Source organism: Alexandromys fortis, unplaced genomic scaffold (genome assembly GCF_014885135.2).
Source record: "Alexandromys fortis isolate MF-2015 unplaced genomic scaffold, M_Fortis_MF-2015_v1.1 scaffold_85, whole genome shotgun sequence".
Lineage (NCBI taxonomy): Eukaryota > Metazoa > Chordata > Mammalia > Rodentia > Cricetidae > Alexandromys > Alexandromys fortis.
The window spans coordinates 1,666,876-1,809,843 of NW_026067975.1; the positions used below are offsets into that span (position 1 = coordinate 1,666,876).

At 48.7% G+C, this 142,968-nt stretch overlaps 2 protein-coding genes across 5 annotated transcripts in view; both read left to right on the forward strand.

Moving 5' to 3' along the window:
- The first annotated feature begins 18,899 nt into the window (after positions 1-18,899).
- Spsb4 (splA/ryanodine receptor domain and SOCS box containing 4) lies at positions 18,900-89,626 on the forward strand. 3 transcript variants are annotated; one of them, XM_050157355.1, is made up of 3 exons: positions 18,900-19,042; positions 38,594-39,506; positions 88,444-89,626. In XM_050157355.1, exons 2-3 carry the CDS (start codon positions 38,747-38,749, stop codon positions 88,569-88,571), a joined length of 888 nt encoding a protein of 295 aa, XP_050013312.1. In that variant the 5' UTR covers positions 18,900-19,042; positions 38,594-38,746; the 3' UTR covers positions 88,572-89,626. The 3 variants fall into 3 exon arrangements, with proteins under 3 accessions (XP_050013312.1, XP_050013314.1, XP_050013313.1); XM_050157357.1 differs by having other exon boundaries at positions 38,594-39,440; XM_050157356.1 differs by lacking the exon at positions 18,900-19,042 and adding an exon at positions 33,624-33,859.
- A 45,935-nt stretch (positions 89,627-135,561) lies between these two features.
- Pxylp1 (2-phosphoxylose phosphatase 1) overlaps positions 135,562-142,968 on the forward strand; it is a 64,450-nt gene continuing 57,043 nt past the window's right edge. The window contains exon 1 of one of the 2 annotated variants that reach the window (XM_050157302.1): positions 135,562-135,698. The gene's annotated coding sequence lies outside the window, so the exon portion shown is untranslated. Of the gene's footprint in view, positions 135,699-136,057; positions 136,192-142,968 lie in introns of those variants that run through there. The other variant, XM_050157304.1, reaches the window with a different exon arrangement.

The following is a 142,968-nucleotide window of genomic DNA, read 5'->3' on the forward strand; positions in this document are numbered from 1 at the left end:
AGATTTATTTTTATTATTTTTAATTATGCATATGGGGGCACATGCACATGAGTGCAGCGCCTGCAGATTCCAGCGGCGTTGCATCCCCTGGAGTCGAAGTTACAGGCAGTGTGAGCTGCATGATGTAGGTGCTGGAAACCAGACTTGGCTCCTCTGTAAGATCAGTACTCCAGCCCCCAGATATGAATTCTTAATGAGCTCAGTTGGCTTGGATTCACCATTTCCTATATTTGGTGCTCAGTGCCTTCAGGGGTCCCCTGGGGCATATGGCATGCATGCTACTAATATTTGTTAGCACATAATGCTCAGGGCTTATCTTGTATCTGCCATATCCCCATCCTTCCATCAGCCATTTCTTCCCGGACCCCTGGCTCCTCAGAGCAGAGGAGGTTTTTAGAAACCAGGAATTCTGTGCTAGAGTGTGCCCATTGCAACTAGGGCATCAGTTGTTTGGCACACTTCCCCTGGACAAACTCAGAGACACTGGTATCCGCGCTTCCATGCCGCACCGTTAGGTTTGCTTGCCCTGTTCATTCATGGTTGCATCTCCTTCCATCCTCAATGACAACTGGTTACCAACCGTGCAAGATTCTTCAAGGTGGTGTGGATGAACCGTGCAATGGAGAGGGGGGAAAAAGATTCTAATGAGTTAGTCACAGATCTTCTAGAACCACCCTTAAAGACTGCTTCAATTTTTGTTCAGAAAGACTTACAATGGAAACTGGAATTAGGTTAGCTGGCCAGATGATCGGTAGAAGGGAATATTTGAATACAATAAACCTGGAAGGAGCTGGAAAGAGCTGTAGGAAATTAGTCCTTATTGACGTTGGTTTGGGCAAAGAGCATAGATAACAAGATGAGACCAGGTGCATGGTACGGGGAAGATGGGCTACCTCACGGTCACTGCTGGAGACACCAGCATCGGGCACAGCCCGTGCAGAGTGGCTAAAGTGACATGGAACCGTCAGGGCGTGCTTTGATGTGCATTGTGAGAAGCAGCTTGCCTTGATACGGACATGGTAAGGATGCACTGAAAGCAACTGAGGCAAGAGCCGGGGAAAGATTTCCACTCCTGCACGTTCTGCATAAGGGGTTTCCTACGGCGATCTCCACGTTGCCAACTGTTCTTTATGATGGGCTATGGGTCATATATGTGAGGCTGCCACCCCACATGCTTAACAGGATCCCGAGCCACTAATATGATCACACATTGGTTAGACAGTGTAAAAGCAGAAAGCACTGTGGACAGCCTCTTCCGGTGCTAGGATTAAAGGCGTGCACCACCACAGCCCAGCTAAAATAGATTTTTTGATAGAACTTGTTTACAAGTTCATTAAAACCCAAAAGCTTTTTATAATTTTTTTAACTGAAATTAGTTCTTTTTCTACTTCACTGTGTTTGTTCTTTTGAAGTACAATTAGTTTTTTTTACTCCGTTTTATTGACTCCAATATCTAGAGTTAATTTAAAAATATTAAATATTAGCCCACTTCCAAAATGATATAAAATGTTAAGTTCAAGTAAACAATCATCTCCGTTCTACCCTTTCTTAATTCATGCCTGTTGACCTGGGTAAGTAATCAGCATCAATTGTTTGTTTGCACTTATTTTTGCTGTATTGCTTTTTAAAAAATATGTTTCCTGTTCTTTCTGATTACATGTGTGGAGACAGGAGGTGAGGGCATGCGACTGCAGGTGCCCGTAGGGACCAGAAGAGGGCATTCGGATCCCTGGAGCCGGAGTTACAAGGCAGTCATAAGCATCCTATGTAAGTGATAGGAACCAGACTCAGATCCTCTGCAAGAGCAGTGTGCACTCTGAATCACGGGGCTATCTCTCCAGCCCCTTCCTTTGTGTTACGTAAAAGAGTGGCTACATGGATACTCTCTTATTGAACCTTCGTTTTGCTTAAAGGTGGCAAGCTCTTGTAATCTTTTCCTCCTGATAATGTTTGATCCAAGCTCTCCTGAGTTCTTCTTTTATAGCCGGATCATGCTTTATTGTCTGGATGTGTTTCAGTTCATTCAACTAAAGTCTTAGCATTTTGGGTAGTTTCTCAACATTGCAGTAATAAAGAAGGCCACAATAACAATGCCGTGCAGTTATGTCTTCACACCATTGGAGGCGCATTATCTCTGGGGTATATGTCTTTCGAAAGGATGACCTGTTTTGAAGGGTGAATGCTGATGACGATTTGTTAGATGTGCGTTTCTCTCCCATCCGCGCCACTAGCTGCATTCCCGCCAGCGAAGTAGGAGAGCGATGGCAATGACCCTTGACCTCAGAGTCCTATTTAAAATAAACATGCCAAGCCTTCTTTAAAACCAAATTCTGTTGGTTTACAGGCAGGACAGTCTCTCTATCTGGGATTCAAGAGAATCAAGAGAAGGCATGAAGTCAGGGACTGGGGATTCACTCGTTCATGGAGGATCTTCATGCCGAGGTGGGAAGTATGTATTTCATTCAGTGGGAAGCCAAGCGAGGACATTTTTGTTTTTGATTTTCTGCACAGTGGCTACGTGACTGGATCCATGCATTAGCAATGATCCGGAATCCGTTGACGTCAATCAGCAGATCAGTCCCCTGTTAACGGCTGAGGTGGAAAAGCTGTGGAGTTGCTTCTTGTGCTATAAGAGCTCATGGCACCAGGAATCCCAGTTGTAGCAGCAGCATGGCTTCGTTCCCACCCTGCTGTGTGGCTCAGCGGTCCAGTGGAGGGCCAGCCATGCTCTCTCCTCACTGGCAAACACACTGGCATAGTCCCAAAGCAGGGCCTCGCCTTAGCCCCTGGAGCCCCACCTTATGCCCCCCTACCCAGTGGTCCACTGGCTGACCTCCTTTAGGAGTTTGTTTCAATGTCACCTTCTCTAAGATGCTCCGGTATTTACAGTCTCCCTCAGTCTTCTCTGTTCTCACAGTGCTTGTCACCCTCTTGTGTTTTCGCCTTATGTGATGCTGAATTTCTAACTCTCCCTCCCAGTATCTAAACTCCATAAAGATGAAAGTCACTGATGTCCCTTGACATATCCTTAGTGCAAGGAGAGCCAGTACGCAGGTGTGAAGGTAATATAGCTGTGGTTGACTTTGGCTCAATGCAATCAGGATACTGAGCTGGCATCTCTAAGTCTCCCAGCCTTCAATCATCATATTGTTTCAAGGTAAAGGCTCACATTGGAAGGAAAGGACACGAATAAGTGGAGTGTTCCCCTCTCCTTTTTCCATGGAGAAAAACCTTCCTCTGGAGGCCTCGGGAGACTTCCTCTTCAATTTCATTGACAATTTCACTGGCCATTGGTCTGCTCCTAGATCAATCACTGGCGAAGGGAAATGTGGGCAGGGTTGGCTGAGACCTCTCAGGATTTGTCTCCTGAGGTTCAATGGTTTGCTATCGGACGGAATGGAAAGTTATTGTTCTATTAATATAAAAGATGGGGAGGTTTTTCAGTGGCTAGCCAGGAGTACTGGCCACATCCCACTGGATACTGTCTGGAGAATGCTGGAGGAATGAGAAGACGAGGGAAAAGGAGGGAGAAAAGGGGAGTACAGGGAGAGAAGAGCCTCCCAAGCTGTAGGGAAAGTGCCTGGCCCAGGAGAGTGACCAGAGACCTGAATCCAGCTAAGTCCATCCAGACTCTGTAAACTCACCTATCTCTGCCTCATGGATAACATACTTCAAATGTGCACCCTTCAGTAGTTGGAGAGTAGTCGATGTTTGGCCTTGGACAGACTGTTCGCCTCTCTGAGCCTCGCATGGGCCACTATGGCTCCAGGAGAAAGCACATGAGCCGGTGTATGCTGTTGCTCAGATGATTACTCCAAATTTACCTCTAACCGGTAGTTTTGGCAAACATAGCCTGTGTTCCTTTACCTGACCATTATACATTCACAGATCCTGTTAGCAGAGGCCACGGGAACTGCAGTTTTCATCTTAGCCCGCTTCACCTTTGGGTTTTTGTTTTGTCTTGTTTCTGAGAGAAAGAAGGATAATGTCAAGGACAGGAAGGATAATTCAATGAAGTAGATAAAACGTTGACTGTATCAAGGTAATAGCTGGCGAAAAGAGGCCTCAGACGGCCATAGAGCAGATAGTGTAGTGCGGATGACTTTCTGTATATGGATGGAATCCCTTCCCTGATATTAACTCCTCATGGTCTCAACTCGAACCTTCCTCACTGAAGGTATGACCTAACTTCCTCTCATCAAGGCAGTGCTGTCCAGGATGTCCAGGCTACACTCAAGACTTCATGCACACACACAAACACACATACATGAACTGAAATCCAACCTCAGGTCCTTCTATCTGCATCAACATCCTGTTGTGACTTCACAGAGTTCCCAATCAAACCCTGTCTGCCCATGTATTTCTTCACTCCGTGGTGACGTCTGTCTAATATCCATCAGCCAGCTGAGGATTAGATCAGCAGAGAACAAGAGCCAAGAAGAACTATACTTTTCCCCCAACCTCATGCTCAGCATACTTTTCAGGACTCAGGGAACATTGAGCCACCTGCTTCTCTCTTCCTAAAGAAAAATTAACAAGTGTTTTTAGATACCCGCCCAGTTCCCAGTCTTCTTATTGGATTCTGTTAATGATATAAAAATAAAAAGGATAAGAATCATTGGTTCCTGCTTTCCAAGAACTAAAAATGCCCTCGACCACAATGCCAAGCCACCAGAACTGCGGTAAATTCCAGCTCCGCCATTTACTATCCTGGGGCCTTAAACAACCACTTAGCCCCTCTCTCCAAGCCTATGCAGAAATAGAGCCGCTGGTACCCCTGCCATCTCGAGCTTTAAAATTGCTATTCATGTTAGAGGCCTGGCACAGAGCAAGCACTTGGAAAATCTGAGCTCCTTCATCGTCAAGCCACACGGCAGTTAAATAATATAACAGGAGACCTGTTACAAGACAGCCTGTAATTCGCTGCCAAGTGAAATGCCATCCAAAGCAAGGTTCTAAGAATTGAGTGTAGAGCAGAGCCTTTCGCGCTGGAGGAGGTAGAAGATTGCTGGATGACAGAGGAGGGCCCTGGTGTTCTCCCGGGATGGGCTGATTTTCTCAGGTGCAACACAGGAGCCTTGACCCTAAGCCCTTCTCTATACCCAAGTTAAGGAGTAAAGGCTCAGGCACGCGGGGCGGGGGGGGAATTGTTTCAGTGAAAGCTAAATAACCTTCTCGCCATGCTCAGACCACAGATGCTTCTTCCTCAAGCTGCACTTCCATCACCCACCCTTTGGGGTAGCCTTTCAGACCCATTATAGGTGAATCGTCTTCCCACTGCAGCATAGGTCCACGGAGACCCTTGGCCAATAACAGACCAGGTACAGGGCTGATTGCTGTATGCCCGAGACTAAGGGAAGCGCAGTGGACAGAGATGTGTTTGCTCTACTACTCAGAATGAAGAACGGCTATTTTCAAAAAATGTATAGGGAGCTGGGCAGTGGTGGCACACACCTTTAATCCCAGCACTTGGGAGGCAGAGCAGGCAGAGCAGGAAGAGCAGGCAGAGCAGGAAGAGCAGGCAGAGCAGGCAGATCTCTGTGAGTTCGAGGCCAGCCTGGTCTACAGAGCTAGTTCCAGGAGAGCCAGAGTGGTTACACAAAGAAACGCTGTCTTGAAAAACAAACAAACAAACTAACTAACTAACTAACTAACTAACTAACTAACTAAAAGAATGTGTAGGGAGATTTACTTGTAGAAGCATCTGTTGACAGAAGGACATGGCTGTGGTAGCAGGTACTATTTCATTTTCTTCGGAGTTACATCCTTTTCCTTCCAGGACTCTCTGGGTGGAGCACAGAAGACTCCCACAGATTTTCATGACTGCATGTAGCCTACTTTAGGCAGTGACATAAGAAAGGACACAGCATCAGGGCAAAACCATGAGGTCAATTTCCACGGCTTCTCTGGCTCCATGCCCTGTCTGGATGATACTACGATCAGCCTTAGGCCCAGAATGAGATATCCTGGGGCTCGGGGCAAACGATGCCGAGTTTTCCAGAGTTCAGACCCACAGGCTGGCAGAAGCAGCCACTTGGAATGTTATTGTAAGCACTGGGATGTGGAGGTCGCCTGTAACCACAGCAAAAGCAGCCTAATACATCATCAGCGTCCACCGAACATTTGCCCGGGGTCGGGACCCTCCCAACTCTCTGCGTATGTTCTGTCAGTCATTCTTCACATTACTCATGTAAACTGCATCTTAGCCAGGCTTCTCCATGGTAATCCTCAGAGAGCTACTCGGGCCGTCCAAAAGGACAGCTTCTGCCTCCAACTAAGACAGAAGAGTAGAATCTAAATGTGCCTCTCTATGTGTGTGTGGCGGAATAGCGGAAAGCCAATGAAATACACGAGGCCATGGTCCTTGAGCTGTTAGACGACAGGCAGTGAGACAGATCTCTGTGATCCCAAACAACCATGGCAACATCTACAGTGATACAACTGCAGTACAGAGAGCATCTGCAAGTCACAGGGGAAGCCAGACCAAGCTCAGCTGTGTCCTGGACTTGAGAATACAGAACACAGAGCAAGGAGGCCAAGGTGACTTCATTTGCAAGAGGAAAAAGTCTTTTGGAGGGCCATGGAGATTTACAGGGCTCTCCGGGAGGATTCAGCTGATCAGTCCCGAGCAGCAGTACCAAAGCCCTAGAGAAGCTCAGAGGATCAGTCTGGAATGCAAACAGAACTAAAGACAGAAAAGCTCTCACCTGAGAGACCGGATCTTCACTGAAATGAATAATCAAGAAGTCTCAGTGGGAAAAGATTACTAATCGTGCAAGAAAGCAGGCGTCCACAGCCCCAAATGAAGAGAAAACCCAACCACTGGAACTGATTCCCAAAGACATGAAAAGTAGAACTAGCAGATGATGAAATAAAAAGCAAAAACAAAAACAAAGCAGTATTGTGACTGTGTACCACACATTCCAGAAGCTCGAGGGAAAACTGAACATGTGTCAAGCAGAGACATAAAGATGTATTAAAGACCTAAGCTGAACTGAACTAGCGCCATGAGGCGAAGACTACAGTGGGTTGGATTAATGAAGACTGGACTCGCAGAAGCAAGCAGAGGACTTGAAGTCACAAACACAGAAACAAAGGAAAATGAGCCGGGCGGTGGTGGTGCACGCCTTTAATCCCAGCACTCGGGAGGCAGAGGCAGGCGGATCTCTGTGAGTTCAAGACCAGCCTGGTCTACAGAGCTAGTTCCAGGACAGGCTCCAAAGCCACAGAGAAACCCTGTCTCGAAAAACCAAANAAAAAAAAAAAAAAAAAAAAAAAAAAAAAAAAAAAAAAAAAAAAAAAAAAAAAAAAAAAAAAGAAACAACGGAAAATGAAGCCCACGAGGAAAAGGATAAAAAGGTACCAGTTAACAGCTACGGGCAACTCCAGGCAGCCTATGAGGGTAAGTATGGTTCTTGGAAGTTAATAGAGGAGGCAGAAAAAAGTAATGTCCTCTGCAAATATTCCCAAGGAACCTGGGCATGGTGGCGTACAACTTTAATCCCAGCGGAGGCAGAAGCAGGCAGATCTCTGTGAGTTTGAGGCCATCCTGGTCTACACAGTTTTCCAGGACAATCAGAGCTACAGTGGGACACTGCCAAAAAAAGAAAAACAAAACAGGAAGAAGGGGGGAAATTCCTATTGAAATGAAAACTATTGTCTCAGAGAGCCAAAATGCTCAATGAAACCCCAGAATAAGAAACACATATAAGAGGGGCGGTGGTGGCACACGCCTTTAATCCCAGCACTTGGGAGGCAGAGGCAGGTGGATCTCTGTGAGTTCGAGGCCAGCCTGGTCTATAAGACAGGACAGTTAGGACTTTACTTTGTCTTGAAAAACAAAAAAAGAAGGAAGAAAAATAAAGAAGGAAGAGGAGGAGGAGGAGGAAGAGGAAGAGGAGCAAGAAGAAGAAAAGAAAGAAGCACATACAACTCCACGAGACACACCCGCATCACTGGGAGTGGAACTAATGGTGAAGAAAGTGTTAAAGGCAGCCATGTCGGGGCCTGGAGAGATGGCTCTGCAGTTAAGAGCATTTGTTGCACTAGAAGAGGAGTTGGGTTTGTTTTTAGCACCCACAAGACAGCTGACAATGTTCCAGGGGACCCAAGGCCCTCTTCTGAACCCCGCAGGTATCAAGCACAAATGTGGTACACAGACACACACTGAGGCAAAAATACTCATAAAGACAAATAGGAAATTTTTAAAAATTAAACGCCATGCCTGTGGGTTGAGGCCCCTTTGGAGGTTGAAAAGCCCTTTCACAGGGGTTGCCTAAGACCATTGGAAAACACAGATATTTACATTATGATTCACAACATTAGCAATATTAACTATGAGGTAGCAATGAAAGTCATTTTATGGTTGGTGATGGCCACAATATGAGGAACTGTATTAAAGGGTTGCGGCACCGGGAAGGTTGAGAGCCACTGGTCTCAATACTTAGAAGATGGAAGTGTGAGGCTATCCTCGACTAACTAGCAAGCTTAAGGCCATCTTGGACTACATGGAATTAACAACAACAACAACAAAAAAGATAAAGTCAGGAAAAAGGAAAAATGACAAAGAAACTAATGCATAAAACTAAACAAATAGCAATTGTTTTATTCCAATAACTGATAATCTAATTAAATGTAATCTTCTAAACACCCTTTACAAGGCAGACATTACACAAACAGTAAAAATAAGTCACAGGTATAAGCTATTAAATTAAATTTATTTTTAAATATAAGGACCCATTTAAACCCACAATCAATGCATTGGAAAAGATACGCACATTAATCTAACTTCAAAAATAAGCTAGAATGTATATGCTAATATTAAAGCAGGTAGATTTCAGAGCGATGAGCAATCTCTGGCACAAAGAGGGTCACAGCGTAAAGACACAGAACATACCAGCAGTGCAAGCCCCATAGAGTAAATCCAGGACAATCCTGGTCACACAAAGGGTGTTCTCTGACGACAACAGAGTCACACTAGAGAAAATGCTGCTCTGCTGTCTGGAAAATCTCCAGATGTTGTGAAATAAAACAACTCAAAGCAACCGGGAGCCAGAGAACACATTTTTTTTTAATTGGAGTATTTTCAACATAAAGAAAATGAAAACAGCATAAAATCTGCGGGATGCGGCTAACATCACACTTAGAAGGGTATCTGTGTGACTAAGTACCTATATTAGACAAGAAAAATTGTCTCAAATCAGTGGTCTCTGCTTCAAAGTTAATGAATTAGAAACCAGAAAAACAGAAAACACATTATAGCCAAAACTGAATCTTTGAAAAGGTCAATAAAAATGATGGGCTTTTAATGAGACTGGAGGGAGGAGAGGAGAAGGGCTGGGGAGGAAGGAGAGGAGGAGGGCTGGGGAGGAAGAGGAGGAGGAGGGCTGGGGAGGGAGGAGAGGAGGAGGGCTGGGGAGGGAGGAGAGGAGGAGGGCTGGGGAGGGAGGAGAGGAGGAGGTCAAATTACCAAAATCGAGGAGAGAAATGACATTGTTGCCGATTCTGCATGTATTTGAAAAGATAATGAGGAAATCGTAAGCCTTGCTTGATGTTAATATTTTTTTATGATTACATGAAATAGAACGATTTCTTGAAAAATATAAATCACCATAGTTTGCCCTAAAACAAATAGATAACCAGAATAGCTATAATAAATCTTTTAAAAATAATTACCTTCTATTTTAAAAGGTAGAAGACCCATAAAGAAGACCCCAGGGTCAAATTATTTCACTAGTAAATTGTATGAAACTTTTTTGTTTTTGGATAAGGTCTCGCTACATAGCCATGATGGCCTACAACCAGATATAGAGACCAGGCTGGCCTTTTGCAGACCTCCACCTCCTGAGTGCTAGAGTTTAAAGGTATGTGCCACCGCGCCCAGACTATGAAACATTTAAGGCGCGAATAGCATCGATTCTACACAAATCTTTCCAGAAGACAGAAGAGAAGGGGAGTATTCATTGTTTAAAGTCAGACTGGCTTGGTGCTGTCCCTGGACAAGATGTTACCAGAAAAAACACAGCTAAAAGCCACCACATAAAACCTCACGAGCAGACAAACAGAATCCAACCACCCACCAAATGGACCTCATGAGTTGTGTGTATATATGTATACATGTAATGGTAATAGTTCAGAAGGAGAGGTTATGCAGCTGGGAGGGGGGTTGGGGGCAGAGGAAGCACTGAGGTGGGAGAGGGAGGGCGGGAATGACGCAAGAACAGTACTGCATGAAAGTTCTCAAAACAGTTTTCTCAAGTTAAAAAAGAAAAGAATGAATGCACCATGACTAAGTGGGATTTACGGCAGGAATGGAAAACGACTTCCACACGCAAAACTCAATCAGTGCAATTCAGTCTGCAAGCAGACTCAGAAAGAAAGGAAATTGGGGAAATCATGGACCATTTGAGAAGGTTGGAGAAACAGATGGGGGAGGGGGGTATAGGAACTGCCATTCAGAGCACGTACCTACCATCATACCTCCGGACCAACCGGTCAAGTGTTGAGGCCATCCCTGGCCTCTGGTCACTGGAGGCAGGCATCACTGCCAATGAGAAGGGCCATTGCCAACCCTGTCCATCATCATGGATTTGTTCATATCCTGGGTTTGTAGAGTAGCTGGTTCCAGCTTCAAAGACCCCAAAGGGTCCTGCCAAGCTGCCGGGAAGACTGAACGGTGCAGTAGCAGCAGGGAGTCCTGTAAGTCTAGGAAGCTAGTTCAGCCGCCCTATGTGCAGAAGTGACAAATGTCACAGAGAAGGGACATCTATGAGTTGCATTTTATGGGCTGCAATTTGAGCTCCTGGACATTTGACAGGAGATTACTGCTTGAAGAAGAAACACCAGGCAAACCATTACATCACCTTTAACCCTAGATAAACAAAGGTGATAAAAAAAAAAATTCAAAGCTGAATATCCTGTGCCACCCTCTCTGGCCAGACCACCTCCTTACGTCACATCCCAATGTCCCCAGGCCTCTACGTATGTGAGTGCTCTAGACCATAGCTAGATCTGGGCATCAACATCCTGCACCAAGTTCAGTGATGAACTCGGGTGCCTCTGACACTGAACCCTGGCGGTCTTTCTTACAAGAGATCAGATCAGGTGTTTCCAAAGTCCTTAGATGCTGAGACCTCTGGACTTCATGAACTCTCTTTGGAGACTCAAGGCCATCTCTTCACCGTGAGATTTTGTAATTCAATGGACGAGAATCAGCATTCCCATTCCAGCGTGGAGAAATGGGGACACAGCAAGGGAAGATTCAACAGCAAGAAGACTGGAATCAAGCAGGGAAAACATCAACTCTCTTAGCTCTATGCCCAGTTTCAAGGGCTCTTGAAGCAACCGTATGGCCTCCTATAGGCTTGACTAGCTCCACCCTTCCAGCTCAGGCTACCTGCAGTACACATAGCTTCTCTCTTAGGTGGGTTCTTTGGGGGATGATCTCACAGTCTTGGCATCAACACCTTGGGGTGTCTACTGTAACTTAGGTTTTACCTTCCCAGATTCACACAAAGCCCCTGAGAGCCTCAGCATAAGGGTTCCAACTCTGCCACACATTGCCTGGGCCTGACAAGCTTCTAGGGACTTTGATACAAGCCTTTGGGACCCACACACTCTTGCATCTTTCATTCCTGTAAACTCAATACCACAGGAACAACAGCACTGCCAAGAGTTTCTGCTAGCTTAAGATGTAGACCACATGTGTGTTAGCCTGTATGCTGAACCTGGAAAGGGCAGTGGACGGGGTACGAGGGATAGCTTTCTAGTAAGGAATCCTCCAAAGGTGCACTCAGTTTTTGCTTCCTCTTTTCTTTTTTTCTCTTTCTTTTTTCTTTTTCCTTTTCTTTCTTTTCTTTTCTTTTCTTTTCTTTTCTTTTTTTTTTCAAGACAAGGTTTCCCTGTGTAGCTTTGGAGGCTGTCCTGGCACTAGCTCTTGTAGATCAGGCGAGCCTCAAACTCACAGAGATCTGCCTCCAGAGTGCTGGGATCAAAGGTGTGCACTACCATTGCCCAGCTACAATACACACTCTTGGCTTTTGTAATCCAGAATTCCAAACTTTTCCACATTCCTTCTAGAAACAAGTTCCCAAGGCCTAAGAAACATGTGATCAGTTTCATGACAACCTCACTTCCTAGCACCAGCTTTCTTCCTGAGTTGCTCTTCTTGCTTGTGTAACCTATCAGACAACAGCAACGGGAAGAAGGAGAGGAGGGACTGTTTTGGTCTACAGTTGAAAGGTACGGTCCACCACCACGGGAAGGGCTTGGCAGTGGGAGTATAGGGCGTCTGCCTTCAGGAAGCAGAGGACAATGAATGCCAGCATCCATAGTGAAATCTGTAATCAGCTCAGCTTGATTTCTCCTTTTTATTCAGTTCAAGACCACAGTCGATGTCAGGAAAGATGGAAGATGATAGGTAATTCTTAAGTAGGTAGATCGCTAGAGAAAGAGGTCCTGGATTAGATCAGGTTAAACCCCATCTAACTTCACTTTGATTCTCCCTGACCCCAAGGCCAGCTCTCTCCAGTGCTCCAGGGGGCTTTTCTCAGTGGTAACTCCAAAAGTCCCCTCTCTTGTCTCATCTAGTCTGGTTTCTGCTGTTACTTAAAGTGACTCAACCCAAAAACAGCATCCTGCACCGCTGGCCCAATTCAAGGAAAAGGGACCCAGTTCAAATCTACAACTCTAGTAAAAAATATATTTAATGGGCTGGAGAGGTGGTTCAGAGGTTAAGAGCACTGACTGCTCTTCCAGAGGTCCTGAGTTAAAATTCCCAGCAACCACATGGTGGCTCACAGCCATCTATAATGAGATCTGGCACCCTCTTCTGGCATGCGGGCAGACAGGGAAGGAATGTTGTATACATAAATAAATAAATCTTTAAAAAATATATTTAAAAGTCCAGAAGTAGAGTAGGAAAAACAAACGATGCTTTAGCTCTGGACCTCCTTCTTGTGCTGTGGTGTGTGCGTCTGTTTCTCTCTCTCTCTCTCTCTCTCTCTCTCTCTCTCTCCCTCTCTTTCTTCTTCCCTCTCTCTCCCTCTCTTTCTCTCTCATGCTCATGCACACTTATGCTTATGGATGAGATGTAAGCTCTGCAGTGCCATGCCTGACTGCTGCCTTGTTCCCCACCACGACGATCGTGGACTCACCCTCTGAAACTATAAACAAGCCCCCATACACTCTTCTGTAAGCTGCCTTAGACATGTGTTTCATCATGGCAATGGAGAAGTACCTAACAGAAAGGGCAAGTTTAAACTGATGATTGCAGTGTGCCATGCAATGGGAACTACGGTTAATCCCATTCTGCTTATGCAATATCTTAAATATGAAAGAAACAAGCAAAGAGAGAAGCTGGCCAAGGCAACCTCCCTACCTTCTTCCATCCTTTGTCTCTATTTCCCTTGGCCTTGTCTTTAATCACTCATCCTCAAAGCCTTCTTGGCTCTCTACTTCGTACCAGGCCTTAAGCAGAATGCCAGAGGCATTGGGATGAATCAGACAGTTCTAAAGCTTCATTGTCTTTATTGAATTATCACACTGTAGCCATAAATATTTACAAATATCATTTTGGCTCATCTGTTTTTGTTTTGCTTTGTTTTCTTTCTTTCTTTCTTTCTTTTTCTTTTTTTTTTTTTTAAAAGAGTCACTGGCAGGTGCAAGAATGTGATCTGATACATCCCAGAGGGTCTACGATGTCAGAACAAATGCTGTGGGATTTTCAAAGTGGAGGCCCTCACCCAACCAGGGCTACTAAGGAAAACATATAGACCATTGTACCTTGGGAAATTAACATTGACAAGAAGAGCATGTAGGCTTGTTACAAAAGGTATAAAGATGAGAAAGACAACTTTGCCTGTGAAGTGCTCCTGTCTTTGAGTGGGGACGAGAAAAGAGGCAACAGCAGCAGTGTGGGGGGGGGGGAGACAAAAGCCACTCCCTGGGGGTCATCTGTCACCTGTGGTCCAGACAGCAGGCTGAGAGGCAAGTCAGAGCTACCTGGGGTAAGTCCACAAAGGGGAAAAGGTCAGTGTGTGTCAAGGCCTGTGTCAGGGAGAATGAGCCGGTACACTTCAGGAATTCTGTGGCCCATTATGTCCTGTCCCAGAACTAGAAGACAAGAGGTAAGGCTACCTGAATGGGCAGATCAAGCACCACTAAGACCATCAAGTGGAGCATGGGAGTGGCCTTGAAGGATGCCTCATGATATTTCTCTCAAGAAGACTGCCCAAGACACCTAGTGGAGATGACGGCACCCGAGCCGAGGAGAACAGGGTCTTCATGGTGAGCCACCCCCCTCAGGGTCCTACCGTACTGTAGATCAAGTTAAGTGGCCTCTTCCCAGTGAAGACAGGCAGCCCTACATTCCCTTTCTCCCGCCCTGCCACAAACCTCATTCCAGCAAGCTCTGCGCTCCCAAACGCCACAGAACTCATAACATTTTACTCAGCTGCTGTCAGACCATGGTGAGTATTCTGTAAGACCAAGAGTCTCAGGTTTGACAGCTGACACCTGAGTAGTCGATAGTAAACCAAGACCTGGAAAAGCAGAGGCAAACGAAGGCCGATTCATGACTTTCATGTGTCCAGTTTTGACACTGTGCTACATAAGTCTGTATGACTGAAAAATCTAAAAAGGCTGTTTTGGACACCATCTCATAGACCTTCTGCCCCACGCATGATTCTTCCTCATTCAAAAATTCTAAGAATGCTGCAAATTTTAGCTTCCTAGTAGGAAACATAAGGAAAAGATTTACTAAACACCTACTTTGTAATATGCTACAACATAACACCACACTCAGAAGAAATTCTTCTGTCCCAACTTTTCAAATGAGAAGGCTCAAAGCAAACATCTCTAAACTGAGATTTAAGCCCATGACTGCCTGGCTATATGTCCATGAAATATTGTGCATTCTTTGGAACAAAACTATGCCAAGTTCATCCAGGATTTATTTTAGAGGTATTCCCTGGCAATTAAGAATATCTTGTCTTAGTTATCCGATGCCAATTAAGAAACAATACCCGAATTCAGAAGCTTAAAACCACAAATGTTTTCTTAGCATTTCCACCACTCAATAATCAGTAGTATAGCTTACTTTGTACCTCTGATTTGAGTATCTTTGAGGTTGTCAAGACACCAAAAGGACTGCGGCCTGATGGGAAGCATGAAGGCTCCCATGGTGGCAGGCTGAGCTTAGTCCCTCACCAGGTTTCCTCATACCACAACGCTTGGCTTCCTTCTGGGGACAATGCCAAAAGAGGAAGAGAGACATTGAATGTCTCTGGTCTTTTCATTACCCAATCCCAGGAGGGACATCCTGTCTGTCCTACTCTGTTCTGTTTGTGAAAAGCAAGACAGCAAGTCCAGCCTACACTTCAGAGGAGGGGGCACGATGGGGCTATCCAGGGTCAGGGATTACCAGAGGGCAGTTTATAGGCTGAAGACTTCAGTTTAGAGAGCATTTGGTCAGGTTATCCAGGCTGTTTCCCCAACTGGTGAATTGTTTCCTCTTCCTGTGTGGCTGCTTCCTCTGAATAGAAACATTCTCTTCAGGAGGCAGGAGAGAGGTTCAATAAGACTCCAGAAGTCAATACAACTTAGAAGGCCCAGAAAGCTCATGAAAGCTACAAGATTCACAAGGCTCCCTCTCAAGCTTGTAAAAGCCAGGGCCTAGAAACTCTTCTGACTACACTACCAGCTGTGCAGAGAGCCCCAGCGATATGGCTTTCTTGCACCGTCATTCACATGGGAGTGGTGTAGGAAGTTCTTCTCTCTGTGTGTTGCTTTCATGGGTTGAATAAAGAAACTGCCTTGGCCTTTTGATAGGGCAGCACTTAGGTAGGCAGAGTAGACAGAACTGAATGCTGGGAAGAAGGGCAGAAGGAGAATCACCATGGAGCTGCCAGAGTCAGACATGCTAACTCTCTCTCGGTAAGCCACGACCTTGTGGTGAACACAGATTATTAGAAATGGGTTAAATCAATATGTGAGAATTAGCCAATAAGAGGCCAGAGCTAATGGGCCAGGCAGTATTTAAATGAATACAGTTTCTGTGTGATTATTTCGGGTGTAAATTAGTCAGGGCAGCCGGGACAAAAAATAGGCCCTCCCTCCAACATGGGAGTGGCTTTTGGTGATAGCCTTGTGCCGCCCATGCTCCTATTAGTAACCCCAACAAATTTCCTGGTTCCTCAGACTAGACTTAGGTGGAATTATTCCTCTGGTCTGTCATGGATACCCTATCTGGAATGCATAGACATCTGTTCACATTTCAAAGCTGGGGACCTCCCATGTCCATGTTATTCTGGAGGTGGTGGTGGAGGATTTGGGGAACTTCAATGATACCTGGGGGTATCATTTCTTGTGCCCATTTCTTGATGCCCAAATCACAGTCACATTTGTAAATATATTCCCCAGAAGGCCCCTGAGCGTAGCTCGCCTGGGGAACTACACTCTGGAAGAGCAGTCAGTGCTCTTAACCTCTGAGCCATTTCTCCAGTCTCCCCTACCCACCTTGTTCTTAAACTGTTGTGAAGTCCTCCAGCAAGGAGGAAGGAATGGATGCTGGCCATTCCTAGGGAGAGGAACCATCAGCTGGAGAGTCTTGGGTATTTTGCTGTCTTCAGGTTTATTTTGTTTTAAGTGCATGAGCGTTTTGCCTGCATGAATGCATGTGTACCATGTATGTACCTGGAGCCAGTGGAAGTCAAAAGAAGGCATCGGATTCCCTGGAACTGAAGTTCTGAATGGCTGGGAACTGAACCCTGGTCCTCTTCAAGAGCAACAAGTACTCTTCACCATCCAAGTCTTCTCTCTTTTGGAGTTTTCCTCAGTTCTCGTCTCGTGCTGTCCAGTTCTGTCAGTACCACAGCAATTGGCAGAGCAGATGCTCCAGAAACATCCTGAGGAGGGAGGGGATAACAAGTCAGTGTGTGCACGGGTCATACTCCTTCAGTAGCTCTTCTGTGCAATCACAAGGGTATACAGAGACACACAGGTACAGACGGACAGACCTGCAAACATAGCTGTAGCAGTATAAGCAAAATCGTAAGTGTTGTGAGTACCTGCCCAGTCTACCCCTCTGCCTCACCACTGAGCAGTCCTGATGGCTAAAGCACCTCTATTGCTCAGACCTCTGTAACAGCTTCCAAACTGGCCTGTGCCATCCATCCATCTAGTCACTCTCCACTGGGCTATCTTTCTGGACAGCAAATCTGTCAAGGTCAAAAGGCCTACCTAACTGATCTTGGCGAAAAGCCAAGCCTTTTGGATAGTCTCCAAGACCCTAAGTAGCCCTCCCGCTTCATCTTACCTCCTGTTTTGGTTCCAGCCATACCACGAGCTGTTATAGGTACCTTCATGAGACTATCATGCCTTCCGTGTCTAGCAGCTAATTCACGCAGCCACTTCCACAAGGAAACATTCTCAAATCGTGCTCTCCAGTCTGGGATAGGAACGCTAGAGCCTGGATCAACACATTTTCCTCACAGGACTGGATTACAGTTGCTTGTCTTCTGTGTCTATGGAAAAAAAAAAGCAAAAAACAAAAAAAAACAAAACAAAAAAAAAAAACCCAACCCTGACACTTTCTGATCTAGAATCTTTGCTAGAAGACCATCAAAGAGGAGTGAGGTCAGTTAGGACTGTGGGATGGATCTGATGTTAAGTCTGGGATCGCAAGCAGGTTGCCCTGGCCAGGAATCTTGACTTTCCTCAAGGAAACAAACCTGGAAGAAGTACAGAGGGTCCCTCGCTTTGGCCACACCCTCTTCCTTATCTCTGAGCTCTGGCTAGGGAGCTGCCCAATATCAGCGCCTGGAGTCTTCTAAGCAAAGAGCCTTCTCTCTGGCCTCAGGTGGGCGGGGGGAAAAGCGCCTTGGAGCAGGTGCGGCATGAAATTGGCTTTGAAAGATGAGTTGGAGTCTGGCTTCAGAAATAAAGTGTGTGTGCCTAAGGCAAGGGGTTATATTAAAGCATTCTCTTTCCACGTCGCTGTTTCCCACACGCCATGAGTACAGAAACCAGAGCTATCTGGTGACGGTGGTGTCTCCTCTCTTCATCCCCCGCCCCCAGGAGCATCCACCTCGGCTCTCCAGACACGCTTGAATGAATGGGGGAAGACCCGTGAGCATGAATGAACGCGTGTGTGAGCGAGTGTCCAGAGCAGCCAGCCGGCAGATGAGTGAATGGCGTCCGCGCCACTTCGGCTCAAGGGCGCGGGCGCGGGTTCCACTTCCCACTCCCGCCAGCTGGTGGCCTCCAGAAGGTGGCAGAGGCGGCAGCGGCCCGAGCTGGGACGGCCCGGGCGCGGGATGGTGGGGGAAGGGGCGTTCCCGGCGGCCGCGCCTTCCGCGGCTATTGGATTAGTGGCCTTCAGGGATGAGCTCAGCCGGATCGGCTTTCAGCTGCAGCCTCCGGGCCGGCCGGGAAGGCGGGGAGCGAGCGGCCGTGGAGGAGGAGGGGGAGGCGGCGGCTGCAGCATCCAGAGCTGGCCCTGGCAGTCGGCGCGCCCGGCGCACAAAGGCGCTCAGCCCCTGGGGAAGGCGATGAGCGCACCGCAGCCCGGGCCCCGGCCACCGCTGCAATCATCGCGGCGTGCGCCCGGGGCGCTGGGGAAGAAGCCGGGCACTCCAGGGACTGGCGGCCGTAGTGCGGCCCGAGCGCCCTAAGCGCGGGACTCGCCGCCCTCCGGGTCAGGCGCCAAGCTTCGGCGAGGCCAGGGCGCCGGCTTCCGCGCCCCCCTGAGATCGGTGCAATCGGGTGCTTTACCACCCGGGACCGGACCTCGGAGCCCTCTTGCCGCGCCTGAGCGCCAACTTCGCCAAGAACGTCCCTAACTCCAGGGCACCCTGCGGGAAGAGAGGGCTCTGCTGCCGGGCACAAGCCGAGAGGACGCGCGGCTGGCGGAGAAGCCAGCATCCGCGGGGTCGCTCGGGCGCCCCTGAGTGGGCAGCAGCCGCAGCAGACCTCTCTCCTGGGAGTCCCGGACCTGCCAGCGCTGGGGATTCCTCCCGGGCAGGCGCTCGCCCTCTCTTTTATGGTAAGTGTTCTCCAGCTCCTGCTAAAGGGTGCTCGCCGGCCGGCACCGGTCACACCCGGTGCTCTTGGGGTCCCTCTGGTCGCGGTCCACGGGAATGTTTCTGCAAATTGTGACAATCCAAGCTGGTTGGTTTGCGCCGGGGCATTTAAGCCAGCCCCTGGTACTGTGGGTTTGAGACAACACAAAAAATTGCTCCCGGAGTCACCCGGCTATGTTTCGGTCGTACATCCGTCACTCTCTGGGGTGACCTTGGGCCAAGCACCACAACCTCGATCTCCTCATCCGGAAGATGGGGGTGATGATTGTGCCCATTTTACTAGTGTATTGGAAGGAACTGCAGGGTGGTGCGGAGACCTGCGCCTGGCACTCGGGAAGCACTCAGTCAGACACTAGCTAGCGTTAATATTAGCCTCGTGAGCTCCAGCACATCATTCAACTTCCCGGAGCTGCGGCAGCTGCCTCAGCTGTGTGGCGAGGACAGTAATTTCTGGGGGTCCGCTCTTCGTTGCGGAAGCAAAGCACCTCGCTCTCACTAGGCGCTGGTGGTGATCATTATGGTTTATTTCCGACACTGGGGCAGTGAAGACTGATTGATTGCTCGGCCGGACGAGAGCGGCTCGCGGCCATGGGAGACAAACTTGGAGAGAATAGGGAATCAGCCCTGGGCGAGGAGCTATGGGAAGCAGGGGAGAAACCGAAGCCCAGAGTGTGACGAATATGTCCACCCTGGTTGAGCCAGGAAAAACAAGGGACCCCAAACCTCTGGCTGGTGAGGGCCAAGCAGTGTGGCTCCCACCGCCCGATGGTCAAGCGAGCCAAAAAGAGAGAAGAGACACATTTGTGCGGCTGTCTCTAGAACTCTTGGCGCTGCAGTCCTGGGCTTGAATTCGAATTCTGATTCCAGCACCAGCCCGCGGGTGTGACCTTGAGCTGGGTCTCTAAGATTCGCAGCTCTTCCGTGCCTCCTTTCTCCTCTCTTCTCCTCTCTCACTACTCCAGGATTTGGGTGTGAACTCCTCTTATCTTCCCACTCATCCCCCCCCCCCCCAACAGTTGTTGAGCCTATTTAGATCTGAAAGTGGGTAAGGGAAAAGTTAACTCTTTGCACCCTGCCCTGTGGGAAGCACTCACCCCTGAGGCTTTCAATCTGTTTCCTCACTTTGACACCCTGGTCTTTCAACTAAAGCCTGCTGTTTCTGTTACTCAGGCTGATGGAGGATCCTTCAGACTCTCTTCACAAGACCCTTTCCCAAGCCATTCAGTATTGATTTGGGGCTGCAGATAAGCGCACTTCGGAGAAAAACAAAATGTCAAAAGCGTGATATAAACAGACTTTACAGGAGGCCACAGTTCTTGAGACACACAGGCCAGTTTCATGTTTAAGCTTCCATTAGCAAGGGCAGTAAAAAGAACTCAAGTCTTTTTGCGAGCTGTAAACAAAATTCAGTTCACCAGCCATGCCAACCAAATAGCTCCTCAGTTTGCATTTCTCTTTAATTCTAAAGACTGATGCATTCAGTGACATAGAAATAAAATCTGCAGGGAAAAGCACTTGCCAAAAGCAGTCGAAAGCCCTGAGAAACTGGGGAAAGAATTGCAACTTATTGCTACGGCTTCACATCTTCCAATTCGTAACAGATTTGGGGTGTGTGTTGAAAACGGAACCCAGGTCTTTGTGCAGGCTAGACAAGTGCTCCACCCCTGAACTCTAGCCTCAGCCCAAAATGTGTAAAGAATCTTCAAGACAAGCAAGCGCCCCAAAGGACAAAGGCTACAGACAATTTGTGCGCACGGAGTGAAACTGAAATCACACGAAAACCTGTGTGCCTTACCTCACTCAGTAAGAAAAAATTGTGTGCAAAAGCCATCAGACTCGGTTGTTCAGACATCAGATGAGCAAATAGTAATAACCGTTCACCAGTAAGAAGCCTTTATCCTTAAAAATGTAAACAGACCAAATTCCTCTCTTGTTAGAACTTCCTCAAGGCTGCCAGGAGTAAAGACTGAGCATGCCCTGAAGGCCTGACTTCCACGGGGCACCACCTTCTTTCTCATCCTCCATCTCTCCCCCACCCGAGACCCTGGCCTAAGATCTTGGTTTTGCTCCAGCACTCCCAGGGTTTATTCCTCTCCGGACTCCCACCCCACCCCACCCCAGTTGGTCACAGGTCCGGAACCTTGTCATCCTTCATGGTAGTCTGTTCTGGAGACTTGGTTCATCTCCCAGGATGTGACTGTATCTAAAGCTCAGGCCCAAGGCAAGGTCTTTGCCCCTTGAGGAAAAGGCTCAGTGCAACTCGCCGTGCTCCAGTTTGTTAATTTTTTTTCTAAGCTGTCTGGCTCACCGCCACACATCGGTGCTCCTGAAAGGGGCTGTCCTCTGTTGGCACAGTAACAAAAGATCTCCAGGAGCTCCCTAGATAGAACAAGAAGCTGGATGTGGAAAATCAGGAGGGTGGAAGGACCTAGGTCCAAGTCATCAGAAGTCTTTCCTGGTAATCATTTTTTTTTTTTAGAAAAAAGGTACTTAATGTATGCACTTAACTTGTGTGAGCATGATCGTTCATACTTGGCAAAAAGATCAATAATAAAAAATTAAAAATCTAGCAGCGTATTTAAATAAAACATGGTCCCTGCATGAGCCGACAGGCTTTCCTGATGCTGCTCTATTTCAGGCGTCTGTTCTGGGGCTGCAGGAAGCAGCTGTCTGGCCCATCCTTTGGGAAAGACCCCAAATGAGCTGTCATAAACTTTGTGGAGTGTAGATTGCACGGGATTGATTCTTGCTTCGCAGGTTGAATGTGGAACGTAACCCACATTTCAAATGCATAACCTCAGTTGTGGAAAAAAAATTCTTGTTGGTAAAAATACAAATGATTCAGTCCATCAAGCATTTCTTCTAGTTTTTTTTTTCCTCTCACCTTACAGCCCATGCTAAACTAGAACTCACAGTGGATCCCAGGCCGGCTCCAAACTCTCAATCTTCCAGACCCCTCCAGGTGTGGGCCATCATACCTGCCCGACAGGCACTTCTTAATGCAGACAGGTAGTGTGCACAGGACTGGTCCAGAAGACGGGTGGCCGTCAGGTGGACACAGGTTAGCCTTCTAGAAAGAAGCATGTGATGCCAGAGACATCTGAGGGACTAGATCGTTAGGATGACATCAAGGGGCAGAGAGATGCAGAGAAGGGTGCACGGAGGTGTGAGAGGATGCCAGTAGGCAGTGATGGCGAGCAAGTCCCCGAAGCTTGGGGTGAGAAAGGGTAAGCCGACTTGAGAGCTCAGTATCACTGCTTGGAGAAAGACTATAAGGAGGGATTGACTGTGAAGCCCTTGGGTGTCAGCCCAAGGGGTGCGTGCTTAAATGAGAAAGTGGTGGGCAGCTGGATTGGTTAGAGTTCCAAGATGAGAATCATCTTGGTCCTCCCTGGGAGACTGCTCCAGTAATTCCACTAAGGTGGAAGCCAAGGGGAACGAGAAGGTACTGAGTGGGAGCGACTGACAGAGAGGAACCTGGATTATGGAGATGGAGGAAGCTGAGCTCAGCCCAGGTCACGTGATTCTCAGATATGCCACAGTGTTGGGAAGGTGGCCACGTGCTCGGTGGAAAGCTTAGAATGGGAAGACACACTACAGAGTCACCAAAGGAGCATCCAGAATGGCCAGAGGCTAGGTGAGGGAGGGCAGGCAGGACTAGGGACGTCTGCAGAGGCTAGGTGAGGGAGGGCAGGCAGGACTAGGGACGTCTGCAGAGGCTAGGTGAGGGAGGGCAGGCAGGACTAGGGACGTCTGCAGAGGCTAGGTGAGGGAGGGCAGGCAGGACTAGGGACATCTGTAGAGGCTAGGTGAGGGAGGGCAGGCAGGGCTGGGGACATCTGCAGAGGCTAGGTGAGGGAGGGCAGGCAGGGCTAGGGACATCTGCAGAGGGATGCAAGGACAAATTTAAGAGAAGATGCACAGAGAGGAGGGGACAGAGTCTTAGATGTTGCCTTGAGGTGTTGCACGTGTAGAGCAGGCAGGAAAGTTGGTGTGGACACGCTACTTCTCTGAGTGCCACGCGTTGCTTGCAGTAGTGCAGGGCAGCGCCAGCATCACCTTCGTGGGTTGTGATCCTGTGAACTGCGTTTATGGGGGACCACACCTCTGCCTTTTCCAGAAGTGCGTGAGCTTGGCCCAGTTAGATGGCCCGTAAAGGCGTTCCCACCTGTTAGCCGCAGTCTGTGCGATAAGCGACGGAAGGATAAGAGTCCTAGGGGTGGAGCGCTTCTCACAGGCGGGTCCCTCCTGTCTGCCTGCATCTCCCTTTTCCTCCCTTCCTCTTTCCAGGCCTGATGTCTGCAGCACTCCCAGAGAGATGCCCCAGGCTCACGAGAGGGATTCCTAAGCCCCCATTGCAGTCCTCTAGATTTCCCCGGATGCTCGAATGGTCCTGCTTCTCTTTCAGGAACCCTGCTTTCAGACAAGTGCTTATGTGCAATGAGTTACACTCATCTTGGGAGAGAAGTGAGAAGTTAGACATGCAGACGGCTGGTTCCTTTAATAGATGTTTTCCTCGAGGGTCCCCCTGGCAGCCCTTCCTCAGCCTCTTTCTCCCATGCTTTGCCCCATTGTGAACCAATGCTGGCCTCACAGAGAACAGCTGTGCTACAAAACAAAACCACAGGTCCCCAGGGCAGCCGCACTGCCAACCGGGACTTCCCATGGTCCCTCAGGATCTGACCTATGTCTCTATCAAATGACCTTGTACAGCATGCCGGCCTGGTCACTACCACCCAGCAAACCTCCTGCCTCCCAGCTCCTGCTCTTCCTGCTGGCTGACAGCTGAGCTTTTACCCCCCCCCCCCCCCAGCCTCTGACTCTGTGTGGGAGGAGGATTCCCATGGAAACCCCAGGAGGAGGGGAGGCTGGGGAAGCCTCATTGATTGAGCTCTAAGAAGATGGGACCGGCAGGAGTCAGGAGCCGGCCCCACCTGGACTGGACAGATGGCTGCTTTTGTGAGTGCTGGGGGAAAAAGGCAGGCCAGGCCAGTTGTAGAGTGAGCTCCCTGTGCGTATTATGGGAGAATTTAATGGACATCTCTGATTAAAGCCCTGGGGGAGGGGGAGTGCCATAGTTTATTCACTGCTGGTAGGTTCATTCTGAGTGATCATCTTTTAATAAAATACCCATCCATTTTAGTGTTTGTGGCAAGAAAAGCTCACGGATAGTCCATAAGCCCCCGGCCCAGGCAGGTCTCATTAGCCCTGAGGTAGCATGATGCTTTAGTTATGTCTTCCTCCTGCAGCTGCCAGGTCACTCACCCATCTTTTTGTCTATACCAGACCCTTATGGATGAAGTCCTGGGAACTCCATCTGGGAACCTCAGCTCCTGTTCTGGAGGTGACCCAGTCCGACTCCTCATGATAGGTGCTGTGATAGGGACAAGCAAAGGAACTCTGAGAGCCTGGAGCCAGACAGGGGACGTGTTTGTCCAAGAGATGCTGATGGCCAAGCCGAGTGGAATTCTCAGATGGCGCATGGGGCAGATGTGCAGAGAAGGGGAGGGACAATGGCACCCAGTCAGGGCGATGGAGGAAAGGGTCCAATGAGGGTTGTGGGCTGGGGAAGAACTGTTGAATATCCTGGGAGGGTTCGAGTTGGAACCTTCACTTAAAATCCCTAGGCGGGAGTAAGCAGTGGTCTGGTCTGGTTTATGTTTTTACGAAAGCACCTTCCCACCTACTAAAGGGGCTTCAGTGGTGTTAAACTGCCTTGCTTCTGCAGTCCCTGTCATTGTTCACAGCTGCCATGGGTGTATTTCCCTAGGGGGGAGTAATTGGGTTTTATAAGGTCCTCTAGCTGTGGATCCCTAGGGGGACAGCATTACTGCTAGTTAAAGGAAAGTATGAAACTTGCCCTGGTCCCTGACCCCAGCAAGGCTAAACCCTGAGGCCACACTGAAGGGAGGGCATGTCACCCAGCTGTCACCAAATGCCTAAGGTCATCAGGGTCCTTGCAGACAGACCCCTCCCCTCTTGAACCCAGCCAGCCAGCCCACTTAGACTTATTTGACTGTAGAAAGTACAGTATAATATGCAAAGCACTGAGGCTTTTGGAAGAGTGTGGCAAGGCTGCTTCATGCTGCCTTGTTGCCCTGCTGAGTAGTAACACCCACTAGGGTCCCGGGAAGGGCCATCGACAATCCGAGTTTTTGTTTTCCTGCTCGGTCATGACTGAAGCCTCCGAATGAAGCGAATGCTTCAGAGAATGTCTTTAAGTGTCGCCACTGGAGCATGGCATACTCATTCAGTTTGGTTTGGGAAGTGGGTTCGGGACTCTTTGGTGTGGGAAGTGGATTCGGGACTCTTTGGCGTACTTCAGTGTGCCTGCTGCTTACTGGGTTTATTCCCACCAGGAAGTTAGATTCTATTGTCTGTCCCGTGTGCCTGGCCATGTGCCACATGCTGCAATAGAAATGAGAGGAGGAATGGGGTTGGCTAGAGGGAAGGAGTGAGGACAAGGCATGGTAGAGTCGCAGAGGTGCTGTGTCCCCAGCTCTCAGCTGCAGAGCGCCTGGCACACACGGGGCATTTCCGGTGTGTTTGTTCAATGGATAAAAGAAGCAGAAGAGAGAGGAGCAGTACACGGGGCATTTCCGGTGTGTTTGTTCAATGGATAAAAGAAGCAGAAGAGAGAGGAGCAGTCTGTGTGGAGGAGACCGGCAGGTGACAGTCAAGAAGAGCTGCTCAGAGAAGACGGCATGGACAGTGCTCTGTGTCTTCAGTGATGCTCTGGTTCTTTGCACTGAGAGCCTCCCTGAACTGGGGGCCTCCTTGTGACAGCCCATCTATGTGCCTGCCCTGTGTGCAGTCCCGGGAGGGCATTTCTCAAGACGGGAGGTGCTTCCTGGGGGACACAGAAGTGTAAGGATAGCTTTTGTTTCTGGGTTAGGTGGCCTCAGCAAAAATCAGATGACCAGGTCCAGAAAAATGTGCCTCCTGACTAGTCTGGGTGCACAGAAGTTGGAGTAGGCTGCCAGAGACTTGGTGGATCAGAGCAGGTTTCCCAAGAGAAGTGAAAGAAGTCACCATGTAGGGACCCCGCCTCCAAATACCTCTACACTGCGAATTCTGCAGCAATGGCAGGGGACACACACAGCTTAAAGGGACCCTTTCCTTCACAGGAGTCCTGATGAGGATACTGCTGGTAACCAGACAAGCAGGGAGTCAGCGCGCTTTAGTGAGGATTCTCAGCAGTTAAGTCCTTGCCCAGTGCCCGGCAGATGGGCAGAAGTCAACCCATCTAGGCCCCCTGGCTTGTGTCCTGTAGTACTGCTGCTTCCTCTAGCCTTGACATGAATGCATGGGAAGACCCTGCACTGGGTCTGTTTAGATGCTCGCCTGTTTAGATACCCTGAACAGCGGGAGACCTGTCTGCCACTAATAGGAATAAAAACTTGGAGGGAGACTGCCAGAATGACCCAGCATGGGACAGTCAAGAGCTGGGAAGGAGCTGTCTCAGGGAACCTTCTGGGACATCTGCAAAGTTGTCATGCTGTATAAGTGGATATAACAGGGAGGGGATGGGGTCATTTGTGCAGAGTGGTGATGACGCCCTGGAAGGAACTGTTTGAAACAGTATGGAGGAGGATGTGATAGCCCAGGCTTGCACAACCAGCCACCCTAGGCCTGCTGTTTGACTAGGTATGTGTCCCCGTTCACATTATGCCTTGTCTCTGAAGCTGTGTCCTCCTTTGAATGAAGGAGCATGCTGTCCGCCTCATGGTGCCCGTGGGGAAGCTGACAAGCTGACTGGCATCTGTAGCATCCTGGGTTTTCCACTGCATCCGTAGGCTTTATTTTCTTAGCTTTATTCGGTGGCCTCTCAGGGCCTCTGTGGGAACTTGGATCCTGCTACACATTGCCTGGTTTCAGTGGTTCTCTGGAGCCGTGGAGCAAACCTCTATGTCCCACTTAATCTTGTGCCTCCAAACCTAGTACCTCATAGGCGGTGCTGACAGCTTCAGTTATAGCCTGGTGGTCTTGGCCACTGCTGTAGTGGCCTTTTGTGCACCATGGTGGTTGGATCTGGAATCGCTTTCCTAGTGCTGATATTTGAGGGTAGTGATGGAGAAGCAGGAGAGATCGGAAGCAGATGAGGTTTTGAGTTCAGGATGGGACCAGTTCTGCCATCTTTGAGCTATGTCTCTTTGACTGGGCAGCATCCCTCCCGCACTGCTTCAGTTCCGAGACTGTTGTTACAGGAGCAGAAGGTGTCTCCTCATGAACGGTGAAAGTGTCAGGTCGCAGCTCTCTTGTCTCCCAGCCTACACCCTTTGGCAGCCCTGTATAGACAGACTCACAGGTGTGTCCTTGGACTCATGTTGGGTCCAGCAGTTGCACCCTCCCCATTGTGAGCCCCATGTTCCACACACAAATATTGGTGTATCTTTTACAGCATGGTTGAGGCTCAAGGGATGGGTAAATCCAGTAGAAGAGCTAGTGGACAAAAGCAAGAGATCTCCTAAAATTGTCTGGGGGCGGCCACTTTTGCGACATTTGGGGCCCATCGTTGACCCCATCCTCACCTCCTGAACTCTCTCCTCAATGCTAATATTCCTTATTTGTTGGATTCCGTCTGTCTCTTGACTCTTCCACTACCAGTACATTCTTTTCCTCATAGTGTTTCGTAAGATGTGTGCTAGCTACTTTTTCTTCCAGCCCTGTGACAGAATACTTGATAAGAAACTCGATAAGAAGAGTTTATTTGAGGCTATAGTTCAAGGGGACACAGTGCGTCATGGTGGGGAAGAGAAGGCTGCAGGAGTGGAAAGGGGCTGGCTGCCTTTTATCCGCAGCCAGGAAGTTGAGACAACAGAGAGAAATGGAGAACTATCAAGGAAAGAGTGGGGAAGATGCCAAATCCATGTCCAGCCCCTGGGACTCATGACGAAATAATCTGGGCTCCAAAAAGCTTAGGTAGCCCAGCCCTCCAACTTTTCCACCTTCAACACATGCAGCATCTCCCTTAGGCCAGATCTATGCTATACCTTTGCTCAGTAAATGTCCCATGGTTTTGACATCTCTAACATCCTGGGCTGTCCAGGGAAGCATAGATTTTTACCTCCAAAGCTGCATAGCAGTGGCCTCTCTGGGCCTTTTTGTGAGAACTCTGCCACTCCCATACAGTGGCTCTCTGGGACCTTAGAGCAAGTCTCTATGATCTTTAGTATCTGCAAAACTAGTACCTCCCGAATAAAATAACACTATCAACTTGAGATATAGCCCGGTCACCTTGGTCATAGCTGTAGTGTGGCCTCTGTAATGCCTCATTAGATCTGGAGCTGCTTTTCTAGGAAGTTGTTGGGATCAGGGAATCCCTTTAGCTGCTTTCTTGGTTCAGGTTCTCTCCTTTCACTTAAAGTTGGCGTGTGTGATGAGTGGTCTCTTGTTTGCACGGATCTTTCTTATTGTCCTAGTAATAGAGCAGGAGATTTTTCTTTAAGGGAGTTAACCTCATTAACAGTTCCAGCCTCTCTCCTTTTGCATCTGCCTGGTCTGCCACTTTAAATGTCCTCATTGCCTTGGTTTTTTTCTGTTGCAGTGACCAAACACCGTGACTAAAGCAACTTACAAAAGAAAGCATTTAGTTTGGGCGCTCATGGTTCCAGAAGGTTAGAGTTTATGCTCATTACGGCAGGGACCGTGGCGGCAGGCAGGCAGGCATGGCAAGAAAGCAGTGGATGAGAGCTTAACTCTCACCTATAAGCAGCAGGCAGAGAGAGGGTGAGGGAGAGACTGGGAATGGCTTGGGCTTTTGAAACCTCAAAGCCAGCACCCTGTGACACACCTCCTCCAAAAGAACCACACCTCAAAGCCTTCCCAAACAGTTCTAACAATGTGTGTGTGTGTGTGTGTGTGTGTCCAAAGCATTCCCATATATGGGCCTGCCATTCTCATTCAAACTACCACACTCATTCACTTTCTAGCCAGAGGGCACATTTAAAAAATATTTTCCTGCCCCATTGTCCCTAACATTCACTGCAGACCTGGATAAGATCAGTTAGTTAGTAGCCATAATTCCATAGCCTGAAAGTTACCTCTCCTCAGAATTTCCTCTGCCTAACACATCAGTGTGTTACTTTTAAATTGAGCCTCACTCAAGTTCTCAGGACAGGGGCAGGGTGAAGCCATATTCTTTGCTAGAATAGCACACACGTGGCCTCTAACCCAGATCCCAATAGGGTCCTTGTTCTGTTCTGATATCTTATGAGCTGAGCCTCCACTGCCCACATTTCTGTCAGGATTCTGGCCTTTCAAACTCCCACCAGAATACTTTAAGTTTTGCTACAGTGTTCTAAAGTTTTTTTTTTGTAACCCAGTGTTCCAAACTCTTTCGAATTTCTCCTTCAGACAAATCCCAAAAGCCTAAGCCCACATGGCCAGATTTACCAGAGTGGTGGCCTCGCTTCTCATTACTGTGTTCTGTATTAGTTACTCTCTGTCGTTGCTATTGGCAAAAACACTTAGCAAGAAACGATTTAAGGGAGGAAAGTTTCAATTTGGCTTACAGTTCAAGAGGATACAGTCTGTCACACTGAGGAAAGGCATGGTGGCAGGAACAGGAAGCCAGCAGGTCACGTTGTATCTGTAGTCAGGAAGCAGAGTGGATAGGAAGTGGAATTGAGACCCACCTACTGAGACCCATTTTCTCCAAAGGGTTCTATTGCCTAAAGATTCCACAGACATCCCAAACAGTGTTACCCCCCCCCCCCCCCCCGGGATCAAGTGTTCACACACAAGAACCTATGGGGGACAGTTCAGATTCAACCCACAGCAGGTAGGCTGATCATTGTTTTAATCTATCTTCTAGCTGGCTGTCAAGAAACAACTTTTAACTGCAGTGGAAAGTCGCTTTTTTTTTGTCTTATCAGCTCAGTGAAGATCCAAAAGATGAATGGCTCCTTGCAGGAGTGTAGAAAAGCGGACAGCCTTGTACATCATGGACCTGAGTGTATTCTGGTCAACTCAGGGGATGGTAAATGAACTCCATCTTTCACAATGGCAGATGCACTGAATCTAGCAGTTTCATTTTCCCCACGTATTTAGCTGTGCTCCCAGTTGTGCCCAATGTTTTATACACGTGACACTCGGCATTGTTTGAATGGCACAATATCGAGGGAGAGCAACTAGAAGGTGAGAGATTGAAAGTCTGGTTAGTGCACACTTTTGGTATTTCTCAAATTGAGAAACGGATTTAAGATTTAATTACGTTTTACTTTTTTTGTTTTTGTTTTTGTTTTTTTGGTTTTTGGAGACAAGGTTTCTCTATAGCTTTGGAGCCTGTCCTGGAACTCGCTTTGTAGGCCAGGCTGGCCTCAACCTCATAGAGACCCACCCATCTCTACCTTCCAAGTGCTGGGATTAAAGACATGCACCACCACCACCCAGTTTACAAGTTTTACTTTTTGAATAATTTTAGACTTAAATAGAAAAACTAACCCCACACTTACCTAGCTGCATGAGGCCCTGGTTTAATTTCCAACGTGGGAGGAAAGGAGAGAGAAAGCAGAGTGGGGGAGGGGAGGACCAAAGCAACATAGGTTTCATTTGCTGACCCCGCATACGCACTCCTTCCTCTATGGTTAACTCTTTCACTAGTATTATGTATTTGTCACAATTAACAAACCAATATTGCTACATTATTATTATCCAGATGATTTTTGTTTTTGCCCACAGTCCTTCCTTTGGTTCCAGTATCCCACCAGGGAAGCCATGTTATGTCTCCTTGGGCTCCTCTTGGTTGGCCCAGTCTCTTGACCTTTTCTTCTTTTTTAATGACCTTGACAGTTAGGAGGAGTGCCGGTTGGGCATCTTGGGTCCCCTGCCCCACCAACTGGAATTTGTTCTGTTATCTTTATGATTAGAATGGGCTCCTGTGCTTGTGGAGGAAGGAACCACAGAGAAAGTACCTCTTCGTTATGCATGTTGACCGCATTGACAGATCGCATAATAGGCAATAATGGCTGCGAGAAAACCCAGTAGGATGGGTTAAATGGGATTAGTTAGTGGTTTACTTCTAGTTTTATGGTATGTATCCCTTTCTCCACAAAAAAGAACCAGCTCTTGGATTTTCTCTTAATTCTGTTTTCTACCTAATTGTGCTTAGTTTATGTATATTCATTTTAAGAAGTGTAACAATGTGGAATCCAGTGAGCTGGCTCGCTCAGAACATGGAGGTACGAGCCAGCAAGCTTGATGACCTGAGTTTGATCCCAGGACCTCTGCGGTGAAAGGGGAGAACTGATCCCCATGAGTTGTCCTCTGATCTCCATATTCTCACTTCGGTGTGTGTGCCCCTCACCCCAAATAAATGAACAAATGTAAGAAACCAGTTGTTAGTGTACGCACATTATCTGTGACGTCCTTGTGTCAGAGGCATCCCACAAACTTAACAGATGAATTTTCTGTTACTTTCTAGATAACCGTGCATTTGTATATGAAATTTTAAAATCTGAATTGTTTAAAGAAAAACTAAAAAATTCTCAGTGATTCCCACCCCCTGTTACCAGACACTGTGCTATATTCACTCTCTGAGGCTTTATCTGTATCTTAATATGTAGGAAAAGATTTCTTTTTTAATCACTTTTTTAAAAATTCTTTTACTGTTTTTATTGAGCTCTACATTTTTCTCTGCTCCCCTCCCTGCCTCTTCCCTCCCCTTCAACCCTCTCCTAAGGTCCCCATGCTCCCAATTTACTCAGGAGATCTTGTCTTTTTCTACTTCCCATGTAGATTAGATTCATGTATGACTCTTTAGGGTCCTCTTTGTTGTCTAGGTTCTCTGGGATTGTGATTTATAGGCTGGTTTTCTTTCCTTTTTGTTTAAAAACCACTTATGAGTGATTACATTTGATAAATGTCTTTCTGGGTCTGGGTTACCTCACTCAAAATAATGTTTTTTAGCTCCATCCATTTTCCTGCAAAATTCAAGCTGTCGTTATTTTTTTCTGCTGTGTAGTACTCCATTGTGTAAATGTACCACATTTCCTTATCCATTCTTTAGTCGAGGGGAATTTAGGTTGTTTCCAGGCTCTGGCTATGATAAACAAAGCTGCTATGAACATAGTTGATATATACCCCAAAGTGGTATTACTGGGTCTTGAGGAAGGTTGTTTCCTAATTTTCTGAGAAATTGCCACACTGACATCCAAAGAGGCTCTACCAGCTTGCATTCCCACCAGCAATGCAGAAGTGTTTTCTTTTCCACACAACCTCTCCAGCATAAGTTGTCATCAGTGTTTTTGATCTTGGCCATTCTTACATGTGTAAGATGGAATCTCAGAGTTGTTTTAATTTGCATTTCTCTGATGACTAAAGATGTTGAACATTTCCTTAAGTGTCTTTTAGCCATTTTAGATTCCTCTGTTGAGAGTTCTCTGTTTAGGTCTGTACTCCATTTTTTTTATTGGATTATTTGTTCTTTTGATGACCAATTTCTTGAGTCCTTTGTATATTTTGGAGATCAGACCTCTGCCTGATGTGGGGTTGATGAAGATCTTTTCCCATTCTGTAGGCTGTCGTTTTGTCTTGTTGACTGTGTCCTTTCCTTTACAGAAGCTAGGAGAAGGTTTCTTATTTATTTATTTATTTCATGTGCGATCGTGTTTTGCCTGTCTGTATGTTTTGTGAAAGTGTCAGATCCCCAAAACTAAGCTATAGGCTGTATGAGCTGCCAAGCGGGAGAAGTTCTGATGGCTCCATGGACATCAGAAAGAACAGGCTTTCTTTGCACTTGAGACACAGAACACCATCCACACATCAGTTAGATCTTGTGTATTAATCATGTAGGCTTTGCCGTTTCGTGGTCTCTATTTCATTTGGCCAACTGATCACTCATGAGCTAGAAGATGGGAATTAAAATCACCTGCCCTGTAGTCCCTCTCTCGCTTTTGCTCTGAATGGCGGGCGCCATCTGATGTGGCTGATCTTCAGCTATGGATCATATTCCTTTATTACCGCAAACGAGTCTCCTTTGCTTCATTTAAAACTTCTGCTTTGAAATCCGCTTTGCTTGCCTCTTGCTTAGGCTGTTCTAGGTATGAGCTTATGCACAGCTATCTGTCTGTCTGTCCTTCCATTGTTTTGCTCTTGGCTCTGACTCACTTTTCTTTGGGATGGCTCTCGTGTGTTGTCCGAGGCAGGGGGCTTTGTCTTCTTCCTAGCTTTGGTCTTTGCCTTTGAGTGGTTTGTTATGACTGTGCGTTGACATGGCTACTACTTCGGTCTCGCTTTTACTACCACATCTTCTGTCTTGACGTCTTCTTGCTTCAATAGCTTCTTAAAACAAAGCCCTCAGGGGCACGGTCTGTTTTACTTTGTGCCGCCTTCCTTCTGACAGTTTAGAAGGTTTGTGCTTTATTGTTAGTTGGGGAAGTTATCTTTAGAATAACTATGTAGAATGAATTTAATCTTTTGTTTAGACTGCCTGCCTTCTAAAATGAGTAACTGCAAAGATTGTTTACCGATTCTATCACAGTTTCTAGATGCTTTACGGCAGCTGCTTTAAATGACAGCATTTCTCCAGTTGCCTTTTCTTGGTCTTTTTTCTCCTTTGTTTCTCCGATAGTATCTTGAAATTTTTAAATGAAATTTACTAATTTTGTGTTTGTGGTGTGTGAGTGTGCCCCAGCGTGCATAAGCGGTCAGAGAACAACTTGGGAATTAGTTCTCTCTGTCTACCACGTGGGTCTTGGGATCCAACTCGGGTCTTCAGACTTGGAGACAAGCACCCTCTGGACTGAGCTATTCTCCAATGGTGTCTTCGTTCCATCCAGGTATGTTTCTCTCTGCTCTAGGGGCTGTCTACGCTGAGGATTTTGCAGATATATTTGCAGAAATGCTGGAAATTACACAAAGAGTGCAGGATTGCTCTGTGACTGGGGTGGTGATTTCTTTTGATAGTTTCTTTATTTTTCAGCCAGCAGAGTAGCTGTGGGCTTCTCTCCTCCTGCCCGGCCTTTGCTCTGTTGCCTGTGAAGGAAGAAGGCAGGCTGTGGTTTCCTCTGTTTCCCGTTCTTCCCATTCCCTGAGAGGCCAAACACAGTTCCTGACACCAGACTGCACATCCTCTGCCCGGTGTCCTTGGTTAGACTATTGGAGTCGTCCTTCAGGAATCCCAGCCGCTAGCCTACTCTACAGTCTTTCCCACAACCCTGGCCCGCAAGGAGCCTTCTCAGGTGTTTTAGACCAGCTTTGATCCTGGCTGCTCTGGGCCACCTCTGATTGTGTCTGGCAGCCTTCCCTCCTAAGCTGTGGTTTAGGTTACAAACGTGTCCAGTTTTGCCGAAGAGGGCCTTTGCATTTCGATTTCTTTCTCCTTGATTTTGGGTGATTTTAGATCAGAGCATGAGTAATTTTATTCTGCCGCCTTTCAACTATCGAGTGTTGGGGATTTTTGTGATCGAGTATTCTCTCAGATCAAACGTCACCCAGAACTTTTCCAAATAGAGTTGATGCCAGCCTAACAACAGAAAGGGAAGAACATGGGAGAGGAGACTAAAATTGGAGAGTTAAAAACACGTGTGTCCATGCTGAGTGGCAGCGGGGGTCCTTCCGTCCCTTCTTCACTCTGGTTGGGGTGCGTTTCTGTTCAGGGAGGAGTAGTAGACTTCCCTGTCAGTCAGAAGCACCTGAGACAACAGCCTGAGAGAAGGGTTTGTTTTGGCTCGCAGTCCCGGAGTTTCAGTTCATAGTGGCAGAGGGCGTGTGCGGGAGGAGGGGGGCTCCAATGGCAGAGGCCAGAAGCATACAGGGGATGCCTGCAGTAGTACCAGAGGTGTCCCTGTCTGTCCTCCCACTTTTCGGTACAGTGACGGTGACACTCACGGTTATCATGGGACCAAGGAGATGGCTCAGGTGGTAAAGTGTTTGCTGTACAAACACAAGGACCTGAGCTTGATCCCCAGAAGCGATGTAAAAAAGCCAGGCATGGTGGTTTGTACTTTAAACCGTGGGGAAGTGGAAAAGATGATGGATCCCTGGGATTTGCTGGTCAGCCAGCTTAGCCTATTCTGTGAGTCTGAGACCAATGAGAGACCCTTATTTAAAAAATAAGGCAGATGGCACCTAAAGAATACATTTAAGGTTGGCCCGTGGGTTACTTACACATATGTGAGTATGCACCTGCATACACACATGCACCCGGACCTACACACGCACAGGTATGAGTACATCCACTGGAGAAAAAGAAGTAACTATCACAAGTTCACCTCTTATCAATTATTATGCAGGCTACAACATTTCACCTTTGGCTCCCAAAAGGCTCAATTCTGTCTTATAATGTCTTAACATGCTTTTAGTCTCTCTCACGGCCCCCCCAGAATCTCCACAGTTGCAGCACTGTTCAGGTCCAAATTATCCTCCAAACCTCCGTGCACATGTGGGTCCCTGCAAAATCAAAAACAAGCCACATGCTTCCAGATTTGATGGCACAGACTAAACATTCCCGTTTCAGTAGACAGCGTCGGGGAATGGAGAGGACGGAACCAAAGCAAGACTGAAACTTCTTAGCGAAAACACGAGGTACAAGGTGTCATGATGTCAATCCAGCACCCTTGGGCCTATGACATTGTCCCTTGCAGCTCCCCTGGCCTCTCTGTTGGCCGTCTCTGCTCACTGCCTGCTGCCTTCTTCAGCAGACATCCCATTATCCTGCGTCTTTGGCTTCACGATCACGGTTTCATACATCACCCTCCTGGAGAAATCACTTGGGTTTTTCCTGGGAATCCCTTGCCTGTAGGAATTCCATGCCTGTCTGTCTAGCCACCTAGGCCTTCCTTTGTACTTTAGGCCTAAGCCTCCATGATCCAATAGTTCTTCTATCCTGCATGCCTGCAAAACCAGCATGGTGGGTCATGCTAGATTTCCTACCTCAAGCGATAGCCGGAGCACCTCGAGTCATGGCTGAAGTGGCCCGTGAGTGCCTTGATGATTGAAAACAGAGATTTCCTAGGTACCTGGCGTAGGCAGTGTGTCCTGGAGTTGGCTTCTTGGGACAGAGTCTTTCAAATAAGTGAAAACCTTCACACTCTGGAGCCAGTTCCTGAGGTGTTCTCACGGCATCTTTCTAGTTGTCCTGATGTCCCTCATAATGGCGCTAACCTAGTGTTTCTCAGTCTGTGGGTCGTGATCCCTTGGGGGATCAAACGGCCTTTTCACAGGGGTCATGAATCAGATAGCCTGCATATCAGCTATTCATGTTACCGTCCATAACGGCAGCAAAATCATAGTTATGAAGTAGCAATGGAAATAACTTTATGGTTGGAGTCTCCACACCATGAAGAACTGTTTTTTTTTTTGAGGGTCGCAGCATTAGGAGGTTGAGGACCACTGCTCCAATCTCTTTAGAGGCCTCACTGTTATGGCTTCTGTATCTGTTACTTTTCTCATTGCTCTGGCAACCCTGACAAAAGCATCTTAAGGAAAGGGTTTGTTACCGCTTGACACAGTTCCTGGTGGTGGAGAAAGATGGGTGGCAGGACTGAGGGGCAGTCTTCTTAAGTGTCTGGCTCTTCCTGCTCTGTATTTGCTCCCAGACCTCACTGTGAATCTGGCCAAAGAGCCAAACCTAGCCACAGCCTGAACACTGGGCTGCCCTGAGAATTAATTAATTAATTAATTAATGAAATTAATTCATTCTTCACCTTTAAATTCAACCTCTGTAAAGTCTCAGGACGTGAACAAAATGTGCACAGCTTCCATGCCAATGGGTAACACAAATGGCCTCGGTTCGGTTCCCATGAGACATTGTTTCTGCCTGGAACTGGATGAGATAGATGTCTTTGCTGTTTGTTGGCGTTCCTCTCGGCAGCCTGGACTCCTAAGGTCTCAGAATCACCCATACAGCTGCACTTACAGAATTCTAGGATTTCTCTGGCTGGCTTCTCCAAACTTTGCTGAATTCTTCCTGCAAATTAGTTCTGCGAGCTTCTATACCACGTGATCAGATACAGGCACAGCGCCAGCCACACCTCAGCGTCAGTTTTCTGCTATTGTCAGCTTTCTGTGCTGTGACAAAATGTGACAGAATGCCCTAAAGAAGAAAGGATTTCCTTTCCTTGCACTTGCAGAGGTTTCTTTAGTTGTCATGGCAAAGAGGGCATGGCCCAGCACAGCAACTCCCATCATGATGATGGCAGCCAGGAAGGTGGGGGAGAGAACGTGCCTACAGTTGGCAGCTTTCCCGTTTCCCCCTTGTATTCTATCTGGATTGCCAGCCTATGGAAAGGTGCTGCCCACATTTGGGGTGGGCCATCTACCCCTGGTTAGTGCTTTCTGGAAACGTCCTGGCAGATATACCTTAGAGGTGAGCTTTACTGATCACATAGGTGCGTCTTAAATTGACAGTGACGATGAACTGTCCGTCACCAATAGGAAGTCATGGGTTGGTAAGACAGAACATGGCAGCATCCTGTCTTCTCATTTGTCCCGGAGAAGTCCTGAGCCAGGATGCCCCCAGGCTAAGGAAGAAGAAGGCACACACCTGTCCTCTGTCAGCCGCAGGAGTCAGATGGGGCAAAGCTCAGCCTTCCTCTTCCCATACTTAGGGCCATATAAGCTCCCCAAGGTCCCTGGGGCCCGAATGACCCTACTGTGTCCAGTTCCTCCGCCTCCTGGAAAACTGCCGTCCTTGCAGCAAGGGATACTAACTGGGATAAATGTTAGCAATGATGTGTCTGTGCCCAGGGAAAACACAGGTGTGTCCAAGAGAAACAATTCCCTGGGGGATGCCTGGAGAACAAAGCCAAGAGTCCCAGATCTGAGCTTTTAGCCTACCGTCTTTCAGATTCTCGTCATACCACCCGAATGGGAGGTGTTGTATCCCATCTTACAGAGGGGGAAAGTAGAGTCCAGGAGAGGCTTAAGATACAGAGGGATGTGTGTCAGCGATGTCTGGCTCCACAGTTTGGATGGATCAGCTCTCTTTTCCCCCTTCTTTGCCATTTATTTTCCCATGGCGACAACACGCCGCCATCTTCAAATAGTTGTCCCTGGGTGACCCCACCGAACACTTGCTCTGTGTCTTGCTTCCCAAACCTGGTTCCATTTTAAGATTATTTTTTTTTTAAAGCTCCAGATAACTGGAGCTACAAACCCACAAGCCACCTGCTAAGTCTGTATGACCCCATGTCTCAGCACTCCAGTTTCTTGGGGTTCAGTTCATCTTGCGACAGCGATTTCCAGGGGTTACTCTGGTGCCAAGAACAGACTCTGAGAGCAAAGTTCCTTGGTTTGGCTCGTGGCTCAGTCACTTATTACCTGTGAGGCTGACTAATCACTGACTTCTTTAAGATTTAGAGGAACAGGGAAACCTTAATCATGGAGGACAGTGTCTGCCATATCTCATATACTTGGAAAGTACCAGATATGAAGTACCATTAATTATTATGCGCATGAATTATGTGGCCGGGCCTTACAAAGGGCCCTTCCAAGGCCAAGGTATAAATGAAGGGACGAGTGGCTGACTGTTGATGCTTCTCTCATAACTTGTGCCCTTTGCTTCCTTCCAGGAGCTTGGGCCCCTGCCACAGCCCAGCAGAGGCTGTAGAGATCAACCATCAGGAAGCCTGGTTCCCAGCCCCGGGGTCCATCCCTGGCTGTGGGGAGTGGAGGCTCCTACGAGGTAGCAGTGGCCCGAAGTGGTCCCCTCCCCATAGTGAGCCATGGGTCAGAAGCTCTCGGGGAGCCTCAAGTCTGTGGAGGTGCGAGAGCCAGCTCTTCGGCCTGCCAAGCGGGAGCTTCGAGGCTCAGAGCCCGGGCGGCCAGCGCGGCTAGACCAGCTGCTGGATATGCCTGCGGCAGGGCTGGCTGTGCAGCTGAGACATGCCTGGAACCCCGAGGACCGCTCGCTTAATGTCTTCGTCAAGGATGATGACCGCCTCACCTTCCACCGCCACCCGGTGGCCCAAAGCACGGATGGCATCCGCGGCAAGGTGGGCCATGCCCGGGGCCTGCACGCATGGCAGATCCACTGGCCGGCTAGGCAGCGGGGTACCCATGCTGTGGTGGGCGTGGCCACGTCCCGTGCCCCTTTGCACTCAGTGGGTTACACTGCACTGGTGGGCAGCGACTCCGAGTCGTGGGGCTGGGACTTGGGCCGCAGCCGCCTCTACCACGATGGCAAGAACCGACCTGGGGTGGCATACCCTGCTTTCTTGGGGCCGGATGAGGCCTTCGCTCTGCCAGATTCCTTATTGGTCGTGCTGGACATGGACGAGGGCACACTCAGCTTCATCGTGGACGGCCAGTACCTGGGCGTGGCCTTCCGTGGCCTCAAGGGCAAGAAACTGTACCCGGTGGTGAGTGCCGTATGGGGCCACTGCGAAGTCACCATGCGCTACATCAATGGCCTTGACCGTAAGTGTGCTGGCCTAGGTGGCAAGGGGTGCAGAGGCCTCCTGCCCCAGAAGAGCTGGGGAGCGGGTAAGCAGTGCAGGGAGAGCTGTAGTTGGGGAACCCTGCCGTTTTTAGCAGTGATCAGGGCATGGTTTTGAATTTTGACTTTGTCGAAGGCTTTGCAGTTTGCAGGCTCTGCCTCAGTTTACCTATCTTTAAATGGCACAGTGGTCATGATTAAACTCAGGGCACTGGGGGGGGGGGGGTCACATGGCCATACTCTAGCTCAGGGCACTCAGGAGGTCATCTAGAATCATATGTGTGCTTATAATGGTAAATGCACTTGATAAGGGCTGTCTGTGAGTGCTAAAGAGATTTATGGAATGACCCAACCTAGTCCCGGCTAGAGAGCATCACCACTGCCCGGCCCCTGGGTGGGAGTCCATCTGTCAGACAAGAAGTAGTGTTAGCAACTGTTACTTATTGCCGCCTCCTGGAGGCAGCTTTGAACACCCAGATCCCACCCAGTCCCTTCCTGCAGCTGTCAAAGGAGGTAAGATGCTCTCCCCTCCAGCGGATTGTGGCCGTGTGGAAATGAAGCCCTGGACTATGGAATTGGCCTGTTTTCCAGACAACCAGAAATCTAGATCCCGGCAACTGCTAACGATCTGGTTGAAGTGAAGCTCCTCTGTGGGCTGTAGGTCTCACCCTAGCGGCACCAAGGCCTCCTTTATTCACAATGCATAACCTGTCAGGCAGTTGAAAAGTTAATTAATGCCCGGTGGCAGTGGGCGGCAGGGCAGGCCTTTACTTAATCCTAGCACTCGGGAGGAAGGGTAGCCTCTAGGAAAAGTACACATGGCTATGTGGCCCATCTTGAATCCCAGAGCTTTGTTGGGCTTGCTCACACATACCGGCTATTGTGGTTTAAACATGAAGTGTCCTCCACAGGCTCATATGTTTGAACCCTCATCCCCTTCAGGAAGTGGGAGAAAGGAAGTTGATCATAGGGTGGTGGTGGGGAGGGGATCTTGAAGGGTTTCTTTCTTTTCTTTTCTTTTCTTTTTTTTTTTGGAAACTGTTTCCCTGTGTAGCTGTGCTGTCCTGGAACTCACTCTGTAGACCAGGCTGGGCTTGAACTCACAGAGATCCTCCTGCCTCTGCCTCTTGAGGGCTGGCATTAAAGGCATGTGCCACAACCACTTGGCAGATCTTGAGTTTTTATAACCTGGCTTCACTTTATGTCAGCTCTCTGTTTCCTGACTGCAGATGTCTTGGGACCAGCTGCCTCCTGCTCTTGCGGCTTGCTATACTTTCCTTCTCATGGGGACCACATACTTTGTGAGGCCTAAGCCAAGATGAATTTGCCCTGAAGTTCCTTCTTGTCAGGGGTTAGGTCACAGCAGTGAGAAAAGTGACAGTGTGCTGGTCTCCCAGCAACCATCTATAGATGTCTTCCCTACCAAATATTACAGAAGTGAGCACTTGCAGCCCCAATTCCAGGGTTCATTCTAAATGAGAGGTATAGTTGCCAGCCAGTGTGGCTGATTTTGTACACCTTTTTCTTTTTTTGAAAGTCAGAAAAAAAAAAAACCAAGAAAACAAAAAACCTAAAGCACAGAGCTCCGAACCATGAGCAGGGTCCTCCTAGGTCTGTTGGCCTCTGAGATCAACCATTTTCCCATGTTCCCCTCTTCAGTTGACAGCCCATGAGTAACATTCCAGAAAAGGAACCACGGGCAAGGTTTGACTTGTGTGTTTGCTTGAGCAAAATGTGGGCTGATGGTTTGAGGGTGGCAGGCCAAGACAAAAGTGGCCGGAGCTCCCAACTCCGGGATAATTGGCAGCCTTTTTACTGGCATCTGTTTCTGTGGTTGTTGGACTATGGTTAACAGTGGAATGATGCTCCGTTTTCTGTTGACCTGTAAAGCCCTGGAGCAGATGAGTCTGTTCCGAGCAGGGTGATCATCGTGGTGCTTTGTAGGAAGTGTCCGGAATCCTCTTAGGTAGACATGGTGATGCAAACCCTAGGGATGAGGAGACAATGGCACCAGTGAGCTCTCTGGTCCAGCTGGGAAGTTTACTGCTGGAATTAATTTGTGCTTGCGCTGGCGCTCTGAAGGGTGTGTCCCGGCCCTCTGGACATCCCCAGCACGGTGGTTCTGTCTCTAGTGAGACACTCGAACTCCCTAAGATCCACTCTATTCATCTGTAAAATGGAACATGGGATCCCTTTCTTAGTTTGAGTGTTGGCACCAAATGTCTGAAATTGACAGCAGGGGGCGCTATGAAAGCCTAAAAAAGAATATTTCCTTTCGGTTATTGACCACTCCGGCCTATTGGTTGGTACTCAACAACAAAACTAAGTCTCTAACATATTGTCCCTGTGGCTCCCTTGTGGCTGTTAGAGTCAAGGATCTCCTGTGTTACTGAAGGAGGCTGGGTGGGAAAGACAGTTGTGTTTGACGCATTTTGACCTCATGGGTCCTTTGGAGGGTTTTATCTCCTTCTCCAGTGGCTGGGGTTTTTCAGGTTTGCAGAATCTGGACCAGGATTCAGGGAGGTGAAGGCGAGTACAGGGTAGGGGCTATGATAGTGAAGTAGGCTGTCATGATGCGAGCCTGTAGCATCTCCTATGTGATGACCAGGTGAGTTTTCCTGGCATTGTGCTAGGCTGCCCTCCAGACAAGACTGGCATCCTCTACCTTGGATAGAGGTATGATGGCAGAGAGGGAAGCTTAGCTTGGGGCAAGCCCTGATTATGTGGCAGCCTATGCTACAGTGGGGTCCAATGGCTGGGAGGTGATTGGGAAAGAGCTATGTTGTATATATAGAGGGTGATCTGGGCCAGATTCCACCACGCATTCCAGAGTCCCTTGGTTGGGAAGGTAGTCCCACGTGAAGATCTATGGGTTGAAAGAATTCTGAGCCTTCATTGATTGTGGACCTGGTAACTTGACGGGGGTATCAGGATTGGAATGAAAGCATACTGGGAATAAAAGGACTGCCCCTTGGGGTTACTCCTTACTCAAAGCCTCAGTGTCCCCTCTTCAGTTTGTGGGGATCAGACACACCAGCACTAAGCAGATACCTAGTAGTTGGAGTCCATTGCTGCAATTAACCAGCTGGGCCGAGGAGGTTCTGGGGGTCACAGATGGAATACAGAGTGGCCTCTGTAAAGCATTTTCCTCTAATGCAGTGGAAGTTGTTAATGGATAACTCCTTTTCAATTTATGATTTTTATGACTGTAAAAGCAAGCCTTAAAAGGTCTTACCACACTGAACCCTGAAGCACATGTTGGACGGGACAAGAGCCCCTGGCAGTGCAATTTCCTCTTGCAAATGCACGATGCCCTGGAACCTCTCATGGGTAGAATTGTTCCTTCACTACACCGCAGAATGATATGGCTTAGCGTCTCGGGTTTTCCTGCAAAGACCTGGAGGACGCTCAAAGGTCTGTAACCGAGACTGCTGAGGCGTGTGTAGCTGAGGTGTACACAGACCAAGCCAGGCACATGACTAGGCTGTGTCAGTTGTCCAGACCCAACCTAGTAATACCAATAATACTACTAGCTAGACATATCTCATCCTGCTGGGCTCTTTTCTAAGCCCTTCATAAAATTAATCATTCAAGTATTCTTTAAGTGAATATATGGATAATCATCTTTGATTCCACCTGAAGGAATTGATGCTCAGTGAAGTTGAGCAAGTTGCTCAAAACCACATAGCTCATAGCTGAGGAACCTGGATTCAGGCTGAGGCTAATGGTGCGAGACTTGCAGGAACCCTAGCAGACAAGGCAGGGGGAGCCGACAACTCAGGAGGGTTGGCTCTACCTGATTTTGTAGCCCTCTGTGGTAAACTTAGCTGAGATCCTGCCATGCTGTTTCTGTTGCCTTTTCTCCTTCCGTTGCTTCCTTCCTGGCCCTCAAAGAGCTCTGCAGAGTGTGCTGAAAGCTAGGCAGGGTGCAGGGGCCGACTCTGCTGCTCGGAATCAGCTACACTTTATCCCCGAGCAGGGGAACATGCCCCATCTACTCTCATGCTCGCTCACCCCTGGGCTGTCCTGGCCTTGTCTGAACTTGCTCCCTGGCCTGAAGTTTCCTCTTTCCAAATTCTGGTGGCTGAGTGCTAACAGAAGGGTGTTGTCTTGGAGTTCCTGCGTGGTGAGTGCGACATGAGAGACACGGGTGGAGGCAAGGAGCCCCAGATGGAGGCCAACATCCGTGGGGGCCTCAGCAGCTTTGATACAGGGTGACTAATGGTTCTCTTTGTCAGGGGAACCCATGGGCTGTACCGTAGGCTAAACATTTTACTCGGGTGTTGGGTTTGTGCTGTTTTGGGGGTGTTCTGCACAGAAGGCCCATTGATGCTCAGGACTGATTTTTGGTTGAAGAGCAGAAGCACAGGTATAGTGTCCTGGGACCAGCTGGCCGTGAAGGCCTGTCTACTTGTGCCAAGCAAAAGAAGCTATATTTCTAGTCGTCATTCCTAGATGGTTTAATCGATTTGCCAACAAGTATTTATGGGCACAGCAGTGAAGCAGAGGAGGCTGGCAGCCAGCCAGCGCTTCCGGTATTGATGGGGACCAGAGAGGTTTTCCACAGGATGACTGCAAGGGCACCCTCCCCTTGTCAGACTGTGTTTCTGCTCTGTGTGGAGCCCACCACCCTCCTGCTCAACACTTGGGAGTCTTGTGTGGGCAGCGAGGTCCTCCCGACTTCCCTGATGGCAGAATGTGACTCCTCCACCAAGGTCCGTGTCTGAGATCCTCATCTTCTCTCAGTTTGTCACCCCAGCTCACTAGAGACCAGAGAGACCCTGTCCCCAGGCCCCACTCAGTTTGTCCTCTTTGCTCAAGTGATGGAGACGTGCTCAGGCAGGGCTGGTGGCCAGGGAGGCATCTGTGACAGGTGGAAACAGTGGGAACTTAATACATTTATGATCCTTTTAATAGGTAAAGCTGGGGGCTGGGTAGCAGCTGTCAACGATACATAGAGTTGTACGTTGAAGCATCCCCGCCACATTCTCCAGTCCCCGGCCCCCTCGCATCCTTGCCACCAGTCACCATCAGCAGTTTCTTGTGTATCCTTCCAGAAATACTTACGACAGGGAATTTTTAGATCACACTGTAAGTGGAGCTTCGCATCATGGTTCCTTCCCCCACCTTAATGGATCTTGGCAGTTGTTTAAACATCAGTTATGGTAGAATGGCCCTCATTTCTTATTAACAGTTGCATGTATTTTCATAGTATGGATGTCTAATGATTTAATTATTCAGATCCCTATTTTTGTACAGCCAGGCAATTTCCTGTAAGAATAGACTTTTAATCTTAATTTGAATTCCATTCATTCCCCCTTCCCGCTACTCAACATTCTCAAGCCTCGGTTTTTCCGTCTGGGCAGTGGGATACTTAGACGACCACGCCAAGCGCTGTGGAAGTGACGTAAGAATGGAGCCCGGCCCAGCACTTAGGTGGCCACTGCGGGTGTACCCACGCGAGCTGTCATCACACGTGTACATTTCCCATCCTTCCACTGAGCTCACCTCAGGCACCCAGTGAGCACCGTGGGTGACTGGGTTTCTCTTTGACACGACAGTAGAGTTACATGGCCCTGCTGCCAAGAAAGCCCTAAGCACCTTATTGCACTGAGATTTTTTTTTCAGCTGTCCGGTCCAGCCGACCCAAATACAGGATGTCCATCAGCACCGTAAGAACCTGGCGCCCTTGTGTGCACAGAGTGGACCGTGCTGTGTATGGCTTGTGGTGACACGGCTGCTGAAGGGAGATGACTCTGAACCGGGAGCCACATGGCATCTGTGTTAGCCTCTGTCTGGCCCTCCGCAGGGCACCCTATGCAGAAGTGTTCAGTAGGTGCTGCATAGTGGGGGCTGCATCTCCGTCTTCAGAGCTACCCTACCTCTCTTGTAGTGCCCCTGCATGGAGGGCATAGTAGATGTGCTGCACCCCTGCACGGACGGCAAAGTTGATGAGGTGCACCCCTGCATGGACGGCATAGGAGATGCGCTGCTGCTTACGCACAGGAACGGAATGGCCTCTCGCTACCTGAATGGCTTTTCTTTTTTCCTTCACAGCGGGGACGGAGTCACAATGGGCCGGAGTAGAAGGAGCAGCTTGTGATCACTGCCAGCCGTCTTGCAGTCTGACCCCAGCGTGACCCGTCCCCACTTCCCATTGTGTGCTCTGCATGGCACATCTGTCCCCACATCCAGACCAGCTGGAGGTTGTGTGATAGGCCAGGCGGTTCCATTCAGGACCTTGGCATTCAGAAACTGGCCCCCTACCTTTTGTTCTCCACAAAGGGAACAGATTTTCAGCTGAGAAAGAGCCTTGCTCAGCTGCCACAGTCCTGCTTTGAGGGGATTCTCACATTTAATAGTTACGAACAGCCCCACATAGCCCTGCCTTCACCAAGGCCTTTGACATGTAGATGACAGTGTCTGGAGCTGGGTATGGGTGGGACTGGTGTCCACTAAGTGTCACTCTGGGCCAGCATGGTCTGGAGGTAGATCTGGCCTCAGGAACTCCTGGCACCCAGGAGTCTGAGCTCTACCTAGCTGTCACCTGAGTGAGTCATTTTAACTCTGAGCTCAGTTTGTTTTTCATAGAAAAACATTCTGCTCAGAATCATGGGTGATACATCAAAAGTGACCTAGCTAGTCCTGGCGCACAGTAGGGACTCACAACATAGTGGACACAAAAGTGCTAATATTGTTCCATGGATTGGAAAAATCACTGTGGACAACGGCTGTTAGTAAACGCTGGTCCACGCTGAACTTCTTCACACAAGGGAAGCCTTCTTCCTGAGCTGTTTCAGAGGTTTCCCACTGAGTATCTGACAGGCTGTGTCTCCCAGTGGTAACTTGCCTGGTGAACCTGTCCTCAGCAAGGACATGTGAACAATTGGCACCACTGTGCCTGTGGCCATGTGTGTACCAGTCAGGAGGAGACGCTAGGTGGAGGGCCTAGCCACTGTTGGACATTTGTGGGGAAACGGGGAGGAGGCAGCGTGTGTCTGAGGCATTCGGGTGAGAAAGCGTGGGGATCGGCAGCCAGTCGGTAGCCACATTGGATAGGCGGTTGTGGAGAGGTTCAGAGAACCAGGAGGACTTGCCAAGGTCACTTACCAGTGAGCAGCAGAACCAGAGTCAAAACCCAGGCTCTAAAGCCTTTGAAGATGTTCCTGGCAAGACATGAGTGAGTGAATCATGAGCATGGTTCATGGCTCAGGCCTTGAAAGCTGATGTATGATGCAGGATAGGGGAGGTTGGGATGCCAAGGTCGGTGAGGACTTTCTGCCCACTGTGTTTCTCAGAACCCTCATCTGGAGGGTGACTGCAGTGATGACATTTGTCCCTGGGACCTTTGACAGTGAAGATGATGTGGGACCCACTAGGTCTGTGGAGGCCCAAGATGCTGACTTTCTAACACACTCTGGGCTGATGCGCATAACGCTACATGTCACAGGTGTGGAACAGACCAGGCATCCTCACCACCACGCTGTCCCCAGAAGCCCCCACCTCCCATTTGCCTCTTCCTTTCCAGGTGGCCCTGCAGACTTGCTAGTCTACAGTTCCTCTATAGTTTGGTCTGGTGGAAATGGCATGCTTTTCCATGAAAGCCAAGTCTGGTGCTTCTCAGCCTACCTGTACCCATAGTCTCTCCTGCCAGCCGATGCCAGGGCAGGTCCTGGGCCTTGCGCCTTGTCCCTATTGGACCTCAGCATCTTCTCCTTCTTATCCAGCTCACGTCCATCTTGTGTGCCACTCTCCATCTGCCACCTGGGAAATTCACAGGCTTGTGGCAGAGTCGCACTGTGAGATGACCGGGAAAAGATTGCAGTCCAACTGCTTAGCTCCCCAACACACCCGGGGCAGGTCAGGACCTTCTGCTTGGTGGCTCCCCGACTCTCCTTGAATGCCCCCTTTCCCATCCACAAGCCCATTTTGCACATGGGATGTCGGAGGCTCCAGACCATGAGAAGACAGAGGCTCCGGACCATGAGAAGACAGCTCATGGACCTGTGTAGTACTTACCTGTAATTCACAAACTAGAACCCCGAGGGTCATGCCCAGTGTTCTGTGGTGACAGCTAGGCCGTGGCTCTTGTGGGCTTCATGAAGATGCTGTGGTTGGCCTTGGTCACTGCCACAGCACCTGTCCACAGCACATGTCCACGGCACTTGTTCTCAGCTCATCCCGGGGCACTGGTGACCGTTCTGAGCAGGAGGTGCTGGGCAAGCCATGAATGAGCAAGCATGTTTAGAGGGAGAGCTGCAGCCTGCAAGGCTGGCAGCAGCTCTTTTTCCCCCTTCCGTCAGGGAGCCAGCTGATTTGCCCTGTCTCGTCCTTTGGTTATGGCAAGGGGGTGGTTAGCGTGAGTTACAATCTGGCCCAGACACTAATAAGGCTGCTGTCAGAGGCCTTCCATAATTCAAGGGAAGGCTGTGCTGTGTAATGGCCCTCTTCGTCAGATCTTCCAGGGCTTAGGGCCTCCTGAATGATTTATTTACCTAGGATGAAATTAAGCCAAGACAGTGTGAGCTTGGAAAATACTGCCTCGCTGGCTTTCCCAGTCCATCCTGCTCAGAGGCCACCTTCTATAAATAGAACTGTGAGAACCCTGCTTCGTGACCTGCCTGCGCGGAGCCCTGACAGGCAAGGGCTGCCCCACCACAGGCCCTTAAGATGGCACCTGGCCAGCACGTGGCCCCTGTCTCCTCCTCGCCAAACTTGGCACGCCGCTGTGATACAGTGGAGGACAGATATACTAAAACTTGACCTTGTCCCGGCCTTGGAGTCCTTTCAGGACATACGTTGTTTTAAAAAGATGATTGATGTTCATGTGTGTGTGTTGCCTGCATGTGTGCATTTATGTCTAGTGTCTGCAGAGTTCAGAAGGGGGCAAACTATGATCCCCTGGAGCTGGAGTTTCAGATGGTTGTGAACTGCCATGTGGGTGCTGGGAACCTAGGTCCTCTACAAAAGCAACAAATGGTCCTAACCTCTGGGCTAACTCTCTGGGAGCCAGTGCATGCTTTTGAGTAGCTCTCTTTGGACCCAGACTGAGTTCCAGAACTTGCCCTTCGGAAATCATTTCACAGGGGTGCCCCAGGGAAGACGCAGATTTGCTTCTGGTGTTTAGTGAGGTAGATGACAGTCTTCTGCCCTAGGCTTAGGCCTTGTTCGCAGGGCTGTGTAGGTAGTTGCCCCTCAGGAAAAGCCTAGAGTGGTGAACATAGTCCACGTGCTGAGAGTCCAATAGGATGTTTATGTCAAGGCTTCTTTGGAAATCTAGAACCCAGAAGAGGGACACCTTAGGAGGGACACCAACATTAGATCACATTAGACTTGCATAATGGTAGTGGTGCGGGGTACATTTTCTTTTTCAAACCACAGCAGAGTTCAGCTGCTTTCCTTTCCAAAGGGATAGGGTATGCGCCTAAGTGAAGTGTAGGGTACCACTGTTTGGAAAGGTTTCCACACTCCACCTGTGTCTCCTCCGACATCCCGAAGGCCTCTAGGTTGATGGGCAATGTGTGGAAGCACTGCCCAGAGCCAGGTCTCCAGAAACAATCCCATTCTCATGTGTGTCCTTCTGTACCTTCAAGGTCATGTGGGTCCATTCTCAGGCCCTCAAGTCTTTGCATCCCCTTACCATCCTGTTTGTCCTGTGTCCCAGCTTCTGATGCTTGGTGGGGTCTCAGTAAGTGGTAGTCGCACAAATGAATACCTGTTGTATGATATTTTGATTGTGTTCTGACAAATAAAGCTTGCTTGGAGTCAGAAGGCCGAGCTAGATGACCATAGAGGTTTGGAGGACTGTAGACAGAGAGGAGACAGGAAGTGGTTAAGGAAAGGCTGAGAGAGGGTCTCAACCCATTGAATGAAGGAACGGAAGAAGTAGGAAGCAACTGATGGCTGCTCCCTGTTCTCTGATCTTGCAGCTACTCCCCGCTCCTTCTCCCTCCTCCCTTTCCCTCCCCCTCTCCTTCTTCATTTTTCAAGACAGAGTTTGGAGCATGTCCTGGAACTTGCTCTGTAGAACAGGCTAGCCTCGAACTTGTAGAGATCCACCTGTCATTGCTTCCCAAGTGCTGGGATTAAAGGTGTGCGCCACTACTGCCCAGCGGTCTTTCAGGCTCTTGCCCCAATATGTTATTTCTTTTCCTTTTTTTAAAAATTGACTTTACAGAGCTCTACATTTTTCTCTGCTCCCCTCCCCTACAATCCTCTCCCATGGTCCCCGTGCTCCCAATTTACTCAGATCTTGTCTTTTTCTACTTCCCATGTAAATTAGATCCATGTATGTCTCTGTTAGAGTCCTCATTGTTGTCTAGGTTCTCGGAGATTATGATTTGTAGGCTGGATTTATTTGCTTTATGTTTAACAAACGACTTATGAGTGAGTACATGTGATAATTGTCTTTCTGGGTCTGGGCTACCTCACTCAAAATGATATTTTCTAGCTCCATCCGTTTGCCTACAAATTTCAAGATGTCATTATTTTTTTCTGCTGTGTAGTACTCCATTGTGTAAATGTACCACATTTTCCTTATCCGTTCTTTGGTCAAGGGGCATTTAGGCCGTTTCCAAGAACTGGCTATGACAAACAATGCTGTTATGAACATAGTTGAGCACATATCCTTGTGGCACAATTGAGCATCCTTTGGATATATACCCAAAAGTCTTACCCCAATATTTGACTCCCGAATTTTTGCAGATTAAGATGAATTAGATTAATGCTTCAGATCCCTTGTTGAGTTGGGACAGTGGTATGAAAAGCACCCGTGACCAATTCATGGGGAAGTGCTCTCTTTCCACAGCACTTGCAGGAAGCAGGTGTAAACACACACACACACACACACACACACACACACACACACACACTCCTTGCCGGTGCTTCTGGGAAGGAAACTGGAGAGCTTGTCAGTTAGTGGAGAATTCTGAGTTTACATTAGTTGTACTCCACACATGGCTGCTAACTTGATACTAGGGCAAAGACATGATCTGGGCAGTCATTGTTCCCAGTGGCTTGGCACCTCATCATCTGTCTGTGCTGGTGTTTATACTGACACCAGCCAGATCCAGACGGCTGCAGTGAACTGTGTAGGCCTGGTTTCCACCGCTGTCCAGCCTGTGGTCAAGATTAAGACCGGGTTTTGTTCCTGTTGGTTTCTTCACTGGGCCACTCCATAACTCTTCACTCCGTTGTCTGCTATGTGTCGAGCCTCAGGAACACTGGGATGGCAGTTTGAGCAAGAGACTGACTGAAACGCGTTTAAATCAATGCTTATGTATGACCAATCTGGATATTGAGAAATGAGATTATGAGTGTGAGAGGGGGCAGCTGACACTGGTTTCTTGGAACTCCTTGTGGAGAAGGACTGAGAGGAACCGAGATGATGCGGTGGGGGTGGTTGGTGAAGGGTGTGGAGAGAGGAGTTCAGTGGGGCTGAGCCCGTTGCCAACAGCCCTGGACACACTGGGAAGTGAGCACCGTGAGACTGAGGGGGTCAGCACTGCCTCCCAACCTCCTTCTGTTTGATTGAAAGGTATTTTATTATCTCATGTGAGCAGGATCTCTTGTCTCCCTTACACCTGAGCTTTCTCCTGATTGGACAGAAGAGCCGGTGGGAAGGCTGTTGTGGAGGCGCCTTGGTCAAAGTGCATATGCCTTTTAGTTTACTCACTAACTGGCTGGGGAATCAATGGCTGCGGGACCTAGGGTCGCAGTGAGCCACAGAGCAGATCCAAAACCCTGCTCCTGGTCCTCTCATTTTGCTGCTGCTCCCAGGCAAATTTTGGCCTTTTTTGTTTTGTTTTGTTACAAAGTTCACTAGGTTTGCTCAGGACTGTCTGGAGGTCCAGCCCACAGAAGCCTTGGCAGGGTGAGGATTCCCAAGTGTGTGCCTCAGCCGGGGCTGCTTTCAGTTTCTCCCATCTGGAATGGTGGGCAGGTGATGCAGGGCATCGAGCCTGCCCCATTGCCTGGGCAGAAGCCAACACTGTCTACGGCTTCTCGCCCTTTATGTTCTTGGAGAGACCCTGGGAACGCAGTGTCAATCCAAGGTTCTGCTGAGACACACTTTACTCTCGTCCCGAGACAAGAGAACCCCAAGGAGAGCCTGGGTATCTTTCACCTCAAACTACCCAAGGTGGAATTGGTGGGCTGCGGTTTCTATTTCCCTTTCGACGGGCACAGGCAACCTTCGTTGACTGACGAAGAGAAATGGATTGTACAGATGTGTGAGAATTAAAACGTGTTCTTGAGGTGAACTAACTTGACATCCATATCCAGTTTGTGCTGGATACGGAAGGGGAAGCGGGACAGGTCCTGAAAAGTATCCTGGGTTGGGAGCTGGGACACTGGTCAGCTGGTTCCAGCTAGGGGAAATGATCTCTATTTGTGCCTTGGTTTCCCCATCGCAGGAGAGAAGTTTGGACAAGATGACCTCACTGGTCTCTGCCATTCTGTCATCTCTGATGTTGGTGTCGGCACCATCTCACTTGCTTGATAAGCACTCCTCATAACCATGCCATCTGATAAGGTGGCCACTGACTGTAGGTGGCTCCTACAGTTGACCGTCTTGCTTACATCCTCCTGTCTCCTAACATGCATAGAGGGTAGCCATCTTATTAAACAGTAGAGATAGGGGCCATCCCCACCACCCAGGAGTGGAGACTTTCAAGACCCTGGGGAGGACTGAGGGGCTCAGGGACAGAGCAAAGGATACGGTTTCCCTACGGACTACAAGGCACAGTATGGGCGTTAGGCACACCACACTCTGGTGAGTTCTTCCGGGGCTCAGGAGCCAGTCAAGGAAGGCCAGAGTTAGAAGACTGTCCAGTCGAGACAGGAAACCTTAGAGAATATACTAGGTGGGGAGGAGACTGACAAGAGGAATCCCAGGAATTCCACGGCAGCCTGGAGTGATGAGGCCCCAGCTGCAGCGTAACTCCGACTGCCCAGAACCCAGGTTGCATTTGTTGCTAGCTTACCTAGTTCTGTAATTCCCTCAAGTCCTTAAGCCCACTGAGCCTCTTGTCTCTGTAGGTGGGATGAGAAGAGTGAGCAGGACGCATTCTGAGGTGAAAGCAAAACGAGACCCCAAGAGTCCTGTGGGCGTGGTTAGGCTATCACAAAGCACCGTACTTCATGCTGTGGTCTCACACACTCCTGTGTTAGGGTTCTGTGGTATCTGCCTTGGCTTTTCAGTAGGGCTAAAGCCTATTTGGAGACGGGGACACATAGGTTCCTTTGTCCCCACAGCCCTGAACACCCATCAGCCTCCCTTAGCCCGTAACAGATGGCACCGCCAGCCGCTGCACAGGAAGGCCGATTGCCTTTCTTCTTCCCCCTTTGACCCCGTGCCCTTCCCGCCTCCGATTCATGCTTGAGAGTTGCTGAACACTATCCTCGTCTGTAACACATTCGAGCATCTGGCTGGGTCTGGTTGTCATTTTCTAAACCCGTGGCTCATCTCAGCTCTGATCTCTAACCCTGCCTTGTATAAACAAATCCAGGGCAGAGGTCAGAGGCCGGAGCTGGGCCTCGCCAGTGTTTCCCCTGGGATGTCTTGGTGGGAAGCAGCCAGGAGTCAGGTTTCATTGTTGCCCACCCCAGGCCGAGCTGGGCCTTGTCTCTGTAGTCCTGGTGGGAAGTGGCGTTTCTTCCGGCTTTGTTGAAGTGCCGGCTACACTACAACCCCCACCTGGGTTTATTGCTCAGGTCTAGAGCTGGTTTTCCTGTAGTCCCTACCACAGACAAATAAAACAGAGGGAGTTTATCGCTTGCCTGGGAAACCGGTGTTATAGGTAAGTTGGCAACAGCAGTCAGCGACCCCCAGTGTCCTTGTAACTCCAGGTTCAGCATGTTAATATGCTGTCTCATGTACAATAACACAGGCCATAAGATGCTGGCTCATCTCTGATCGGAACTGATGTTTGTCTGACCTGTCTGATCCTCCGCTCTGGGCCGTGAGCCTTGCTCACCCAGTGGCTTCCTCCCACAGCATCATCCCTGCTTTGGCTTTAGACTGGTAATAGGGGCTTCTCTGGATTTAGCTTTAAGGCTGCGTTTAGCTGTCCTGTGTGGCCAGAGCTAGGTCTGGAACCCTGGACCTCTCTGGACAATGGATTGCCTGGCTTATTTGCATATCCAGGGAGTTTTCGTATATATGGCCTCCCAAGGTTGGCTTTGATGTCCACGGGGACCTCTGTTGTCCCCATGTTTCCTACTCCTCCATCCCAGATGACCCCAATGGTAGTGTTTATGGTCCGTGGACGTGTCCAGCAGGGTACACACTAAAGACTCCAGCCCTTCACTCCTTCTGCCCCTAGAGAACTGTGGCTAGGCACTTAGGCCCTTGCCTAAGAAGACCCAGGGAGATGGGAACTGAGAGTGGTCTCCCTCAGCAGGGCCCATGTCCCCAGCTCTTCCATACAGGTGCGTGGTCTCCCAGACCTCATCCTCCAACCTGGCCTCCACTCTTGCTGTTTTTCTGCTCCCTGCCTGGACGTCACCCTGTTCCTCCATCTGTTTAAAAAACTGTCCTCCCCGAGGCTCTGAGATGTCAGCATGTTTATAAAGTTCTCTCCCGTGACCCAGTCTGTACTTCTGGCTGGCGGAACACATTTGCAGTTGTTCCAGGGGGTCTGACACCCCGTACGCGGGACTAGGCCATCACTCACCTCCTCCGATGAGTGCCAGGTCTCCTGACTCTTTTCAGGGCATAGGAAAGGTCTGCAGCTGGGCAGGAAGCCTGGTCCAGACATACAACTGTGTCAGTGCAAGCTGTAGAACTCAGCCCTTGGGTGTCATCTGTCATATATGGCAATCAGGTTGAGAGGCTGAGCCGCTCCGAGGAAAAGGCCAAGTGTTACCACCTACAACCCATGTGACCTGCTTCCTCTGCCCAGCGCCAGCACCAGTGCCAGCCGAGGGAAATAGTAGACACACAATAAATGCTTCTTGGCCTTCTCTTTTTAAAAGATAATTATTATTATCATTTTATAATTTATTTTTATTTTGTGTACATTGGTATTGTGCCTGCATGTATGTCTGTGTGAGGGTGTCAGATCTTGGAGTTACAGACAGATGTGAGCTGCCATGTGGGTACCAGGCTTTAAACCAGGTCCTCTGGAAGAGCAGTCAGTGCTATTCACCACTGAGCCGTCTCTCCTGACCTGCTTCTTGGCTTTTTCAATCCCGTGCTTTCTTTTCCCACGTTCTATACTGAAAACAGCTAGAAGCTGGACTCAGAAGCAGGTGGTTGCTCAGAACTTAGGTCTCTCCCCACCTCCTCAACACCCCTCCCCCCCACCCCGCGGTCCTTCCTTTCTCCTTCCCCCTCGCCTTTACAGGCTTTCTCCTCAAGCCCCTCATGCCGCCTTGGTGACTGCCCCAGCCTATAAATCAAAACGGTCCCCGGAGACCTTTGACCTGAACCAGATGGCAATCCTTTAAGCTGAGTTCAGCAGCCCACAGTATTTGTCACCCCCCTCCTCGCCATGGGCTTCGGGCTCCTGTAGGCAGCTCCCCTGTCAATCACCAACAGCAGCTGGGGGCTGGGACCACTCTTAGGTTCTCCGGGGCATTGTGGATAGGCTTCATTAAGTCATGTGACGATCTCCCGAGGGTCTGCAATGTCTGTTTTTTATGCCATAGTCAGTGGCCTGGCTCATTGCCCAAACTGGCATGGCCAGTTTTCAGTCCACCTTCCAGAAGCCATCCTTGGCCTTACACCCTCCCTGGTTCCTCTGGGTGTGTCTTCATCTATGCTTGATTCTTTCTATAAACATTCACTTTCTACTTTCTACTCGGGTCCTGGAGAGAGCTGGGCAGCATCCTTGTTACTAGGACTCGCACAGAAAGGCACACATTGGATGACTGTATGCGCAGTGATGGGGCCGGGTGGTACCTGGAGACCCAAAGCACATGGGAACTCTGAATCCATGCCAACCTTGGAATCTAGGGCAGCTTTCCTGAGGTTGGCTGGCTCTTTTGGTTGTTTTGTTTTGTTTTCGAGACAGGCTCTTTACCCATATCTCAGGCTGTCTAGGCTGCCCTAGAACTCATAGCAGACCTTCTGCCTCATCCTCCCTAGTGCAGGGATAATGGGTGGCCACTGTAGCGGGCAGGAGCTGGTCTGGGTGGACAGGTTGGTATTTGCCTAGAAGATGGAGGATTCTGACAGCAGACATAGCGTGTGGAGGGTGCAGGCACAAGGCAGGCAGCTTGCTGGAGTTCAGGAGCAGCTAGCCGGGAAGCTCCTGGGACTTTCAAACGGTGTCTGTGGATATTGAGTTTGGTTGCTTGTGACCCAAACCACTAATATGTAGGTTTAAACAAAACTAAATGTTTATTTTTCTTTCATGTAAGAGAAGCCTGGAAGCCGGCAGTCTCCAGCCACCTGCTTAGATGAAGTGAGCGACGGTTCTGTGTCTGTGGGAGGGGTAGGGCGGGACACTTTTTTACTTACAACCCTAAATGATAGGGTTTTCTTTGGAAGCGAAAGTTTGGTTCTGCTCAGTGAGCAGGAAAATGGAAGTGAGCTGGGACTGAGATTTAAAGCTGTGCTGTCCATGGGGGAAGAGCCAGGGTCACAGCAGTCAGAGGAGCTGAGTCTGCCTTCTGCTGTGGGGTAGGAGTCGCCCGCTGGTGTCCCAGCTTGCAGGCTATCAGGGTCCAAGGCCTGTCTTGGAAACGGGGGGCTCTCACACTCACATTGCCTGCTGTTAGCACTGGCTTTCAGGAAAGTTGCCATCAGGCTGCCAAGAGGCACAAAAGAAGGCAGAGTGACAGGTACCACAAAAGCCTACATCATGGGAAATCCTGCCCCCCAGGCCACCTAGGGACCTCCTTAGGGTACATCCCAAGACTCTGGAGCATGCTGACCACACCAGGCCCTGTGTGTTCTATGTTCTTTCCCAGGAGACAAGCTTATGGCAGAATTTAATTTATAAACTAGATGCTTTGAGAATTAACAGCACAAGTGAGTCGGGTGTGAGCGTATACACCTGCAATTCCAGCACTCGGAGACCGAGTCAGTAGGGTCACCCCAAGTTGTAGGCTAGCCTGGGTTACAGTTTAAGTCTGAAGATGACAACACCCCAAAAAGCAGACCAAAATAAAATCAGTGACAATCTGGAAAGGCACTGTAGTAAGTGTTATTGAAACTGTATGGATGGTTCACTTCTGGAGTTTTCCACTGAATATTTTTAAGACAACGAAGACATAAAACTGAAGAAAATGAAACCCCGAGGAAGGTTCAAACTCAGCTTCAAACAGGTTAGCCAAAGGGTATCCAAGGTTGTCCCTGGCAGCAAGATGAAAGCTGACTTTTCCTACTTTTTCACGTCTTCTCTCTATTCGTCTGTGTGTGTGTGTGTATCTACATGTATGTGGGAGCTTAACAACTGAGCCATTTCCCAAAGTCCACTAAATGCTCTTAATGATTTCCAAATCCACGTGTACAAAGTAATATAAAGGCAAGAAGTCGAATGTCCGCAACATGGTCTGTGTGCGCTCACCACAGCCCTGTGGCTACAACCCTGCTACATCTTCTGCAGACAGTGCCTCGCCAACAAAGTGAAGCCTGGATTTAAGAAGTTAACAGTCTGTATTCCCCAACCCGGGACACGGGCTCTTGTACAGAAGCTCTGTGGGGCATTCTGCACCAGGGCTCAAAGGGACCTCTAAGGGAGTGCCTGCTGCCCGCTGTGGGCAGCTCATTCATCCCCCCTTGCTTGCCTGCTTCACTTCCTGGTCTCCCCAACTCAGGTTTTATTTTACAAGGTCCTCTCCCCAAACTACAGTTTCCCATATCCTTGTTGAGGTCATCCAAGTCAAGACTCGCCTTGTGGAACAGCTTCCAGTGGGCTGCACAGAGGCCGTCTCCATACACATGGTTGGTATTCAGGGCACACAGGGCTGAACTCACCCATCAGCAGCTTGCTTCTCCGGTGGCTGAATGAGACTCTGTAGGAGCTTGAGAGGCTGGTGCACAGGCCTTTCTGACAGTCTGAGCCTCACATGCCATGGCCAAGACCAAACCAGTTAAAGGATGGCCATCAAGGAAGGGACGATATGAGGAATCCTTGTCCCTTCTGAGAGGTCAGCCCAGCATCGATCAAGTTTCCCCGACTTTTATGAAGGCTGAACAGAGTGTCCATATGCACAGTGCTGCTCCAGCCCACAAAAGAGCCCAGAGGGATACCGGGTGCCACAGGCCTCAGAGAGGGGACACCCAAAGGAGAGAAAGTCTGGAGTGGGCAGAGGTGGTGAGGCTGTCCATCCTGCCAAGTGGGGGCAGTCTTGGGAAGAGCCTGGGCTGTCAGGAGAGTGAGGTCTGTCAGGAGAGTGAGGTAGCTGCCGAAAGCACAGTCTAGGGTGGGTCCTGAGCGAGTCCGAGCAGCTCTTGAGGACCCTTTGCCTGTCGTTTCCTGGACCACATGGAAGTGGCTTTTCCCTCTCCCAATGCTGGGATGGAGAGATGCAACTCACATGCTAGGCAGGAGATCTGCCACCGAGCCAGGCCTCCCCAATGTCCCAGCCCTATTGTGAACTCCCTGTAGCGAATATCTTGGCTGCTGGCCCATGGCTGCCAGCAGCCTCAGGGTCAGGAGCCAGATGAGGGATGGATGCGTTTGGACCAGGCCTTACTTTATTTTCTGGGGAATTTGTCAAAAGCTTGTTATCTTTGAAAAACCAATTTTCATGGATTTCACAGGAATCAGTCCAGAATCTGTGGGTGTTGACGGCTTGGCTATTAATCAGCACTGTGACCTTGGGAGAGTCCCTTCAGGCAGGCCCTGCTGTGGGAGCACTCTTCTTCCTGTTTGCAACTGACAGGCTGGTCAGAGCATGCGCCCTGTGGAGGTGAGCAGGACTGGCCACTGCACCTGCCCCCCTGCCAAATGGGTCTAACGGAAGAAGCTGAGCGTGAATTCCTATGCTACCCCCTGCCCTGACTCCCACATGGGGGTCTGCCCAGAATTCAACCCCCAGTTCTACTCCCACCAACCTGTTCCATTTCGTGGGTGAGTTTTATCCATATATTCTTCTTTTTTTCTAATCAACTTTTTTTTTTGAAGGGTGAGGTTCAAGATAGGGTTTCTCTGTGTAGCCCTGGCTGTCCTGGAACTCACTCTGTAAACCTAACTGGCCTTGAACTCACAGAGATCCGCCTGCCTCTGCCTCTCAAGTGCTGGGATTAAAGGTGTGCACCACCACTGCCTGCCTGAACTTTCTTGTGTATTAAAAAGAAAAATTGCAAATAAAATAAACACCGCATACCAAAATGAACCAGACACAAAGTCTTCACATCTCAGTGAACTTCTGTGTGGTTAGGATAGGCATTCTGCAGCCACGGTGCTTCACCCGCTAGGTCTTACAAGTTCATTATAAAATACATTCTCATATACTTAATTCTCACCCAAACTAAAAGTCTGGGACAGAATTAGATCTAGAGAAAAAATTCACCTTATATCACTTTCCAAGCTGGTGTCTGTTGCCGGCACCCAGCCTTATCCCATCCCTTCCTCTTTAGCCTTTCTTGTTCTCTTTTATCCATGTTACAGCCTGCTCACACGTGTGTTTGTTTACATCTGTACATGCGGTAGTAGCTAGACTCCACAGATGAGAGGGAGCACAAGAGGTTTTTCTTCTGAGATTGTGTAACCTTTCTTAATATTTATTACCATTATAAATCCATCCATGTTTTGGGAAAATTTTGTAATTTTGTTTTTCTTTAGCACTGACTAGTGTTCCGTGTGTGTGTGTGTGTGTGTGTGTGTGTGTGTACTAAATTTTCATTATCCATCCATCCATTGGTGGATAGATAAGTTGACCTCAGTTCTTTGCTTTAATGACGGAAGCAGCAATAAACCCATGAGAGTACAGATATCTCTATGGTAGAATATAGTGTTCTCAGGGTATATGCCCAGGAGTAAAATAGGTGGGGCATATGACAGTTCTATTTTGATTTTCACAGTGGTGTGTTAATTTTTACACCTGCCCACACTTACAGTGGCCTCTTTCTCTCTACACCCTCTGCAATCTGTTGTCAGATTTGTTGATGACAGCCATACAATTGGGCTATCTCTGAGTAGTTTAACTTGCATGTCCCTGATGGCTTAGGGATATTGAGTGCTTGTAAAAACAGTTATTAGCCATTTGCGTTTCTTTGTTTTTGAAAACTCTGTTCAGTTCATTTGCCCATTTGGTGATGGGCAGTTTTATTTCCATGATGTCTAGTGTCTGCAGTCCTTTGTGAGTTCTGGATATTAACCCCTTGTCTGACATGTAGCTGGTAGAACTTGTCTCCCCTCCTGTGGGCTGTGTGTAGGCTCTGCTGATTGCTTCCTTTGCTGTGTGGAAACTTTCCATTTTCATGGAATCCATCTGTTGATTGCTTGTGGCAGGTTCTTGTGCTGTTGGCGTTCTTTTGAACAGTCTCGCCTACCCCAATATCTTGGAGGCATCCCCTATGTTTTCTAAGTCTCGGTGTTTCCAGTTTTAAATTAAGGTATTTTTCCATTTTGAATTGATTTTTCACAGGGTGAAGACATATATCTAGTTTCATTCTTCAGCAGGTAGAAATGCAGTTTTGCCAGCACCATTGTTGAATACGCTCTTCTCTCCAATGTTTGTTTCTGCCTCCTTTGTCAAAAGTTAAGTGGGCCCAGCTAATTTCGTTTTGGAGCCTATATTCTATTCCCTTGGTCTACTTTCATGCCAGTACCAGGCTGTCTTTGTCACTGTAGGTCTATAGTAAAATTTGATGTTGGGCATTGTAATACCCTCCAACAGTGTTCATGCCCCTTAGGATTGTTTTGGCCATTTCTGGTCCTTAGTGTCTCAGTATGAATTCTTGTATTGTTTTGTCTAAGTCAGTAAAATATGACACTGCAGTTTTGATAGGTACTGCAATAATTCTGTAAGTTATGGCAGGGTTAATGCCTGAGTGTAGTGCAGCTATTAGGTGGGCCCTTTCTGTGTGCAGTAGGACAAGCACTAAGGATACAGACCTGCAGGGACAAACCAGCCACAACCATCTGTCCTCAGGAAGCTTCCGTGTTACCACTAGAGATAGGAAGTCATTGTAAAGACACACCAAAACTTTGGCTGATGATAGGCATTGTAGACAAAAGACAGTGAGAGAAACAGGGTTGGAAGCTGTTGGACCTGGCAGGTTTAAGTGAGCAGTTAAGGAAGGAAGGCCTCACTGAGAAAGAAACATGTGAGCAAAGAACCCAAACTGGGGAGAGGAAATAGGTCATCTGGGTGTCGCAGGGAAAGGCTGTGACAGCAGACAAGGCTGCAGGTATGGAGGATCTGAGGCTCATGTGCGAGGGAGGAGATGAGGGATGGGGCCAGAGGAGCCGGGCCCAGGTCCTGACAGACCAAGTGTAGCGTCTCTGAGTGGGTTGTAAGATCACCACAAACTTTTGGGATGAGAAGTGACAATATACATTAAGGTTTTTTTTAAGGGCGTGGGAGTCACTCTGTGTTATAAATATACAGTACAGGATCAGCAGAAAAGCAGAGAGGCCAGTTCAGGGGCTGCTCCCATGCAGTAAGAATCATCGTGGCTGGTCAAGAGAATGAGCAAATGACAGTGCCGTTGGTATTCGCATTATTAGCAAGGGAAAGAGATAATCAGTCTGAGCTCACCGTAGCCTTTTGTCTTTACTCGCCCCATGTATTATTCTCTACCAGGGACAGATGACCAGTCAAGGAGGACTGGTCAGAACTTGCTACATGGGAGACCTTGTCAGTGATGGGACTGATCCAAATGCCCCTGTGCATCAGCCTCAACTTGGCTGGGACCAGCCAGATGCTGCAGGGTGTCGCTGAGCAATCAGGCCCCTCTCCAGGCTCTACCCAGGCAGCTTCTGGCTCTGCTGTGCCACCTGGTCCTCCAGATGCCCAGCACAGTGTGGGGCTCAGGCTCCTGCCATGGGGTGTGCAGCATCTGCAATGGCCTCCTAGAATTGGTGACTGCATCTCAGCACCCAAGAGTAGGGAGAGAAACTGAGGCAGAATAAATGGCCTAGGCCCTGTCTCAAGGTAAGGAGAGGGATGGGAGCCCAAGAGTGCCAGCGTAGCACACACTGTATCTCTTAATCTCCCTTTTGTCCTGACCACAGCACAGAAGGGCTATTCTCCCCATTTTATGAGGCTCAGAGAGGTCAAGTGAGATATCCAAGGTCACGTTGTTTCCAAGGCAGTCTGATGTTCCATCTCTGTTCTATCCATCCTCCCACCCCGACAAGGCTCTGCAGCACAGACCCCAGAGATGGACTTGAGGTGGCAGTAGAGCCAAGCTTAAATTCCTATCCAAGGAGATAGAGAGGCTGAAGGCAGGGTATGGCCACAGTGAAATGGGAACGCTTCTGTAGGTCATATGGGGAAATGAAGCAGTTACCTTTCATGGCATCTGTAGGGATCCAGACTCTCTAGAACCAAGCCCAGAAATGCCAGCTAAGGTGGGATGACGATGTCTCTAGTGACACCGGGGATTGTAGGGAGCATTTGCTTGCTGTCAATCTCCCAGCAGAACTGCAAGGTAAGAGTAGGTGTTCCTTTATTTTACTCTTTGCTGATAACGTCACCCTGGCCGGCAGAGGACACTTCGCTGGTCCAAAATCACCCAGTGAATAAGTGGCAGAGTCAGGATCCAAACCTAGGCCGGCCATATTCCAAAATCCAGCTCACCTGAGGGATAATTTGATATCTCCAGCACGCTCTGTCTTTGGTGACCGAGAGGCTCAAGAACCGTAGTGGTCACGTCACCATCGTCCTCTGCGGGAGGATGCCGTGGGCCAGCAGCCGGGCTGGTTGTGCTGCCCTCTCCCATGTGGACTCCTCGGGTCCGAGATTGGCTTTATGAGCAGAGGCACAAATCAGGATGTCCTTGTTGATTGACACAGAGAGTATACGCCCACTTCCCTGCCATCCAGAGCCCAAGCCAGGCCTTGCTGAACCTGAGCCAAATAATTATCTCCTCTAACAGCTCCTCTTCTGACCACAGCCCTGTCCTGGGCCTCAGTTTCCTCTCTGGGCAGTAGAGGTGAGCTTGGGGTGTCTGTAAAAGATACCGGCAGAACTTAGCGTCAGCTGGCAAGTGACCCATGCCATCCTGGCCTGCCCAGCTCTTGGTTGGAAGCTGGGTGCGTTCTCTGTACTTGCAGAGCAGTGTCTACCACAGCCTCACCACTTGGGGAAAGTAGGCATGGCCACCCTTGGAGACTGGCACCGCCCATATCCTCTTCTGTTTCCTCCTTGACTGCCATGGACTGACCCCCCGTTCTGTTACTTCCCTGCCTTGACTGTGAGCCTTGTTGAGCTGCCCCTGTGATATCCAGCCCGGGGTAAACAGAGCAAACACATGGGAAGCTGGGGGATGAATGCATCGTTGAATGTGAACTTGGCTGTATCTGATTCTGTGCTGGCTGCCGCGATCTCCCAGGGAGAGCCGTCCCTGTTCAAAGAATGCCAGGCAGGCAAGCAAGAGGCCGCAGGAAGACTATTCCTGAGAGGGCCTTGATGAGGACAGGTTTTAGCTTGTGTTTGCGACAAGGCCTTTTTGATTTTTAATTACCTTCAAAGCTGTGTGGAAAACATTTGATTGCACTCCAGGAGGAAGCTGGTTACCTGCCAGGCTGGGATGCTGGCTAGTTGAGGCTCTTTCATTCTTAGGGCCCCTGATACTGACTCATACCCCACCCCCCCAGCCTTACCCAGTGCAGACTCCAGCACATTCTTCTAGGCCTAGGGTTTTCAGGGTTTTCCCTTATCACCGATTGTCCCTGAGAGCAGCCCTTGGTCACTGTCAGATTGTCCTTACCCCAACTCTACCCCTCAGGTATCTTCCTGAGTGATGTCTGACCCAGCCCTTGAAGTCACTGCAGGAGCCTAGCCTGAGAGCTGCCCTGGTGCCTGCGCTTGTCTGTCTTTCTGCCTTCTTATAAGGAACCTTTCTACAGAAAATCAGGGCCTTTGAAGGATTTCACCCTGGCCTGAAGCGCTGGAGAAGTGTTTAATCACACGGGAGGGGTAAGTTGGAGCAGAGATCTGGGTAGCTAGCTTGGAGGCCAAGCTAGCCTCTGGGAGACTGAACTATATGGTTCCTCTTTGATTTTGAGCTGGGGAAGAGGCTAAGGCAGGTGGGGCCAGGGCGAGGAACTATGCAGGTTGAGCCAGGGTCAGGACCCAGGTAGGAGAGGGATGAGGAACAAGGCCTGTTGAAGGGCAGAGCGGGGACCCTTCCTGGGCCATTTCGGGGCACATAGCCGACATTAGTCACGAGGATGCCACCAGACCTGCACTGCACCCTGGGAGGGAGTCCTCACACTGGCATGTTCAGGAAGGGATTTCCGGGCTGCTCTGAGGGGGAAAATGTGAGGCCATGAGCTCCGCAACAGCTGTGTCCTCTGTATTGTTTGGGCCACTGCCTGGAGTGCCATGGCTACGGGGAACACAAACGCATAATGTGTGAGGCTGGCCAGGGGCTCCAGTGAACTCACCCAGGCCCGCTTGCCCACCTGCTCCCTGCCCCCAGCTTTACTAGACTGCAGGCCATCAAACCCTCAACTGCTGCTGTGTCTGCTGGCTCTGTTGCTGGGAGGAACAACCCCTGGGCGGGTAGGCTGCTTGTCTCTGCCTGTGGTGGAGGAAGAATAGTGCTGGGGTCTTCCCTGTTTCCTGAGAGCAGCTAGGACCCACGATGCCAGGGAGAGTCCCTCTAGGAGATCCTCAGAGCCAGGAGGCTGGGCTAGCAGCTAGGTGGAGCTGACCCTGAGGGCAGAGAGCCATTCTTCCACATTGAGGGAGGTACCAGGGTGTGCATGTAACCTTAGTGTGAATCTGGGGTTCCCTTGGTTGACAGCCAGGAGACTGCTGTGAGCTGGTCTGGCCTCTAGTCTGCTGTGGAGTCAAGGCCTGGAAATCCCTAATGGATTTTATCTAGGCCCAGGGCCAGACTCGCTAGACGTTGGAGACCACTGGGTTCCTGATTCTATGTTCCCTGTGCTCTCTGCCTATTCTACTTGGTGCTGAATTCATATGTTGAAGCCCTAATATCTGGACTCTTAAAAGTGACTTTATTTAAACATGAAGTCATTATAGCTGTATGGTGAGTTAAGATGAGGTCACTTGGGTGGGCCTTAATCTCTGTGACTGATGTCATTAGGAGATGGGGAAACTTGGACAAACATGGAGACGACATGTGAACGTGAAGACAGAGGCCAGACAGAGACCCAGCACTTCGTCCCACCTCACACACTTGGTGATAACATAATCACGGTGTTAGAACATGTAAAACTTGTCCCAGTGGGTGTGAACTGATCATGCGGAGTTCGGCTGAACTGTCCACCGTACCAGCCAAAGAGGTGTTTACCAGTTCCCCTCGAAGGGCTGAGTTCCATTAGTTAGTCTGCCCAGTCCTGTCCAGCGCTCAGTAGCAAATGACTTTAATTACCATAATGCCACGATTATATGTTTCAATAGCAGGTAGGACCCTCCTACCTCCTTTCTCAGCATTTTTCTGTTTCTTCCTTTGTGTTTACTTCTCCAGATAAACTTTAATCCGTTATGATTAGGGTCTCCAAAGCCCTGTTGGTATTTTGCGATTGTACTGTGTTTATAACATCATTCTTGGGGGTAGGCGATGTATCAAGTCCTTGGGCATGCCCATCCAAGCATAAAATACATCGTCCTCTTTCAGGCTTTTCGTTATGGCCTCCGGTGTGTTTACATTTTTACTCTCATGAGTCTTAGGCAATGTTTGTCATGTTTACCCCAGGTAGTTGATCTTTGTGTTTTTATTATGAAAGGAGTCCTATCCTCCGTTAGAGTTCCTAAAATGTTGTTTATCTTAGAGGGAAGCAGATCTCAGCAGGCTGTAATGAACTGCCTCACTGAATCCTTACTTCCTTAGTAAAGCTGTTAGGGGTCTCTAGGGTGGTCCAGAGGGACTGTTGTATTGTCTGTAGCTAATGACAGTTTTGTCTTCCTCCTCTTACCCAATTGCTTGGCTAATCTTGGACAACGAGATAAGTAGTAGTGGTGTTTGTGGACTCATTGTTTTTCGATGACTAAATAACAGGTCACTATTTGGCTATACTATAACTTAACTGAGGTTGTTCCTAACTTTCCTTCTTATAGATAACATTACACAGAATGCTTTCCTTGCTCCTGTTTATTCTACTGAATTTGCATCAGCGTGGTCAGTTGTTAGAAGCGAAAACAATGAGCCCAAGCCTGTGAGCTGTTTCAAGATTGTCGAGACTGATTGACACCTGATTTTCAGGCTTTGCAGATTTCTCTGTAATCTAACTTAAAGTGTGCACTTTAGAGCTTCGGAAGGCAGTCAGTCTCTACAGAATCCCGAGGCTGGGGAACATTTCCTTGGAGGAGAATTTATACCTTGTGGGGTTTATTTGCTAGTACTGTTGGAGCGGGTTTTTGTTGTGAACTTAGATTAGTTCAGAACAAGGCATGGCATCAGAACTGGCTGATGCTAAGGTCAGACCTGATACCCTGATTTTGCTTGAGCTGAGGTATAGCTTTGGTCAATTTCCTTCCGAGAGTCCCCTTCTGGCAGGGACAGGTATGAACAACAACACAGCAGTCAGCGATGTGCCCAGCAATATCTTGAATACTTCAGGTTCAAGAGACCACTGTCTGTGGCGGCGGCTGTGCTGACCGCATGTAGTGAGTGGCTCCCGTGGCCACCTTTGAGCTGTACAAACATCTCCTCTTCCCTTCATGGTTTGCCGAAGGTATCTGTCAACCTCACCACCTGCTTCCAAGATGACTTCCCCTTATGACTGCCTCTGCTCTCGCTTCACCTAGACAGAGGCTCTGTGAATCTGATTGACGTCTTTCCTGACTTTGCATGTTGAATCCCTAACATCCGGTATCTCAGAAAATGGCCTTACTTAGAAATAAAGTCATTGTAGTTGTAGTGAATTGAGATGAGATCACTTGGGAGGGCTTTCATTTCTGTGACTGGTGTCTCTAGGAGACAGGGAAACTTGAACCCATGTGGGTAATGAACTTGAAGGCAGAGGCCAGAGACCCCCAGGTTGCATATACCAGCCAAGCTATACTAAATAAACATGGTTGATAAGCCACTGGAAGCTAGGGACCAGGCTCAGTAGAGGCTCCCTCCTAGCCCTCAGAAGATGCTAACCGTGACCGTGCCTCCACCTTCGGCTGTGGGCCTACAGAGCTGTAACAACACATTTCTGTTGTTGAGTGTTCATGTGCACCAGGCTGTGACACTATTTTGACATCTCCAGGAAATCAGCTTGTGGGGCGCTCAACCTTATAAGCAGAGGGGTTAGATGAGTGGATAAGATGGCTAGACTAGATGAGATCCAGGGTCAGTTTGGGTGGACAGGGAGGAGAGTCTGTGGACTGGGTTTCTCAAGTTCTGAGACCTAGTAGCCCTGGGTGTGAATGTGGCCTAAGAGATAAGGAGAAAGTGTCACGGGTACTCACGGTTCTTGGAGAGCAACCACATAGTAACTCGGCCCTGAACACTGTGGTGCAGCATTCCCAACCCTGCTGTGAAGTGGTCTGGGCCTTCTTTCCAAGGCCCACGCAGGAACTGTTCCTCTGTGAGGAGATGCTGACAGCCAAGCAGGGCATTGAGAGTAGCCTCCTCCAAAGCCTGTGATGATAATAGCTTGCCATCACTCAAGGGCAGAGAAATACCACCCAGAAGAGCCCCTTTGTAGAAGGGAAGGTGAACCTGATAGCCCAGTCCTTGTCCCTCGGAGATGGCCACATTTCCTCCTGGCTGACCCTGCTGTTCTGTAATACCTAGGTCCAAGTAGCCCAAGGGACCACTTCCTGGTCTCCCCTCAGCACTCTAGACCCCTAGTCTGGAATATTGGGGACGATTTGACCAAAGACTCTGAGGACCGCATTTGACAGCACCAGAGACTGGCATCCCAGTTTCTTTGGCAGCACGTGCATCTTCATTTCACTCACTGGCCATGAGCATTGGCCACTTCTGGAAGTCCCCCAGTGCTTAGACGGATCTTGTCAACTTACTGTACTGTGGTGGGCAATCTGCCTACCCTTGAGCCTTGGGATCCATGGATACCCCTCTAGGCATGTCTTGGGGTCTTGCAGCTGGGCAGTAGGGCGCCTGTAGCTCTCGCGTGGATTACCTGGTGTTCTAACTCTTCTGTGCCTTCACTTGATTCATTCATTTCTTCGTCAAAGGGCAAGAGTCGGGCAGGGACTGTGTAGTGGTTTAAATGAGATGACTGTCCCCTGAAGTCTTAGGCATTTGAATACTTGGTCTCAAGATCATGGCTCTGTTTGGGGAGTCTTGGGAAGTGTGGCCTTGTTGGGGGAATTATGTTACTGAAGGAGGACTTTGTTTGGGGCTCTGCTTCCTGCTTGCAGTTTAAGATGTGAGCTCTGAGCTGACGTTTCCACTTGCCATACTTGCCCACCGTGATAGTGATGGACTCTTATCCTCCTGGAACTGTAAACCCCAAACACCCTCCTCCCCCTTCTTTAAGTTGCCCTGGTCATGGTGTTTTACCATAGTAATAAGAAAGAAATTGATGCAAAAGGCATGTTTAGGTAGAAAGACCAAGGATTGGAGATAGGACAAGGATGGAACCCAGGCAACAGGTTGAAGTGGCTCAGACAAGGGTAAAAGTATGGTCACTGACTGACAGAGTTCATGTCACTTGTCATGTGTGTGCTTGGTGCCAGGCCCTGTTGTCACTGATGACGATGCATGGAAGAAGGAGGGAGGGAGGGAGGGAGGGAGGGAGGGAGAGAGAGAGAGAGAGAGAGAGAGAGAGAGAGAGAGAGAGAGAGAGNGGGAGGGAGGGAGAGAGAGAGAGAGAGAGAGAGAGAGAGAGAGAGAGAGAGAGAGAGAGACCAGCCCAAGCAGGAAATTTAGAAGAGGACAGCTGTCCCTTAACTACTTGCCGAAATTACCATGTAGTTGCTTCTAGGGTAAATAGCATGTGGGAGACCTAGGACCTAGGAGGGGAGTGGGATAGGAGCCTGGTCTATCCATAGGGTCATAGAAGGCTCCCGAGGGACCCTGTGAGGCACAGAGGAGGATTTAACTAGTAAGAGGGAGATGGGAAAAGACGAGGTATTCACAGGAGAAAGATGAGCATGGGCAAAGGTACTGAGGTATGAGCAGAAGTGATGGCTGTGGGTGGCATGCATGGAACATGGCAGGAAGTGAGGCCGAGGGGACAGGTATTGCTTCCCAGATGCCAGGCAAGCATGCAGGAAGTTAAACCTTCAGCTTGGAGGAATTTCCAGTGAGGATGCTTTGGACGAATGGGATTGCTCTCATTAATGCTGCTCAGGATCAGGTGTGGTATCTCTGAATGCCTTGTCTTCAGAGTGGCTGCCCAAGGAGAGCCATCACCAAGGAGGGCTCAGATTGGCACAACTCGTCCATCTCCCTGCCCACAGGACTCTCACCTGGACTCCAGGGTTCCCCAGGCTTTCCTGTTCAAAGCCCCTGCATCCTGTCTGCCTGTGTGCTCACTGCCCCGACCCCACTCTTGGCCTAACCCCTCAATTGGGACGTAGAAGGACGACTCCATCTTGGGCTATATCAGATGTGATCACATAAAAACCAGAAATGGCCCCAAGTGGCTGTGTCTGTCCTATGTGTCTCTTAAGTCTCTTTGACACCTCTGTCTTCCTGTGATCAGGAATCACAACATTCTTTGCTACAAGCTTTAGAGTCCCCACAGGTGTCCAAGCGCATCCTCCGAAGACAGCAGCTGGCGGATGGAGCCAGGGCATGCATGCTTTGATCCCACCCAGTCTTAGCCCAAGGTGCCCTTCCAAAATGCAATTAATCCTGAGCAGGATGCCATAGTGGAGGACTCGGGGGAAGCCACACCACTGAAGGAAGTCACTTGGGACAGATGCCTGAGCTATTCAGGTCAGACACAAGTGGCCACAGCGGAGCCCTGACTAAGGAAGTGTGGACCCAGGAACAGATTTATTTACTGGTGCCTACTAGGAAGGCTGGAAGAGTTCCCTGGGGCCTTGGAAGGAGCATGCTTCTACTTTGCAATCTGTTAAAGGTCTTCCCAGAGACACTCTGAAGTTCACGGACGAGCTACCTTCCTCCCGTACTCGGAGTAGAAGCTGCAAGTGAGAATAGGAGCAGGTAAAGCCAGCGGTGGACCTGGCCACTGCTGCCCCACAGTCTCCCTACCTCTCTCCAGAAAGGACAGTGGTGGACAGCAAGAACCCTCTGGGAGTCGTCCTGGAAGGCCCTTCTAGAAAGGCAGCACACCGCCCCAACCTCAGAGCAAGACATGGTTACCAAAAGTGACCTTTTCCTTTTGTAAAACTGAGCCTTCCAAACTGGAGCCAGTCATTTAGAGTGGTCGGTTTAAGACGAGGGCATAGGCATTTTAGAAAACTCCCTCCCAGAGAGATCAAACTAAAAATACACTGTTCACTTAAGAAGAGAGCTGATCAGGAAAATTCACCGATGTTGAAAAGGCCCTTTATCCGGCAGTTTTAAGTAAGTGAGGTGTCAATGAAATAAATAATCCCGGCATTAAATAATCAGCCTCACCCAGAAGGGCCTGATTAGCTGCTGAATGAGGGGTCCAGGCAGCGAGGGCTGTCAGCTTGTGGGTAAGATCGGTCCCTGTGGGTGCAAAGTTACAGCCCTTGTGCAGGACGGGTACAGGCAAGAATGGTCCAGAGTGAAGATGCTCCAGGCATGCCAGGCGGGAGCAATGGCTGTGAGGCCATACAGCCTTCGCTTCTTGGGGGAGGGGAGGGAATGCAGGAGGCTGGCCGGAGGGAAGTCGTGGGTGGTTTCTATGAGGGGAGCCTACAAGAGCCTCCTGTGACCCGGACACTGCCACTCTGCGGACAGCTCCTGGGTGGCTCCCTCTGACCAGCCATAGAAGCTTCTTTGAGGCCTCCCAAGCACAGCCTAAAGATCCCTCTGCACAGCCCTGGTGGCTATTGGTTTTGGCAGCTGGGGTTCTGCAGGTCCATTAGAGGAGGTGGCGTGGCAGGGTTGAGGGGCTGCTGCCAGGTCCCGTGGCCTGCACACAGGTGGCCGGTGTCAGGCGGGCCAGGCTGTCTGTGGACCTCACTACCCAGACTTGGGCAGGCCTGTGAAGCATCTTTGGAGCCTGCACAGGCTGCGTGGCTGGCCCGGCACAAGTGAGCCTTTGTAGCCCTCGTTTACGAAACCAGCCACATATTTCCCCGTCACTTTATGAGGTGCTAGCTCTGCCCCTGCAAGCTGGGGAAAATAAAGCGTCACGTAATTTGTCCTGCTTCAGCTGAGGAGGTCTGAACTGCACCAGCGCTCCCTTGCAGAGAAGCCTGTGCCCCTGACAAGGCCTTGTGGCTCTAGGGGGAATCTACGGATTCCCTCCTGCAGGGACACTGCCGTCCAAGCCAGCTGATAGAGAAAAGATATTGAGGCCATGCGGCTGGTGGCGAGGTGAGCTGAGGAGCTGCAGACTTTAGCGTCGTGTTCTCCAGGCTCACTTTCCCATAGATGAGGTCCGTTAATGAGGCCTGCAGAGGGCAGAGTGTGGGAACGCTTCTGCAAAGTGAGCCACAAGGTAGAGAGCGTTCTAGAAGGGCTTTGGCACAAAAATACCTGGCAGGGAGGGCATGTTTTAACCTGAAATTGAAATGGATTAGTCTCCCGCGGTGAGTCTGTGGCCAGCCACCCATGCGCTGTGATTTCTGGTCTCCCAGGGAGTCCCCCTGCCTCCTGCAAAGTCCCCTTTCTTACTGCCTGTGGTCTGCCTCATTTTTTTGGTTAGAGCTGTTCCCTTTTTGCCTTAACGTCATTCACTGGTTACTTCCCATACTATGCCGAATATTTCACTAGGTACCTTGTTGCCTTCATTCATCTGAGGTTTACTGGGCACTCATGCGCCGTGCAGAGCGGATGAAGCCCCCATGACAGATGTGGACTTTGTGCTCAGAGATAACTGACTTGCCAGAGACATGCAGCGAGTATCTGCCAGAGTCTGGTCACTCATTGGCAGGACTAGAAAGAGGGACATAAGGCGGGACCAGAAGTGCAGCATGTGCGGTACCCTGAGTTTGATCCTCAGCACAGAAGCAAAAGAGGAGGGTAAGACGTGTATATAGTCCACCATTATAATCCAGTGGTTTGCTACTGAAGCGATGATCAAATTGATCTTTAGTTATATATTCTAATCACCTTTTGAGCTGGTCAAAATACATTTTCCTGAAAGCTAATCCACGATGTCCCACTTACAACTCCACTCCACAGGAGGCAACTCCTCGTTGCCACCTGGTGGCATTGCTTTTGCTTAGCAGGGAGTGTAAATAAGAGCAAAGACAGCTAGACATCAGCCTGGGGCCAATGGGAAAGGCTCCACTTTGAAAGTGGGAGCCCAGCGCTCCAGTCGGTATGGTGCCCTAGTCACAGGTGCAGAGAGGGGCTATCCCTTCAGCTTTCTAGGCGGCAGATTCTTGGTTCTGCAGCTCTTTGTTGTCTGATCTTCCTGGAGTGTTCCTTCCAACACATTGTTGCTATGCTCTGTTGTGAAGTGAACACGAAGAAAACGCTCAGATGGCGTTTGAGGCAAGGGTGATGAAGGCAATGTGGTTTCCATGAGTCCCTAAGTCCTAAAAAGTCCCACTTCGTCCTGTAACAGTGTACCTGGGCTGGTCCTCTGCTGTCCTCTGATGCCAGGCCCCTTAGGTCACTTTGCATCCCCTGCCCATTGGGATCAGGCTGATGGTCAACCTGACGTGATGGAGAGATACCTAGAATTCACAAAGCGCACCTCTGAGAGGCCATTTCCAAAGAGGATTCATATTTGGTAGAGCAAGTGAGAAGCATAGCCTCCATCCTAAGTGCGAGCATCACCGTTTGACAGGCTGGAGGCTATGAAGGGCTAAAAGTGGGAGAGAAAGCAAGCCCTCAGATGACTGCCCCGCCCTTCCTGAGCCATCGTGTCTGTTGCCCCAGGACTTCACACTCCAGCTTGTACAGTGTTTCAACACAGGCTTGCCCCAGTGACATAAAAGCCATGCGGCGACCTGCCTCCAGAGTGCAGAAAAGAGGTCCTCCATCACACTGCATCAGGCTCTGCAGACACCTACCTGTGACTATAGCTCAAGGTCAGGGTCTACGATGCTTTATTCTCTTCTAAGGAACAGAACACCTGACCCGGAGCGCCATAATTAGGAAAGGAATGGATGTGTTTTTCTCACTAAGTAGTGCGAGGCGAAACCTTGCTCTGGATGCTACATCTCACTTCAGTACGTTCTGCTGAGGTCTGTTTTTCTGTCTATCTCTGAATAGTCCTGGTCTCCCCTCCCTCCTGGTTTACTGAGGTGTCTGACTAAGCTTTAAGTTACCATGTTCCTATCTTACAGGAAATAATGCTCCCCAAGTGAATACAGTGTTTCCTTATTGCCTTGGATCTCCTGCCCCAGGAGTGTATACCCACTTGAATCTGTTCTGCATGGTTGGGATCAAATCCCAAAAAACAACTTTGAGCCCTAAGTTTGCATCAGCTTTGCCCAGGTGCGCAGTGGTTGGGTCCCTTCAGTCACATGTCCACACTGAACCAGTCACTGTGGCTGGGGCAGAATGTGCTGCCGTGTGTGCTCAGTTCTGGAGCTGAGAGCGGAGTCTCACCAGTCATCCTTGCAGGCACCTGCAGGCATTTTACCAAAAGAGAGCGTAAGGAAGCTGCAGGCCAAACTCACAGAAGCCCATTAGTAACCAGCGTAAGAGCAGGATAAAACGTTGTGAATGATTTCACTCTCACGTAAACCAAAGGGACAATCTCGGCCGGCCTGGCAGGGCCATCTCATCAAGAAGGTGTCTTCAGTGGCAGAGCAGAGGTTGAATGGACTCTGTATTCACAGCCCAGGCCTGTCAGGGCTCCACGGAGAGTGCCGGTCTAGCCTGCATAACTTAGTGAGACCGTATCTCAAAATAAAAGCTAAAAATAAGTCTGGGGATTTAGTCCTTGCCTAGGGTGTGAGGGGCCCTGAGTCCAATTCCCACTACTAGAAAGAAAAAAAGAAACGGATGCCTGGTTATCACCAGCAGCAAGCAGGGAGGCAGCTGAGGTGAAGACCCACACCCTACCTTACCTTGGGTATGCTACGGAGTGAACTGCCCCTCCCTCCCCCACCCCCCCCCACCCCGCCCTGGTGTGGAAGGGTGAGAAGCCCACAGCAGGCATCTAGTGTGTTTATTTACCGCTGAGGGGGTAGCCCTTCTTCTCTGTGCTTTGCTCCAGATGTTAATCATCAACTCGCCTGGCATGCCAGTGAGGCCAGAGGTCAGATGAGAGCAGGAACCCCGGGGTTTTGGTGGACAGTCAACAAGAAAATCAGCCGAACAATGGCCTATCTGTGCGGAGGATTGCAGAGAACAGCTTTCTTTTCAGAGGCCGCTAATACTCACACCGATGACCTGCCTCAAAGTGTCCCCAGCTTGCTGGGGCAGCCACCAAATTATGATCGGTCAGGCAAGCATCAGTAAGGGGTAGGAAGTACAGCGGAGAATGACCGTTTGTGCCCATGAGGGAACCGTGGAGGGGCACACGGCAGGAGTGTTGGAATGAGCTTTAAAGAGACTGCTCCATGAGAAAGCCACGGAAGGCATTTCAGAGGACGGGGTGGAGTGTACCGAGGATCAGAGGCTTCAAAAAGACAGTCAAGGGCAAGAGATCTGAGCAAGGGCTCGTAGTGGGCGGGAGAGATCGGCAAGATCTCTCCAGAGTTGTGAGAAGCTAAGCTTGCCAGTGTAGCCGACTCTACTTATCAAAACCTGGGCATTTGGAGCCACGTGTGGGTTTCCGTTTTTTGTTGGTGTTTTGTTTTAATTTTTAAAGATTTTCCCTATTTAAATGCATCCATAAGGTTTAATTAAAACATGGCAGTGGTAAGTCTGCCCACTTCTGTGTCCAGCCACCCTTCCCAGAGGCCACTGAGGCAGTTGGATCCTTGACTATTCTCCTCAGGTGGCGGGGTGCACCGCACACGGTGGTGTGTACCTTGGAGGTGACTCAGCGCGTGGAGAGCTCCGCTTTCTTTGGCCAGCCGCGGTTCATTCAGTTTCAGAGCTCAGAGAGCTCAGCCTCTCACTTGTACTGGAAGCTGGGCTCTGTCGAGACAGGGTTTCCTGTGTAAGAGCCCTGGCTGTCCTGGAACTCACAGAGATCCGCCTGCCTCTGCCTCCTGAGTGCTGGGATTAAAGGTGTGCGCCACCACCACCACAAGGTGGGAAGGTGGACTCTTTAGACAGTAGAAGGTGCAGAGCTGGTGAGGCACAGACCCAAGGTCACCTGGCCGTCCAAGGACATAGCCAGAACTGAAACTCTCCTCAAAAGCCTGGCAGGTCCATTTCCTGACTCCTTGATCACAGTGTGTCAAGCCATGAGCAGGAGAAGGTGATAGTTAAGTAAGGCTGCCATGTTGTAAGCATTACATCTCAACAATCTTCAGTGTAGAATTTTATTTCAGGCTTCCTTGGTGATTTTTTTTTCTTTAACAACCCTTTCCTCCTCCTTTTCTGCTGTCCCCCCCCCCCCCATCCCCAGCAGCCCTTCATCAAGCCTTGGCTCGTCCTGGTCCCGATGACTGGTCACTATGACAACAAGGGCACTCTGTCAGAAAGTGGCCTTCCAGGTATTTTATTTTGAGCCTCAATTAAGCAGAGAAGGCTGAAGGGAGCGATGCAGGGAAGTGTGTTTTATGGCCTTCGAGACAAGCCAGGTGCTATTTATAGCTCCTTAATCGGTGTTGCTAAATGGGGTCTTAATGCAAGCTCCCATGGGCATCCACATTTTCCTCACGGAGACTCCGTCCCCTTCCTCACTCCCTGATCTCCCTGCTTGAGGGGAAGCACCTCCTTTTTTTGCTCCCCAGCTCTCAGTAACCTACCCAGCCTTCCTGCCCCTCTGCAGTGCAGCTTTTGGGAATATCTCTTCTGCCCTGTCACAGGTCTGTCAGGAATCTGAGTTCTCAGGAGGCTGTCCTTCTAAGGGTCAGAATTCTATATCCAGTCTCCACCCCCTCTCCTCAAATACCCCCTTAAAGCCAGAGTGGAATGAGGGACATATATGACTGAACATATTAAAGAAACATCAGCATTTTTGTGATTGTTTAAAGTCCTTTCCATTCGCACTTGGTGGGCTAGCACGGTTCATTCATTAAAACAGACCAAGTTAAATAATTTTCCTGAGACTAGAGGGAACTGAGGCTGAGACCAGGAAAGCCAGCATATCCATCGCCGTGTGCTCTTAGGGAACTTTGTAGGTGGTGTTCATTTCAGTCTTTACATAGCTTCTCTTTAAAGATTAAGGAAAACGCTGCATCCAAGTCTCTGAACATAGTGTCCATTGCCTGGAGAATGTGCAAAACATGGTTCTCCTTGACTCCCGGGCTGGGCTGTTGAGTCAGGAAGGAGCAGGGACTGTAGGAGGTTGCTATAGGAACTGCAGCCAAAGCAAAAAGGCCAGCGACTGCCTGTGGAAACGCAAGTCAGCAGCTCTCCCAGTTTCCTGAGTGTCCCATCCTCGACTAGAGACGTTCTTCGGGGCCTCATTATTCCTTGAGTGAGTTTTTGGAATGGCTCACTCTGAAGTAAATGGGGTGTTTATAAAGGTCCTTGGAAAAAACCGTGCTTCGTAAGGATAAGTATTGTGGTGTTCTCACCCCAATTAAATCTAAACCAAGAGTGTGGTCTTCCCATTGGCAAGTCTTCGGCTCTGTCTTCGTTCACTTCTCACGTCAGGGAGCTGGCAAGGCAGAGCCAAAGTTCCTTGGAAGACCTTGGGCTCCTTCCTTATGGTGGGAACCTAGGACTCCACTGTCCAAGGCCACTTCCTCTTTAGATGCTACACTGCTCTGGACTCTGTTAACACTGTCAAAAGATTGTCACTCCCTTGGAAGAAGAAACCCACCAGCCTTTCTACTGGTGAAGAGCTGCAGTCCAGAACATCTACAGGGTGTGGCCACTAGGACCTGGGCTAAGACTTCCTCAGAGGTTCCTTGGAGGTGGAGGCAGGTCAGGACCTTCCTTCCCTGCCATTGAAGATGCTAGGTGTGTGAGGGGTAGAGAGTTAAAGTGGCCCCTGCAGCAGCAGAAATACCAGAGGAGCCAGCTCTGGGTGGATTCCTCTCAGAGAGTTTGTGCTTTCTGTCTCTCACCACTGAACTGTGCAGCTCAGTTCACAGATGTGCCCTCTGCCCACGCACCTGAGCGTCCTGTTGGTGACCCTGCATGGGTTTAGGAGTTGCCAGATTCTCTTCCCCTCAGTCCTCTGAGTGGTCAATCAGGGCTGTGGTATCGGGTCTGGGACGACTGTGGGATCTAGCAAGAGGCATAGTGTAAAGCAAAGTCAGGCCAGGTAGTATGCTGGCAGGGTTCATCGAGGGCAGCTGCAGCAGGTCCTGGGCAACGGCCAATCAGGATCAACAGGGTTCTCAGTCTGTATCACTTTAGGAAACTGGTTTTGCCACTACCTAGTTAGCACATTAAAAAAAAAAGTTGATTTTTCTCTGTCAAGTTTTTTTCCTGGCAATACATTTTGGCTCATAAACCCTTAATGTCTGCCATACCTTGTCTGTAGTAAAATAAGAAATAAAATGTTTGGGTCTGTGGGAAAACAGATGTTACAGGCATTTTATATCAATATATATCAGTTTTCTCGGCATTGAGTGGTGTCTTGTAGAGTTCAGGTCCCGGAGCTTGAAAGCTCTGTCTGTCCTTTCTAAGACTAGGTAAGCCTGGAAATCACGTGACCCCTCTGCTTGCAAGTCCCTACCTCCATTGGGGAGGAACCCGGTAACCTGGGGTCCACAGTCCTGCTTGGACCCAAGTGCTGGTCCCCTGGTGTCTGCTCCCTGGTTTGCTGGCTGCCCCCATATTCTCCACACCTGCTCTTCAGGGTGCACCTAGAGGATTCCTGCCTCCTTAGGGTTGAAGTTGGCATGCTGCGGTGTTTGTGCCCCTGGAGCTTGTTCTCACCCGTGCGGTGGGCATGAACATTTTTAAATTTAGGTAACACGTGACATCACTTGCCTAGAAGCCAGAAGGGGAAACAGAGTCAGCACTTCCAAATTTGGTGACCCTTGCTCTGCATTGTGGTGCTTGTGCGATGTACAGACTTGTGCACAGACCTCACCACTTACCACTTCTGAGCAGATGCCTCTTTCTCCTCTGGAGCGAGCTGTCCCGTAAATGCTGGTTCCTCCTGAGCCTAATTGCATCCTTTGGCTGAAGGAGGGAGGGAAAGAGGGAGGCTGAGAGAACTAGGCGGACCATATCCAAGAATTCAATTTACTCATCACTTTTGCAGAATTTAAGAAAAACAAGCTTCTCCACCTCCTTTGAGCCTGTTTCTGAGTTCACACTTGGAAAGGTCAAATAAACATAGTAAATCCATTAGAAGGCCTTCTTATTAAGCCCCCGGGGTTTATGCTGATTAGTAAGAGGCTAGTGTGGAGACATTTCCCTAGTGGAAGGAAGTTTGTCTGACCTTAGCTATTTGAAAACAGAAGATAGCTGTGCCAGCCAGCCTGGTGGCTATGAGCAGCTGCACCCCGGCTGCTTCCAGGAGGACTAAAGGCCATTCTGGTCACTGGGTCTCCAGGAAAAAGCAATGCCACAGATGGTATCCAAATCCCATATGGAACCTGGTGAATTGGACCCATTTCACTGTCTAACATTGGGCAAACTCCTTTACTAGGGGATGAAACTCCCAGTTCTCCTGCCAGCCTATTGCTGGCCTTGCCTGGGTCAGGGTCCACCTTCAGTCCTTTCAAGGGTCTCTCATGCACAGTAAACAGGACGACATCACCACATGGAGCAGTGTTGAAGAGGCAAGGCAAGGGGGGCTCTGGGGACCAGTTGGTAGACTCCTCAGGGCAGGTATGCAGGATGTGTTTACACCATACACACACACAAACACACACACGTGCGCGCACATGCACACACATGCACGCATGCACATACGCACACATGCACACATGTGTGTGCATCCCAAATCAGACCCTGAGCAGCAGTCCCATTGTCAGTGCTCAGCCATGGCCTTGAGCTAGCCATATGGCCCCTCTCTGCCTCAGTTTCCTCACAGCTTTAAGTGGGCATACATAAACAACTACCTCACCGGGTTGTGAGAGTGAAGAGCTCTAGAATGTTCCCTAATATGGGAAGTGATGCGTGAGTCCTAGTACAACCCTTCCTATTGTAACTGTTGCTGGATACCGAGTTCAGGAGTCCAGCGAATGGACCTGAAGATGTCAACAGTCAGGGGCTTCTCCCTGCTTCTGTATCTGATGTAGAAACTGGAAGGTGGACCCTAAAATCACTACAGGCTGGGGCACGGGACAGGAGGCTCCAGTCCCAGGGCTGCTGTGTGGTTCTCACACACACTAACTGCACGGGCCTGCTCAGGTGTGTTCAGAGTCATCTGTGGTTTCAGCACAGGAATATCCTACCAGAAGCAGCCTCCTTCTACACCGGTTGTCCCATTCTCTGCTTTGTTCCCTAGGACACCGGCTGCTCTGGAATGTTGATAGTAGCTGTCCTTGTTTGAGTGCCACAAAGGCCAGGACCTTCCCTAAGCACTCTGTCCCTTACCTGATCCTCCCCGACTGCTCCTGCTCCTCGTGAAGCAGGGAGTATCACTATTTTACAAAAGCAAACAAACAAAAAACAGTTTTATTAAGGCGGAACTCAGCTTAGGTCTTCGACCCCAGGTCAGCTGTTCCTGCATGGTAGTAACGCCCCTCCCCGGCAGTGCTGAGTTCTGTGCAGACAAGAGTGACTTCATTATTACTCATTAGCTAGAATTAGCTGTAATTCATCTTCTGGCCAAGCCCTTACTTGAGTTAGACTGGGACGCTAATTCTCTTGTGCGATTTTGCTCTCCTCATCTCTATTTTTAACTGAACGTCCTGATGGCAGCAGGGCTCTTTCTGTCACTTAGCTGTGACCTCACCACTGACACACTGTCATCACTAGTGCCCTGCCCAGCTCTCTTTGTTCTAACTTGTTTATTTGTTTGTGAACTTGCTTGAGATTTAATGCACATGCCTGAATCCACCACCCAGCTGGAAGATCTGAACATTAACAACCAAGTGCCTCTGTGCGGATTCCTGCCCTTCTTTCCTCCCTGATCTCCAGCATTCGTGTACACACCTACAAGATCCTTTGTCTGATTGGCCTAGTTGTCTCTTCTGGAGCTAGGGCCTCCCTGGATTCATTGCTATAGCATTGGCTAATCTGCCATTTGGTGGCTAAGTCTGGCTGCCCCACATGCCTCAATCTCCATCTTTGGAAAAAGATGCATCCTGGGAACCCTATTCCTGAGGTATCGCCCCCCCCCCACCCCATACTTGCTGACTCTGAAAGCACAGGCTTGGCTCCCTGCACCCCGATGGGCATATTTAGCTTAGTAGCTGCTGAGCAACAGGTAGCCCCAGGACTGTGTCAGAAAGAAACCTGGAGGGCAGTTTCCCTCTCCCTGTGTGGCTGGGGATGTCCTTGCCCAAGGCTTGCACATCCAGCTACTCGGCAGCTCCCTGGGACAGGGCCCAAGCTTAACTGGTTCATCTAAGTAAGGATCATCCCTGTACCAGTTCGTAGAATTAGCACTACACAGTACAGCACAGTTCTGCTTGTCAGAGGGAAGGGATCTGCCAGAGTCTCTCCAGCCAGTTTAGGGCTGGATGAAAGGGGCTACACAGCCCCCTCTCCCTTTCCCACGTGTGTGTGTGTGTGTGTGTGTGTGTGTGTGTGTGTGTGTGTACGCACACATATTCACCTTCCATCTTGTTTGAGACAGGGTCTCTAACTAGCCTGTGAGCTTCTGGCCATCTCTCTGGGATTGCACATACAACCTACCACATCCAGCTTTATGTGGGTTTTGTGCATCTGGACCCAGCTCCTAACGCTTGTGTGTCAAGCACTGTACCCACTGGGCATCTCCCTAGCTCCCTTCTGTTATTAGCACTCATTGCCTACCTCGAAGTGCTTCAGCACCTTTTGTAGAGATGAGGGTTCACTGCAGCTGCTTCTGTCTCGTCTCCCAGAACCTGGGCTTCTCCATCCCATTGGCCTTGTCATTTGCAGTAAGGACCAAGCAGCAGGGATGACACCCATTCCTGCCTGTGGGAGCCACAGTCCCCAGGGGAGGAGATTCAATAGTGACTCAAGAATTCTGGGCTTGCTGGAAGCTGGGGACAGAGAGCACAGATGCCCCTTCCCCCTGCTTTCTACTTAGGACTAGGTCTGAGGGTAGGGTAGAGAGTAGAGTGCTTCAAATGGGTTTGGTCACCATACTGATGCTTGGCCTTGCTGAGGAGTGAGATGAGGAGGACAGGGAGGAGGGCTGGAGCTGTTTGAGATGGTAGAAGGACCCCAGAGACTGCTTCATGGTGGAGTCAGGAAGAGACCAAGGGCTCAGAGTGAATGCAGAAGCTAACAGAGAACATGGGTGCTTGGAAAGTGGGTAGGAAGGGGCTTAGGAGTGGGTGCCATTCAAAGACAAGAACATGCAGAGCTATGTCTGAAGGTGTGGGTCAAGGACCCTTGTGTTTGGGGCTGAAGGACAGGGATCCACCGTGCTAAGGAGGGAACAGGAACTTGACTTCCTTGCATAGTACGGTGATCTCTTCAGGACATTGCCTGGCCCTGGGCCTGCAGACCAATGTGTTAGAATAACAGGTCCTGTTTAAGTGCTGTCTGGATGCAGTGTGTCTGGGTGAAACCCCAGATCCTACATTTAAGGGCCCCATGTGAAGCCCATACACATTTCGGGTCCATAGATCACTAAGCAAAGTTAATGTGGGTCCCAGACTAGAGCCACGGTAGAGATGATGTGTGACAGTGGCCCTAATTTTATCAGAGTAGGAGCTAAGCAAATACAGAGTTGAGGAATGTCAGCATAAGTAGCAAGTGGAAAGAGTCACAGAATAAAAAAGCTAAGTTAGGAATAGTAAGGCATTCCATGGGAAGACGAGCCATTTGAAGGTTGATGCGGGAAGGTTTTAAGTGGGATATGAGGATTGCAAAAGGCATTTTCAAACAATTACCCATGCCTACAGGGATTAATAGGAAGGAGCAACAGTTGTCCAGAAGATGTCTCTGTCGAATCTGGGACTGGGTAAGGTTGTGGTGGCCTTTATGTGAGGTGACACTTCTGGCAAGGACTATGGTGCATAGGTCTTGTTACCGGCCACACATGCATGTGGCTCCCTCCTCCTCAGCCTCCTGCTTTATTTATTTTGGTTAGTAGTTGGCAAAGGTGGCTTCACTTAGATTCTGACCACTTTCACAGACACGTGACGTCATTCTTCCTAGGGCAGAAACATCTCAAACACCGGAAACACCAGCATTAATCATTATGATCAGAATTTAGAAGCATAAAAGTAGAAGGAAAATATGTGTGTTTAGAATTGTTTTCATTTCAAGAACCGAATTTTGTATATCTTCATATATTATATAGATTTGTTATTAGTGACGGCTGTTGAAAGAGTATGGCTTTGCTCGTGAACCAAGATCAGGCTGTGCTGGGCTTTGCTCTAGTTCCGGTCTCTACACCCCAGCCCAGCTCTTAACTTGCTAGACAAGTAATGAGGCATTCATCCCTATCTCTCCGCACCCCAACCCAAACACACAGGTCTGCTCAGAGATTGCAAAGGCCCATCAGAGCTGAGATCACAGCCAGGAGGATATGGCTGCAGTCCCCAGAGCTCACCAGAGCAGAGCCGTGTCTATTCTTCCTTACAGCTGGCAGAGGCTCAGCCAGTAGCCAGCATCTAGCTCCAACAGGGCTGGGTATGTAACAAAGCCAGAAGTGGCCAAACCCCCAAGAGCCTGGCCAGGAGTCAGAGAAGGCCTGCAGACAGAGGTCTGGGGTACTCGGTCAGGTCTACAGAGAAGAGGCTGGGGTACATGGTTGGTTCTGCAGAGAGGAGGCTGGGGTACACGGTCAGGTTTGCAGATAGGAGGCTGGGGTACATGGTCGGTTCTGCAGAGGAGGCTGGGGTACACGGTCAGGTCTGCAGAGAGGAGGTTGGGGTACACGGTCAGGTCTGCAGAGAGGAGGCTGGGGTACACGGTCAGGTCTGCAGAGAGGAGGCTGGAGTACACAGTCAGGTCTACAGAGAGGAGGCTGGGGTACATGGTCAGCTCTGCAGATAGGAGGCTGGGGTACGTGGTCAGGTCTGCAGAGAAGAGGCTGGGGTACATGGTCAGGTCTACAGATAGGAGGCTGGGGTACAAGGTCATGTCTGAAGATAGATCCCTGCTCCTCTGGGAATCTCCTGTAGACCAGTGTCTAAAATAGGCCTTGGGCAGAAATCTGAATGTGTGCTCTGAGCAGCCTTGCCTTTGATGAATGCTACCTTGAGCGAGCTTGTCCCTGTGGTCGCCAAGCCTCTAGCAGAGAAGAGGCCCTGGTCTCCAAGGCCCACCCCACATTTCTCTTCCGGGTATTTCCCGCCTGTGTCATGTGCATTGGTTCCTCTGCAAGCTAAGTGGATGTGGTACCGTCAAGGTTCCCACTGCCAGGAATCGAGTGTGAGTTCCATCCTGCCAAACTGCACCCATTAAAGGCAGCTAGGCCGTCACACCAGGCCACCCACTGGGGAGAGGCCAGGTCCTTGTGTTCTTACCTCTGTAGAAATGGCCTTCCTTTCCACCACTCACCTCTCCCCCATCCAGCATGAAGCATTTGCTTGTGCTCCGTTCAGCTGACCTTCCACCCAGAGCAGGGCCTTCCTTAAAGGCTACTTCCCTTGAGACCAACAGTAGGCTCAGGCTTCTGCTGGGGCAGCGGTGGGGATACCGTTGTCTCAAGCGTTGGGCTACCGCCTTTTCTGGATTCTCAAGATGTTTGGTCTGTGGCGCCTGTGTCTTCTACGAACCTTCGTTCTCCCTTAGTGGACATGGCTGCCAGGTTTTCTGCTCCACCTCTCCAGCCTGCTACACTTGCCTTCTGCCTTCCTAGAGTCTACCCAGCTGTCTAGCCCGCCACTGCCTTTCTTAGTGTCCAGCTCAATGCTGTGTCATTCATAAACATACAGGGAGCGTGCACCTCTTTTCTGTCCTTGCAGCTGGGAGGGACACCAGCATGGAGTCCAGGCTGCCCCCGGAACTTATTTCCCTCCTCTCAGCATCCTCGTACTTGAATAAGTATGGTGGATGGGGCTAGGGAGATGGCTCAGCAATTAAGAGCACTGACTACTCTTCCAGAGAACCTGGGTTCAAATCCCAGTGCCCACATGGTGTACTGTAACTCCAGTTCTAAGGGATCCAGTGCCTTCTGGTCTCCATGGGTACCAGGAATGCAAGTGGTGCACAAACATACATGTTGGCAGACACCTGTGTGTCTCCTCATTTCCTTTATGAAAAACAGCACCGCACCCAGGTCTTCTTAAGTTCAGCGTTCAAGGATGTCGCTAAGTGCTTTTCCATCTGACTCCCATTGTCTGCCATTCACCTTGTGGCTTAAATCAGGAATGCAGGCGTGATGGTAACTGATGACTCACGTCTTAGCACGCCCCAGGGCAGGTGGAAAGGCTCGAGAAGTCAGCCGAAGCCACCAGTCTCTGTGCCAGTATCCCGGCTTGTCCACATCCCTGACGATAAACGCCGACTTAACCCCAGGTGCTGAGTTACCCTTTTTTGCAGATGGCAACAGAGTCCCTGGAAATCCTGGGTTCCCCTCAGGTTGTACAGGGATCAGTGATGGGTAATTGAGGAAAATCTACTCAGGGCTTCCAACAGGACTGGGATGTTTGTAGCATAGAGCCAGGCATTCCTCACCGGCCTGCGTAAGTCCTCATCAAGAGCAGAAAGGGGCCGTCAGCAGGGTGGCATCCTGGAATATCCTTAGAAGAACAGCAAACTACAGCGTGGCTGTTTTCAAAGAGACCTCTTGAGGTGATGGTTTGAAAGTGTTTCAGCACAAACCTTGTTAAGGCAGAGGGCAGACTATGCCACGCCCTTGTCACCATACGGTCCGGTCCGTGATGTGATGCTGCCTTCGCGTCCCATTTTACAGATGAGAAACGTGTAGCTGGGAGAAGAGGAGCCAGCTGCCGCTGGCTGGCGGGGCTGGGTGAAAACGCCTGTTATCCTTCTTACTTATTCTTGCTTGACACGTGTGTTCACCCCTGCCCCCTATCCCGGGGGACGAAGGCCTGACTCAGTGAGTGGCTCCTTTATTTCAGACCTAACTTCTGGTGAAGAGAGTAATAGGATCTCAAGCTGCTCCTGCCGGCATCAAGGCAAACTGGCTAGACGCAACCTTCCACTATCACCATCACCCCCCTCTCTACACCCTGTGTATCATTGGCCAGACCCTGAACATCATCAGCTACTTTTAAACTTGGGGGTTTTGGGGAGTCACAACATACTTTCCTTGTGCTTAAAATTCTGTCTGAGATGCTCGTCCCTGAGATGCTCGTCCCTGAGATGCTCGTCCCCGCGTTCACCTGTGCCTGGGGCGCCTCCATGACGAGCTGATTTGTTTTCTATTCTGGGAACAGGTGCAGTTGACTTTGGCACCGGCTGGTGAGGAGCAGTAGCCTGGCTGCTTCCAGTCATGTGGGAGAGGTGGGCAGCCGTGACCTGGAGAGTGGCCGTAGGGGACAGTAAGAGGCCTGAGGCTGTGGTACAGTCTGCCAGAAGTCTAGAAGATAGGTGATTTCACCTCCGTTTTCCCCTCGAGTCCACTTTCTTATTACTGTTTGCGGGGAGGGACATGTGCAAGCTTGCAACTCTAGACAAGCCTCTCCTCCCGGAACCTCAGTTTCCTTTTCTCAGCCAGGGACCAGTAACCGCATTGACTTCAGAAGGCTACTTCAAGACCTCAGTGAGATGCGCTCAGCCTAGCAGTGGGCCAAACAGATGTACAGTCAATGTGGGTAAGATAGAAGGCAAGCTCCTGCCTCTGGATCAGTGAGTGTGCTTCCTAGTATTGCCACTTACCAGCTGTGCGTCCTTAGGTAAAGGGCTTGTGCACTCTGTTTCAGCTTCTGCTGAAAATAGAGATGATAATCATAATATTCATTGCCTCCAGGGGTTCACATGAGTTGAGCCCCACCCAAAAGAGCTTAGGGTGAGTTGGACACATAATAATCCTTCAGGAAAAAGCAGCTACAAACATATCTTATACCTTACAATCCCTGCTAAAGTAACCAGTCATGTGCTGAAGGTAGAGGGATTAGAATAGAGGCTTGATTGACAGGCCAGGGCAACATGTGGACTGGCGCTGTAAGGGCCAAGGGGCAGGGAGGGTTGAAGGTGCTACTGTATAGGGGGTGGGAAGCTTATGAGGGACAGGTCAGATCAGGATGCATGGCCCGGGTGCCCTGGCTGGCCTCATTTTGTTTGAGGATCAAAAGATAAGGAGCAGGTCAAGCTACTGGTGCTGATTCTGGCCTCACCAGAGGATAGCAAGATGCATCCTTGGCCATAGCTTCTGACACTCATGCCAAGTCCCACTTGGCTTCTGATGGTGGCCCATTCAAACTACATCTCTAGCAGAAGTTCCCTTGGAACCGCAGCTGCCATTGTCCCCATCCCTCCTGATACCGTTCCCATACGGCTGGACACCTTTGTGTTTGTTACTAAGGATTTGACCATGCCTTAGGATGCTTTCAAAAGTCCTACCTATGCCATTACCAAAAGAACACTGAGCTGCAAGGCAAGCATCTAGGTCCCATGTCTGCCACATGAGGTGACTTGGGACCACTGTCCTCTTCATTCCCCACTGGGCTGTTTGAGCTGCCAGCCTCGTTCCCCTCCTTGGTTTCTCCGCCTTCCTGATCCTGGCCTGTTCTCCTTGCTTACAGTACTGCCCAGCCCTATGTGCTTATAACACTCCTACCCATCCTTCAGAATCCTGCTCAGATTTCTATCCTCAAAGCTTTCCAGCAACTGCTCATGCACTCAGGAGTTCTTTTACATATTAACACTTTTAAAATAATTCACTCACTGGCGCTGAAGAGATGGCTCAGAGGTTAAGAGCACTGTCTGCTCTTCCAAAGGACCAGGGTTCAATTCCCAGCCCCAAACATGGCAGCTCACAACCATCTGTAACTCCAGTTCCAGGGGGTCCAACATCCTCTTCTGGCCTCTGTGAACACAAGGCTTACAGATGATATGCAGATATACATTCAGGCAAAACAACCATGTATACAAAATTAAAAAAAACCAGCAACAAATCATTTATTTACTTAAAAATCCCAGATCATGAGAAAATCACAGACTACAAGCTCACCCCAGGGCTGGCTCTGGCCCTGGCTTAGTTGTCTCTGTACCCCCAGAGTTACCAGAGGACCTGGAAGAGATAAGTGTTAGTGTGAATACCCTCAGTGAGCCTGTATCAGTCAACTGTCCTGTATCCAGAGGTTGCTGTGGTTTGGTGTGATTTTTACTCTTGGGGGTTGGATAAGTGCACCACGGTGTGCATGCATGTGGAGGTCAGAGGGCAACTTTGAGGAGTGGGTTCCCTCCTCCCACCATGTTGAGTTGGGGTCTCTCATCTGTTTTCCGTCTCTACGTAGGATTGCTGGCCTTTCAGGTGCCTGCCGCTGCATCTAGCTTTTTAATTGACTTCTGAGGATCAATAGCACATCGTCAGCTTTCTGTGGCAAGCACTTTTACCCCCTGGTAGATTTTACTTTATGGATTTTTCTAGAACTTGAGCGTTGTAATGCCGGGCGGTAGTGGCACACGCCTTTAATCCCAGCAGTCGGGAGGCAGAGGCAGGCGGATCTCTGTGAGTTCGAGACCAGCCTGGTTTACAAGAGCTAGTTCCAGGACAGGCTCCAAAACCACAGAGAAACCCTGTATCGAAAAAACCAAAAAAAAAAAAAAAAGTCAGTCAACACCGACCTGGAGCCACGTGTTCACACTACACCACACCCCTGCAATTTGGTGGGCGGACAATCACTACTCTGAGAGCCGTGGTACCCTAAGGGGCCTCCAGCAACCAAGGTTAGGTACCTAACGATTATCCAATTACGGGTCACAGTTTAGGAGGTGGGAAGAACCCTTAAGCTAGGTCTTGCTTGCTGAGGAGGTTAAGGAAGAACACACCCTGGCTTTCTTTGCCCTCAACTAGTCTTAGCACCTTTAAAGCATCCACACAGAAAAGCCTGGGGCTGCTCATTTCTCATTCTGGGCCTCTGAGATGACCCAGACACCCTGAGTCCTCGAAGACAACTTTAGTTGAGACTGAATGTTCACAGGGTATGCTANAAAAAAAAAAAAAAAAAAAAGAAAGAAAGAAAGAAAGAAAGAAAGAAAGAAAGTATGTCCTCCCAGTGCCCACTGTAGACACTATAGGAAAGTGTGATGGTTTGAAAGAATTTCCAAAGCTGCTGGATCTAACCTGTTCGCTTGTTTGTTTTGAGCTAGGGTCTGGCTGTGTGGCCCAGGCTGGTCTTGAACTTCTGGACTTAAATGATCCTCCTGCCTCAGCCTCCTGAGTAATTGGGACAAATTATTCTGTTTCTAAAAGGATGCCACTTTTTTTTTTCAAAACAGGGTTTCTCTGTAGCTTTGGAGCCTATCCTGGAACTAGCTCTCGTAGACCAGGCTGGCCTCGAACTCACAGATGTGCCTGCCTCTGCCTCCTGAGTGCTGGGATTAAAGGCATGCGCCACCACCGCCCGGCAAAGGATGCCACTTTCAAACACTTTTGAGTCACGCACTCCACATCAGAGCTTATCCTTGCTAGAGATAAGTTTAATACCACTATTAATCTTTTAACACCACTATTCACTACTGATTATGCTAAATCTAGTCTGACCAGCCGTGTTCCCCTTTCCATAAACATTTTTGAGGGCCTCTTACTTCAAGCAAGGATGACTCGTGAGGAACAGGAGGCCCTGGACTAGTTCAGGGGCAGGGGTAGGCAGCGGGCCACCTGGGCGGGTTGAGCAGTGGGCACTCACACGTCACTGTCTTTGCAGCTGAGCCCCTGCAGCTGATGGACCTGTGTCGGAGATCCATCCGCTCAGCCCTGGGCAGACAGCGCCTGCGGGACATCGACTCCTTGCCCCTGCCTCAGTCGCTCAAAAACTATCTGCAGTACCAGTGAGCAGGACTGAAGGCCTGCCGTCGTCTGTGGTCACACGGCACCTAGCTCCGGAGCGCCAGGATTGTGTCACTGACTTGGAAAAGGAATGCCTGTTGCCACTGTGGCTGCCAGGGCCAAACTGCTGCCATCAACCAGGACCAGGAAGTCACCTAGTCAACCAGAGTGTAGAGACCATTTTCCTTCTCAAGAGAATGAATAAAACATTTGGCAGGAGACAGCGTCCTGTTCCCCACTGCAGACAGGCCCGGGAAAATTGGCTGGTGGAGAGAAAATAGCTTCTGAATAATGAATGACGGAACTTGATGGTCCCCTCCCTGCCTGCCCCTGGCCAGTAGGGAGATCATCCTTCCGTTTTAAGACTTAGAACCACTTTGAGAGACCAGTCGACGGGGAGCACTTCAGTGCGAAGAACCTGGACTTTCCTCTCTGAGCCGGCTTTCTCAGCCCGTCCGTCCCTCTTCCACCATGGATAGAGTCCTTTGGCTGTCCCCGCCCGCCTGTCTCTTCAGGGACAGTAGTCTGATGACTTCCCCCAGGGACAGAGCTTATTCTTGGGTATGATCGTTTAAAGTTTTGCATTTTGAAGAGGAGTGTATTGAAGATGGCTTTCTCCCAAAGGTGCTAAGGAGGATGGGAGGCCTCGGGACCCTGAGTCTGAGACACCATTAGTGTCCGGGACTCTGGCCACCATATTCAGGGTGAAGCCTGGCTGTCACAGAGCTTTCTTTGAGCAAATTATTTTTTCACTTTAGGAGACCTCCACAGTTTGTTTCTTGTTTCTCATATGTGTGTGACATGCTGTTTATTTATCAGGTGGGGCCCGTGGCGTGGCTTTAGGACTGGAAGGGTGGGGGTGACACACAGTCTCTGCAGGCCCTGAGACCTATCCTCTCACGGAATGTTGCTGCTGCTGCCTTTGCCTTTCAGCACCACCATTCAGCGTTTTTGGTGTGTTCCTGATAGTCTCCACCCAGACTTGTCTTTAACTGGAAATCGTCACAACGTGAGATACCAGAGCCAGACAGCGCAGCCTCCACTTGAATGTGAATGTGACCTTCAAGCAAGGAACATTTCTAATAAAGTTTGTCATTCTGTCCTTGAGCCAGGTGTCAAGTGCTCTTTCATGGGTGTGGGGACCGCACTATCGGCCTGGCCGATCTGTCCTCAGATCCACAGGCATCATATCTGGGAGGGCCTCTCCATCCAGCCTTCCCTCTGCTGTCCGCCGTCCCCCTTTGAGCCCCAGCTCTAGAGATGCTGCAGAGACCTGATCTGGAAGACGACGCTGTGCCCAGGTTCTTCAAAGACTGCCATACCCCCTGATGCTGAGGCTTAGATCTTCAGGGTGACTACGGCGAGCCAGGGTGAACCCAAAAAGACCTGGTACTGGGGCTGAACCCATGTGACACCCAGGAGCAGTGCAAATGGCTGCAGAGTGAATGAGGAAGAGGTGGGCTCGGCTCTCTGGGGCTGGTGGCTGATTGGCAGTTAGGGGCAGGAAGGGATCAAGGTCAGGACTAGTACAGGATTCATTCAGTAGCATTGGCCACCAATATGCCACACCACAGCAGACCCTGGGGCAGTGCCAGATGGATGTCTTTGTCCTCAGTGGAGACATTTACAGTTGTTGAGAAGCTTAAGGGGAGTGGAGGAGGAGACGTGAAAGAGTAGTCTCTTGTGTCCGAAGAGCCCATGTGAGACTCACAGTGGCTGTCCACCCCAAGACTGGAGATGAGGAGGAAGAGGCATCCCCAGACTGCAGGCCCTAGGCACCTGCCTGTCTGCTGTCAGCTGCCGCCTCCAAAGCTTTAGTCATTGTGGTTGCTAAAGGCAACTTCCTGCAGAAGCACAACCTCAGGCATAGGGTCAGGAAGCCCAGGCACCCTCATTTATACACAGTGACCTTGGGTGAGTCACTTCCTCCCCTGGACACAGTAGCTAGACCAAGTAGCCAGTGACTCAGGACCTCCCTCTCCTAGCCCCGAGGATCTGAGTCTCCGTACCATCTTCCAGTTTGGGTTCAACTACCTTGTCCTAGCTCCTAAGCCTCCTTGGTGTGGTTTCTCTCGTCCCCACAATGCCATTCCCATCCTTACTCACCCTCTCACGGGCGAATGAGACCAGCCTTTCTCTCACTACCTCTTCATGTCTCTTCCCAGGCGTGTATTTCCTGACACCAAGGATCCTATCCTGAGTACCTGGTTTGGGTCCCCTCTGTCCTGTAGCCTCATATACCCAGTAGGCTGTGGATCTCTGGAGGGTAGGGCCTGTGCCTGTACTCACCACCCCATTGGAGATCACACACAGCTCTGCAAAGGCCTGAAGGGGAGCAGGTTGGGCAAAGTGACCTCTGCACACTAGGACACCCGTAGACACTGCAAGGGACGTCCTGAAGTGGAGAAGAGGTCCTCCCCGAGATGAAAACTGCACCCCAAGGGCCACCTGGACCGCTTTCCCTCTTGTACCCATTGCCTACAGCACTACCCTGAAGTGAGAGCAAGGCCACTCCTGCCAGACCTCACAGTTAAGGTGGGGTGGAGGGTTACAGACGACCACCCAGCAAAGAAGCACTGTGGTGTTTGAAGCTGGAGATAAGGCGAGGTGGGGGCTAGGAGTCAGGCCACAGAAAGTCACTGGGGAGGTACTGAGTCCTGACCAGGAGTTAGATGTGAGAGGAGACAGAACATTCATACATATTTGGGTTTTGGTTTTTGACTGCAGCAGCAACGGAAGCAACCATATCCAGGTATCCTTCCATACCTCACAATCATTGTCTGTGAACCATCCCGCCTCTGTGTCCTGGGCTTCTACTCCTGCCACGGGGTTCTGCACATCTCCATACCCATGATGGACCAAATGGGGGAGGCTTGTGTTGTACCCGACTCCTGCCCAAAGGCTACCCTCTGGCCTGCTGTGCAGTGGCTGGAGGCAGCTCCCTGGCTCTGTCTAACAAGCTCCAGGACGGCACTGTGACCCTTGCCTTTCCATCATAGCTGCTAACAGACCCCAGGCTACATCAACAACCGCAACCCCCGGTGCATTTTCTTAGGGGAATGGGAAGAAGGGTACAGCACACACTGTGAGGGGTAGCTCTCCACCCTGAGATACACTGCTCTGGCCTTCCTGTCCTCTGTGAACTGTTGCTCAGACTCTCAACTTACAAGGAATGTCCTGAACATACTCATCTACAAAATTCATGTTCTAGAATCACACAGTCGGGCTTTGTTAATTGCAAAAACATAATGTTTAAGTAAGTTTACACTTTTGTGTTGGGATGCATGCATAGCTGTCCTGGGCCTCGTGCAGCATACAGTCTGCAGGTTGGACGTGCCTGGGCCTCATGCAGTGTACAGTCTGCAGGTTGGACGTGCCTGGGCATCTGGAGCTTCACTGACACAGCATTTGACTGTCCGTTAACATTTACCCTAAGGACTCTGGCTCCGTATGAATCTTGCCACACTTGCCTTCAAGTGACAGACCCCTTTCCAATTTGTTCTTCTCTCTCTAGTCCTTTACAATCACAATCCATATGCCAGTCTAAGATACTCAGATCTGTCATAGTCTCTCCTACCTTGTAAAGATTATGCCCCATCATAGAGCACGGCAAAGGCATTAAAACGCTGCCGTGGTCTGAAGGAGAATGGCCCCTATAGTTGCACACATCTGAATACTCGGTTCCCAGTTGGTGGAACGGTTTGAGGAGGATTAGGAGGTGTGGCCTTATTGGAGGAGCTGTGTCAGTGGGGGGAGGGGCTCTGCGGTTTCAAAAGCCCATGCTTTCCCAGTAAGTTCTCTCGGCCTAGTGCCTGTGGATCAGGTGTGAGCCCTCCACTACTGTTAGAGCACTGTGCCTGTTTGCTGCCATGCTCCCCAGGATGGTGATAATGGCTTTACTGCCTGAAACCGCAAGCCCCCATTAAATGCTCTCTTCTTTACGTTGTCTTCATCATGGTGTTGTGCCATGGCAATAGAAAAGCAACTAAGACAAACCGGTTGCATGCTAGTCCTGAGGCCCCTGCTAAATCAACTGGCTCTTAACTCTCCTGTGAATACATACTTGTCTGGCATCAAATATATCATCTTTCGTGCTCAGTCACCTCACAAATGCCTGTCATTCCTTTCTTCCCTTCCAGCCCATGACGTGCACACTGACGGACAGTTGCTGAATGTGTCTCATTGTGAATAGTGTCTCATACAAACCATTGCTCCGGGGACTGATTTCCCTTGGATTGCTGCAGATTATGCCTGGGGAGACGTTTTATTGGTTTCTCTGCTTCCACAACACTCCAGCTGATAACATCTGCCCTCCCATCCCCTCCCTCTTTCCCTCCCTCCCTCCCTCCCCACTGTCTGAATACTCTCTCTGGTTCCGAAATCCCAGAAGACCTCTTTAGCACACATCTGACCCGTTCCTGCCGTCCTTCCCATCCTGCCAACTGCATACAATGCCAGAACGAAACCTGTGTCTCAGCCTTGCAGTTACCCCTTTTCTTGACAGATCCGAGGCCGATGTGGAGGCCAGCGCTTGCAGGTCCTTTTCACCATGGCACAGGCGAGCTCTTTATGAGCAGACAGCTGGGCTTCAGCTGCATCTCTTTTTGCACATAGCAAAAGCCACCCAACAGTTGTGGTAGCTTGCTTATGAACCTGCTCCATGAGTATTTTTTTAGGGATTGCAAAGTATTAACTGGACCATTAACCTTGCTCACGAGGCAGACCTTAGGGATCAGTGAGGCATGCTACCCATTCTGCACACAGGAAAGGTGCCTACTCCAGAACCTAACCCCAGGACACTCCACTCAGATGACTTAGCTTTTATAACATGCTTTTTCATGCACCACAGCAATGTGACCACCATAACAGCAAGAAGCTCGCCATCCAGTACCACAGGGGATGCTCCGTTCTAGGTTGCTTCACTGTTGCGCTGATGAAACACACTGACCGAAGCACCTTGGGAGAGAAAAGGGCATAGGTGTCTTATGCATCACAGTTCGTTACTGAGGGAAGTCAAGGCAGGAACTCAAGCAGGAACTGAAGCAGAGACCATAGTGACATTATGCTCACTGGTTCGTTCACTGGCTTCTGCTCAGCTAGTTTTCTTATGCCGCCCGGGCCCACCTCCATGGTAGGGGTACTGCCCAGAGTGGGCGAGGCCCACTACATCAATTGGCAATCAAGACAATGCCCCGGACACGTGACCACGGGCCAATCTGATGAAGGCAGTTCTGTTGAGGTTCCCTCTTCCACATGACTTTAGGTTGCATCGAGCTGAGGTTAAAATCTAACCAAGAGCCCCAAAGACGCTGCACTTCACACAGATCAACCTCTGTTGCCCATCTCATTTTTCACTACAGAGTCAGAGAGCTGCTCACCGTCCATTCATCTTTGGTCCTGCTGGTCTCTGTTCAGGCGCCAGTTGTGTGGTGTTACTCTGCTTGGGGAGACGTGAACAAATATCTACTCAGTCTGCATGGGGTACTGATGATAGACCAGAGAAATGATTCCACCCCAGTCTAGCTTGGTGAACCAGTGAGCTTATTGGCATTATTGAGAAGGTAATAGGTGAATGGTTACTTACAAGAGCATGGGGGTCTTTTTTTTAAAAAAAAAATATTTATTATGTATATAATATTCTGTCTGTGTGTATGCCAGCAGACCAGAAGAGGGCACCAGACCCCATTACAGATGGTTGTGAGCCACCATGTGGTTGCTGGGAATTGAACTCAGGACCTTTGGAAGAGCAGGCAATGCTCTTAACCTCTGAGCCATCTCTCCAGCCCCGAGCATGGGGGTCTTGAAGGCAATTGTACCACTGAAAATTCTTCCCAGTGTGGGCAACAACTCATAAAAGCTGCATCCAAAGAACTCCTTGCACCCACGCACGTGCACGCGCGCACACACACACATATGCATACATACTTATGCATACACATACACACACACATAAATAAGTAAAATCTTTATAAAAGGCAAAATAATGATATACTGCACGTCTACCAGATTTAGCAAGCTTGCAGACTGTCCCATCTAAGAGCTACAGAATATATATTTTTTTCAGTAGCTCTTGGGACACGCTTCAAAGTACATCATACTTTAGGCCATGAAGCAAGTCTTGGCAAATATAGACAACGGAAATGATTTCTTACATTGTATCTGATCATAATGAGATGGAATGAGAAATCAACATCAGGGAGAAGCAGATCAAAGCGTGTGGAAAGTGAAAAACTTACCACAAATAATCCGAGAATTGTTAAAGAAGTCCTGTGATCAAATGAAAATGTAATCAGAATCTATGAGCTCCAGCAAAGCAAAACGGAGGAACACAAAGAACCCCGAGAGCCAACATTATGAGCATCAAAGAGATCTCAGGTAAATAACATAATGATGCCTCGCACAGTCTGACAAAACAAGAGCAAGACAAACCCCACAACCGGAAGGAAAGAAGTGACCAAGACCAGAATGAAAAACAACGGAATGGAGACCTGGAGATCAAAGGACTCGATGCAGAAAGATGGCTCTTTGAAAAAATTAGTAAGATAGGCCAGACCCTTCGTTCATCTAACCAAAAGAGAGAAGACCCAATTTAATAGAATCAGAGATGAAAGAGGGTGTTCTGAGAGACCCTACTAAAATTGGGATTATCAGTATAGATCAGTGCATCCCTGCCTCGGGGGAAACAGGTGGAGAGTGATGGTACACTCCAGTCTGTGTGCGCGAGCACACACACACACTCACATGCACACACTCAACACACATGCACACACACAAACAGACTTTTTTTTAGGAAACTGCAGTGTTAAACTTCACTATATACCAAATAGAATGTAAACCATTGGAAAATCTAAAATTATTCAGTTAATCTCTAAAACTTACAGCTTACCAAAAGGGAAGCCAGAGGATATGACCAACCTGAGAGATCAATAACTAATGTTGAGGAGACTAATGTGGTAGGAAACCTTCGCACAGCAAAGAGAGGCCCAGGACTGGATGGATTCACAGCTGAGTTTTGCCAGATCTTGAGGAAAGGCTGAACACCAATGCTTCTCAAACAATTCCACAAAGCAGGAAGGAAGTCATTCTATGAGGCTGGCCATCGCTGCCCTGCTGGCAACACTCGGTAAGTGTTGGGGAGGTGATTCAGCAGTTAATAGTTCAGGCCATTCCTGGACAAGACCTGAGTTTGGTTCCCAGGATCCACACCAGGCAGCTTACAGCCACTGTGACTACAGCTCTGGAGGATCTGACAGCCTTTTCTGGTCGTTGAATTCAGACACACACACACACACACACACACACACACACACACACACGGGGGGGGGGGGGCAAAACCAAAAAACCCACAAAAAGCAAAAGCAAAACAGTTTTTGTAGAATAATTTCCTTGATAAACATAGAGGTGATGATTCTGAACCACTTGTAAACTAACCCAACAGCTCATTTACAGACGTCATATACCATGTGATCAACTTGGTTTCATTCTAGACATCCGAGGATGATCGATCAGCACAAATATATAAACCTAATGTGGCACACAAATGGAAGCAAAGACAAAGATCACATGACTCCCTAGGCACAGAAGGATGAGACTTCAACACAGGAAAGGCTGTATGCAATGAACATATAGCTAACATCACACTAACCTGGGGAAAAATTGAAACTATTTCTTCAAAAATCAGAAATGAGACCAAGATGTCCATACTCACCATCATTATTCATAAACCTTGACATTTGAATCAGAGCAGTAAGGCAAGAGAGATGAAAAAGATTACAAAGATTGATGGTAGGCCCTTCTAACACAGGAAACAAAAACAAAACAACACAACTCCCAGAGGATCAAAGACCTCGATAAAAGATGTAAAAGTGAACAGACAGGAAAACAGAGGAAATGCTTCAGGACATGGGCAGAAGCAATGACTTCCTGAATACAAGCCCAGGCAGCTCACGAAACAATAGCAAGAGCTGGCAAATAGGAAGTCATTAGCCACATCCTTGTTTATGTTCACAGCGGTCATCTAAAGAAATCGGTCTGTGTATTTATCTGTGGGTGAGTGAGTGTATATGTGTGCGCATGCGTGTGTGTGTTTTCGTCTGTATGTGTGTATAGTGCATGTGCACACACACGTATGTATATGAAGATGGATATTATTTAGCCATAAAGATGGAAAAGCAGTGCTGATGCAGGAAAATGTTTTGCTGATTGTTAATTCATTTGGAAACGCAAGAGACCTAAAATAGCCGTGGCCATCTTAGGAAATGAGAACTAAATAAAGGACCACATTAGCAGACACTAAAGGGATAAAGGCATTTGATAATTGAGATAGTTCAATATTCACTTAAGAAATAATTAACAGCCCAGAGACTGGATCAGAAGCCAAACACAGCCCTGTGCTTGGAAGCTCAGTTACTGGTACTACCGCAGTTCATGGGGGGAAGAGATGTTTTATCAGTAAATGTTGCTAGATTCATTGATATCCACACTGGAAAAAATGAGCGCTGTGGAATGGTCTTTCTGTACACTGTGAATATGTGCTGCTCTCATTGGTTGATAAATAAAGCTGCTTTGGACTTTAGTAAGGCAGGATAGAGCCAGGTAGGAAATTCAAGCAGAGATACAGGAGAAGAAGGGCAGAGTCTGGGAGATGCCAGCCAGCCATTGGGGAAGCAAGACTTGTAGAAAATGAGGTAACACCACAGCCATGTGGCAATATATAGATTAATAGAAATGAGTTAATTTAAATGTAAGAGCTAGCTAATAATAAGCCTGAGCTATCAAACAAACATTTATAAGTATTGTAAGTATTATAAATATTAAGCCTCAGAGTGGTTATTTTAAAAGCAGCTGTGGGAACAGGCAGGAGGAAAAGTCTCCATTTACAAATGAGCACTTTTACATCACAGACAAAAATTAAATTTAAATTGCCTATATGCCTAAACACAAAAGACAAGCAGAAACAATAATGGTTCCAGAAAGCACAGAAATAAAAAAAAAAAAAAGAACCTTCAGTTTCTGGGATGAAAAAGACTTTCTTAAACAGAGTGCAATGTGGTAGTCCTCTCTTAGGGTTCTTAGTCTCCCCCTTCTCCCCCCTCCCTCCTTCTTTCTCATTGTCCCCCACCCTTACCCCCACCCCCACATACTTCCTCTGCCCATGAGAGCCTCTCAATGGAATAAAACCTCATCAGCCAAAATAAGCCCTTCATAATTGCATAATTGTCAAGCTTTTCATTGTTTGTTATTGTGCATGTGCCGTGGGGCACACATGCCATGTGCATATGTGGAGGCAAAAGGGCAATTTTGTGGAGTCAGGTCTCTCCTGTCTTTACAGCAGAAAACCCTGATGCACACAGTGACAGGGACTTTATTTTTCAGTCCCTGGGGAATGTACATGAAAGCCACAGTGTGGAAGTCTAAAATTTGACATGCTTACAAGAGCCAGTCCGAATTGGGGGATGTGGAACATTTCAAATTCTCAAGATCTGAGGTGAGACGCAGAAATATACAATCCAACTGTGTGGTTCTTACTCAGTTGTTAATATGATTAAATGTTGAGCTGGGAGTTAGAGACCTGTCTCTGAGCAGATCTGCAGGGGCGTTTCCAGGAAGGATCAGCTGAGAGAGAAGGCCCTCCTCCAGAATGGGTGCCACTGTCCAGCTATGGAAGAGACGGCATTGCTTTCGCCGGCTTGCCATCGCTCCTTACCGGCAGATGCATCTGTCCTGTTGCTGCTGCCTCTGCTGCTGCCATCCTTCACTGACGTCAGGACCCATCTTCTGCAGCTTCCAACGTGGACTGAAGACCACGGGAGTGCTCGGCCACCACTGCCAGATTGCGGCTGCCGAGGCACCAACCTCGGGTGGATTCTCAGCCTCTGCAGTGTGCAGAGAGCCACTGTGTGAGTCCTCACCCCTGATTGTGTGAGCCAGCCTAATAAATCCCCCTTTACATTACATATTCATATGGTCAACTCTGTTCCTAGAGAATACCGACTAATACAAATTTCCAGATATTTTCCTGAGAGAAATGAAAAATGAAAGATGTTACAAATATAAGTTTTAATTAAAATTTGTCCCACATGGAAACAACCCAAAAGCTAGTCGATTAATGAATATATAAAATATTTCCAGAGAATGGATTTCTACCCAGCAATAAAAAGGAAAGAACTGTTCATAATATATGGCAACATTGATGAACCTCAAAATTATTATTCAGCTATAAAGATGGAAAAGTAATGTTGATGCAGGAAAATGTGGAGTGAAGAAAAGTATACTTAGGAGTCATTCTGGAGACCAGGAGATGGCTCCGTGAGTAAAGCATTTGCTGCCCAAGCGTGAGGAGCTGAGTTCGAATCCCCAGAACCCACATAAACCTGGGTGTGATAATGAGTGTGTGTGTGTGTGTGTGTGTGTGGTCCTAACACCCTGCTTGAGATAAAATGTGAAGAAGTCTGGAAGCTTTCCAGCCAGTTAGCCTGACACACACAGCAATGGATACGAAAGAGAGCCTGTCTCAAGGCAGAAGCCAAAGGCCAACCCCCAAGATGTCCTCTGAACGCCACACATGTGTAACCACACTCACATACATGAATGCATGCATACACACACCATACAAATACATACATGGATAACACACACGAAGAAATGTCACTTTGTGTTGCTCCAGAGCATGAGATGAATAGAAACTATAACCCACAATGACAAACGCATTTATGGCCATAGTGTGGGCATGTTGGGCACATTGCCAGGAAGTGCGGGGTTTGGGGGTGGGGCGTGCATGCTCTGGGCCTTGATCAAGGTACCGGCTAATCTGTGTGTGTGCTTCAAATGAATCTACCTGATTGTGTATAAACTAGACTCAAATCAAGACAATTAAGGAGAACTAATCTTCCTGGCATCTTCATTTTCATCTGTGATACAGAAAAGTACAAGACCTAAATCCTCTAATTAAAAAGTAAAATCTAGGACTCTGGGAAAAGCTGAAGCACAGTCTCCAGAACAAATCAGATAGAGAATGGAACCAAAGCATTATATAAAACTTTGTATATAAATGATAAAATCTAGCCAAGATTAAAAGGGTCTGCCAGGAAGAAACATACGGGAACAAAGGGAATGAGCAGAAGCTAATGCAAATGGACTTTCAAAGTAAAAAGAAGTAGAAAAGGACTTTATAGCAATTTAATTATTTTTTAGAACCAAATCCACACTTTACAGAGACAGACTGAAACTAAAAATAGAACACACGCCACGTATACGGTAAACACAAGATTTGAGAATGTCGAGACAGCTCTGTGGGTAAAGGTCCTTGCCATCAAGCCGAATAACCCGAATTTGATCCTGGAACCCACATGGTGGAAAAAGAGAACTGATTCCTGCAAGTTGTCTTCTGACCCCTGCATTTGTGTTGTGCATGCACACCCCTTCCGAAATAATTAATAAATGTAGGTTTTAAAGCAAAAGAGAAGTGAGTACATTAATATGATGCAAAACAAATCTCTGGCCAAAGTGTGTGACCAGAGATAGAGAAGAATATTTCCTAGAGGAAAATAAGCAATTCCTCAGAAAGACATGGATGTGGCACAATATTCCCTTACACTGTGTGAAGATGTGCCACTGTGATTGGTTTACTAAAGAGCTGAATTGCCAATAGCTAGTCAGGAAGAGGTTAGGCGGGACTTCTGGGGACAGAGAGGTGGCAGGGAAGAAGAAAGGCAGAGTCACCAGCCAGACACAGAGAGAGCAAGACATGCAGGAGGAGAGGTAAAAAGCCATGAGTCATAACATAAATGGGATAATTTAATTTATCAGAGCTAAATGGACAAGTCTAAGCTATAGGCCAACACAACATGAACTCAATGGTATTTTTGAAGGTTTTTGTTTTGCTTCATTTTATTTCTCTTCTTACCCTACTTGGAAGGACTGGGGGCTGGAGAGAAACCCCAACAATTGATGGCTGTTGCTGCTCTTTCAGAGCATCTAAGTCCCTAGCATTGACATTGGACCACTTAGAACTGCCTGTAACTCTAGCTGCAGGAGACCTGACACCCTCTTCCCGTCTCTGCTGTTACCCGCGCACACATGCATAGGCGCGGAGGCTGACTACCAACTTCACATCTCTTTCAAGTGCACACAGAATAAGCAAGTTGACTGCATGCTGAGTCTCCAAATGGCAACGATCTCAATGTTTTATATGCAAACTTGGGAGTGGGTGAAAGGGGCCGTTTCTTAGGCCTCCCTTAGCCCTGATGTTCTGGAGCTCTTTGAGTAAGAACTCCCCTTCCCTCCATAGGCTCCTTCCTCCAGTTTTGTTTCTACATAAATCTCCCTCTGTGACTTCCCATCACCTCACACCCCGGCACAAGCCGATAAGCGTGGCCTGTGGACACGTCATCACTGTCTTCATTTGCCCTCAGGGGTGATTTGTCCCCATTTGTTCTCGGGTGTTGTGGTTGGTTCCAGCGGAAAGCAAACAGTCTTAATGCTGAAGCGGGATCTGTAGACGGGATCGTGGACAAGGTGCGTTTCAGCAGAATTTACAACATCTGCTCCCTTAAAGACCCTGTTCCAAGGATCAAAGGACAAGCTACGGAGTGAGAATATTCATCACACAGAGGATTCATGTTTGGAAAACTATGTAAAGCTCAAAAAAAGTCAGCAGAAACAGAAATCAGTCAAGACGTGAACACGCAAGCATGAGAATGGTACTGAGCCGAGCGGAATACACATGAAGAGATGGTCATGCCACCAGCCGGGAGGAGCATGGCAAGGAAAAACCACAGTGAGATGTCTCCACACAGCCGCCAAAATGGCTAAAACATTCCAACTGGGAACGGTATCAAATGCTGGGAGGGATGAAGAGGAGCCGAGGCTGGCGGGATGCTCAGCACAAGCACTGGCTGCTCTTGCAGAGGATCCAGTTCCTGCTCTCAGCACCCACATGGTGGCTTGCAACCACCTGTAACTTCAGTTCCAGGGAACCTGACACCCTCTTTTGGCCTCTGTGGCACCAGGCACACACAGAATGCACATACGTGTGTCCAGACAAGAACTTATACACTTCAAATAAAAATAAACAAATTTAAAAAAAAAAAAAAGAATGCAGAGGAGCTTGAATATCAAATGAAAGTTCTTTATAATCTGGCAGTCTCTCAAAAAACATGTCTAACGCTCCCAGCATGCATTGCAGTTGCACCCCTGAGCATCAACTCCAGAGAAGTGAAGATGAACACTGACAGAAGCAAAGCAAACAAAAATGCCCTGTACGCGAACATTTAGACTAGCTTTAGTCAGAAAAGTAAGCCGGGGTCCTATGATGGTGAATGGTCTAGCGAACTGCGGCACATCCCCAGAGTACTGCCTAGCAATAAAAACAGGGATGAACACTGCCACATGCAGCAACCTGAGTGATTCTCCAGAGAATTCGCTCTGTGGGAATGGCGGTCCTAACTGCCCTGGAACACCTAGTACCACTTAGATAGCATTGTCAACTGACAAGATCATACAGATAGAGAATGATGTGGTGGTGCTCAACTGTGACCTCAGCAGAAAGGAGGCAGAGGCAGGAGACCCCGTAAGTTCTAGACCCACCTGAGCCACGTAGCGAAGCCCGGTCTCCAAAGAGCAACAACACGGAGATATCTCCGCGCTTTCTTAGGGTGTGGGAGGCCCTGGGTCAGTCTCCAGCACAGCAAGTAAGAAATAAAAGAAACGGGAGCGAGGTAGGTGAAGGTAGGTGGTGGGGTGCGCGTGGGGGTGGCTGCAGAGGGTGCCATCCAGGATCCCTGTGACAGAATGCTCTGTCTCTTGTGTGTGCTGTGTCAGGTTGATGGCGACAGACTACAGCTTCACAAGTGGTTTCCAGGAAGAACAGGCTCTCTCCGTTATTTCTGACAACTGCACACGAATCTGCGGTTATCTCAGAATTAGGCGTTTAACTGAAAACGTGTATGTGATAAATTATCAGTCAACCTGCTTGGAAGGCCCACTGTGATTTGACTTGTCTGTGTGCCAATGCCACTGTCTGAGTCTTGGGACCGATACCTCCAGCTGCCCCAAAGTGCTTGTGCTCATACTTCCTGCCCAGTCCTGGAGCACTTCCCTGCCCTCCACAATAAGGGTTTTCCTGACATCATCTGCACAGCCCTGTCAACACTGAACACAATGCTGAAACTGACAAACCCTGTCTACCCAGCTTTCTCCTCAGGACTAAGAGCTCTATCCCCTACTGTCTCCTTGGTTGCTACAGGGCAGACCTATATTGAGGCTGAGCTCAGCTAACATTAAACATGGTCAATATTAATATCAATGCCAGCAGCTCCTGGATGCCCAACTCATCCCTGTATCTTGTCCTTACTTCCTGAAGACCCAAAATTGTTTGTAGGAATATCCAAGTAACTGAGCTTCGTTCAGGGTTCTTGCCCCAGAGTTCAGGGGGCAGACAAGGGTATCCAGTCTCTGCAGGTTCTCAGACTGAAGGAAGCTCTTCCCACCGGACATCACTAGTAGAGGATTCTCTATAGACAGGAAGGACAGGAAGAGGATTCTGGTGATGGGTAGCCAAAACTACAAATGTCTTACCAATGCCTCATCAATTGCAGGATAAAAGTGTAGATGGCTCTATAATTCACTTCTCCCTAAAAGTTTCATTTCTTTCTCTTCCATAGGACTTCTTGGAATACATCATCTCAGACAGAGCCAGTAGACAAGAGGGCTACAAAGATGCTGAAGATCAAATGGATGGATGATAGAAATGCTTCACCCTGCCATTCAGGGTCAACAGGCATTGGTGGTGTAGTCATAAGCCATTGCATTGAGGGAAGGTGACGGTGATGGTGGAGGTGATGGTAATTGATGGCAGTGGTGGCAATGGTGCTGGCGGTGTTGGCAATAATGGTGGTGCTGATGGCGGTGGTGATGGTGGTCATGGGAGAAGCAGCACTGATGATGGCAATGGTGGCAGTTGGTATTTGTGAGGACTCCAAGTGCGGTTCTAAATGTCGCCCCCACGAAACAGATACCATTTCCATCCCCAGTTTGAAGATGAGGAAGTAGAGACCTTGGGAGATCAGAGAGCTTGCCCAAGATCATGCGCTGTGAGTGAGCAGTTGAGATTTGTTTTAGCCACCATGCCGCTTTGCCCTTTGAGAGTGGCTGCAATATGAAGCAAGGGCTGGAGAAAGAAAGGAGTGCACAGGTTCCAGGCCAGAGCCAGGGTTCTGAAGGATGTCCAAGAGTTTCTCAAGTTTGTACTTTATGGAGACTCTGCTCTCACCAGGATAGGCCCAGCCTCCTCATCATGGAAGGAAGTGAAGTCTCAACATTTGTGTAGACGGCTGTTCCAGATGCTTCTTGATACTATGCTCTCAGACTTCCTGTACCTTCTCCTTCTGCCATAGGTTAGAAGCCTGTTTCTTTGAATACAGATGAACAGATAGGACAAAAATAATAGTAGCTCTCTTTAAAACTTAGCAATCGGGTTTGGTTTTAATGATTCCTGCTCATATAGGGCCCTATGGATCGCTGCAGCCTTTGAGGAAATGCTAGGAGCCAGCCAGCACTTCATGATTTATTAATAAACCAAGACCCACTGCAACCCAAGCTTCTGAAATAACCTCACTGCTGCAGGAACCCAGATCAAGGTGTCCACAGACCCTTTTCAGCTGTGGAAACCAAGCAAAATGGGCAGTAGGGAACTTCTATGTTGCTTTCATTGGATAATGAATAAAGAAACTGCCTTGGCCTAGTTGACAGAGCAGAACTTACATAGGCAGAGAAGACAGAACTGAATTCTGAGAGAAAGGAAGCAGAGGAAGAGAACCACCATGGAGCTGCCAGGTCAGACATGCTGAATCTTTCCCGGAAAGCCACGACCTTGTGGTGATACACAGATTAGTAGAAATGGGTTAAATCAAGATGTGAGAGTTAGCCAATAAGAGGCTAGAGCTAATGGGCCAAGCAGTAATTTAATTAATACACTTTCTGTGTGGTTATTTCGGGTGTAAGCTAGCTGGGTGGCTGGAACAAACAAAGGACCCTATCTCCATCAACACAGAGGCAGGCAGATCTCTGAGTTCAAGGCCAGCCTGGTCTACAGAGTGAGTCTCAAGACACCCAGGGCTACACTGAGACTTTTTTTTGTCTCCAACAAAACAAAACAAAAAAAACAAAAAAAAAACTGAAACAAAAAAAACAAAAAAAAAAAACGAACAAAAAAACCCCCAAAACAAAAATGCCATCTGATGCACCCATGCCCTTGCCCCCTTCCACGCTCCCCTCTCCCCTTACTGCACAGATGATTCTTGCTTTTTTGGATGCCTGGACCAGCTCCTCAGGACTTCCATAGGGCAACTCACTTCACTTTCAGGGTTGTCCTACACTTTGGGCTCCCCTTCTGTATGGCTCAGACCTGCACTGTGATCTCCATCCACAGAAATGGGGTAGCATTTGCTCCACAGCACTGAAGCCCAAGGAACTGGCATTGCTTTCTCCCCCAGGGAAAGTTCAGTCTGATGTACCAAGGCAATGCTCACTCTGACTCATAGTTGAAGCCACACTCATTTCCCTAGGGCATTCCCGGCAGCCAGTGCAACCTGCGGACTTGAGAACTTGGAAGAGCAGCTCTGGTCTTCAACTTATCACTGAGACTTTCATTGCCCATTTGAAATTCCTCTCTGCTGAGCTCACTTCTCTCTCCTACCTGAGCCTTCTGGGTGACATCTCAGAGGACCCAAATGCTCAACCTAGAGTCTGCTCTGAGGACTGTGATGCAGAAGGATTCCTAGAAGCATCCATCCCTCCGTGCTGAGAACCCCAAAACTGTCAGTATTTCCAGAGGCCAAGGAGTCCAGACTCAGAAATAAATGACACTTTCCTCTTCAGAGTCTCCTCATAAGGAGAAGAGAAACGAGCAACATGAGACGCCCCTCCATCTATACTTCCCTGAGTCCAGCCTGATCTAACCTTTGAGGGGATGAAGCAGGGGTGTCAGGCTAGGGAACTGCTGATGATCTGGGTCCCAGAAGACGAAGTCAGCATCCAGAGGTTGGGAAGGAGTCCTCGGGGAACCTAGCTGGGGTCAAACATCTCATTCACAGCCTCAGGTACTTGGTGGGGGAAATAGGAATGTAGCAACTTGTTCCAGATTATGGTCACAGCGCAACTTTTGTGTGACCAATCACCAGCCACCAAGGTCTAATGCCCCACTGTGGGAGATCTGGGCATCTGGGAGGTGACTTGGACTTGGCTATAGCTCACATCTGGGAGGACTGAAGCAAGGTGTCCCTAACTTGACTAGGATGTTTAAAACCATAGCCTGGTGGTGGTGGTGCACGCCTTTAAACCCAGCACTCCAGAGGCAGAGGCAGGTGGTTCTCTGTGAGTTCAAGGCCAGCCTGGTCTACAGAGCTAGTTCCAGGACAGCTAGGGCGGTTACACAGAGAAACCCTGTCTCAAAAAAAAACAAAACAACAACAAAAATGTACTGCTGCTCTACCCAGGCCCTCCAGGGGAAATATAATCTGGAGAAGAAAGATAAACATTCAATAAAGGGATTGAGGGGCTGGAGAGATGGCTCAGTGGTTAAGAGCACTGGCTGGTCTTTTAGAGGACCTGAGTTCAGTTCCCATCACCCAACATGGCAGCTCCCAATCATCTGTAATACCAATTCTAGGAGAGCCAATGCCCTCTTCTGGCCTACAAAGGCACTGCACACACGGTGCACACAGAGACATGCAGGCAAAAACTCTTACATAAAATAAATACTTAAAATTAAAAAATAAATTTTTTGTCTAGAAAAGAGAAATGAGTTGACAGAATTGTGAGATACATCGGATGAACTTTCTCCTGAGTTGGATCTGAACCCCCTCCCCAAGGTCGTGTTTGAGTGTTTCTGCCCAAACTGTTGGTGCTAGGGAGGCTGTGTAGCTCCTAGGAGGTGGGGCCTGGCTTGTGGAAGTAGGTCATTAAGGTCAGGACTTGATTCTAGCTGGAGCTCTCTTACCCAATGATGGCCCGCCATGATGGAGACTCCTCCACTAGCTCTTGCTGCCTTCTGGTTCTCAGTTACATGGCTTCACAGTCTTGGACTCCAATGGTGGAAGAGTCCCCCTCCACGAAGGACTTCAGTCTCTGAAATACAAAGCCAGACTAAGCCTTTTCTCCCTTGCATTGTTCCTGTTAGTACTCTGTCACTGAGATGAGAACACGAACTGATGCAGTAACCCACACAGGGTCCTAGAGAGCAAAGGCAACTGTCCTACACTGTCCCTGTGCTCCGTAGCCCAACTACTGGGCTGAAGGACCTTTGAGTCTTCTTATTTAATAACAAATAGAGTGGGTGATGTCACTGCTGAGGCCCTGACAAAGGACACTTGGTGTCTTCCCCACACATTTGACTTTTCCAAGACATTGTCTGTTTGCAGCTACGCCGCCCCTGGCTTTCCCTTCCAAAGGCCAAGAGCCTGCAAACACTGCAATGTGAACTCTGTATTAAACTTTTATATACTAATATATATTTTACTGAACTTTTTAATAAGCCTGGGAGAGATGGCTTTAAATAATTCAATATGGTGCTGGCCCCAAGCTGAACTATGCTACAAGTAAGCACACAGAAAATATGACACTAATATCACATACCTTAATATCATAAATGTTTATCTTGATAATAAGCCATTTGAATTCTAGCAGTGTGTGTGTTACGGTTGCCATGGCACGGCCTTGTTAAGGTTTTAAATGAGACATCAACGGCAGCCGCCACATAAAGGCTGGCGTTCATCTGCGTGCTGTTTATAAGGGAACCGACTGGACGCTGAAAAGCTTATTCATCAATAAAAGTTTGAAACACCGCTTATGGGGCCATCGGCTGCTGAGAGGAAGTTGCCGGAATGTGTGTTTTTCCTCAGAGTTGGCAGTTTGGGACTTGACAGGAAGTCTGGCATGGGCTGGGGGGGGTCACTCTCTCTACCCTACAAGGAGGTTTTTGTCAGAGGTAGGTGTCACTGACTCATAGTAGGTGATCAGTAAATTCCCGTCGTGACTCGTTGAGTGGCTGACATAGGAAGGTGAACTGGAGGATAGACATACCCAAACCTGGCTGTGTATCAAAGTCACCATGCTGCTGTGCTCATACAGAGTCCCCCATCTGCCCTATGGGATCTCTTCAGACTGGCAGCTTGGAATCTCGCTCCCCATCAACAGGAAACATAACCTTCCTTACGTTGCTATAAAACTTACAGGCGGAGAGTCTTAAAGCTGAAAGAGACCCTGAAGATCACCTAACCCAACCCCTAAAATCACACCATGAGATGGGGAGCATCTAGTGGAGCGAGCTAACACCCCAATCCAGCCCACCAACTCCCAGGACAACACCCAGATCCCTCCCACTAAATGTGTGCTCCAAGCAGGGGGCCTGTGTCCATTAGTGAGTTATCAGGATGCTCTCAGTCCCCAGGAGAATAAGCCGTCTACAGTCTTGTGTCTGTTTTTGTTTTTAGTGCTATGGCCCCAGGTGTAGTGAAACCCAGGGAAAGCTGGTGTCATGGGGTTTTGCCTCTTTCTGTCTTCCAGCTCAGCTTCCTCTGGGTCAGTTCATTCTCAGGCAGCTTTTCTTAACCAGAAAGCCTTGGAGTTGCCAGCGTCTTAGCTGAATAGGTCTTCTCTTTCTCCGGGAGCGATAGAAGTCCCAGTTGATGCTCACAGTCTCTGCCTAGACCACGTGCTCATTCCTAGAAGTATCACTGTGCTCAGAGGAGAGGAACTTAAATTATGAGTATCGATGAGGACAGAGTGGAGAAAGCCAGTTCCTCCAAAGGGAAACTGAGGCCAGGAACCAGAAGGGGGATGGTGGTAGGGCAAGGAAAAACAACACAGAGGCATTCTCCTGCCCCCACCCCTGGCAGCAGAATGCAGAAGCCAGGCAAACTCAGGCGTCTCAGCAGAAAGCAATTTAACACACCAATGTTACATTGAAATGAGGCCAGAAGTACAGTGTAGAGTTCCCATGAATTTTTAAGTTGAAGCAGATAATTTCAAAGAGCCCTGAAGCTTGTAGCAGGCATCTGGGGCTCCCCGAGACTCCCAGGGGCCTCAGGAGAAGCTTGGTGGGCATGCTCATGGTGGGTCTGGAAAGTCCGACTGTGCAGTCTGGCCCTGAAGTCATCTACGTGTTTGAATTATTCATTATTTGTTCCCTTGGTAAATCTAATCCCAATTAAGCTGCCCCCACACCAACACACATAACTTGCTCTTCCTTTGACTAGTAGGATCTACTCCCTCTATATCAGCAGAGACTGAACCATGCTGGGGCTCACCTGAGGGCAGAGATGGGTGGTCCCTGTGGCCTGAGCCAGGCCTGGGGAGTGCGCAGATCCGAAACAGCCCGAGTCCTGGTACTTTAGGACAAGCCGAGCTTGCAGCTCCTGGGTCCCTCTTTGTCAGTTGGCATGGATGTGTATGAGTGTGAGGGATCTGTCTATCCCCACTGAGTGACCAATCCCGTTGTAGATGAATACGGTGGCCTCCCTGTTCTTAAGGACCCTCCTCCATGCTGAGCAAATCATCAGGGCCACCAGGACTAACTGTACAGGCTGAGCACTGGACAAAAGCCACCATGGAGAAGGCCAGCCAACACTTATTTATCTGAGTTCCGGCAGGTGTCGTCTTCCTTGAGAGAAAGCACGAAGCCACCTCACGGGCTGAGGCCGTCCCTATTCCCAAGCTCAGAGTCAGATACAGAGAGGAAGCTAGCAAGAAGAACCATGGGGATCTGAGGCATCACCATCCAAACTGGGTCTCCCAACCCTGCGGTGGAGAGGGATGGGGCAGAAGTCAGAACACCTGACAACCACCCGAGATGAGATTTTAGAAGACAGCCACGAGGAAGCTGCCCAGTGGGAGCAGGGAAACCGCCCATCTTCCCTCCAGTCAATGCTCTGGGCACTGTTGTGTTGCAGAAGCCAGCCCCTCTGCATGCTCCTGCAGCCTCTGGTGTGCAAACTCTGCCTTCTGTTCCTGCCTCTGCTACACGCTCTTAGCTTCATCTAGAATAACCTTGTCAGAGCTCGGGTTAGGCAGCTCCACCTTCTCTAGAGAAGGATTTCTCCCACAGCCTAAACCATCTCCCCTCCCGCTCCCCTGGACCTCTAGGCTTTGCAGGCTGCCCTAGGCTGTATGGTTCATCGGCCTACCTGTCTGTCCCCCTGAGTTTCCAGAAGTCTCGATGAACCAGACTCCAGGAGCGGCCGGCAGGTGGAGCGCTGTCAGACATTTTCCTATCGTCAGTCAACCGGTCTGGGTTTTGAGGTTTAAGCACATCCCCACAGCTAATGAGAAAATCTGGGTAAAGAACAGCTGATGATGGAACAAGGCCCGGCCACCCCTTCCCCACAGACCCAGCGGGGCCACTCTGGATCAATGCCCCCTGTAACTCTGGTCATTGCTCCAGACAACAGAAGTTTAACGCGTTTCAGTCTTGATGACTTTTATGTTGTTTCCTGCTTAGTCTGAATTCAGATAATTATACCCCTTAAAACGTGAGTATCTTCAGAAATGTAGATGTAACCCTTTCACTTCTTTTTAATTTTTTTAAATTTCATTTTACATTCCAATCAAAGTGTTCTCTCCCCTCCTCCCCCTTCACTTCTCGGAGAGGGTAAAGCCTTCCCAGGGAAGTCAACTAAATCTCGACGCTTAGCTGCTATGCCCAGTCTATAAACAAGAAGCACAAATTGATGCTGTGGTCCAGTCATTGTTTCGGAAATATAAAGTAAAGCTAACTAGCATTCGGAAGAAGGGAGAAAGAAAGTATATTTTGACTAAGGGAGTCAAGAGACACCATGGAAGGATGGCAGGCTTGGGAGGTTCTTGTGGCACTCCTAACGGTGGGAGCAGAGGTGTCTCTGGCTCTTTTGCCTCATCCAGCCTTGGTATAAGGGTTGGGTCTAGCCGTATTGTAACTTGTTATGCCATAATCAGTGGATAGCCCTGGGAGGCCTGCTCTTTTCTGAAGGGGAACAGAGGAGTGGATCTGAGGGAGGGGTGAGGATGAGGGAAGGGACTGAGAGGAGAGGAAGGAGGAAAGTCTTCTGTCAGGATGTAATATAGAAGAGAAGAATAAATTTAAAAAACAGAAAAGAAGCGGTGTGCAGTGGCTCTGACAGATGCTGGCGGCTGCTTCGCTAGCTACTGTAAGTGCTGGGGCACGTGCTTCTCTTGCAAGCTTTCTGTCCCTCCTGAAGTTCCTGCTTGCCTCCCCCCACCCACTTTGTTCTATTTACTTACATCATATAACCATTCTGATTTCTAGCTCTTCATAGTACCAGACAACCGAACCAAACAGTTGCTGCTCGCTTTTCCTGCAGAGAGGGGAACAGAGACCTGCCTCTTCACGCCAGACAGGGAACTGACGACAATAGACCAAGTAGTTAAACTAGACCCCAATCTAGTTTATTGGGGTTACTCACAGGAGTGTGGGTGACTCCTTAAGCAGCTTTAGCCAAAAGCCTACCTTAACCGGCGGTGGTGCAACATTTGATCCCAGTACTTGGGAGGCAGAGGTAAGCAGATCTCTGTGAGTTCAAGGCCAGCCTGTCTACAAAGAGAATTCCAGGACAGCCAAGGCTGTTACACAAAGAAATCCTGTCTCAAAAATAAATAAATAAAATAAAAGCCTACCATAGCTACACGAATGTCACAGGACTGGAGTTGTCTGCATAACTCGAAGTGTCTCCTCCAACAGTTGTTTACTTCTTGTCTAACCTCAGGGAGGGGCTCCTAAGTCTTGTAAACTTCGTGAGCTTCTTGAGTTTTGTGAGCATCTCACCTTCCTCCAGGAGGAAATGTCTCCATTTGGAATAAACAGTTACCCAAGGGCGGACGATCAGACTAAATCCAGCTTGAGTCAGTACACGAGACTGATCTGCAGAAGCTAACAATTAGCGTCAGCAAGGCACTGTCGTGCTCAAAGCCAACCATCAACTTGTCAAACTGTCAGCTTGTCAAAAACCTGAATCAAAACAAAGTCCACGGGAAGGGCGGCTCATGTTTGCCACTGCTTAACGACTTTCTCAATTGCTTTTCTATCGCTGTGCCCAGCACACCATGACCAAGGCAACTTAGAGGAGAAAGAGTGACTGGGGCGTACTGTTTCAGGAGGTGAGTCTCGGGCTATCATGATGATGCTCCCGAGAGCAGGCCGGGAGGAGTGGCTCTGGAGCAGTAGCTGGGAGCTCACATCCTGATCCAGAAGGGGCAGGCAGCCAAGAGAGAGCTAACTGGGAATGCTGTCTGTGGCTTTTGGAACCTCAGAGCCATCCCCTAGTGATGCACCTCCTCCAACAAGGCCACACCTCCTAACCCTTCCCAAACAGCTCTGCCAGCTGGGGACCAAGTATTCAAGCAGGAGTCTTTAAGGTCATTCACATTCAAATCACCATGCCTAAGGATTCTGAAGGCCTTGCTTCATTCTGACTAGTCAGGCCTGCAAATAGGTGGCCCCACCCCCAGCCCTCTCTCCAGCAGCCTGCCTGAACTAGCTGTCTCTGGACCTGATGCCCATCAGCCTCCAGGCCTGCAGGGTGACCAGGTACTCCAGATCTGAAGCCCCTTGCCTTCTCCTGTGCTTTGTCCCTCTTGTTTTGCTAAGTAGAACAGTCGGCTGTGTCATTTGGTATTCGGTTCAGAGCATGATATTAAGCAAGCATATGTCACTGCCAATTAAGTAACAACTTTTATTGTTGGGTATCGGCTAACAAGGTTACACAAAGATTCTGATGCTTGAAAACCTTATTTTTGTAAAATGGACATCAGTGACATTCTGCAGTTGATATTAGAAGTCAGCAGACAGGAACGGGGGCCAAGTTAGTCCCTCCACAGCTGAGAGCACCACCCTTTCCTCATGACCCCTTGGGGGCCAGGCTAATGCAGAATTTACAATGAGCTCTGCCATCACCATTCTGAATATCTAATAGCAAGAGAGAATTGTGTGCTTGTTCTAAAGTTAAAAATGCAGTGCCAGGAAAGCTCTGAAAGCATCCCCCGGCATCCTGGTGACTTGTTTTACAGACTCCCAAAGCACACAGCACCCACTCTGGGCTCTGCTGTGTCATCTGAGAAACCTTTAGGAAGTGTGTCCCACAGGGAGCTGTTGTGTAACTGCATCCTCAGTGATGTAAACATTCTGTCCTTCAGGGAAGTTCCTCAGGAGGGAAGGTGAACAGCTCAAAACAGCTTCAGGAAGTCCCGGAAACTGACCAGATTCACTAGGCCCCAACCCGGCAAAGTAAGGGATCAAAGCTGAGAGCTCAGCTCTGACTGAGGCAAGCTGAGCTGGGAAGGAGACGCTTGAGACCAGACCAGCTGCCTTGAAGAAGCAAAAACTTACAGAGCTGCCTGGAAGAGATTTAGACCAATAGAGTCACTTAGAGAGGACAGCCTCCAACCTGCTGAGCTGCCTGCAGGCTGTTCGGTGTGCTCCAGGTTCCCAGCCTCTGTGAGGTGCCACCCATGCTGGGGTGGGCCTTGGCGATGAAGCCGACTTTGAATTATTCCTGTTCCTTCACCCACACCGGTAAGTAACCCCAGGAAAACTCATTGCTTCACCAAGTTGGACTTTGGTGGTGTCTGTACTTGGATGTGTCTGTCGTGGGGTCCCTATCTGAGGTGAATAGACGTGCCTATGGCATCTCCCCAAGAAAGGCAGGATCTCTCTGTTGAGAAGATATGGAAAAGAGGACCAGCATGATCAGCAGTGTGATCTAGGAAAGTCCAAATGACCGTGGAAACCCTAAGAAAAGACTTCCCTACAGGAAGGGGGGGGCTCAACAACCCATGGATAGATGGATAGGGATTCATGGGTGAGTGAATGAGTGGGTAGACAGCACTGGTCAATGAGGGCGTTATCCTTTCCCTAAAAGGCAACCACCTTAAGGTAGCGTGCCGATATTTGCGTCACCTGTGTTCCGGTTCCTAGCACAGGACTGATCGGCGATCACAGGCAGCGAATGAATTTGGTTAGTTCACGCATTAGGCAGTTTGGAGAGCTCAACCCAATCCATTCCCTCTTTATGGATCTTATTGTTTCCCTGTAGAAAATCGACATGAAAACGCAGGCCACCATGAAGATGCTGTCCGTGCTCCAGAGAGAACACTGCGTGGGGACCTGCGTGGCAGCTCACGGCAGCCAATCTAGCTTGAGTCAGTATACGCGCGAGACCTCAGAGCCAACGTGCCGTCCTCCACGGTGAGCACTCCACTCGCCAAGTCTTGTACAAGGTCAACCCTGGGACAGGTTGTCTTGACTAAGCCCATTTGACAGGAGAGAACCTAAGTTCGTTTGAGGTCAGGCAGATTGCACCAACTTCCTATCTCTGTCTGTAAATGTGAGCGAGTTACTTCACGGTCTGAAGCTCTGAAGAACCCGAGGGTGAAATGAGGCAATGCATGTAGAACACCTGGCCAGCGGGAAGTAATGGACTGTGGTGACCTTTGTTGCTCCATCTAGAAAATAGACTCTGTGTTTTCTACCAACCATGCAGATATTCTTAATCACGGGAAAGATCCGAAGTTATGGTTGAGGTTCAGTGTCTTCAGTATATGCAATGAAGAATCCAGTAACCTTTCCTGGAATCTGTAGGGTTCAAAATCAGAAAGTGGCTGCTCTTTCTCAGCCTCAGGTGAGTGAGGCTCTTTTCCGGTCTTTGATGGCACTGAGCCATTTGTTTTCCTCGCCTGCCCCCTGGTGGTAAATATGGGGATTGTAGACTCGGCGTCCCACAAGCATCCCTGCAAGGAAGCCAGGGCCGCGGTTACTTCACAATGCCATCTAGTGACTTTTGCTAGCGTTTTGCAGAGCCGAAAAGGAAATGAATGAAACTGTCAAGGCTGGGCCTCACTTCCTAGGCCAGCGTTCACTAGCTGTGTGACCCTGGGCACATTGCTTAACTTCCTCAAATGCTAATTTTCTAATGGCTAAGTGGGTGTATAGCAATCTCAAAGACGGTTTACAATGGATAACTGATCTAAAGCACCTCAAACAGAGTAGACCCTCTCCTCCTCACAAGATAGAAATTACACTGAACATGATTCGATGATCACAAATGGGATTCACTGAACATGATTAAGTTATTACAAACTGGATTTCTAAGTTTCAGAGAAAATAAAAGGTCTTGATGGCTTAGGGCACAGGGCGTCGACAACGGTCAAAGGAAGTGTTAAGCTATTCCTAGTGCAGTGAGGACAAGGAGCTGATCTTGACCTTCAGGAGTGACCTCTGCTCCCCTAGTTAAGACACACACAGCAGACTGGAGACGGATGTGCTAATAAGTGGGTGGGTAAAGGGATGGGTGAATGGACGGGTGGGTGCGTGGATGAGCAGGAGAGCGGAGGCGTAGGTGGGTGACCAAGTGCGTGGGCGAGTGTGTGAATGAACAGTGGGAGGTTGGCAGGTGGATGGGTGAATGGACAGGTGAGTGGGTGGATGAGTCAACAGGAGAGTGGGTGGGTAGATGAACAACCAGGTGAGTCAGTGTATGAAGGAACGGAGGCAGATGGTTGAATGCACGGGTGGATGACTGGTTGGGTAGATGGATGGATGAGTGGGTGGATGAAGGGACAGGTAAGTGGGAGGGGGGCGGGTAGACGAGCAAGTGGGCGGGAAGATGGATAGCGGCAAATATAGCAGTACCCGAAAGTATTATGGGTTGGATGTTCTAATCGGAGCTCCATGGAGGAAGGAAGGAATAAAGCAGGCTGGGATCTGAAGAATGAAGGCTTTGTTGGAGACCAGCAAGAGCAGTGGTTCTCAACCTTCCTACTGCCTCACCCCTTGGTACAGTTTCCCGTGTTGTGGTGCCGCCCCCACCCAACCATGAAGTTATCTTCGTCGTTACTTCATAACCGCATTTTGCTGTCATGAATCATACTGTAAATATCTGATATGCAGGATGTCAGATAGGTGACCCCTGTGCAAGGTTCGTTCAACCCTGATAGGGGTCGCAACTCATAGGTTGAGAACCGCTTGGACAAAGCAAAGGCAGCATGGGGTCTCTGCTTAAGACGGAAAGAGCCCATGGACACCTTTGAGCAGGGACTGCTGTGGAGCAGATGCCGCGCACAGTAGCTAATACGGCCTCTCCGAACTCAGCTTGGTCAGATGCACAAAGGGGTTCAGGCGGTGGTCCGGGAAATCAGTGCTGAGCAGGGACAGTAAAGGGCGCAGCATCTCCTGGCATCCGTGCTTCTCAGCAGGTTCCGCTGGGCTCCCACTGGGTAATGGTCTTTTGTGTTCAACCCATCTGTGTGAGGTTGTATGAAAAATTAATCACGCTTGATCTCCCAGATTAGAGTAATTTCCCGGTCAGGGTCAAATGCGTCTTAAGTTCTTTCCTATTTTAATTTTTTTTCAACACTGAAAAAGTGTAACTTGCAGTGAACTGCAAAAATATGAACGTGCACTAACATTAACTGTGAACCTTTGGACTGAGGATACAGCTCACAGATCGACACTTTCTGTGTACCAGGCTCTGGATTCAATCCCCAGCACTGGATAAGCAAGCTGTCAATCACGTGAACGTCTTTATGTGGCTGCCATGCGGATCATGGCGCAGGCTGTCTCCAGCCTCAGGATGTTTCTTGAATGTCCCTTCTCAGTCCACGTTCAGTGTCGAGTCACTTGGCCTCTGACTCAGAATGATGCATTTTAGCGGCTGGCCCTTTGTACCCACAGTCACATCAGTGGGGCCTGACTCACAGCCAGAGAGTCTTGCCCTTCTCAGATAGCCCCTTCCCTAGTGACAATAAGGGAGGAAGCGGAAGCCTTGCTCCTCCAGCCTCTTAGGAAGCCTGGCCTAAAACCGGGAGTCCTGAAATGACTTCCTACCCATAGCAGAAAGACCTCAGCCCAGGGCCGTTCATCCTCACACCGCAGCATCTCTCTGAAGCCCAGGGGCTCTCCGCTGCCCACTTTTCCTCTCCTGTGTGTCACTTGGTCTGGGCTCATGTCCCTGAATCAGCCACAGGCTCTGCACATCTCCAGCTACATCAGGAGCCATTTTTTCGTGAGTCTCCTCCATTGGAGCGTAGAGTTCTGGGAACGTCGCCCAAACCTAAGAGTTTGACTTCAGATAAACTGAGTTTCTTTACATAACCTTGGTCCCTCGAGCTGCTATGACACATGGTCACATACTGTCTAGCTTATAAACAATGAGAACTAAGTCTGCTTCTCACAGTTTGGAACCAGAAAGTCCAGCATCGGGCTTCAGTAGCTTGGATGTCTGGGAATGCCTCTTTCCTGGTCATGTAGCCATCTTCCTCTATGTCTTCACTCTCTTCTTTAGCTCCAGTCAGGCTTCGATTTCATTCATGTGGGCTCTAGACTCACTGGCTGCTCAGTTCCCAGTGGCAGGTTTGGGGAGGATACAAATGTTCAGTGCACAGCAGCCCCTCCACCCTCCACTCTCCTACTCCCATCCCCTCTCCCTCTGGGACCCGGAAGTCCATCAGGAAAAGGAAAGCAGAGGTGGAGTTCAGAGGTGATCCATTTGGGTCAGGAGCAGGGTGGTAGCAGAAGGGACGCACTCGCTGGGGGTGTAGACACTTCCTTGGGCAACATCACAGTGTGGAGCAGAAGTGGGGAAACGAAATCTAGAAAGAACATGTATCCTACAGTACAGAAGAGGGCACCAGATCTTATTACAGATGGTTGTGAGCCGCCATGTGATTGCTGGGAATTGAACTCAGGACCTCTGGAAGAGTAGCCAGTGTTCTTTACCTCTGAGCCATCTCTCCAGCCCCCTAGGGGTCAAACTTTCATCCTCATGTTAAGCACTTTACTAACTGACCCGCCTCCCGAGACCCAACCACATTGTTCTGAAAACAACATATTCATGAATCCCTTTTTTTTCCTTTTTTTTTTTTTTTTTTTTTTGGTTTTTCTGAGACAGAGTTTCTCTGTAGCTTTGGAACCTGTCCTGGAACTAGCTCTTGTAGACCAGTCTGGCCTCGAACTCACAGAGATCCACCTGCCTCTGCCTCCTGAGTGCTGGATTAAAGGCGTGCGCCACCACCCGGCTCATGGATCCTTCTAATGTATAGTAACTATTCAGCACATATGAAGCTTGCTCCAGAAGCCTTGTTCCCTGTGAAGTATGTGCTAGACTTTGGCTCCACTGTGGGAGACTTTAGATCAAACATAAGAGATTTTGGCTTATCAGCTCCAATGCTATCCATCTCAGAGACACAAAGGCGGGCCCTGTAAATGGGGTCTCTTTTTAAGGGAGTTTTTGGAATTCTGCTCAAGAATGAAGAACAGGCTCCCTGTCTGGACATCCCAACTGACTCCATGATGGAAGTGCCATTCAGGCTGTAAAACCCTGCATGTAGACAGCACCACCTGCCAAAACTAAAACAAAGACTTAATCTACCAAAATTTGTAGTTCTGGGAGAAGTCTCTAGATGTAGTAATGTTGCTCTTGGCTTCTGTAGTTCTGTTCTGCTTGTGACTAACAAACTGTTCTTGTCACCTGAAGTACATCAGTCCAGAACATGGCTTTTGTCTTAAAAGCTCACCCGGAGAAGGCTCAGGGCTTACCCTGGGATCCTGCACACCCAGTGTAGTCACTGGCCGGCTAATAAAGATTTTCTATTGGCTTAAGCCTGTGTCTGAGCAGTCTTCTCTGGTGAATACCCCAGAGCACCTCAAGGAGAGGGGAGGTCTCTTAGAAACCTCAAAAGATGGCTGTAAAGAGGGGGGAAGATTCATGCACATCTGCTTTCTTTGGTCTCTCTTTACACACAAGGACCGCCGAGCTGGTGAGTGGCACGTATCTTTACTATCCCACACTGGAAGCGGTGTTCTTACTGGATAGATAGACACTTTGCGTTTATGAAGTCTTATTGCTAGCCAAGTTAATAATGCATCTAAGCTAAAAGAAGCAATGTGCATTTGGGTAGAGCTTATTAATATGATTCAATTTTAAAAGGGCTATTACTTCAGAGCCCTGATGTCTGGGATGCTGTTAAAGAACAATCTCCCCCCATCCCCTTCCGAGAGTCGCCATGACAACAGAGAGGTACCCCATGCCCTGAATCAATCACCTATTTGTCTACATAGGGGTTCAAATGCATCCAGCTTATTGGGAATTCTTCTTTGCCTTCCTTGGCAAAAGTCCTGGCTTCGTGTGCAGACTGAGCTGGAGTCTCAATCCATCAATATTCATGATGGCGCTGTCGCCATTCATCAGCAGGAACTCGATGTGAAGACAGCACTGCTCCTCAGCATGCGCTGGGCACCTGGGCGATACTGTCTGGGAAGCTGACAAGCCCACTACCATGACGAGTCATGGCCACTCCGAGCAGCAAGAGTTACATAATAGAGTTAGCCTGCGCTGGCGACCTGAGACCCTCACAGAGTCCCCTCGTAAAGAATCATGAGCATAGTTCATAGACTTCATGATTCTGATTTCTGATGGCTGTACTGGCAAATCGCCTCCAACGGGATCGGAAAACTACAGTTGGGTTCAATTTTACATAAATTCAATCAACAAATTCCTGGGTCACCTTGGATTATGTCACTTAACCTTTGATCTTCACTATTTTTTTTTTTCAAGACAGAGTTTCTCCGTGTAACTCTGATTTTTCTGGAACTCCCTCTGTAGACCAGGCTGTTGTCGAATTCGGAGATCCACCTGCCTCGGCATCTCGAGTGCTGGGTTAAAAGTGTGCACCACCACTGCCCAGCTTAGCCTCTACTATTCTCTCCATGTGGAATGAGAGGAAGGCTTCCCCTTGTAGGACGGACACAACATACACATCTGCTCATCCCAGATAGAGAACCTACGACAGACCAAAGCACAGAGACCAACAAAGTCCAATGTGGTGAACCAATGAGTTTTACTCGAGTTACTTACAGGACAGAAATGACGCAAAAACAGCTTCATCGCCAAAGCCCACCCCCAGCATGGTGACAGCTCACAAAGTCTGGGAACCTGGAGCACGTTGCACAGCCTGCAGGCAGCTCAACAGGTTGGAGTGCGTCCTTTGCAGGTGACTCAGTGGGTCTAAGGCTCTTTCAGGAAGCTCAGCTGGTCTCTGCTCCTTCCAGGCAGCTGGACTCCTCTGTCTTGGCAGTGTGTCCTCTCAGAGAGTGACTCTCAGCAGTCTTCACTGTGTACTCTTGGAAGGGTCCTAGTGAAGGTGGTCAGTTTCAGGGACTTCCTGGAGCTATTTTAAGTTCTTTGACTTCTGTTTTTAGGGGCTTCCCTGCAGGATGGGGTTTTGTAATCTGGAGGAAACTGCTACATAACACCACTGCTGAACCCTCAAGAGTGGACCCCAAACCAGAAAATGAAGGGGTGAGTTGGGGGAGGACAGGGTTCCTTTCGCAATGCCAAGGAGGGTGGACGTGGAGGTGGGTCCCTGGGCTGGGCAGTAGAAGGAAGCTTAAGGCCTTCCCAGCCTAGCCCGGTGAGCGCACGAGGAGAATTTGTGAGTGCGCGAGGAGAATTTGTGACCCACTGTCCTGCACTGGTGAAGTCTAAAGCAGGAGAGAGAGGAAACGGGGGCTATCAGCACTGTAGGACCTCACGCTGACATTCTTTTAACCAATCAATACAAGAAACATTCAATAGAGTCCCTTAGGTGGAAGAAAACAATACAAGATAGAAATTCAGATCTGCATAAGGGTATAAGAAAACCAGGAATAGCAAAGATATGTTTTGGTTGGCTTGTGGTCAATTTATTCCACAGTTTTGTAGCCCGGGCAGTCCAGTATCAAGTGGCTAGCAGGTTCGTTGTGGTAGCTGGACTAATTTACGCTCCCACAGTGTATAACGGGCTTTCTTGCCCCCATGCCCTCACTAGTATCTACTATGTGTTTTCTAGATGGTAGTCATCCTCACTGGGGTGAGGTCAGGGATCTCAATACAGTTTCTGTTTGTTTTTAAACTTTTACTCTTTGGAAATTTCATACGTGTTCTCGCTGTGTCCTTCCATAACAGAAGGGACAAGGAAACTCTCTGAGGTTCATTTTATATTTGTTTTGTTTTTATTTATTAGCATATACTTGAGTATTATGTGTTTTGCCCAGATCCCAACAACTCCGTCTTGCTGCCTCACCCCTGCCTTGCTGGCCCCCTCCTCTTCCCAGAAGTCAGTCCCCTTTCTACTTCCATGTTTTGGTTTTTAAATCCATCCTTTGCAATGAGAGAACACACATATATTTGTCTTTCTGAGTCTGGGTTATTTCATTTAATCTGATGATCTCCAGTTCCATTCATTTTCCTGGAAATGACATAATTTCATTCTTATTTATTTTCAGATAAAATTCTGGGTGTACCTACCACATTTCCTTCATGGGCATGTAGACTATCCCATAACCCAGCTAGTGTGCCTAGCTTAGGTTTTTTTTTTGTGGTGTTTGTGTGTGTGTGTGTGTTTCAACCATTTGACACAAGCTAGAGTCATCTGGGAAGAAGAAACATCAATTGAGAAAATGCTTCCATCAGATTGGCCTGTGGACCTAAGTAATTTCTTGATTGATGATTGATATGGGAGGGTTCACCCTACTGTGGGCAATGACAATCATGGTCGGGTAGTCCTGAGTTGTATTAAAAAAAGCAAGCTGAGCAAACCATGGTGAGCCAGTGAGCCGTTTTCTTCACTGGTTCCTGCCCTGACTTCCCTTTATGATGGGCTATAACTGAAATAAACCCTTTCCTGCTCAAACTGGGTTTAGTCATTTTTTTAAAACTCACAGCAACAGAAAGCACAGCAGGACTTTGCCCAAATACATGAGATATGTAAGTGTCTCTGTGATAGGGTAGTTTAGAATTCTTTGGGTATATAGTAGAGCTGGATCAAATGGTAGTTCTGTTTTTAGAGTTCTGGGAAACTTCCGTATGGATTGCCACAGTGGCTGGATTGATTTACAATCCCACAGTGTATATGGAGTCTCTCGTCTTCAGGTCCTCACTAACATCTGTTGTTTTTTGAGTAACCATTCTGGGGTAGTTTGAATGTAATTTACCCCCATAATCTCATAGGGACTTTTAGGAGGTGCAGCTTTGTTGGAGTGTGTATGGCCTCGTTAGAGGAAGTGTGTCATTGTGGGGGCGGGTTTTGAGGTTTCCAGAGTTGACTTCCTGTTGCCTGCAAGGTGTAGGACTCTCAGCTACTTCCCCAGAACCATGTGTGCCTGCATGCCGCCATGCTCCCTGCCATGATGATAATGGACTGAACCTCTGAACTGTAAGCCACCCAATTAAGTGTTTTCATTTAGAAGAGTTGCCGTGGTCATGGTGTCTCTTCACAGCAATAAATACCCTAATCAAGACACATTTCAGTGTTGGTAAGATCGGGAATCTCAATGTACTTTTACAATTTCTTTATTTTTTGGAAATATCATACATGTGTACAGTGTATCTTGATCATACCCACTACTCTCCACATCTGCTTCCAACTTGATATCCTTTTATAATTTTATCTGTTTATTTAAACTCACAAAGTCCAATTAGCAATGCCCCCTCTTGAAAAACCAATAAATAAATAATTAAAAAATGGCATCTTTTGGGTGTTTGTCACAGTGATGGAAAGGCTAGCACAGGAGCAAAGTAAGGATGTTGACACCTGAAGACTGCCCACCCTCAAAGAGAGCACCTACCAAGAGTAGCTAAGCCTATGTTCTGGTCCAACTGTGTACCACAAACCCTGCCTCCTTGTTTTTCTGAATGCCACAGCCCAATCCTTGTTCAGCTGTATGTAATAACCCCACCTTGCTGTTCAACTTAGTTCATATGATAAACACACTGAACTTCTGGAGTGCTGTGCTTTCTCCTTCCAAGATCCCAGACCTCTGATCCCAGTATTTCAGTGTGTGTGTGTGTGTGTGTGTGTGTGTGTGTGTTTGTGTGTGTGTTTGTGTGTGTGTGTTTGTGTGTGTGTGTGTATCTTTTTTCATTCCTGGATCCATGAAAGGACATGATGAAGCATATATGTTGAAGACTAGTCCCTAGTTGGTGACATTGACATCTCCTAGGTGATGTGAGATTGAGTCATGTTGACAATACAGCTTAACAATCACCCTCGGCGTTTATCTTTCTAAGAAACTGGCTCTTTTCCCAGCTGTTTATCCCATTTTAAAATCCCATTATCAGTGGGCGGGAGTTCCCTTTACTTATAATCTCACTGGCACTGGCATGAATGGCGTTTTTAATTTTAGCCGTTCTGGTAGGTAGACAGCAATATCTCATTATTGTTCTAATTTGCATTTCATCAATGTTTAATGAGGGAAGTGCCTTTTCATGTGCTTCTCTGCCATCTGTTTGTCTTCCTTGATGAAGTATCTGTTCAACTGTGCCTTCTATTTCATCAGGTTATTTGCTATGCTAATGAGCTCTGAGTAGTCCTTGTATGTTCTCTATCATACATGTCTGTCGAATAGAAAATGTATTCTTCAAGCCTGAGGCTTCCATTTTAACTTTATACTACCGTGTTCTAAAGAAAAAATTAGCATTTCAATCATTTTTTTGAAATGTTGAATTTCCTTTTTCCTCTTATTCTAGGATTTTTTTAAAAAAAAAATCCCCATTGATTTCTTCAATAATTCATTGGATGTTTAAAACAATATCTTGAGCCACCAAGATATCTCAGTGGTAAGATGCTTGCTGAGCAGTTCTAATGAGCCACGTTCAAATCCTTTGAATCCACAAAAAGGTGGAAAGAAAGAACTGACTCCACAAAATTGTCCTCTGGCCTACACGCACACACACACATTATAATAATAATAAATGTAATTTTTAAAATGAAATTCTCTGTTGTGGAAATCGATTTTAACTGGGCGAGGATGTACGACATTTGTTCATGCTGCATTTCTTTAGTGACGTCAGGACATGTGTTTAATTATGTAAAGATGCGTTGTATCTGTTTCACCTTGGCTACCTAAGGCACCTGATTGCTCTAATAAAAAGGGTGAATGGCCAATAGCTAGGCAGGAGAGGGATGGGCCGGGCTGGTGGGCAGAGAGAATAAGTAGGAGGAGAAAGAGGAAAGAAGAGAATGAGAGTGGGGACATGCCTGAGGCAAGAAGTCAGGCGGCCTCCATCCAGACAGACACAAAAGCAGTGAAAGTAAGACATACAGACAGAAAGAAAGATATACAGACAGAAAGAAACCCTTGAGGCAAAACAGATGGAAAACACAAAAGAAGACAGGTTAATTTAAGTTAAAGACAGAGAAAAAAAAACTAGCCTGAAATGAGCATAAGATAAGGGCAGTCATTCATAACTAATGAGAAGACTCCATATTGTGATTTGGGAGGTGACTGGTGGCCCGAAATTGTCTCAGTGTTCTTTCTTTCATAACATACAATCTATTTTCAGGATGCTCAAGGAGCTATATACTTTTAAAGGTCTAACTCAAAGCTCATTTGAATTTCCTGTTGGGTTCACACGAGCCTCCACTTACTAGTTCCTCCTTGTTCTCCCACCTTTGACCTCCAAGGCTGGTCTCCAGCGTGAGGGCCCCGGATCTGCTTTGAGGCCCTTAGGTAGCTTTTGAAGTGGCTAGAAATCCCCTGAGTTCCCTCCCAGATGGATTCTAGATAGGAAGAGAAAAGAATCTTAGCTCTCATTTACTTCTTAGGTTAAAACAATAGTGGGCCTGTCTCTCCCGGCTGTGGGCAGCTGCTGCAGTGAGCCGAGGGCTGAAGTCACATCTGGGCAGCGTTTTTCTTATCGAGAAGGAATTCATTAGTGAAGAGGAGTTGTTTAGATAACACTTCATAGGCGTCTATGCCTAATGTTTGAGGGATGTGAGCCCTTGGAGTGTGGAGAAAACATACCAGTCATTTCAGTCGTTGGTTATATTTTCCCGCTGAGTCTTTAGGACCCTGCAGGTGGCCAAAATAAATCTCTTTCTTTTTGCTGTTAAGGCCAGTTGAGGATCTGGTCCTCAGGACTCACTTGGGCTTTAGAGGAACCTCTGACTTCTACAGCCTTCCTTTAACCAGTTATTCTATCTACATGAGGATGAGTCAAAGACCTTGCCTGACTGTGGCTTCACTTGAAGGGATAGAGGGAAATTTTCTTCTGTGTTGACCCTCTACTTTATAGACTTGGCTAGAGATGGCGTTGATGTGAGATTCCCCTCTGTATGCTGTGAATATCACTGGCTAATAAAAGCCTGTCTTGGGCCTACACAGGGCAGAATAGAGAGGTAGGCAGGGAAAACTAAACTGAATGCTGGGAGAAAAAAGGTGGGGTCAAGAGAAGCCATGTAGCCACTGTTGGGAACAGAGGAGCCAGAACCTTGCCAGTAAGCCACAGCCATGTGGTGATACACAGATTAATAGACATGGGTTAAATTAAGATGTAGGAGTTAGCCAATAAAAAGCTAGAGCTAATAGGCCAGGTAGTGATTTAATTAATATAGTTTCTGTGTGGTTATTTCAGGGCTGAGCAGCCAGGAACAAACAAGCGGCCTCTTACAACATGGGATCTTTGTGGACTTCTTGAATATTTACAGGACATTTTAAAGATGTTCCACAGTTCCCTAGTTGACCTTGGAAGACAAATGGAAAATATTCTTCCCTCTCAATCCCTCTGACCACATCAGTATAAGCCTCCAAATATGGCTACTGAACATCAGAAGGTCAATTACACCAGCCTGGTACTTTTAATTACTGTGTAATACTTAGGTAAAGCTGGACCAAAATATAAGCACTTTAAAATAAATGTTGATTAGACATACATTTAAGCAGAGTTTTGCTGGCAACCTTTGATGTTTTGATATCATCCATGAGTCTTATCTTTTATATACCTTCATGTCATTTGCTTAGATTTTTGCTGTGCTCTTATTTTTCCATTCTGGGAAAAAATATTTCAGGCACCATCATCTTTCTCAATAATCAACAAGGCCAGCTGTAATGTTTTATAAGCAGGCACAGCTGGTCTTATGAAGGTGGTAGTTTGTTGGCTTTTGCAGTGGTTCTCAATCTGTATGTCACGACCCCCTCAGCAACTTTCTATTTCCAAAAACATTTATATTATGATTCATAACAGTAGTAAAATTACAGTTATAAAGTAGCAATAAAATGATTTGATGGTTGAGTGTCATCACAACATGAGAAACTGTATTAAAGAGTTGCAGCGTTAGGAAGGTTGGGAACCACTGGCTTAGAGCGTAGAGGGTGCAATACCACCTTAAAAGAGGAGGATCAAAATAAAAATCTCTCTTTGTGCCTTACACAGTCCGGAGAATGATGTGCTTTTGGTTTTGAATGAGTGCAAGTGGAAGACACGGAAAAAGCAGAAATATCCAATAAACCCTCATCAAGTTGACTTTTGCAACCTCCAGCAGAGCTCAGCTAATGAGGCCCTGTTAAAACAGTGACATGTCATCTTGGCAAGGGATGACGTCAGCGTTTTTCGTAGCCTGTCTGTGTCATTGGAAGTGGAAAGGCCAAACAAAAGCGAAGTGCCCAAGGCTTGGTGTGGAGAAACAGAGCAGACAACAAACATGGAACACAGGTGTCTCTAGGAAGAGACTATCCATTTTCCACAGGAAAATAGGCTTGGAGATGCCGGACAAAAAGAGAAGGCTTTTAGTACCCACCACAGTCCATCCGCATCTCCAGCCTCCCATTCAACAGGCTCAATTCTCTGCTCCTCCAGCTGTGGTCTGCCCATGTGCGGCAGCTGGTCTAGCAGCTGGTGATCTACCCTTTGGGTGCCAGTCAGGATTGGCGCTTTCCCACATTCTTCCTAGGATGACACAAATCCACAGTAGCTTTCCAAGTCCAGTCATTTCCGGGTCAGTCCCTTGGAAGCTGTCTAGTGTTGGAGGCACATAGCAGGGGAACTCTTAAGTCCCCTCTAAAAACCAGTAAGTGTATCAATGCACAATAATGTGTCAAAATCGGAAAAAAACAAACAGCTCACTATGGATGTCTAGTGTTGCCTCCTAGTCTAGCATAAAAATGCATCAACGTTGCTGCCTGCAAATGAGGTCCTGCTGGCATCACCTCTGGGTCTCCTAGTCCCATGATTCCATTAGACGCCCAGGAAGGTAAAAAAAAAAAAAAAAAAAAGGGAAAAGATTGGGAGAAGTGGGCTGGGACATCGGACAAGAAATTCTGGGGATGGAGATGATTGTCTGAGGGCTCAGTGGTAGCAGGGAGTTTTGTGGGTGACCAAGTGTTTGTTCATCCCCATCTTGACGATGCTACTATCTAGATGGAGGTCAAATGACATGGTTATTGCCATCTCAATGACATCACTCACCAAGATGGCAGCCAGGCCACATGGCTGTCTCCACCTTGACCAGGTCCCTAGTCAAGATGGTGACAAAGCAACATGGTTACCTTTTGATTGTGATAAACTCAGATCCATGATAAGAGAGCCCACCCCCATCAGGAAACAAGTCTCTACGGGATCCACCCATCTCACAGATTAAATATGGACACTTACTCCATTTTCTTTAGAACAGACACCTGCATTAGGTTAGCATAGAAATAGGAGATAATCCATGTGGCTTGGGCATTTTGACTTGAACAAGAACAAAGCAAATAAACAGAGGAAGGAATTCCAGGGTTTCAACCTCCACAAAGGGACATATTTTTTTTGCCACACATTGTAACTAGTGAATGCCAAGTGATGTCGTCTGGATAGGGTTTTGATCTCTTTGTTCATAGAGGCTGTTGCTAGGAAAGGGAGTCCATTCAAGAAATGAGAGGGATGAAGGTGAGCCCGACGCCCATAGGTGGTGCTGTTGCTCTGGGAACGCAGTAAGATGACGGGGAAGTGACCTTGGTATCATTTTGTCCCACCCAACTGTGGCCTGTGCTGAGACCAGACGGATTTGCGACCTTCTGTGTTGGCTGGGATTTTAGACCCTTATAAACCAACTTGTTAAAAGTAGTTAATCTTGATTTAAAACACTGTGTAGCCTTGTGTGGTGCTTTTGCATAATTAGAAAGTTAACTGCCTGGGCATCATATGGCCTACCCCAGCATAGGTCCTAACCATACCAAGGGCATGTTTGTTTTCTCTCTAAGCCTACTGTAAGTGTCCACGGTTCTCTAAGGGAACGGCGCAGAGACGGCAAGAAGAGAGAATCTGTGTCCCAAGAGTGGTGTTGAGACAGATAGGGTATTGAGTTTTGGGTTTTGGAGGAGGTCTCTTCCACATTGCTCAGTCTTTCCTCCAGGAGTAGGAGAGGTGTGTATAGTCAACGGGGTCCGGGAGCCTCTGGGCCAGCAAGAGGAATGGGTTCCCCTTTATTCCAAAGAACCTGTTTCTCTTTTTCATTGTTTCTCATCCTTGTTCCATGAGCGTTAACCAATCAGAGAGTCTCAATCCCCAATAGGGAAGGTTTCTCTGACTCTGCTTTCTAATGCTTAGTTAATCTCTAATGAATTCCTTTGTGGGGTGGAGTTGTGTGTTAGGTACTTCTGAGCAACAAACTTACAGGAAGTCACCAAAGACTGGGACCCAGCTATGTCAGGATTCTACATTTGCTTTCTGTAAGTGGCATGCCTCATTCCCTCTCTTCCAACCTCCAGGGTGACTAGACAACCAAGGAAAACTTTGCTGTTCTTGGCCTTGTGCACAACAGTTACCTGGTCTCCTAGGTATTTTCTTGGGGCCCTTTTTTTTTTTTTTTTGTGATTGTTGTAGAGAAACTTTCAATGCTGGGATCATTACTGATCTAAAAGAATGTCGTTCACATGGGAGCCACCATAACATGGCACGGGACACTAAGGGACAGGATCCAAACGCTCTCCCAGAGGATCTGAGATCCAGGACAAGCCCTCATACTGTTGGAAAGAGTAACTTCGGTATGGCACAAAGGAACACTCAAAGTGAAAGTACCTCAGGCAAGGCGATTTCTTTTTGTAAAAAGGACTTGTTAGAACCCACACTGAGTTAGCAAGCATGCTTGACCAAGATGGTCTCTATCTTTAAATCCTAGCACAGGTAGTAACTTTCTCATCCTATTTGTGGGAGCTCAACTTTACCGTGCCACGTGATTGGCCAATAGAGCTCAGGAATGTCTAGGGGTTGGGCAAAGAGTCATGTGACAGAATAGGGGAGGCTTAGGGAATATGGACCTTTGTTGGGTTAAATGCTTTTGATGAGGGAGGGAAAAAGGTTCCTTACCTGTCTAATGATGCTGATCCTATTAGAATTATCCATTAAGCTTTGTGTGTGTGTGAGGGGGGGCACTGTTCCTGGGAAGGTGGAATTTTAAAAACCTTAAGGGAAGAAATCATTTATGCTCACAGGTTTAGCGGTTTCAGCCCATGGTTGGCTGGTCATTGTTTCTGGGCCACGAAGAAACAGGAGGTGAAGATCAGGGTGGAAGGACAGAGCAGAAACAAGTTGCTCACTTCATGGTGGCCAGGAAGCAAACAGAGTGAGAACAGTCTGAGGAAAAATGTATTTTTCAAAGTCACACCTCAGTGACATATTTCATTCAGCTAGAGCCTGCTTCCTAATAACCCATTGAATTATGAACTCAGTGGGTTAATCACTGATAAGATTAGACTCAAATGATCTAATCACCCATCAGTAGCTCCAACCAACTGGGGACCAAACTTAAGCATGTGAGCCCTTTGGGGCAATACTTCATATTCAAACCATGACACATATATTTCTAGTATAGATCAAGAAAGGTGACAGGGATGCTATCCCTTCAGGGGACACCAGTGCAGCTCTGGACATGATGTCTGTGGGGCTTTGGAATCTGGTGCAATCCCTTAATAAGCACATTCTAGACTCGCTCAACAGAGAAGCCTTGGCAGGCATCAAAGGATGTCAGAACCCATCTCAGCCAGTGCTCATGAATATAATAGCCAGGACAAACAGTGACTTGGAATGCAGGTTTTTAATCATTTCAGCTTGAATTTGCTTGGCTCCTCTGTAGAGCTTCTGTGTTGCTTTGTTTCTCTTTCATTCTAGAAGCCCAGGTGGCTCAGGCCTTGAAATGTCTAGAGGACCCGGATTCGAGCCCTCACTATCCTAGTCTCTCACTGTGTGGGTAATTTGGGGGCAAACTGATTTTTCTTGGTCTCAGCACTTCTTTGGCCATAGACTTTTGCATGAATTGACAAAGACTCAGCATTTTAATTCTGTTTTAGTGCCGCGCCAGCGCAGCCTGAACTTGCCAATACTGGCGGCGGGGTGGGGATGCCAAAATTGAGACCTTCTTTTCAGGTGGAAGAACAGCAAGCTTTATTTTGCCCTGACCTATACCTCTACTGCTTCTGTGGAAAACCCCCGGCCAGAAAGAACACAAACATTCTTGTCAATTACAGACCACAAGGAAGTTCCACTGTCTGTCTGGGGGAGTGAGGGCAGCTAGATCACACACCACCCCCCCACCCCTGTTTTATTTTATAAAATAAATGGTGCCTGTCTTGTTACTCTGGGTGGAATACCTTGCCTGTTGTGGGGAATAGCTCTCTAATATCCCCTGTCTTAGGTGGCATCCTGCCCCAAAAGTATCACCTGTCCATGGCTATTCAGACACATAGCCCTAATCCAAGTATCCCCAGGACTGACAGTGCCAACGAGCCAGACCAGCGCTGTAACCACCCCTCTACTTTATCTGTCCAGGCCCATTCATGCACTAACTGGATGGTAAAATTAACAAAAGCAGTATTCCAAACCCTTTCATATGATGGTTGAGTTCCATAACAATAGCACAAGCATGCAATACAGTGCCATGAGTAACACACATAACATGATTAGCCATTGAAATGTCCAAAGATAGTCCACTTACACCTGAACCAGAGCCACTTGTTGGTTTAAGGTCAATATGCCCAATTGAGTATGTCCATTAAGATCATTTTGAATGTCCAAAGCATTACTGACTCTTTCAGACAGCTGGTTGACAGTCTCCGCTGTCTGCACAGTCTGGGAGAGAGCAAGTCTGCAGCAGTAGCTGTGGTGGCAAAGCTCTGCTCCAGCTGCCTTCTGGCCCCAGCCACACTCACTCTGGGTCCAAACTGCTGCATAGAGTGGAGCAGAACTCAGGGAAGCAGGCTCACTGCTCCTGCTCTGGAACCATTGAAGGGGCCCCACTTAACAATCTTTTAGGCAATTTGGGCATCGTCAACCTGTCTGGCTACTTTCTGCTGAGTGGGATACTGCATTCTTGGGGGTATTTTACATCAACATTTCAGGGGGTCTCAGTGATTCAAACCACATGAATTTGCAATGAATCCACAGGTTCTCATCCTCTGTGGAGACAAAAGCAGAACCTCTTTTCCAAAGCATCAAATCCTTAGGCCCATATTTTAAAGTCAAAATACCTTTCTTAGCAGTTCCAGAATCTAATGTCTTTCTCCAGTGCAGAACACAGAAGACAACACAATCAACACAATAGCATACATCTCTACACAATTCTATCTTTCTGAGGCCCTCAATTCACCTTCCTGCCTCCTCTTTATTGCTTCCCTACTGGCCAGTCTTCCAGAGGGCACCCCTCAGAGCGTCTCTGGGGATGAAAACACACATACTCCTTTTAATCTGACTTGGCTTGTTCCCAGTCTGGAACATTTAAACCCCCTCCCGTAATAAACCAGGGGCTAACTTGAGCTATTGTTTGTACAAAATCTTTGGCTGTCTTCCTTGTTACTTCCGTGCCTTGTTGCTTTAAGAGTTTCAGTTGCTTTTTGAGGCCTTCAGTTTACCTTCCCGCCTCTTCTTTATGCTTGCTAGTCTTTTGGAGGATGTCCCTCAGAGTATCTCTGGGGATGAAAAATAAAAACACTTTACCTTCCCCAATACGCTGCTCAATTGAGCCTGCAGAAGGAGTGACCCCCCTTTTCAGATCTCAGTGGGACCTCCACTTGCTGTGGCCACCGGGGCCTGGATAGCTGAGACTGGGGACGTGTGTGTGCACGGATTGAGACACCGAGGCTACTTTTCAGGTGGAAGAACAGCAAGCTTTATTTTGCCCTGACCTAAAGCCTTTTCCACCTCTACTGCTTCTGTGGAAAATGTCCTGCCAGAAAGAACACAAACATTCTTGTCAATTATAGACCACAAGGAAGTTCCTCTGTCCTCCTCGGGGAGTGAGGGCAGCTAGATCACAGCATTTTTAGCTTCCATCTTGCTACTCTGGGTCCTAAAGGAAAGTCTATAGTTCTACCCCAGACTCTTTGTCACAGACCCTCAACTCCAGTTGCTGTAGTTCATGGCACCATCAACTGCAAAAGTCCCTGCTGGGTCCCTCATCTCCTCTTCTTTCTGGTTTACTTCTTATTGCAAACTGAGAAGGCTGGACTCTTGGTCCATCTGGCCACTCACCCAGCGTTTAGAAATGGCTATGTTATAGACACTGTTTTAGATAAAATCCCTTGTCCTTTCAGGGTTTCTAAATGGGATTTGTGTGAGTTCCTCTAATGCTTGTTTCTTTGGTCCTTAGAAACATCATTCTGTTGGACCGAGAGTTTAGAGGACAAAAATGAATATTTAGATCTATGATTCATTGAATTACTCTAATTTTTTTATGATTTTTTTTCCTTTCTTTTGGCTCAAGGTCATATTCAGAGCTCTCTTTATTTTTATTTAATGTGGTTATTTTGTGTTCTGTTCTTCCAGATTTGACTTTCTAATTAAATTTCACCCAGATAGATGGGAAAATGGGTTCACCCTCCTTAGTTGCTCTGGGGAGTGGGAAGGGGCTTTTATAATAAGGCTGTTGGGGTGGGGGAAGGGATCACAGCTGGTAGTAAGGAAGAAGAGTCATGCATGCATAAATGAGACCAGACCACCCTGGAGCTGGGGGAGGGCTGCCTGTCTAAACTGTGAGCCTGTGTGAGGCAGGGCAGCTCTGCAGGCACCTAAGAAGGGACCTTTAACCTTTTCCAAGACGTTTATGTCTCCAAGGTGCTGGGGTTGTCGATGTTGGGGGAGACAGGACAATTTCCGTTTTAATATGAATACGTCAGTCAGTCTGATGCTCTCTGCTAGACGAATCGACAGCAACCCATCCTAAATAATCTCTCTCTTAATCTTTATTTCTCCAAATTCCTGAAGGAGATGGGCATTCTTGTTCTAACTAGAAAAACAAAACCCATGGCGAGGAGAATTTTGAAACAATACTGCTCATCTGGACATTTTGGTGGGCAGCATAGAAATATTTTGTGGGGTGGATAAATTTGTAGGGAAGAATTGTGGGCCATCCAGCACTTTGCAATGTCAAGAAACCGACTCAAATAAAGCAGCCTGTCCCTCTCCCTAAGGAAGACACCCCCACCCCCTGCAAGGTCATTTGTTAACTCAGGCCCTGCCCTAGATGAGGCCCCTTATATCAGTGTCTTTGTAAGGGGGGGGCACACAAACCCACAGAAAACAGTCTCTGTAAGTCCACAGACAAAGGAGGCTGTGCAAACATTTGCAGGCTTTTTGCTCCAGAGCTGAGATTGACAAGGTGATCATCTGCTGCTGGCTCATGATCCAGGCAGGGGTGGTTGGGGCAGAGTGGCAAGGACATGCTGCCTAGCGGAATATTCATGACTTGGAGCTGTTTTCAGAAGACAGGCAGGCTCAGCTTTCCGTGGATCCGGAGTGTGGCAAGGACAAAGGAGTAGGCTGATGGCAGCAGAGGGGAGAGGTTGGGAGTCAATGGTACCCTGTTTGACAGTTAGCGGATGAGTTATGACGATGGCAGTTACTGTTTTGCAGGAGCACGTGCGACACTGCGCTGGTGGCGTGTCCTAGTCAGGACTCTCTGGGTTGCCAGGGCCAGAGGGAGTTAGGGGATGTTTGGAACATGTGCTTGGATAACCAGGGTTGTGTTGGTGTCTAGCACGAGGAAGACCTGCTCCTCCATTCTGCCTGAGGATATCAGAGAGCTACACTTTCTGGCACAGCCTGCCCAGCTGTTGGCCAAGTGGCTCCAGGTGCTTCGGGTGGTACCCCTATTTCATCACCGCAGAGGGAGGAGGTTTAATGTGATTAGTGGGCTTGACATGCTCCCCTGTATGTAACTCCCCAGCAGGAACCTTCCCTTTTCCCCTCCCTAGAAACCCTTCCACCCTCAAAAGTCCTCAGGAAAGGAGGTGGGATGCTTCCTCCAGAATGCGGAGGACATTGAAGTCTTCAGGGACTAGAGGATGCAGGAAAGAGGCCGGCCATCCTGAGGGTGTGATGTCAAGATGATCTTAACCTGGGATGCAGGCTGGTGCAAAGATGGAAATCCCAAGAGCTTTGGTGGAGGAAGCCTGTGCTCGCTCCAGTCTGAGTACTTCCAGAAGAATGCCATGGACACGTGGGATAGGGGCAAATTTTATAGAGAAATGGCGCCCGGGTCACCTTGCATCCCCTTGAATTGAACCTAGGAGTGCCCACCCTGTGAAGGGCGAGAAAGTAGCCAAGAGAGGGAGCTAGCCCCTTTGGGTTAGAGTGGTTGTGAGACAGGACTGACAAAGGGCCAATCCAGAGGAAGGAAGCCACGCCTGAGTAGTTGGCAGAGAGAGGCTGGGTTTCTGCTGGAAGCAGAGTGGGGAGCCTGGGTCTGCTGGAGCCTCCGGTGGTCCTGAAAGGGTAGCATTCATTAAATAAGCAAAGCTGGGACTTAAGGTCCCTGAAAGAGTCTGGGGTCAAGTTACAGGCCTGAAGCTGACATGCCCCAAGCTTTTTGTTTCTGATTTTGTTTTGTGGTGTGAGCTAGTGCAGCCTGGGCTCTCTGTCATCTGCTGCCGAAAGTGCCCTGTGTAATTTGTGAAGGAGTGCGATTTGGAGTTGGTACAGTACTGTCAGAGTCTGTGGGGGGAAGGAAGAGAATGTTGGGTAGGATGCTTGGACTGTGGAGGTCCTTGAGGTAAATCACTCCAGGTAGGGATTGAAGCGGGGGTGGGGGTGGTGAGTTTCATGCTCAGGTATTGGGGAAGGCTGTCAGGAAGCATGAGGAAGCAAAGGATGGTGTTGCATTTGCGTGGGGGTAATAAGGCAAGAGAGACAGCATGAGCTAGTAGCTAGTGTCCTCGGGCAAGTGCCAGCCGGCCATCAAGGCTTCCCGATGAAGAAGGCATTCCAGATGACTGGACCACGGGGGTAAATGGAGTTGAAGCCAGGGAAGCAGAATCTCGTGAGACCTGCTGATTTGAGATGGAAATCGGAGGTAGATAGAAATATGGGTAAGGTATAAAGTGTTACTTAGTTATTTAGTTATTATCGAATGAGTTAGGGAAAGTCAAGCGATAAACTCCCTCCGAACCAGGAAATAGTGGCTCATTGCACCTGTTTTGCCCAGGGTCAGTTGAGAGAGACACACAGGTGTGTAGCAGTAGACCTGGAACTGCCAACAAAAGCTTGGCAGTTGCCGTTGGTGAGATCCCTCTCTCCAACATTTGCGAAAAAATGACCCGCAAACACCAGATCAAATGAAACAACGGTGCTGTCTTTATATTCTAACAGCTTCACAGAACTAGCGCTGCTCAGATCTTCAGCGGGGGCCTCGGGCCTGCAGGAACTGCCCTCCTGGACTCCCGGGTCGTGTCCTCTCCAGGGTGCCTGCAGGCCTTTAGGGACAAAACTACAGCGAGGTCTAGAGTAGAGACAAGCCGGATGTGGCCCGCTCCGGAAGAGAAGCGCGGGACAGGCGCGAGGGTGGAGGTGGTACGGTGGCTAGGATCTTGACAGTTTGACCCACGCGACATCAGGAGACCCACGTCGGCGACTAGATCTTCGGTGCAGGGTTAGGCACGCAGTCCCAAAGCACCCATGTCAGAGCCGGGGCGGGTGTGCGGCCGTGTCCAGGGCCCTCGCTCCTTTCCTAAGTCCGGCAGAGGGAGGCGCACAGGCCCTGTGCGCTCCGAGTGCGAGTGATTTCCACGCCCCAAGCTGCGTGGCCCGAGCTTGTCCTGAGGGTCGTTTGGACAATCCGAGGCCGCTTCCAAGGCCCTGGGCGCGGGGCGCCGCAGGCTGGAGGTCCCGCACGGACGCCTCCGGGGCGGAGCTCCAGGGCGCACTGAGAGCGTCGGCCCGGCAGGGGCGTGGCGAGCCCGGCAGGGGGCGCTGCGGGTCCCGGCGCCCCGGAGGCCTGCGCGCGCCACCGTCGCCTGCGCTCCCGCCAGGAGGAGCTGGCTGTGGTGGAGAACCCTACGCGCAGCAACGGAGGCCGGGACCTTAGGCGGTGAGTGCGGCGCGCGCCGGGTTCCGAGCGGTTCCGAGGCTCCCGGCTGGGGGGCTTGTGTCTAGGGTCTCGGGTGGCGACCCCGGAGGGCTGTCTTTGATGCCGGGATCGGGAGGCAGGGGCGGGCTTCCAAGCAGCGGGTGTGAACCCCACCACCAAGCTCTTTCCCTTATCTACGGGCTCCCCAGTTCCCACCCCTCCTTGTACCCCTCCCCGCGCCGGGGGTCCCCGCCCTCCGACCTGCGTCCTCTTTCACAACCCGGCACCCTAGAAGCCTGTTTGCACACCCCCTTTCTCCCGCAAGCCCTCCCACGCCTACCATCTCCTGGGTGCCAGCCGCCTGCCTCTCTTCCTTCCAGCTTTGCTCCTACTGTCCCCGCCGCCACCCTTGCGGGCTCCCATTCTGCCCCCGTGCTCGTACCGCGCGATTGCAGCCGGAATCAAAGCTCTGGGATCCCCCTTCTCCCAGGTGTCCCGAACCTGTGGTGTCCAGGTAAAGGCGACCACAACTTCGAGGCCTGCCCCGGGGGTGAGGCTGATTCTTCTCTATCTACCTGCTGCCGCCGGCGCCGGAACCCTGGGCCCAGCCGAGGGCCACTCTGCGTGTAGGCTAAGCTTGCTCAGTGCTCTACTCAGGACTGTGTGGTTACTTGGTTGCTTGCTTTTGCTCGGCGAACTTGGATACATACGTTGCTATTTCTAAAAGGAAGCCGCCTTTGCCACACACAAATATGGAGCAGGTTTTCTTGGCTGCGACGGCTGGCTTTCAGTTGTACCTGTGGATGAGGAAGGATTAGCGATGCAGAGGGAATGGAGCCATATCCCAACTCCCACCCACCCACCTCGGCTCTGGGAAGCACAGGGGAATATGACTGGCCTCTCCTGGCCAGTGTCTTTGTGGAAAGGCAAGAATGCCTTCTAAACATTCAACAGGTAAAACCAGTTAAGACTTTGGAATCAGATCTGGTGTGGATAGGGACGTCCAAGAACGTCCACCCTGGGAAAGTTCCACTACTTAGGGACATTTGTTGCTCTTTGCAGCAGGCCTCAGCGTGGACCCCAACTATGGAATAGACAGCGCCGAGCCCAGCCTACCCTCTAGAACTGTCGGTCGGGCTTGGCAGCAGCCCCCTCCTCAGAGATATTGGTGCCCTGTCGGGGACATTTGTGGGAAGAGGATTTACAGCAGATGGCTTGGAAACCCTCCTGGTCCCTGGAGGGAGGTGGAGATGGCAGGGACAGCCTGAAAGCCAGTGTGTGCGTTCACTCGTTCCCTTCTGGGCTCTTTCATTAAATCTTGGATTAAATTAATTGCCTATTCAGAAAAAAAGAACAAGTAAAGGGTATTTCTCTTTTAGGATTGGCTCTTGGCCAGTCCACCCTTACAGATACCTTGGAAGGCTTCAAATGAGCACCAGAGGCAGGGCGGACCACCTGGGGCAGAGCGCTCTGAACTGTGACCTGCTCTAGATGTAGCTCTGTTTGTTCTTTGATGGCTCCATTATTAGTCCAATATTTCTTTACCATTGAACAGATAACTGGCCAGAGACACAGCGGGGCTCAGTACGGCCCTTCTGAATGTCACAACTTCTCCTTGTCCTCCCAGCGATAGGTTGTTGTCAGGAACACCTGCAGGATTGGGGTGGGAATATCTTTGTGACCTTAGGACCAGGCCAGGTGCCCCCTGCGGGGGTACTCAGTGTTTTTTATTTTTGTTTTGTTTAAAAGAAAAAAAAAAGCCCAGGTGCATGCCTTTCTTTAAGCCCAGCACTCGGAAGACACAGGATCTCTGAGTTCAAGGCCAGCCTGGTCTACAGAGTGAGTTTCAGGATAGCCAGGGCTACATAGAGAAACCCTGTCTCAAAAAAAAAAATCCCTTCTTGCACCAGTCTTGAGGCCACAACCCTTGCTCTCAGAGGTCTCTCAACTCCACAGGTTTGAATATATGTGTCTATAAATGTTAGTCTTTCTTGCTAGGCACAGATTCGCCATGCGTTGGGCGGACCGGAGGTGTGAAGGGACAGAGAAGGAATAGAAAGTCCAGTCTCTAGGTCAGTCAGGTTTGACAACTGGTCCTGTCTCTCAGTGAAGACTGGGGATTTAAGAAAGGAAATGATTGTCTGTACTCTAGAGGTGAGGGGGGCCACGATGGGCACTCTAGGGATACCCAGAGGCTGCCTACTGAGAAGTAAGTACTCCAGGTTTATCCTGCAGGCCCTGCGCCGTGAGCCTGGCTTCATATGTTATTCCTATTTGTTTGCTTATTGATTGATTGATTCTATGTGGTCTGAAACTCTGTGTAGACTAGACTGGCCTCTAATTTATACAGATCCACCTGCCTCTGTGTCCCAAGTGCTGGGATTAAAGAGCTGTATCATCCTGCCTGGTGGGCCTGGCTTCATGGACATCCCCTACTCCTGCCTGCTGATGGAGGAAGCCGCTAGGGAGCTAGGGTCCCTTGCCAAGCTCCCCCAGCCTCTTCAGGTTGTGCTGTTCTCACTCTGGTGGGTGCTGCCCACTCCAGAACTGGTTCCCGTAGCAGCCTAGGAGTGTCTCTGTGTGCACATTGCTGCCTGTGTGTTTCATGGCTCTGCTGGGGGGAGAAGCTCCAGTGTTGAGGGATGGTCCTTAAGGGGTGACTTTGCCCTAAGCAGAGAAAGCAAAGTTAGCTCTTCTCTCCTCGTGAAGAGCGTTTTGAGGAAGAGCCCACCTAGGGCCCCAGACTGCAGGGCCTCTGTCTACTCTCCTTGGGAAGCTGGGGACAGCAGGAATTCAGAGTTCTACTTGGTCGTGGGAACTTGTTCTTCCCTGGTTGTCATTAGCTTATCTTTCCCACCCAGAATGCCTCTGTCTTCAGGTTTGGCTCTTACCCAGAATTCCTGCAGCTGGTAGGAATCTGTTTTCTAGAAGAGATTTAATTGATGCTCGCAGTTTGTGAGTGAGGACTGGAGAGGGAGAGAGACGCCACTATATGCAGGGGACAGGGGAGACGACGGCAGGAGAAGAGCAGGATCCTGGCAGTGCAGGAAAGGAATGTCCCAGACAGGACTCTGTAGGTAAGAAGGCTGCCTGCTTTCAGCTGTAGGTGTTACCACTACAAGCAAAGTCACTGAGACAGAAAAAAGATGAGCTGTTGGTCTGAGGATAGGTGTGTTGGGCTCACTCTTCTGCTTCTTAGAAGACCCGGGAAGCCATCTAAGAGATGGCCCATGACCAGATGGAAAGACCGTTGGCTGTTGTAAACTTTGTGTCAGGAGTGTGCCCCTGGGGATGTGGTCCACTGAGCCAGGTCGGTCTGGGGTCTGGCCTGGGGGAGGCACCTCATTCCAGAGATGCCGCGGGTATTGTCTAGAAGAGCAGCTGCGAACCGGTGTTCAGTGAGCGAAGGAAAGAACGGTCTTCTAGTAGGAGAGGGAGGCAGACTCCCAGGCATCCATCTTGGACCCGACTAGGACGCAGGGCATACACACTCACATTTCTGTTGGCAAGGCACCCTTTTGTCATCTCCCTGTCCCCCTCCTTGTCATTATGTATGAACAGCTTCCTTAGGGAGAGCCGTGACCAATAGCATGGAAACCAGACCTTCAAAACACAGATGAAGGTCAGAATTACTATGCTTGGTTTTGACCTCCCCTCCCCACCTCCCTCCCCTTCACTTTGGCTTGTGGATAAAGCCATCATTTATACTAAATTTATACATACCTCCCTTTGATTTTTAGAGACCTCCCTTTAGAACTAACAAGCGGCAGCTTGCTTCCCCAAGGTGGTCTCATTCTTGGATGCAGTACTGACCTGTAGAGATAAAATGGTATTATTTCGATCACTTTAACTAGAAAATTAAATATCTTGCTAATTTTATTATTGCGATCGCAGAAGAGTCTGAAGATGGAATAAAATATTGTTAAGTCGTTGCTTATAAAACCAGAGAGGTGAGTTGCACTAAAGTCATTGAAGTTGTAGCAGAATTGTTTAAAAGCTTAGAAGTAAACTTGTATGTTTTTAAATGTTACTACTAAAATGTATGGAGATTTAAATTTGAACTGCCTTAAAAATATAGACCAAAAAAATAGACATTTGGGGAAGTACGGAAGTTTTTAGTACCGTACAAACATTGAAACCCTCCATAAATTCTGCTCTGTGTTGAAATGCGGTGTGATGGTTAGTTTTGATTGCCAAGTTGACAGGATCCAGAAGTGCCTAAGACACAAGTGTCTGGGCATGCCAGTGTGGAGTTACTGAGATGGTCTCAATTGAGCTGGGAAGACCCACTTTAACTGTGTGCAGTGCGGCTGTATGGGCTGGGGTCTGGGACTGCATGAACGGGGGAGAGCAAGGTGAACATTAATGTTCGCACTCTCTGCTTCTGACACCACGGATGGATGGCCTCCCTTGGCCCAGTAAAGCCAAATGAACCCTCCCTCCCTTAAACTGCTTCTCGTGAAGGACTTGGTCATAGCAAGGGAAGTAATAAATGTAGGAGAAATGGGACTTCAGGGGGTCCAAAGGCTTCCTTCCCTTAGAACTGAGTGTAGTGGCGCTCTCTCTCTCTCTCTCTCTCTCTCTCTCTCTCTCTCTCTCTCTCNTCTCTCTCTCTCTCTGTCTCTCTCTCTCTCTCTGTCTCACACACACACACACACACACACACACACACACACACACACACGTCTTCCCTTAGAAGTCAGCTCTCTTTAGCAGAGAATACTTTATTGATTTGAATAATCTTGCTACAGTTGCTGGATAATCAGCTGTGATCACACAGCCATTTGGAGTTTGCAGTTGGCCTCTTATGTCAGGTATAAGTGGGTTTTGACTCTCCTTAGACCATTCTGCAAGTCAAACAAAGCAGCCTATGTACTGTTGACTTTCTGGAAAGATTTCCCTCGTTTGTGGCTGTCAGATTCTCTGTGGATGACTGCCTTCTTCTTGAGGACCTGGGTTCGGCTGTGGAATTCAACACAGTGCGGTAGGTAGGAGTGGAGGCTAGAGCCCGGAGTGACTTTGGATCCTGGGTGTGTCCTCACTAAGTGTGTATCCTTGGGTAACTTACTTACCTTCTCTGCCTCAGTTTCCCTATTCATGAAATTGAGGTGATGAGAATGCTTATTTTGTTGTATTACGGAGCTCTACATACGTGGCAAGGGTTTAGAGCTGTGTCCAGTACATGGTTCTTAACAAGTATTAACTGTTGTTGCTGTTCACTCATTGGTTTGGGTGCCAGCTGACTATGTTCAGATGATGGAGAGAGAAATAGCCTTTAGAATATTTAGGTGGGTGCTGGGGATTGAACTCCGGTCTCATGCACACTAGGTAAGCATTCTTCACTGAGCTATACCCCTTACCCAAGAGGATAGATATGGACAAAATGTGCCTGTCCTAATGGAACAAAGGGTTTAAGGCTGTGTTCACAATGAAGAACTGGTACGGCAGTGAAGAACTGTCTCAGACTCTCACCTGGCTCCTGGCCACCTGTCATGGCTGTGAGCGGCTGAGGGTTAGGATAGAAAGGGGAGAGGCTGGTGATCTGCAGCTGGCACCCAGCTGCCAGCTGTTTAAACTAGAAACACATTTGGATTGCTCGGTGTCTGACCCAGGCTTGTGGTTAATATTTTTAACTCATTCTTGTATGCATGTCATTAGGGAGAAGTGGGATCAGAGGCCATAAGCCCAGTATTTGCTCGCCAGCTGGTGCTCCCAGCATTAGTCTTGCTCCCGGCTGCAGGATGCTGGCCCCACTCCTGTTTGATTGCCTCTTCAGCTACCCCAGCAGCCTCCACACCATTGGAGACCCACTTCTCTCTCAGAGCGAGTGGCTGCTCTGGAGACAGGTAGCAGATTAGACAGAGACAGGGAGGCAGGCCGCTCGTCTCAGATCTGCCATAGCCGAGTCTCCTTACCTGAGAAACTGTTGAGAGGTTTGGGTTCACTAACTGGTCCATCCTGCTCAGGCTGCAGCTGGCATGTCTACCCTGTGCCTTGGGAGAGCTGACACGGGCCTACAGTTGTGGGCAGTGCCCTGGGATTCCTCTGGGATGACTCTTTAGGAATCTCTGCTTCCTAGATTGCTCTGCGTGTGGGTAGCACACCTTCTATGGGGAGAAACTGGCAACCCTTTCTCTTGTTGAGCAGCCTCTTCATTTCTGTTCATTTTTAAAAGATATTTATCTTTATTTTATGTTATTTTAGGTATTTGCCTGCATATACATCTGTGTAAGGGTGCCAGATCTGGAAGTTACAGTTGTGAACTGCCATGTGGGTACTGGAAATTGAATCCAGATCCTCTGGAATAGCAGTCAGTGTTCTTAACTGCTGGGCCATCTCTTCAGCCCCTCTGTTCATTTTTAAACTTGGAATGAATGAGGTTTTGTGTTTTTTTTTTTTTTTTAAACACAGAAAAAGAAAAAAAAAGATCTTGCCTCATACTTGGACAGCAGAAATGGCAAATGATTTCATTCATGTCCAAAGAATTGAGTTAAAAGGGGGCACCTGTCTGCCTTGGAGCTCTGACTTCTCTGCTTTTCCTCTTGATCTCCCAGCCCGGTCCTCTTTTGCCGCCATTCTGTCTGTCTCTCTCCCAGTTCTTAATGGAAACTCAGACCTGAAAAAAAATCAAAGCTTGGACATTAATGATCTAAGGTCATGGCCTAGATGGTTCATTTTTTTGGCTTTGTCTTCAAGCTGAAAAATTACTGACTTCTAGAGAAAGTATATTTTAGAAGCTGCCTAACGCAGCAGGCAGAAGGAGGCTGGCTTCCCCGCTGTCTCTGGCGGTTCTGAGTTCGCGGCATTTGCGTTTTGATTTTCTACTCTTGTGCAGTCTTGATCTAATGACCGTTGATTATCCTGGAGCAGCTGCATTAATTGATGGTATTTAACGACTCTGCTTACAGTGGGTAATTACCGTCGGCTCAGCTAAGGATAGCACGTTCTTTTTACTTTCTCTCAGCTTGGGAAGTCTTAACATTGGGTGCCCGATGCCATAGACTTCTGCATGAATTGGCAAAGACTTTCAGTATCTTAACTCTGTTTTAGCTTCCGTCTTGCCACTCGGGGCCCTGAAGGGATGTCTCTAGTCCCACCCAGGATCCGTCTTCCTCATGGACCCGCGACTTCAGTTGCCCAGGAGGAGTTGAGACCTTCTCCCCCGGTCCTGGTCCACTTCCCGGTGAATACAAGCCCCCAGGACACTGTGTGCATTCTCAGCATCTGTCGCTCACATACACACACTGACTGCTCAGGGACCCGCCTCCCCAAGGTGTCTCTGGAGTGGAGA

Bases quoted from the DNA above. Each gene is read 5' to 3' on its own strand.
- Spsb4 (XM_050157355.1), top strand. From the start codon at position 38,747: ATGGGTCAGAAGCTCTCGGGGAGCCTCAAGTCTGTGGAGGTGCGAGAG. The intron at 39,507-88,443 runs GTAAGCAGTGCA...CTGTCTTTGCAG, and splicing joins CCAGAAGAGCTGGGGAGCGG to CTGAGCCCCTGCAGCTGATG.